The 144,179-nt window shown below is 38.7% G+C and overlaps 10 protein-coding genes across 10 annotated transcripts; 4 read left to right on the top strand and 6 right to left on the bottom strand.

Annotated features, from left to right (window-relative positions):
- Window positions 1–11,791: 11,791 nt before the first annotated feature.
- On the top strand, window positions 11,792–12,592 carry gsx1 (GS homeobox 1). Its single transcript, XM_020923161.1, has 2 exons — window positions 11,792–12,167; window positions 12,249–12,592. Exons 1-2 carry the CDS (start codon window positions 11,792–11,794, stop codon window positions 12,590–12,592), a joined length of 720 nt encoding a protein of 239 aa, XP_020778820.1.
- A 3,920-nt stretch (window positions 12,593–16,512) lies between these two features.
- On the bottom strand, window positions 16,513–26,778 carry arhgap31 (Rho GTPase activating protein 31). The gene is made up of 12 exons (XM_020922950.2): window positions 26,402–26,778; window positions 23,601–23,703; window positions 22,793–22,937; window positions 22,171–22,253; window positions 21,942–22,049; window positions 21,720–21,862; window positions 21,443–21,641; window positions 21,247–21,368; window positions 20,904–20,960; window positions 20,231–20,830; window positions 20,020–20,147; window positions 16,513–19,551 (listed from the first exon to the last, which is right to left on the bottom strand). Exons 1-12 carry the CDS (start codon window positions 26,499–26,501, stop codon window positions 17,674–17,676), a joined length of 3,666 nt encoding a protein of 1,221 aa, XP_020778609.1. The 5' UTR covers window positions 26,502–26,778; the 3' UTR covers window positions 16,513–17,673.
- Window positions 26,779–30,113: 3,335 nt separating this feature from the next.
- b4galt4 (UDP-Gal:betaGlcNAc beta 1,4- galactosyltransferase, polypeptide 4) lies at window positions 30,114–34,849 on the bottom strand. The gene is given in 8 exon segments (XM_020922992.2): window positions 30,114–31,399; window positions 31,481–31,585; window positions 31,659–31,781; window positions 31,865–32,052; window positions 32,188–32,420; window positions 33,390–33,605; window positions 33,608–33,825; window positions 34,540–34,849. Coding segments are annotated over 7 exon segments (1,041 nt in total). The 5' UTR covers window positions 33,651–33,825; window positions 34,540–34,849; the 3' UTR covers window positions 30,114–31,266.
- Window positions 34,850–36,652: 1,803 nt separating this feature from the next.
- Window positions 36,653–39,935, bottom strand: casr (calcium-sensing receptor). Its single transcript, XM_020923111.2, has 6 exons — window positions 39,751–39,935; window positions 39,379–39,685; window positions 38,345–39,184; window positions 38,044–38,274; window positions 37,851–37,974; window positions 36,653–37,779 (listed from the first exon to the last, which is right to left on the bottom strand). The coding sequence occupies exons 1-6, from the start codon at window positions 39,933–39,935 to the stop codon at window positions 36,653–36,655; spliced, it is 2,814 nt and encodes a 937-aa protein (XP_020778770.2).
- A 2,441-nt stretch (window positions 39,936–42,376) lies between these two features.
- zgc:175280 (cationic amino acid transporter 2 family protein) lies at window positions 42,377–45,265 on the top strand. The gene is made up of 11 exons (XM_020923094.2): window positions 42,377–42,746; window positions 42,833–42,988; window positions 43,061–43,214; window positions 43,292–43,425; window positions 43,491–43,713; window positions 44,036–44,172; window positions 44,247–44,349; window positions 44,439–44,572; window positions 44,653–44,819; window positions 44,934–45,042; window positions 45,123–45,265. Exons 1-11 carry the CDS (start codon window positions 42,377–42,379, stop codon window positions 45,263–45,265), a joined length of 1,830 nt encoding a protein of 609 aa, XP_020778753.1.
- A 376-nt stretch (window positions 45,266–45,641) lies between these two features.
- Window positions 45,642–52,901, top strand: kif20a (kinesin family member 20A). The gene is made up of 19 exons (XM_020923006.2): window positions 45,642–45,806; window positions 46,825–46,995; window positions 47,064–47,189; window positions 47,272–47,391; window positions 47,511–47,649; window positions 47,739–47,914; window positions 48,168–48,267; window positions 48,343–48,555; window positions 49,086–49,197; window positions 49,280–49,354; window positions 49,430–49,573; window positions 49,652–49,820; window positions 49,899–50,051; window positions 50,131–50,270; window positions 50,706–50,808; window positions 51,342–51,528; window positions 51,636–51,727; window positions 51,798–51,935; window positions 52,284–52,901. Exons 2-19 carry the CDS (start codon window positions 46,831–46,833, stop codon window positions 52,650–52,652), a joined length of 2,721 nt encoding a protein of 906 aa, XP_020778665.1. The 5' UTR covers window positions 45,642–45,806; window positions 46,825–46,830; the 3' UTR covers window positions 52,653–52,901.
- A 7-nt stretch (window positions 52,902–52,908) lies between these two features.
- cdc23 (CDC23 (cell division cycle 23, yeast, homolog)) lies at window positions 52,909–56,650 on the bottom strand. Its single transcript, XM_020923002.2, has 16 exons — window positions 56,516–56,650; window positions 56,152–56,224; window positions 55,856–55,993; window positions 55,741–55,783; window positions 55,257–55,362; window positions 55,050–55,182; window positions 54,794–54,971; window positions 54,628–54,725; window positions 54,468–54,549; window positions 54,232–54,385; window positions 54,039–54,158; window positions 53,885–53,960; window positions 53,751–53,812; window positions 53,584–53,662; window positions 53,391–53,510; window positions 52,909–53,310 (listed from the first exon to the last, which is right to left on the bottom strand). Exons 1-16 carry the CDS (start codon window positions 56,626–56,628, stop codon window positions 53,158–53,160), a joined length of 1,728 nt encoding a protein of 575 aa, XP_020778661.2. The 5' UTR covers window positions 56,629–56,650; the 3' UTR covers window positions 52,909–53,157.
- A 22,350-nt stretch (window positions 56,651–79,000) lies between these two features.
- LOC110158500 (GDNF family receptor alpha-4-like) lies at window positions 79,001–98,614 on the bottom strand. The gene is made up of 8 exons (XM_020923007.2): window positions 98,284–98,614; window positions 89,027–89,293; window positions 88,857–88,949; window positions 88,420–88,789; window positions 87,753–87,862; window positions 87,217–87,351; window positions 84,992–85,140; window positions 79,001–81,148 (listed from the first exon to the last, which is right to left on the bottom strand). Exons 1-8 carry the CDS (start codon window positions 98,336–98,338, stop codon window positions 80,954–80,956), a joined length of 1,374 nt encoding a protein of 457 aa, XP_020778666.1. The 5' UTR covers window positions 98,339–98,614; the 3' UTR covers window positions 79,001–80,953.
- A 3,499-nt stretch (window positions 98,615–102,113) lies between these two features.
- Window positions 102,114–104,381, top strand: si:dkey-251i10.1 (uncharacterized protein LOC100038774 homolog). Its single transcript, XM_020922861.2, has 4 exons — window positions 102,114–102,324; window positions 103,131–103,617; window positions 103,692–103,832; window positions 103,942–104,381. Exons 1-4 carry the CDS (start codon window positions 102,214–102,216, stop codon window positions 104,097–104,099), a joined length of 897 nt encoding a protein of 298 aa, XP_020778520.2. The 5' UTR covers window positions 102,114–102,213; the 3' UTR covers window positions 104,100–104,381.
- A 1,262-nt stretch (window positions 104,382–105,643) lies between these two features.
- Window positions 105,644–137,120, bottom strand: zbtb20 (zinc finger and BTB domain containing 20). The gene is made up of 4 exons (XM_020922999.2): window positions 136,469–137,120; window positions 119,779–119,930; window positions 117,416–118,894; window positions 105,644–115,550 (listed from the first exon to the last, which is right to left on the bottom strand). Exons 3-4 carry the CDS (start codon window positions 118,872–118,874, stop codon window positions 115,009–115,011), a joined length of 2,001 nt encoding a protein of 666 aa, XP_020778658.1. The 5' UTR covers window positions 118,875–118,894; window positions 119,779–119,930; window positions 136,469–137,120; the 3' UTR covers window positions 105,644–115,008.
- Window positions 137,121–144,179: the final 7,059 nt, after the last annotated feature.

Genomic DNA, 144,179 nt, shown 5'->3' with positions numbered 1-144,179 from the left:
ATTAGTTTACATTTTCTAATACAACAATTTTGAAAACTATTTGTTCTGATTAGAGATGAGAAGAGGCAACAAAGATAAAGATTTGATTCAAATGTTTATACTTTGTTCATATCTCCCTTGTATAGAGAACTGCTGCCCTGCTGAGCTTCTTCTCCAAACCACTAACTTCACCTTGACCCTGACCTTACCTCTGCAGGTGACAGCATGAGAACTCTCCGATATTTATGGTACGTGCTTTGTCCATGATCTGTTAAAATGGAAAACGGCTGTTTGTCGATGTCCCCAATCACATATACACACATCACTGAAAGCATTTCTGTCACTCCCCTGGTAGTGTTGCCTGTAGGCTTCATCTGCGTATTGTGTGTAGTGGCTTCTGTTTGTGTGTAGGTAGTGTGGTGCGCGTGTAGTGCGTGTGTAGTGCATGTGTAGTACATGTCTAGTTGGTATATGTGCGGCAGGTCCTCCTGGTTCTCGGGCTCGTGGCAGTCTCCCTCCACTCTCCAGTGCAGCTAAAAGCCCTGAAACACAACGGTAATTGCCCAATTAGGGCCCTGGCTCCGTGGGCCGCCGAGCACTATGCGCCTCCACATGCTCACAGAGTCAGATAATTGAGCTGAAAGCAAATGAACGGATGGCAGACAAACAAGCTACTAGAAAATAATTACTTGGAGTGTTTCTTTTCAGTACCTGTACAGCGAATTTCATTATTGTCAATAGCCTCTAAAGCTGCTCCAAACGCCGGTATTTGTCATTTTCATAGAGACTTGATAATGACATTAATTTGTCTTAATGGGTCGGCTCTATTGTTAAAAATAGTCAAATGAGCAGAAATTGTCTTTCCTCGGCAGGTAGAGAGGACTTCAGCACACTCCCGGCAGCCATGAGGAGATAATTTGGTGTGCTTGTCAAATTTCCAATAATTTGTTATATGGAACATGAGTAATGCTAATACCATTAATGTCCATTTTCCTCTAAATTCATTACTGCCCTTTTTCCCTTTTATGTTTAATGCCTGGAACATTTTTTGTGAGCGTGAAGAGGTTATCCCGGGACTGACGAGAGAGCCTTGTGCTTCCTCTGTGGACACATAAACAGTGGTAAACACTAAACACGTGCTAAAGAGGAAAGGCAAAATCACGTCTTTGTCCAAAACAGACCTGGTCTTATTATTTCCTGTGGTTTTGTTGCTTAATTGGTCTCTTTCAACCACAAATATCAGCAAACAGATACAAATAAATTACAACAAAGCAAGTAAGCAGGAGCCGAAATGGAATGATTTAAGTTATCTCAAAACAAGAAATTATTTGATTATTACTCCAAAATGGGCTTCTTGCTTACCCTATCTAAATTTAGACACTTGAAGCAATAAATCCATTAATTATCAGTATAGCACAATTCAAACATTTTATCTTTAAATAAATTATTCTGTGTGTTTAAAAACATACACACCTTACTGGCCTGACCCTTAAAAACTGAAGCAAAAGATTTAAAAATGTGAATCACAAAACATACATTTTCCTCTATTTTCCTCTACAGATTAACTTTACACTGCAGAATTATATAAATAGTAGTTTCAAATATACATGGTCACAGTCATAACCATAATAATATAATATAATATAATATTACGTGTGTAATACATTTATATACATGTATACTGGTAATGGTATGATGATTGCATCTTTTGATTCACTGGGGCATATATTTAGTATAAAATCATCTTGAATTTAAATAGACCACGTTTCAAAGCATTGAATGAGTTGTGTGTGCCTTCTGGTGCATTAGTTTAAAAGTATGTCTAACATTTTGTCCCTTTAAGGAAAGGTGGTGGTGCTTATTGCTGTGGATTCAGTTCTCAGATCTGACACATATACATTTGTGGCCTGTCCTCCTGGTGGGTTCTGCCTGACTTTCTCCTGCAGTCTAATTGCATTAAAGTGAATAGTTTAGTTTAGTTATTTAATGAGACAGGGACAGTGCACAATATACATTAAGCTTACCCGGTACCCGGTACCTGTACCCGGTTGTAGCACCGGTGCTAATTTCCACCTGTAGTCCCTGGGCAGGTTAATTGATTGATTGTATTTAACTGACCTTAGTTTGCAGGTATCAGCAATTGTTCTTGGAGCACATTTTGGGTTGATGGGGGAAACCAGAGCACCCGAAGGAAACCCATTCAGACACAGGGAGAAACATGCAAACTCCACACAGAAAGGCCCAGGCGACCCGGGCAACCAGACTTGACTCTAAAATGGCCCTTTGCCTTCCCTGTTAGTGTGCTCAGTGCAACTTCTTACTCCACTCATGTTACAGTATTATTCTGTACATTTCAAAACTGCAAAAATAGAATATGGGGATCTGATTAAAATTAATTGCAAGGCTACACATATATTGACTTGAAATTGAAATTTGAATTTGCATAATCAGCAAAGGTTACAGCGATTTGCAAAGAACAAAATTCTTTGTCTGTTTAGAATTTTTTTCTACCTTTTTATACAAACATGTCCTAAAGTTCATGGTATTATCTTATCAGCTCACATTTCAGTCTTCTCCCAAATGTGATTCTTCTATAATGGAGTTTACAATGTGCACTCTGAATCCTACTTTTTAAACATATATCTCAAATATAATTATTACAATTTGCTATTTCTTTTTCCAAAATTGTGTGATCCTAACTGATTGTACTATATTTTATGTATTAGTTCTCCTTTGACATAGATACGGCTTCTATTTATCTGAATGTAAATATGAAAGTAAAATGAGCTACTTCTAGCCCTGTAAGTGATGCTTTTAGCTTGTACATGGTGCTGATATCGTCGAGTGCTGGACCACAGAGGATACTTGTTTGACAGAGTCTATGAGTCATGTGTATAGGGTTTAGAGCTTCTTACACAACCCTCTGTTGAGTAATACTTTTTAAATAGAGATGTATTTGCTTTCCACAAGGCCCATGAGAGGAAATTAACTTATAAGTATGCATTATCTGTGGATGATGCGCGGCAAATAAGTGGAGGAGAGGTAGAGTACAATGAATATGGAGGAAATAGATGCATATCAGCTGTATATAAAAGTTCTGTTGGATGCTATTAAAATGATAATAACAAACCATTTCTCTGATGCATATGTGATTAAAAAAAAAATACAAAAAGTGTTCAATCAAATTTTTTTGGTTTTGTTTCATAGCTGAGGAGAACGAGCATTTATGCTTGATCTTGAAACTCTTGAAAATCATATTGTCTTGCAAAAGGACAAAAGTCAACCTGTTAAGTGATTCTAATTTGGATCGTTTTCCTTTTTTGAAACATTATATTATAATATTAGTTTACCTGTAGTGACTTGTGCTTGTATCCTATTAAAATAATTTAGAATAATAAAGGAAGTTGTAATGTGTATAATAAAATACTGAGAAAAGAACAATGTGTGCGTGCAGCTGTATTTTCCTATTGCGGCTAAATAGCCGTAGAAAAGCACTAAACGCCCAAAAGCAAGCCTTTAATTAAATTTAAGGGACATGCTTGATGCTTGATTTCCATAATTCATTGATGGTGTATCTCCACCTGCTTGGCCTGTGTGCCTGCTCTGGGAGTGGGTGAATGGTGATGTGTGACACGCTCCTGATGAAAAATAACATAGGCCTCAGATCTGCACAAGGCCCGATGAAGAATCACTGACTTTTATTGGTGCAGAAGAAAAGGATGTGATGAAAGCGTCAAAGGCCCAGGCAGAGAAAGAGGGATTCAGAGGGAGGGGCGGAGGAGTGCAAAACAAGGGGCCATCCATCACACCAGAGCCCAAAAGACACATTCCACTGGCCTTCAACGGGAGGATACATTCACTCAACAGGCACAATAGAACTGAGAGAGACTCTGGGAGAGGCTGGGAGGAGCACCTATCAACACAGCCTCATCCATACACTCCCAATATACTCCACTCAGCTGATTGACTTCCATATCACTGCAAGAGAAACAAACAGTCCAGAGGCATACACTATCATTACTTATATAAGGCTGGAAATTGTGATGATATGCAAATGTGCACTGACAGGGTAGATTTTTATTTTTTTTATATCAAATATCATAAACCAGGAAACACAAAACATGTACTGATTTAAATGGTAAAATAAAAAGTCAAACCTGATATGATATATAGTTGTTATAATAGTATTTGGAATGTATTGTAATATTTGGTTGAAAACAACAGACAGCACTGGTCATTAAATCAAGGCATATTCTAAAAGCAATGTTGGAAATTACTCTTTGTTAATTTCAATGCCTGTAACCTTAATAAACCAAAAACAAACAAACTAGTTTATGAATTTGTATATATAATATGACATTACTTTTTTGATACATAAAATAATCAAAACATTTTCATTAAATTTCATTAAAGTTGTTGTCTGTTGCTGTGTGTCTCAATAGGTTTCAGGGCCGTGTTGTTGGACACCTCTGTCTGTCTGCGTTAGAGGCCGGTCGGTTGGGTGCAGGAGGAGGGAGCAGGTGATGGCTTTGGAGAGCACTCATTTACACTCGTCTTTCTGTGGCTGAGCAGCGTGAAGAGGTGGGAGAGTCGAGGGGCCTGGCGTGAGCTGCACCTGCCACACGATCAATGCTGAACTCTGACCCCGCTGCCTATACCTTCCACAAAGCACTGCTAGCACCATGTAATAGATACGTCATACATGAAGCCGTTAAGCATGAGCCAAAGTGCAGGCATTTACATACATCTGCTGTTTATGGTTTTTACACGAGGTACTTGAAAAAATCTGTGAGAGGGGGGGCTGCCAGTCAAACCCAGGTATTTCACTTTATCCAAAGGAGGAGTGAGACCTCGCAATTGCTAATATAATACAAGATGCAACACACAGACACTCAGATTAAAGCATCAAAAATCAATGACGATTTGTAAAATATTTTCTAATCTAGTTTTTGACATGCTCCTAAAACACATTCGTCTTGAAGAGGCAGATGTAACAGTGGATTTATATTGGGTAAGATGATTAACTTCCAATTTAAAAAAAAAATAATAATAATAACTTAACAAATCAGTTTTTGCTCAGACTGCTTTCCCACTTTTTGAAAGCCCTAAAGCAGCTATTTTCCCATCATTTGTGCATTATGTATGGCACAAAAGAGGCCTCTTTATTTTTCTGAGTCAATATGTAGATGCAGACGGCTTGTCATAGCATTATGCTGCTGCTCACTTTATTCATCAACTGCCCACAAATGGGCATTCTTTGAAACACAGAGGGCCATTTGGAGTTTTTGGGGTCCAAAAGTGTGAACGTTGGTGTCGGAGGACCCCTGGTCAGGCCCTGCTCAAAGCCACTGTGTCAGTTTCTATGGTAATGGGGAAATAGTAACTGGGTCTAGCAGCGTCCTGCCGCGTGTCGCCTCTTCAATAGACTGCATCTGCAGAAAGTGAAGGGCCTGTGTGATGGGCAGTGACCCGGCAGCTCCCGGAGCACATATATACTCATATAGACTTTGTATGAACTGTTCATGAGAAAAAATTAATGAAACATTAAGATATTTGCCCATTCTGCCAATGGCACTTTGGGAGTGCCACAGATGTCAGTATTGCACTGGGAAGCCATTTAATGGCAAATATGTATCTTGGATCCACAGTACTGCAGGTGTTTTCCTCTCCCAGGAAACTGTCTGAAGCCTGGGAAAGCTTTCATTGCGCTGAAAAGAGAAGAGAGTCAGCTCCATCAGTTTCTCTAAACACTGTGTTTGTATTATCATTGAAACTTTTCACTTTCACTCAATGAAATCAAAACAATTTGAAAACAATAGTGACTCCTGAAAGGAAGCTAATGTGAGCTGAAAGGGGAGGAAATGGGTGAAGCGGCAGGAGGCCATTAATGAGAAAACCATAAAGTTTAAGGAACTCCACTTTTAGTCCAAGCTTCCTTTAAACCATCAGACTGCTGTCAACAGGCTCATACATATCCTGCTGTTGAGAGAGCACTGACAGTGCCCTGATCATGCACCACTGAGCTGAAAATGAGTTAGTAATGGTTACATGAGTTTCTTGTGGGGCACTACCCCCCGTCCCAGCTTCTCTAACTCTCTGACCTCTCCTCTCTCTAACCCTTACCCCCCTCTGTGGTTTCCCATGGGCTGCCAATTGATTCAATTAACTCAATACACAAATACCATATGCTTAAAGATGTTTTTTCTCAACCATGCATGAACACTTGGCAGCTGCATGGAATCGGAATTTTCTCTGAAGTTATTTCAACAGTGAAATAAAAGGTGTTCTCAATCCTGAAATGTAACAAACTTGGTTTACTCCTGAGCAGTTAATGAAAAGCATCAGATGCACAACTCCAGGAGAAAATGAGGCTAAAATGTGAATGAGTAAGGATCACAAAAGTGCATGTGTGAAAAGCAGGGAGGAGCAGTGCGATGCATCAGAAGTTGTTCTCGGTGTAATTGCGCTTTGTTTTCCCACAATAAAGTCTCCCTCACGTCGGCCGCAGCATCAGACTCGGTCCAGAGAAATGAGCCAAGGAGTGGGCTGAAAAAGGCGCTTTGCATTCTGGCTTTTGTATTTTCGACAGTGTCCATGAAAGAGCAACAGACACAAAATGGAGAACAAAGAGGGCTGTGTGGATGAAGGCACTATCTCTGACATCCCCGGCACTTTGAACAACTTGTCAGTTTGGACACTAAGCAACTGCATTCTGTCACAGTTGTGTACAAACCCCTTGAAAGGGCTGGCTGACCTGCCCATATCCCTTTATTGGAGTTCAAATGGCAAGAGGCATCCTTTGTGTCTGGGAGAGTTCATTAAATTCATTGGTTTGACCTGTTATTTCTAGGCCAAAAGTCTGCTGATTTGGAAAAATGTGAGTCAGCCATACGTAATAGCCTACTGACCTCAGAAGGGTAACAAACCCTTTTGAAGAGCATTTCAAGGCCTTTGCATGAATAGGGTCAAAGGGGAAGTTTGAGACATATCTATGGCAGAACCAATGGATTCACATCAAAAGAGAATTTGAAATCATCCAAAGATATTTAGAGCACTAATGGCTCTGTGAAGTTTTTATAACTATACTCTCACTAACAGACACTCAAATTATTTTCCTCCATGAGAAATCTGTGAAGATTTATGAAACTTTTGATGTCAACAGACGCTCGGATAGTTCAGAAGTTCTCACTCAAGTTCATGGAATGGTCAGTCTAAAATGGATCACCACATAGATCAGGCATTTTTATCCCCTTTGGGCTTCAGTTCTGTTAAACCTGCCACTGTGACTTTTGAACATACAACATAAGGGTGGACATGATATGATATGATCCTGTGACAATCTGCGAAATTGGAAAATAGTATTACAATGTCATTTAGTGGTTTTCTGTTCTGATCTATAGGCTCTTAGACAAATGGGATATTATTTTTTGCCATATATTTTTGCCTAAAACAATATTATTTCGTTTACCTACATAATTTCCTTCTTACAATTTTGGAAATCTATATTAAGAGAGGTGAGAAAAATATTTAGGGCCAGTCTTGGCACAAAGGTGGATTTTGTGCTTGATTAACACTTAATGCCATTGTTGTCTTTTATTTTCTACAGAGAGACAGCTGAAGAATGCACTACGGAGCTTTTCACTTGACCCCTGGAATGACTCTAGGAAAGATGCATACAACATTAAAGAGTGTAAGTACCTACACAATGACAAACAAAAACACAATTTAACACATCTTTATACTTATCATTGATGATTATTGTTTGAATATTCATTCCTTTTTTAAGACAAAGAGGAACATTTTGTGTATTATTTATGTTTTTTTATTTTTTATTTCATAAATATTGAATATGTAATATTTGTGGTATTTCACAATAGTAGCTCATAAGGTTGATTTGGTCAGTACTTGGAGGATGGTGGTTGTAATCTAATCAAGAATTCATCCTTTTTGACGTATAGTTATCTCTTGTGTGACTGTGTGCTTTATGCTGTTTAGAATGGTTAAATGGAGAATATGAGCAATCTATTACTATTGTCTTAATATTATTCCTGTTACTTTGTTGCTACCAGCATCCTATCATGGCACACATGGAAACTCATAATTGTATAATGGCACTCAAATTGAGTATTGTGAGACTTTCTTGTTGCTGATGACCCTGTGGTTACTAGGAGACAATAGTAAATAGAGTGAGTCAAACTGGGCCAGTGTCAGCATGACTTATGACTGCCACCTTCAGTGCACACATAGGCCACTGTGGTTTGTTGTTATTTATCAAGTATTAAATAACATTTACCTCAACAAGTGCTCACAACTATTCCCTTTAAATACATTGTGACTTGTAACTGTTGTACAAAAAAATAAGTCAAATTATGTCCATAATTAGGGGAGACCAATTTTCCATTTAGTCACCTCTTTGCATTTGCAATAATCAGGACTAACTGGCAAGTATGCGTTCAAGAAGAACCTGCAGATGACTTTGCATTGCTTTTATTGAAGGTGAGTTTTTTTTAAATGGAAAACATTACATTTTAATCTGTATTTAGTACTACTAATTTAAGCACACATGTGATCCTTAAAAATTTCAAAGCCAAGGACATCAGATAAAACCCTGTCTTAACTGTACAGTTAACTGTCAAAAAGGCTTAAGCGTGTAATTGTTAAGCAAATTGTCTGGCTGTTATCTCATTGTCTTGTATGCAGTGAAATTACTAACCTACCATAAATAATAGTGTTAAGAGCTGGCTTTGTGTTTTCAAATAATGCATAGATTGTCTAACTTAAGGATTGGACCATATGTCTCTTAAAACACCATAACAAAGCCATTCAGATCTTTCTTGGGTGTATAAAATTACCCCTGAGTTCATTAAAACAATGTAGAACGTTGTTTATTTCTACTTTGTTTATTTGTTGGCATATCTTTGACCATGTTTCGCTAAAGTGAAATATAATTGATCTAATTTGTGGCCCTCTGTGAGTTAAACAGTACTTGTATATAATTATCTCCCTAAAAGAGCTCCTCATCCTCAAATAATCACTCTTCAGATGTTATCAGTGCAGACAAAGCCCACTGTTGGGTTCAGTGTTCCCAGCTGGCAGAGCACTGGTCATGCTTGTGGCTCTAGTCCGGTTCACCTGTGGATTTGTGCTGGTCCCGGCAGTAGCTCTCTTTTAAGGATTCATTAGTCCCTATAGACTGTGAGTCTAACCATATTGGCCCATTGAGCTGGTACTTGTGTGTCATCTGTTTGTCTATTGGACTGGTGTTTGTGGCGAGCATATGAATGATAATCAGCCTTTGTGTGCACAGAGGTGCAGCCGGAGCTGAGGGTGTGATGTTGCCTCAGGGGCAGATTAGGAGGGGCAGTCACAGCGCTCATACACGCAGTGGCCAAACCCCAGAGGGACCTCAAATCCTGTTACACTGTCAGCTAAAACCATCATTTGTATTAGACATGTGGGTGTTTAAGTGTGTACATATTAAGTGGAATGGTGTCTTAAACTATGAATTATTCATTCTAAAAGAAAAGGAGATATTGACTACATCTCCATAAACAGACTGCTCTCTTTTTGTCATCAGGCACGAGATCTTTGGAAATAATTGTGTAAAAGCCCCTGAAAATGTGCTTGGGCAGAGGCACAGCGGGTCCTGGTCCATGTTATCATCGGATAAATCTGAGTGATGGCAATTGTTCAACTTAATATCTTATAAATAATTTACTATTTGAGGGGAGTGCCTCCCAAAGCTGGAGCTTTATGAAAACACAGCTGTATGCAGCATTTATTTGGTGTGAAAAGGAGCTTAACCTATTTATGGGCTACAGCACATTCGATTTTTGAGATTTTATATTGCACTTGCTTCACATTGCATAATGTTTTAGGTTAAAAAATAAATCTTAATACATTATAAATAATCATGCAAACCCTGTGTGTTGTGCCTCAAGCCAATCTACACAGTCAGGATGCTCCCTCTCATAAAATATTGTACATTTGAGATAAAACATGTCATTACTGAATAAAAACTAAAAGGCACACAAGTGACTTTTACTCACAGCTTATATTTTATGTAAAACTCCAGTTCACCATAATTGTGTGGTTATGGTGAGTGGGCTATTTGCTCCCATTATTTATCGGTAACAAGTGATTGTGGAGAGCGAGATTCTTTGCACTTCTGATCCGCGCCTCCAGAGGGAGGTCAAAACTATTTGTCGGTCTCCAGTTGGGATTGCAAATTAGGACAGGCTCCCTGCGCGACGACCCATGAGACCTGCTGCTACTATCCGCGGGACTACTGCTGTACACTATTACATACACTGTCATAGGCAACGGTTTAATCCAAAATGACACGATGAATGTGAGCACCAAACCACCTTAATTGACCACGCGGTGACATAACTTAGCCTTATATGCCTAACGTATAAACACACGAGCCCAAAACATTCAAGGAAAAAAGCTCCTTTAAAAAAAAGTAAAACTGTAGCCTATCAAATCAGAGGCCGAACAACATTCGCGGGAGGGTAGCTCACGGAGTTGGCTATTTAAAACTTGTTCAAACACATTTTGAATATGCAGCAAGTTGGGAGAACGCAGGCCTTTTCCACTGTTTACTAGATGTTACGGTTACTCCACTTTGAAGGTGTTGTTGGCAGTGTTAAAGTGAAAGAAAATGTTTTCCTATTACTTAATTGAATGAGTGTGAGGTGGGGGCTTGACGCGCCGCGCACTGAGCTCCTCTATGACAGAGTCGCCTTTGTTGCGTCTATCCGCCGCTGTCACACACTTTAATTCGACTCTCTTTTTCTCTCATTGAAACCGCACCACAATGACATTCAATAAGGGCCGCAGAGTGAAAACCTGGTTATTTTTACATATTCTTTGGGCCAACTCGGCAGGGGCCCGGCCAAAGGAATGAATCAGAGCTCTTTAACAGCGCAGCCTTCGGGCGATCGCTTGTCCTTTTTTGTGGCCAAAAATGACACATTAACCTTCAGGTGGATATGCGACAGCTTTACATTCAGCTGTGGCGTTTATGTTTGCGCTAAACTGTCAGTAAAGCCCCACAAGCCACACACGGGCCTCAATAAAGAGCTTTAGGGTGAAGTGAATACGGGGAGCCTCTTTAAACAAAACTAATGAAAAGAGAATGACAGCAAATGAAACTCCATCATATAGGCTAATGAAAATGTGTGTTGTTTAACCCGCGTAAAAGTTAAGCTATTGGCCTACAGGCCTAGGCCTTTGTTTTAATTCACGTCATTCTTTAAATGGGACGTTTAGACTATAGTTTCTGTGTTGTGGATGACTATAAATAGGCTATGAAAATGTATTCTCATAGTCCAACTTAAACCAAGTTTGTGCAGGTTTTCCCTAAACTGGGATTTTCAAGGAGTGCATAGAACTTTAATAATATGAACTTGCCAGACTTATATTGTATTTGTGTATTTAACAGTGCATCAGTTCAGTATGCTTCATGAGAGTTTGTGCAGCTCATGATGAAATAAGAGATGATAAAAGGGAGAATGGGCAGTGCCGCCTCTCGCGGCGTGGGTGGGGCTGACAAGAATAGACTACATTATGCAGTTCATTTAGTTAACAAGTGAAATAATGGGGAAGCGTGCAGTGGGAATGCCGAGAGAAAGGCACAAAACCCTATTGAGCGTAACCGTCACATGGCCGAACCGAGTCCACGCAGCTATTTAAACCCCGCGCTGAGCGTTCAGCACCACTTCGCTGTCCACGCCTCGAGGGCAACACTTCTCTGACGCACGACAGCATCTTTCCACGCGCTTACCTGCAAAACTACAAGTCTGTAACAATGCCTCGCTCTTTCCTCGTGGACTCTTTGATTCTAAGAGAAACTAATGACAAGGGGAGCGAGAACAACCCTCCGCTCTTTCCTTATGCTGTGCATTCTCCGCACCACCCACACGCACTGCCAGGAGCGTGCCACTCGCGGAAAGCCGGGCTGTTGTGCTTCTGTCCGCTGTGCGTCACCGCCACACAGCTGCACCCGTCACCGCCGGCACTGCCGCTGCTGAAAGCGTCCTTCTCTCCGTTTGGCTCCCAGTATTGCCCCTCTGCACTGTCCCGCCACTCCACGAGTAACAGCGTCAATCTGAGCCACGCGCCCGGCCTCTACCAGGCGACCTACTCGGTACCAGACCCTCGCCAGTTCCACTGCATCTCCATCGGTAAGTAAAACCTCAACACTGTTCCTTTTTCAGTGTTGTTAGTTTTGTCAGTATGGCTCTAAGTAAGTGTTTTTGTCACAGAAAGCAGTAACGGAAAACTTCAGAGCAGCAAGCGCATGCGCACAGCCTTCACCAGTACACAACTTCTGGAGCTGGAGCGCGAGTTCACTTCCAACATGTACCTATCCAGACTGAGACGCATCGAGATCGCCACGTACCTGAACCTGTCTGAAAAACAGGTGAAGATTTGGTTCCAGAACCGTAGAGTTAAGCACAAAAAAGAGGGCAAGAGCAGTGGCCCACGGACTGGTTCTCATAACTGCAAGTGCTCCGCGGCGAGATGCTCAGAGGAGGAAGAGGACGACATGCCCGTCTCTCCATCCTCATCAGAAAAAGACGACGTGGACTTGTCTGTGTCCCCTTGAGCGTCTCTTACAACTCCAGCACTTGTTTTTAAAGTACCAAAAAAGACTGCTCATCTGTGGTCAGTCGCTTGTATATAAACAGAGATTTTTCTAATCAGGGTTTGTCCTGAATATTGTATAGATGTATACACGTTGTACGCTTTGTATGTAGTTTTTTCTGAAAACTGTCAAATTGTTGTTGCCAATCCAAGGCACATTTGTAAAAAAACAAAACAAACAAACCCAAATTATAGAGACAACAGTGTTGTGAATATTATGGGCTACACATGTATTTTGTAAAACGGAGTTTTGCGTTAAAAGGCTCCGACAAAAAATTGAGAGTACGCCCATGCTGTCAACGAGACAAATCTCAAATTATATCTTCAATGTGATGGAATAATATTTATTTATTTAAAATGTTGATGAATAAAATATTTCTGAGTTGTAAACAATCTGGTCTCAGTCTTTACGCACTATTGTGGTACACTCTTGAGCGCGTAAAACTATGCGTATTTAATGACGCTGCAAAATAAATAGCCCCTAAGACAAAAATGTTATATACAGTATTAATAGTACCAATATAGTTATTATTGATAAATGTCAATATTAAGTGCCTAAGTACTTATTGGATTTATGTGCATATGTATCACTTAACTCAAGTTCAGTAAAAATCCACGGGGATCAAGTTAACAGGATAATGATGATGATAATGATATTTATGTTCTTTAAAGCTTAGAAGTAGGTTTAACCACTGGATCAAGACGCAGCTGGATTTTAAAACATTCACTGCGTAAAAGTCAGGGCACATAAAGGCTGCGGGGTCGTTACGCGCGTTTCTCACCGGGACACCAATTCTGTCTTATACAGAGGGACCACTCTGTTTAAGTGATCCGTCTCGTGTGACTGGCCTCATAATGACTATAAGCTTGTATAATGTTGAGTGCATCTCTAGATATTGATCTTACATGAAAATAAATGAGGGACAGAAACGGCTTGGTGTCAGTGACCTGCATTGTTCCGCTGTCAGCTCTACTCTCAACTCGATGCACTACTTTATTGACACCTAAGTGAACTCTGCCGAGAAGACATTTTCACAAATACGATCACATCTTTAAAGATACAAAAGACAAAACAAGATTAATAATCTCGTCACTGATCCCAACGCCATTCAAATCCAGGGGCAAAAATGCTTGCTCCATATCACTTTTACTCATTTTCAGAAAATATTATTATATGTGTGAAAAATGTGTTCACATGTTTGCAGTTTTCTCACAGCACTTAAAATGAAGTCTACACTTGTGTTCATGTCGACTGCAGTGTTGTTTAGAATGTTACAGAACTTTATTGCAGAAGCGCATTGTTCATTTCTACATGTATTTTACGCACTGCCCTTGCTGCACCCCGAGTAATACTTTTTACTCAGAATAGTATTTATTTGAATTAGAATGTTGTAAACAATGTTTATATCACCAAAGTTTATGGCTGAATTATACTGAAGGATGGAATAAGACCGTTATATGTTGTACATATTGGTGGCATTAGCGTGCCTTTTCCGGACGCTCGATTCCATTTGCAAGTTTTCAGTTAATGTCAACTAAACGATTTTTACAAACCTCTAATATTTGCATCTGATTAGATATATGGGATTAGACCATTTTGTTAATTGCACCATAAAGCTCCATTTTGCTCACAACGCACTGTGCAAAGCGCCCTTTATCCGCTCAATAGCCTGGGGGTATGCGCCCTGGGGGAGCTTATACGCTCCTGCTCCAAATGCTCAAATTATTTATTCTTAATTTTGTGACGATCAATTCATTGAAGCAAAAAGGACTACGGTGTCTTTTAGAAAAGAAGAAAAGGGGATTGTGGACGTAACCTTGACGGAGCAGAGAAGGGCTCCCCTGACGCTGGAGAGCCGCTTGAGTCAACAGGCGCCCATCTAGCAGACTCGCCCTTGTCTTTATTCGCCCTAATTTTTTATTTACGGCTTTTCTTTGACATGTCTCTTATCTATCAGATTAAAAGAACAGCTTGTAACAAATCAGTCTGCACGATTTACAACAGCATTAAAAGGGGACAAAGGGAGCAGGCAGTCAGTACCTGAGAGTCTGGTAGACGGCGCGGCGCTGCAGCTGATTCGATGGTTTGAAAATACGCACGAAACAAAATACTTGAATCCTGAAAAAGAGCCTTTGTACGTTTCTTTAGAAATCAAGCAATTCTGCATGACAAAGGACAATTAATAAGCCGTCTTTTCACGACCAGCAGCTGGTTTCCCCGTCAAGGAAAGTTGGAAAAAATTCAGACTGAATGCGCGCAAAAGCCCTTTGCGCGCAGACAGCAACCCAAGGTGACCCATTTGGCACAGTTAAAATAACCAAGCCGGAGTAAAAGCGAGGGAACTGTCAAAAACATTTAAGCTGAAATATCTTGAAATTGCAAATCCCTTTATGTGGAGGGACGCTGCCGATGTGGGTTAGTGGTACAAAGGAGGTGGTTAAGTTGGAGAGGCTTTGGAAACGGACACGTGGCTTCTCAATGAGAGCTCTTTTGGATCCGCGTGGCTTTCTGTGGCACTGCACACTCACTCAGTTTAAACTTGTCCTGCTCAGTAAAGACTCCTTGCTTTGTTAACCATTTACGTGATCAAAATGTATCTATATTTTAACCACTTTTGAATTATTTTTATTTTGACAATTCTAATCCACATAAGATATTTGCTTCAACTTTCCATTCATGGCAGGACATATTGTGGGGTTACTCAAACTTTTTGGCCAACAATTAGCATTTTTTTTTTTGTTAAACATTTTACTTAATTTTCTTTTGCGCATCTTTTAAAAGGAATTTATTACAAATGCTGTTGTTTCATGTCTGTATTCTTCAGCTGCAAATATACAGTAAACTCGGCAAATAGACACAATCCTTTACTCATCCAACTTTAACTGTGGCATGTTGACCACTTCCCATTATAAATCCGTTAGTGTCTTAGTTCTTTAACACAAGAACTTTAAGCTGTATGATGTGTTAAACAAGTCATGAGTGATGGGAGATGGAGTGGCACGCAGCTTTCCCCCTCTTCGTCTTCTAATTGAATATTCAACGCGCGCACCGTGCCTCGCCTCGCCTCTGCGTGCCTTTTTCAGTGTGTGCACAGAATACGCCTTTTAATTCTCGGCCCATACACTGCCGTGTCAGAGGTCGAAAAATAATGAACTGCGCGCACATGGAAGTCACCCCACCCGTCACCAAATCTAAATGGAACTGTTTGCGCATACTGTTCTAAAACGGTATCATATCACATGTTGGCATGTGATGTTGGCATTGACGTCTACATTGCACAAAGTTTAATTTTCGCTCGCGGTTGTTAAATATAGAGAATAGACTGTGCGCGTTAATGAGTTTTGGATGCGTCTTGTGATCATTTGGTAGGCCTATTTTAAATTGGTAATTTTAATAAAGACAATATAATATAGCCCAATAAATGGCAGTGTATATATGGGTTTTTGAAGTGCAACGTCACACAAATAGCATACAGTTGTGGGTGATGAGCTCACAAACGTGCCACTGCCATGGTCTACAGATTAAAAGACCATCGAAATACCAACATTTCTTCACGGAAAGGCGCGAATCTCACGCAGAATGTTACACAAATAATATTCTAAGGGTTTTACTGTTGTGCATTGTTCTCGTTAGATACTGAATATGTCATTAGTGGAGTTTCTGGACTCTCCAAGTTCGACTCTGTCTTTTCATGAGCTACAGTCTCAAGCAGTGTGGAACAGGAGCACCATCTGCTGGTAGCAATCGATAACAAAATTTTGCAGGGGCGTAGTAGCTTCACCCAAAGGGTTCTACTGTTCAGGGCATTTTAAGAATTAATGGGAAAGGATGGGGCCTTTTAAATAAATATGTTGAAAATACATTTTAATGTTCAAGTTTTTACAAATTTATTATAATCTTTCCAACAATACTTTTTTAACAATATGTATCAATTTGCAAATCATACAGAGTTGGCCTACAACATAATTTACAGTATGAACACGAAGCTTTAAAACGTGGAATAAACACTGGTAACACAGTCATTCGTAACACATTTGATCCTTTAACCCTTTGATACATCTTTTAAAAAGCACACACTTACCCCTGTCACTGAGCACCATAAATACTCGTGTTCTGCCACACCACACGCATTCACAAATACTGCGTTGAATGAAAAATATAATCAAAACATATGTTAAAAACCTTCAGTAAACTCTCTGTAAACCACTCTCCATAAGACAATTTATCGTTTATATTGAAATTATTTTAGGAATAAATACTACATTTATGGTCAACACAATATCTTAAAACCTTAGCAGTTATTGGGCTTGTTTTCAGTTTATGTGAATGATAAATGACAATTATGGAATTACATTAAATACAGTGGACTCCTATAAACAAGAAACATTTTCCCAGTGTTGAAAGATAACTATTTTGTTGCTTTAGATAGATGATTTAACAAATCCTTAGTATTAGCATTACTAATACTTTTAAGTAACTCACTGACCAACATACAACTTAAGATTCATGTAGTTAAGTATAAATAATGAATACAATGGACATGTTTGTATAGCTTCATCTGGATAATAATATAGCAATGGATGATCTCAGTACTTTTGCTTTGAAGTATTACTAGGATCATTATAATAATTCAATACAATCAATATTCCTCTGCAATTGAGAACCTAGTCCCTTTAGAGGGGATATCAAAGTCTAAGGAAATGTTTTGTTACTAAATACTGGATTTAACATTTAACATGTACAGGTGTAGGAGGAGGGGGCATATAAAATAAAACTGCAGCTAAAACTAAATGATCATTTTCAAAATGTCCACTGTAGATCATTCACTTTTTCAAATAGTATAGCATACATAGTAAACCATTGTTGTTTTTGATTATTTCAAGTTCATACATTGTTGGAAACCATGTTGCAACCTTGATATGTTTTCTCTACACTACTCAAATCAACAAACTAAATAAATTGTGCAGATCCATTGACATATATAGTTCTGCAGCTCCTCCCAGTATTTCCTGATACAAATTGTATACAATGTAGTTGTGCAGTCACTCAATCTGCCTATGGCTCCTGTTGTCAAAGATCATGGACCTCCTTTGTGGTTGATAGAAGCAGCTGGTTGAGGTCTCTAGTCTCTGTCCACTTTTTGGAATAGTCATTTTGTTTTGTACTTGTTCGGTCGTCTTGTAGTTCTCGGCTGATGTGTCATTGAGACTTTTGATGGAGGAGAGTTTCCCGTCATCGCCAGAGGAGGGGTAGTCCATGATGGGAAATGGTGGGCTCAGCAGGATCAGACTTTGAGGTCTCTGTCTGTTCCTAAACGAGGATCTCTGTAGAAGGTTGGACTTGTTTGGACGAGGAGTGTCCACAAACACCTCCAGACTGGGTGTGTGTCGCCGTGTTATGTCCGGTAACTCTGCTGCGGGCTCCATTGTCTTCTCCACGTGAGCAGCTTTGACAGGCTTAGGCGCTGGCTCTTTGTTTTCCAGTTCCTCTTTCAGTTCAGACATGACAGGTGGAAGCAGTGCATTGGTTTTCTCTTTCACACATTCCTTTTCTTCTTCATTCACTTTTTCTTTCTCAAGTCTAGAGTGAGGTATCTGGCTGTACTGCACTTTTGGAGGGACCACGGGCACAGCTTTGGCCTGGCAGGTTTTTATCATGAAGGCTGTGCGCACTGAGGACACACTGACAGGAGCTGAGTTTCTGCGCAGTGGTGCCTGATTATCATTCAGAAATAAATCCAGCTCAGATAAGCAGTTATTTACAATCCCTGGCTGTATCCCCTTTGAGCAAAACTCTGATGAACTAAGGTTTTGCTGGTTTGAAATGTCCCTAATGCAACGATATCCCAAATCAAGATTAAGTGAGTAGGGTCTGTGTCGTGAAGTTGTGTTTTCCTCTTTTTTGTCCAAAGCAGCCGCCTCATGAGACAGTTGCCTGTGAAACCTTTGACATGATGCTGTATTCTTGTGTTTACTTGAGATGTGAGACTTGTGAGCTTGTGTTGTGCTGCCTATCCTTGTTGGCACATACATCCATTTAGGATCTGGTTTAGTGGCTGGAGGAAAATTCCCAGAGAAGCTCTTTGTCAGAATGGTTTTAGTGGACGATTTGTTGATGTCTGGTAGTGCTGATGAACTATTGCTTTCCTCTGGGACTGTAGCACCCCTCTCTGACCAGGGCTTTGTTGACAATTGCTTGATAAGCTCCTCCACATCTGGGGAGTGCAATGGACTGGTCACCCATTGTTTGGCTGAGTTCAGATCATCCCAAGGCTCCACCAGGTCTAGCTCTTCTGCATGTCCGTCTTCATCCTCCAACTCCAAAATACTCCTCCTCTCTTCCACACATACTGAAAGCCTCGGTGTGCTATCAAGTTCAAGAACAAGGTTTTTCCTGAGTGACTCTTGTGATAGACTGCTGTTTTTGTGAGGAGGCACTGTAGGAATTTCCAATAATTTGTGAGTTGAAATATCATCTTGACGTAAAGGAGGTGAGTTTTCTGTCACACTATTGTTTACAGCTATTATTTTTGGAGGTGGTTGATTGGGTTTCTCTGTTTCATTAGTGATTTTAGATGGCTGTATATTTTCTATACTACCACCTACAACTACATCAATGTCTTTACGCAGAGAAAACAATAGGTCCGATTCTGAGGGCTGTTTCTTGGCCGATTCTGACCCAGCCTTCTGATGGTTCAGTGATGACAGTGAGGACATTTCTTTACATAAGAGTGTCAGAGATGGAGAGCTTTGGCTGCGTTTGGACTTGACATCAGGATTCAGTTTCAAACCATCGAAGGATTTCTGTGTCCCAAAAACAGGTTTAAAAGTTTCATCCAGTAGCTTGATTTCTGGTTCACTTATCTTTAGCTCTGGACGGAGGTCAGACAGATGTCCTTTCTCAATGGAAGATACAAGTTCCTGTAAAAAGAATAAGTTTAGATCAGAGCTTATGTGTGCTTTTATTTGTGAGACCAACTATGACCGTTTTGAAACACACTGTAATACAAAGGTGTCACTGGGTACATTTACATGGCCTGTAAAATCTGATAATTTGAATAGTAAATTAAGCCAATAATTAGATAAAATGTTCTTGCATGTTCAAAAATACCTGGTGACATGTGTCAGTTAACTGTTGTATTTGGAAGACAAAGTCAAATTCATTTGAAAATAACTCTTTCAGTCTTAAACATTTTCTATTTCTTTTTGTCTGTAGCTCATTAGTCTGACCTTTTTTGAATAATTTTCTTTGTCAAAACCTGCACAGATGTAAACAGTCATACACCTGATCCAACACTCACATTTCCATAATCGGAACCCTCTGGGAAATCAGGCAATGATCAGATTTTTTTGGTGTGCATGTAATCAGAAAACAAAAGCAGTTTTTACCAGTTTCTTAGGAGTAGATTGAATGTGCAGATCGTCTCCACAAGAGGGCACCCTCTGCCCTGCACTCCCACTGAAGGAGTCTTCAGATTCACTTCTTTGACTCCGAAGTGATCCATCATTTCTTGAATCTGAATTAAAAAAAAAAAGTTCTTATTAGTTTTTTCCTGAAAAGAATTGAAGGCTTTTAGTTAAACAGTATAAGATAGCTCACCCTCTGACTGGATGGAGCTGCCCTCTTCTCTGTTGACCATCTCTGTCTCTTCCTGCCTCTTGGATTCCTGTTGTGTGACAGAGCTGCTCTTTCCGCTGATGCCCGGCTCAGGGATCTTTTTGGCCAGAGTCCTGCAGGGGGTACTGTTGGAGCTGATGACGGCAGACACGCGCAGAGGCACAGACACAGCGAAAGGTTCAGAGATGTTGAGAGCCCTCCGCTGGTGTCGTGGAGAGGACTCCAGTGGGAAGAAGCTCCCGGGGAACGAGGGGCGCGAGGAGGAGCTGTGGGATGAGTACAGCGTCCTCCTGCTTTTAGGAGAAGTGGGCTGGAACCCTCTCATGTCCTCTCCTTTGAACACCTTCAGCTGCTCTGGCAGTGTCTTTTGTGTGGGCAGTGAGGTCCCCAGTGGACTGTCTTGGTCCATGTGAGCAGTCCATCCTGCTGTAGCTCCGCTGGCTCTGATCCCTTTAATCTCCCAGGTGGGTTCATCCTCACTCAGGTCAAACAGACAGTCTGAGCCCAGAGTCCGAGACTTAACATCTGGAGCAAAAATGCTGCCCGGTCCAACAGGAACACGGCCTCCAGTTCTGTCATCATCTGGTTATAAAACAGCAGATGTGAATCATATGTTTGAGAGACTTTATACAAATGTATCATGATTTAGTTTTACCCGTCGGTAAAGAGCACAGTGACTCCATGCTTCTGGATTTTCTGCCTTTAGCCTTTTCTGTTATGAAAATAATGGGTACTTTAATCATATTGTATTTAGATTATTCATAATGGCATTTTCACTTGTTTCAAAACATTTTAATTTATTTATTAACTAATATAATTCAAATAATATGCCTCCTCTTCTTTTTGATAAACTATGCAAATACTGTATATGTATATTTTATATATATTGTATTGTAGGATAAAATACTCAGAAAACCTTTGCTCAACTTTATAGGCTTGATAATTATATAGTATACAGAGGTATAGGAGAGTAGTAACATCATTATGTTCTTCTATACCTGTGATCCCTTGTCCTCTGATGAACACACTGCCATTGCGGCTCAGTTTTCCCTTCGAATCCACAGATCTTCCCAAATTAAAAATTGATTTCCACTTTTTTGATTTTCCAGAGAATTTCCTCCTGAAGAGAGATGGCACATGTTAAACATCTAATCTGGAAAACTAAACAAACAACAAAATGGATTGTTTCCGTACTTGCTGTCTATGTCGATGACAGTGTGGTAGAGCTGGGCAATGCTGGGGTCAGGCAGGCTGTTCTCTCTCTGACGTTCTTTATGCACAGGATGGTTTGGACTTAAGGACCGTGCCTGAGCCTCCTCCAAACTCATAAGTTTCATAGGTCCAGAAGGTCCACTGATGGGCAGAGTGGCGTACTTTTCCCCACACATTAAACCTAGAGCATATTCATTTATAGTGATGATCTTTTCCATAACTGTATGTATAGATTACAATATAATGTTCTGAACCTTACCTTCTTTGGGTTTCATTTGGAGGGAAACACCATTGAAGATCTGCTCTGTATGGTTGAGGATAAACTCAATGACTGACTGCTGAACTCTGACTTCTTGGAACGCCATGTCCCCATTACCAGAAGAAACCTCAATATCTTTTGACCTAAATTACCACAGTTATGAGAGGTTTGGTCAATCAGTCTTTATGCTTCTACAGAGACTAGTGATGTATCAGTTTTTACCTGAGCAGGTTGGGAGCCCACACCAAAGCCAAGTTTCTTGTGTGCATGTTTGTCTTTGAGCTTAAGGTGGCGAGGCGGGCCAGGTGCTTAGTCAGGTACTCCAGGGTCCTGTGGATCAATCACAGTTCCTCTCTAACATAGTCTTCACAGAGTCTTTACAAAGGCACTCTATGTTAATAGTGAGATGTGTAAACTGAAGTAGTGTGAATTGAAATAGTGTGAACTGTACCTGAAATGAGCATTTGGCAGTTCTTTGATGACCTTCTGGATGCGGGCAAGTTTCTCATGATCCCCCTGGACTGAAACTGCTTCCTGTAACAAATACGCACAGATACATTCATTTTAATTATGTAAACAATAAACATTTGAGACCAATAACTTATATAAAGTTAGCATATAAGAACCTAAGTCGCATGACAAAATAAAGACTTTTCATTGACATCAGAATATACCACACTTGACCTTTAGTCACAGGAGGTATGAGTTTTATCAGCTTTCCCCTCTCTTTGGTCCACATTGCCTGACATTTCCTCCAACACTGCAGTTCTGTTCTCAGGCAGGAGGCAGGCACGAGTAGCATGAGAAATACTGTATAAATGCCCAGATATGCAAATGACCCGGGTAAGTAAACAGAGAGCTCCACAGTGCAGCATTCCTGTTGCTCTCCCTCTGTGGACCCTTTCACATCTGCAGGTAGACTATGAAACGAGGCCAATGTATTAAGTCTACATTTATTGACGCTCAGAACAAGTTACAGAGGAAATATTTTCCTTTGCTCTGCGTCCGCAGATCTCATATTGCTACAGTACATGCATGTCATAAATTCACTATAGATTGATTTGGATACTCACTGTGAATTTAGTGTAGAGCTCATACGTGAGCAGAGGATTGGGAAGCTCCCTGAAGTACAGCTTACATAAGGAACCCACACAGTGGATGTCCTGGAGGTACACTTCCTTAGTAAGGTCAGGGCAAGCGTCAGAGCAGAATTCTTGCCTATATCCACACAAAAACACACAGAAGCGTGAATGATTTGCCCATTAAACACATTAAACCATAAACACTGGCTTAGAAGGAAAAAAAAGTGGAAAATAACTGTTCAAGCTGTCATTAACTGTACAGAATCCAGACTGAATCAGTAAATAGAAGCTTTACTCATTTACATAATAATTTATTTTAAAATTGAACATTTCAGTTAATACGCACAAATTTTCAGATATTGTGTTAATTTATCCAAAATAAGAGGTTTTTGAATTTGATGGTATTATCATCAAATTGTTCTTTTCTGTTATATTTTTCCTCAAATAACCTCTTGAATGTTGTTACTTACAGTAGTTGCTTTTGTTTAAGTGCAATATTACAAATTAATTTTGTGATTATAGAATGAGATACATATTCAGCGCAAACTACTGCCATAGGAAAGGTTCCTGTCTAGTTCTTTGGTTCATTCTTTACATTATTAGAGATGTAGGAGACACCATCCAATTAAGCCTTTACTAAGCTTGAAAAATATAATTGAAAAAGTCAGCCCATTTTAATGACATCCACACCCATGTAATGTGTAGTGCATAACTTAATTTAGACCAAAAATAACTCAGAAGTTTCAGTCATTTCTCTTATTTGTAGCGGTGCACTAAGTGACTTGTTCTTTGATTTTACCTGAGACGCTGAATGTTTGATGTGACACCTGACAGTCTGTAGATCCCATCCACAACGCCATGTTTCTCTATGAACTCTGCACACTTCTTCAGGACCTGAGGAACTTAAGACAAATATATACAGTACATTAATACTATTGAAATGTATAAGTAGTCAACAGCTGACTTTTTAATTTGCAGCGTATTTAGCCAGTCTTCAATTCTCTGTTGTACAGTTGGGGAAACTATTGCATATGTAATTGTACTCTATGTGTACAGGACTGTCTTGCTCTCTACTCCTGAGGCCCGTGATTGTAGGTGGACATTGGCAGGAAGTTAAAAATGGTTTGTTTGTTTCAGAGGAAGGCTGACACACCCAGCCCTTGTAGCCGGTATTACTTACGACATTTCCTCTAATAGAAAAGTGCTTTTGAAATCTTAACCACTGACCCACACAACAGCCCCTCGGTATATCAGATTTAGCGCTCAAGTTTGTTTAGATTCAGCCAGTGATTTACGCACTGATTCTGGTCTGGCCACAACTTCCTCTTTCTAGCACCCAAAATAATGATCATGTATTACTAAATATGGGAAGGCAGGAGGATGTTGAAAGTGTGAATCATTGACAGTGAAACAATGCTGATATAGACAGTGGTTGTCATGGTGACGTCATAAAGATGTTGAAACCTGAATGCATGCGGATTGTCAGTTTAATGTCACTATGTTCCTCTCCAAGGGGAAATAGATAGCTCTGTAACAAGGCAATGCATTTAGTTAAGCATTTCTTGGAACTACTATTGCTGTTATACTGGCCTTTACTTCAATATACTCTGTGACCAAATAGGTATGATCATTTTGGTGTAGAAAGGAGGAAGAAAGGAAATATTTGTGTATTTGTAGCTCAGTAGAACCACTAAGATAAGCTCTCTCTGAACTGACAGTACTTACTTTTACTAAATGAATGAATGCTGTTCTGTCTGGACTGTATATCTTTTCCTCAAAGAACACAATGATAGTTTACTCTTTCTCTTAAAATATTCCCAATTATAGCTGACAAACACAGAGGACGGATCGCTCTAACACATAGAAAATAGCTGTCAAATCCTTTTTAAGTAAGCTCTGCGTGTAGTTGGAGACTAATTCACTTACAGACAGTAAATACACATACAACAGTAAAAGGGATAATTTTCTTAACCTAAGCAAGTCATTTAAAACCCAGTGTAATTTCTCCATAATAACTGCAGGGAATCTACAGCACTTACATTCTCGTGAATTAGGTTTAATTAACAGTTTCGGTGACGTGCCTGTGGTCTAACCCCGATGAGCAGTCCCAAACATAACTTTTACTGCCTCTGTTTGTTGTTTAAGCTGAGATGGACTGCTGCTCTGTACAAAGTGAACAATGTGGGACAGATAGGAGCTGTTTGTGAGTTCATGATGGTGAATGGGGAGGTTGCAGCTACTTCTCAGTGGCTGACTTTACAAGAACTCTTCTCTTGTCTGGCTTTATTTACATTCCTATAAACTAGAGAATAGAGCTGTTTGTTTTAACATTGTTGTATGTGCTGAAGCATTAGGAGTCTGGGTTCAATCTAAGGCCATATTTATCATAAAACTGCTTAGATCAGATAATGTCAGGCCAAGTTAAGCGTTATTATCTGAAAGAACACAATACTTTGAGCATCAGTTTTACGCAAATGATATGTAGTACTTTTTAAATGGGCAAACCAGTACATTACAACAATTTAACTGTAGTATTTAATTAGTATGATTGATATATTTGGGAAATGGTCTAATAGCAATGGCTTTATTATTAACGGTTGTAATGTACATTAATGGAGGATTTCATTGGCTGTTGAAGGCAAGAGTGTCAGAAATAGTACACATTTTTGGCATTATATGTCATACTCTGCTTAAATGTGTTTTCTCAGATTAAACAGAAATAAAAGGAGGAAAGTTTTCCTGTGTTGAGATGTACAGGAGATGCTCTAAACATATATAAAAACATATATGAAAACATACCTACACATATATTGTTTTATACAGTTCATACAATTTTATGCTAAATAACTGCAAAATAGATAAAAAATAAAATAAAATATTGTAAACTAAGACATAGCTTTCAGTTTTGTCCCAAATAATGAAGGTTCTATTGTCTGATCTTTATGCATTATATAAACTGATATATCAGTATCAGTGGTGAAGGGACTACATGTCTGCTGGACATCCACCAAACTGGAGCACAATGGGACACCTCCTCCCTCACTTCCTGTCCCGCTCGCCCTGCCTCTTTCTCTCTGCTCATGTCCACCAGGTCCAGCGGCCTCTTCCTTAAGTTATTTTCAACCCTATTCATTCAGCCTGTCACTGCACATTGTCATTTTATCGTTTTCAGGAAATGCTGTCAATGTTAAAAAGGTAACAGCCATTGTATGCTTTGGAGGATCTAATTTGAAATAACTTTTTTGCTCTTCTCATCCATAGTCACCGCCCAGTCTTTTCTCACTAACACATAATAGTCAATATAATGATTTAAAATGTGAGAGAGCCCCACCCAGTCATATATGAACTTTTAATCCTGCCGCTGGGAGAATGAATGAGCGTGCATAAACTAAAACACATGTATTTCAATGCAGTGTAAGCATTTCCACTGGACTAACCTATACTGACTACTTAACATTTCTTCCAGTATTTTGAAGCAAAGTACAATTACATAATGATCAATGTTGTATGTTCTTCTAAACTGGTCTACACAGCTTTTCAGGGTCTAACTAATATTAGATATATATTATATAATATAACTAAGTCTATTAAATTCTTTACCATCTTGTCCTGTGCTTTGTAGATGCTCGATCAAGTCACAGCCGAATGCATTGTCAATAGCCTTCTTTTTAGACTTCTGCTTGGATGCCTTATTCCTCATGTGTCTTCTCTTAGCTCTCCCAATGACAAAAAACTGTATATCCTTTCCACAGATCCATATGTTAAAATGAATTGATCAAAAGTATTGAAAATCCCAGCTTTAGACTCCTGAAAAGCTTTCATCCACTCCCAGTTTGTCTTCAAAGTGACGTCATGGTCCCAGCTTTACTTGGAGATAGTTGTGATCATGATCTTTTGATGGTAGTTTGTCAGTATAGGACGTGGCAGTGCTGTGCTGTTCCTCCGAAGGCTTCAACAGAAACAACATTGGACTGGCTCGGAGTTTCCTGTTGTTTTTTTAGCCCCAGTTCAGTCGCCCTGCTCAGTTTTATCTCCTCCTCTTTCCCTTCTCTCTCCCAGACACACAAGCGCCTTTCACAGCTGCACAGAACCACCACACACACTGCAGCAGCTCCATAGCTCCACTCAGGGCCAACAGTTTTATTAGTGTAATATAGGCAGCATGAAATTAAATGTGTATAAATTTATGTTCATATATTATTTTTTCTGAATGCTATAGTTTTCTCTATAACAATATGAATGTTGAAAATTTCCAGTGCAGACTATTTACTTAGTACTTACAGAGCATTACTTACACTTACACTTACAAGCGTGTATTTTGATCATACCATTTGTATCAAATGAAAATAGTCTTTTGCATAATTAAAAACATATACAATTTCAAACAATATCACATACATTTCCAATGAATAGCAAGAAGTAAATGATGTAACTTCCAACCCTATGGACTTTCAATGTTATTGTAATAGTGAATGATCCTACCCAAACAGCCACCCTTGTACATCATCTGCTGAATCTATGGTGGCAAAACTTTTGATGGGAAAGTCAAAATCCTAAGGTGCCTTTCCTGAATGCTCCCTATGTGTATGGTTTCCTGTTGGGACCCAAAAACAAAAACACACAGAGGTTCGGAGGGAAGTGGGAGGTGACTGGAGCAGCGGGCTGAAGGGCACAGAGGGGAAATATGGGGGAGGGCAGGGGGAGAGGGGGGCGAGGGTGAGGAGACCCGCGCCACATGGTTCTTGTTAGGAAGAGCTATGCATTTGTACATTTTTGAAAGCATGACGTCATTAGCCAGACTATTTCAGGGTGCGAGTGAGGGTAATGAATCAGTGTTGCAGGTTTGAGACTCATTTTGGGCGTAACTGGCTCTTTAATAGACTGGACCATTCTCAAAGGAACCACCAGCCGAAATGATTAATCAGATTATTTCATGCAAAGTTATCTGGAAGGCCACGAAGTTGAATCAACATCATGAAAAACAACTTGGCCCAACTAAAAAGCACTATGAAATAATATCCTAACAGCCATTTAAACTAAACCAAAATAGTTATTAGTGAGATTAATTGTAAACAGCTTTTGTTACACCCATTTAAGTGGTACAGAACTATAGTGTTATTATGTTAGTGTATCACTGGTGTGCTAGAGATGCATGCATATGTAATAGGGATACACTGATCCAGCTTTTTCAGTTCCAAATATCAAATTCCAGTACTATAGATTTAAATATCTATTGATACCTGATATCAGCTGATACCAGTGCAAAGACTGACTTGACAGCATTTATTTCTTTAAAAAAAAAAAAAAAAAAACTGAAACAAATGTAGCTGGAATGTAGCTGTTATTTAACCCACAAATAGTGACAGTACAGCTGTATATAAATAAAAGCTCAAACATTAGTCTTTCAAGGCCACCTACGATCAGTAAATAGTCTTATTGGGAGCCGATAGCCAATCCCGTAACATAGGTGCATCACTCATATTACTAGGGTTGCACAGTATTGCACTCAAATCAATTATCAAATAAAAAAATCTTCATTATTTGGCAATAGAATATTCCCAGTAAACAACTAAAGCCTGTCTAACTATTTTTAGACCATGTTCTAAAATGCGTGGAATACGTATGAAATGAGGACCCTCAACAGAATCCTACTTTTACATAAATCACAAATCTAATCACAACTGCAATACTTTTTTTTATTTATCATATCTCACAGCTTTAACTATAACATCATCATAGATCAGCGGTGGTCTGGATCAGTTAAGAAACAACTGTGAAACTGTTGGTCATATCACTTTAACATCACACCATCTACAGTTTTATCACATAAATGCTGGGGACAGATTATGCCCATTGCATTAAAGTTGAAATAAAATCATCTGAATGGGGAGATTTGGTAATATGATCTAGTAATAAATAGTAGTAAATGAAATGGTCTGTTTTTACATGCCATTTCTCTTCTTAAGATTTAGACCCAAAAGTCATTAAAAATTATCATGGGACACACCGATACACAACTTTTTGGGCCTTCAGATACAGACAGACTACGTAGAGCAAGTGTGCTTAATGCATTAATAAAACACAATGGCATATGACCACAGGGTACAAAACTGTTAACACTATTTTATCACGTCTAAGTGTACAATATACAGTGGATTAGTTCTATGGATTTGTACACAGGAATTACTACCATTGTATCTCTTTATCATATTCAGTATAGTATAATATAGTATTTATATAGTGATATAATAAGACTCTCAAGGCAAAAATTATAAATATACTATGGCTGTATAAAGATGATATACATATATAAAGAATTATATATACAGTCTGTACTATGGCTATGAACAAAGCTAACTGCAAGATTCCTTACTCCTTGTCCACTACTCTAATGAAGCATTACACATCCCTCTGTGACTTACTATATCGAGCAGTGCCCCAATGGCATTTGTCATATCTGAATGGGTGAGATTGTGGAGTAGAGACTGTTCTGTTTTGTGCAGATTTGTAGATATTTGAGTGCTCCGAGTGTTTTGTGAATGTCACATGTGAACACGATGACCGGGCCTAGGCCTTGGTGGGACAAAGGGCTGTATTCTGCTCCATAGGAAGAGGAGGTGACATCATTCTGTCCATACAAACACTCAGACACCCTGCTCTTTCTCTGCACTGGTTAAAGAAATGCCTGAGCTCAGAACAAGTTTCATTGTATCTGGATAACTGGAGTTTTTATGCTACCATATGAATACATGTTCTGCATGTCTTCAACCTTATGTAATGTTTAAGTCTTGTTGTGACTAAATGTGGAAACTGATGCTAGAAAATTCATATAATGAAGATTCTGAAGAACATAGAGTGTTAATAATTAAAAATGTGCCCAACTGTAAAAACAGAAATGCATCTCTAATTCAAATTTTTCACCTTGAAAAAAGCTCATTAGCTCCCCTTAGTGGCTTTAAATATTCATACAGTCAAATTTCATGACATCTAACAAGCAGGTTATTTTACTGTTTTGTTCTGATATTCATTGGTGCAAGGCTGTCTGAGCCACTTTTGTGCAGTATATGGTTAAGTTTCGATGTCCTACAGGCCACTGATCCAGCTAAGAGCAAACTATGCATTAGAGCACCTTTAAATTCTCAGCAAAGGTCAGTGTTAGTAATTGGTTTTAAATGTTTACTGTGTACATATAGATCAGCGCTGTACAGACTAACTCCAACCACAACAAAACAGTAAAGGTTCATTAGCACAGTTAAATGAGTTTGAGGCCTAGATGTATTCATCCATAGTGTATAATGGAAGCAGACATGTCTCAGGAAAATACAATTTATTCACATTTTGTGAAAAGAGTTCTTATTAGTGAAATGTTTTAGTGAAATTTCCTTTGATCATTTTATTATCAAAGAAAATAAAAAAGAACAAACCTAAAACCCAACACCCAAACTTGCATACCAACATCCACTCTCACAAAGCTACAGGCATAATGTTAAAATCACATTCTGGAACAGAAAGTAAACTAAACTAAACAATACCACATTTGATCACCTTTTCTGATTAAAAGTATTCAGTCAGGGGTAAATATAAAATGCATATATAAATGGCATAAATCCACTATAATTTTATAGTGGATTTATGCTATTAAGATTCAAGTAGTTTTTTGAATAACTTTGTTTTTTTTTAACAAAATATAAATAATACATTCAACAGCTACAAAATTTCATATATTTAGGCGTTTCTTTCTAAGCAGCATGCAAGGATCAAAGGAATGATCATGTAAATTGTACACATTGTTTTGTGTAAAAGTAACAAAAATTTGTCCTAGATCATATCATTATATTATATATTATATATCATCATTATATCAGTTTAGTATTAAATACACTTATTCCCATCACCCGAGGTACATAAGGCTCTTTTAACATACAAATAACATATGGAGTTCAGCAGAGTTACATAACATTCCAGATGATCACAACCAGATGCTGCTTGATTCTGGCTCTACATGTCCCTCTTCAGTCAGACATCAAAAGGTGCATTTCAAATCAATGGGATATGTAAAAGTAAGAACAAAAAGAGCCATGAAGGCAGAATGTTAATAGGAATCTCATTTAGCATTTGTAAGTTAGTATAATAAAACATAAAAACAAAAAAAAAAAAAAAATAAAACAATGTAAACTCAAGTGTGACATAAATCAAAGTGACTATAAGGCATAGATTTTAAATCTATATTGAACTGCTTCTCATATATATATTTTTTCATTGGTATGTGATGGATGCAGTTTTGTAGTGACAAGAAAAAACATGTGTCAGTGTATGTGTTAAATTGTTCTGTTACCCTCTACAATAAAACAATAAAAGTTTGAGTGTTTAGGTATAAAATGTGGCATCTGAGTTCACTTGCACACTCTGTTTAAAACAAAGTAAGAAAGGTTTGGTCACAGCAGCCATCCCAGGCTAAATAAACGTCAGCTTGGCTTCCCGATGTCCACAGTTACATTCACATAAAGAGGCATCCTCTCAACAGACAGCATCTTATATGAGCAGCTATTCAGTCCGTCCTTTTTCCATACCCGAGGGGTTCGGCCCAGCAACCTCATCCTAAAAATAAAGAGAACCAGTCACGTTAACCCAATGTTTCCAAAACTTCTTTTATCAGTTCAGAGTCCTAGTTTGGCACACCTGTCTTTATTTATTTCATTTCCACTGTCCCTCTTATGGAAAACCATTGTGTAGCGAGCAATGTCAGCAGGAGGCCGCACAATTTTCATTTTCTGTAATTCCACCCTGAATACAGAATACTTTAATTACCAACAGTCACAACTGTTACCAATGTTGAAGAATATGAAGAATGTTTTACCTAATGCGAAGATCATCATCCTCTCCACCCCAGCCCCAGTAAGTGTTTGAGAACCCATTCACTTGAATAAACTGGTCTTTAGTCAGGGCTGTGACACCGCCAAAATATCCTTTATAACGCAATCTGAAAACAATGAAGAAAATTAACTTAGTTACAAATTGCTCTGTCCAGTATCATTTATAAGGTTCTAGTTGTGTATGACTTACTTGTATCCCGTTGCATTACGGCCGACCACCAAGTGTTTGGGCTGCTTGTCACACAAATATAAATTATGATCGTTTTCAGGCACCAGGTCCACGTCATGAAAAATGAAGCAGTCCCAGCTATGGTCCTTCAGAGCCTCCAAATAGCCAACATTTAGCAACTTAGCTCGGTTAAAAGTTGCATCTCCAGCCTGTAGAAAACACACAGTGCAAGAATGACCCACTGAAGACTTCAAGGTAAAAACATAAAATAATGGTGGATAGGAGGGTCAGAAATCTGGTGTTTCATGAGCCTAAAAACATGCAGTGTATTGTGCTAGCCATACCTGCTGGATGACATAGATAGCGTAGTGAAGTTGCTGGCGTTGTAGAAAGGGGTGGAGGTGGTGCAGGAGGTAGAGCAGATGTCTCTCTCTGTTTCTGTGAGGAATGAGGATGGCCACGCTCTGTCTTGCATTACACTCTTTGGGCTCAAACTCGCCCTGTGCCACTGCTTTGTTCTCACTTTCTACTTCCTTTAGCGTCAGAGAGGACTCAAATGTCAACTTCATGGCTCCCTCTATATCACGTGAAAACAGTGAAACATACACTTAAGTACAACTGTGTTTACTTGTAGCATTGCACACTGTCTTAATAACATTATTTGACTTTAAATGTTTTTATTCCACCTATTATAGTACAGTAGTAAATACTATTAAAACATTTGACAGGATGAATAGATGGCCTTGTTAGACATAAATAGATATCCCATACTTCTATCAGGACCTGTGTAAGACAAGCTGACTTATCTCAAGTTTAATTGTCTTGTTACCAAAGACAGGGAATATTACATAAATTGCTGAATAACACAATATATCACATTTTCTATGTTAGAGTTTTTTTTATGTTTTTCCATCCAACTTAGGAAAAAGACATTGTGTTCTGTTCAGAGTTCAAAACATTAGCAGACGAGGCAACAAATAACTACCAGGTGAGCTGAGCTACTCTGCAGCAGCCCTGTGGGCATGTGTTACATAAGTGGGCTTGTGTTTGGATTTTATATCACATTTCTCTAAGTTGTCTTGAAAATTTGAAAGGGCAATATTTTTAAGTTCTGTTGATTGAGGAACTTAAAAAAGCTCCAAAGTGACCACAAGATGTCACCAAATGCCTGCCATTTCACATCGCTACTGCTTCCTTGACAGCTTGTGATTGCACATCAAACCATTTTCTATGACTGAACAATAGAGTTCAGGTCTTCACACATCATATAATTTTCAGTTCTAATGTTAAACCACTAAACAATTGGTATTCATTCAAAAGTATATTGACAATTGTCTACAGAAGTAACCTAGCAGCTAACGTTTGTTCCGCGGCTCCTTTTGTTTAGTTTTTAACATTATATCATAAATTTGTTTGCTGATCTAATGGATATTGGATATTTTGTTTTTTCACCCAGTAATGTAAAGTTTTCAATTGATCTCAAGCTCTATTGCTTTAAATATTGGCAGAAATACAAAGTAAAGTAAGGGGGTGTAGGTGAACTTACTTAGAAGTGGAGACTCTTTCGGGCAGTCATGCTTTGGAGGGATTGTTGGCACATTTTTAGCCACCACTGTAGCAACTATTAGTTTCTCCCTCAGAGTGTCTCCTTTTACAATAGTCCGTGGTGTGGTAGAAGAAACCTGGATACTCTTAAAAGTATCCCCTGAAAATGTTGCTATCCAGGCCAGCACTGATAACGTCAGAAATAGCAGCAAAAATATTTCCCACGACGCAATATCTTACAGACTGATGTGCAGAGACCCATGGCAAAGGAAAGTGCTGATAATGGCACTATCACTTATGGTTTATGAAATGTCTTCAGGACAAGACATGTCACCAATTGTCATTCAAACAGTCTTTCCAAATAGGTTACTCCTCTGGAATAAATCATGTTTTAGATTACTGTACGAAAATCATGGAAACTCCAAATTTCAGGATGTCTGTAAAAGAGTTTGAAAAGGAAGTTGTGAAATTGGTGTCAACATTGCTACAGACACATTCCCATCAATATAACGTCGTGCATTTGATACTCAATAGACAATAGCCCATAGTAAAAATGAGATGTTATCTACTCAGCACAGCTAAAATGTAAACCTTTAGCCTTAGTCTCATATGTTTCCTTTCATTTAGGGACACAGACACAATTGAAGAGGCCAGTGGTTCATGGTAATGTTACACCCCTTGTGTTCACTCACATTACAGGAAAATGGCATTGCCCAATGATTTTATGTGATTAATGCTTAGTAATGGAGGTTAAACTAACAAAGTGAAGTTCATTAATTTGAATGTTAACCTTTCTAATTTAAAACGGGTTATTAGCCTATACTACAGAAAGACAAGTGCTCTGTTTAAAACTATTATCAACAGCCAAACAGTGATCACAAATAACTCACTTGATTAAAATAAAGCTAATGCTCTGTGTACACAAAAAATATGTATTACACTGGTTAATGATTAAAATAAAACATTAAACAATATTTGATTAACAATTTTTTTGACTGTCCCCATCTTAAGAATTATGAAATAACAATTAAAATACAGGAATAACGATCAAAATGTAAACACATTTCAGAAACAGTGTTTATGAAACTGAATCAGCATTGTCATTACAAGCTTGACTGTTTTAAAAGAAGGTTGAAGACTACAGATACTACCGTGTCACTGTCGGCTCCAAACGGTGTCATAAATGTTCATCCAGGGAGTGAAACTCAAACGCGTGCAGGCTGCAGCTCTTCTCCCCAGTGTTAGCTTAATGCTAGCGACAACAGATGCAACTTTAATGAAAGTGCTGTTTAAGTTCAATATTAGCCCTGTTAAGTGTCTCGCTGTTGCTTTGGCGAAACACAACAAAGGCTTTTTTTCATGTCAAGGGTCTTGATCCTCTCCGTAACTTCACAAACAGAGCTCATTTTCTTACCTCTAAAAAGGCAGTGGCTGCTGCTCTGGCTCAGCCCCACAACATTACATGCCCACTTCCGGGTTGAGCCTTTCACAATAATAGCATCAGTAGTGCAATAATTGGTGGTTTTCAGATTCTAGATTGTGATGATGTCATACTTCTAGATGGGGGTCAAGAGACAGATTTCCCTATTAATAACATTGTACTTTTCCACTTTTCCATGACATATCCAAAATGTAAATTCACAAATGTTGAATCTGAACATTTCTATTAGTGTCTAGACACAAAAATTCATTGTATGGCAACAAAAATCTGCATTTTAACAATATTAATTTTACTAGCTTCCCATCTGTATGAAATAACATTGGTCAATAGAATGCTGTGATGTCATCTGAAACCCACCAATTTTTTTGTTTTGTTTTGTTTCATTTTGTTTATTTGGCCTTTTTGGTGGCTTTGGCCTTTTTTGTGTGTTGCCATTGCAAATCATCCACATATTTTTACCACGGATGCCCCTCTGTTACAAGACACTTTGCATAGAGTGGGTAATGAGGTGTGGGGTCTGTCTCTGTCTCATGGACACAGTACTGTGGGAAGACCGTCCATTTTCCAGGTTTTCAAACCACCAGGCCTAATTGTTAATACATCAATAAATCATTCAATAAAAAATAGCTGCCTATATGTTCCAAACTGGGGGAAAAACATATTTAGAGTAGCCTAAACTTGGCTTAGGTCCATTTTATTTGGCCAAAGCTCAGTGTTTTGTCTCATGCTGTGCTCAGTGTAGTCTGAGATTGTCCAGCTGCTCCTCGGACCAGTGTGGGACTGAGTTCTAGTAATTTCAGCAGGCGGTCACATTCAGCCTGTGGGAGCCTGTGGGACTGGCTTCTGGCCCCTTTACTTTTGAGATAGAAATTAGTTGGAGGACTTGTTGAGAATATTAATATTTATGAGAGAATATACATTTTCATGTTGAATATTAAATATTTAGTATTCAGTAATTATGAGCAGATATTTTGCTAAATTGTGTGCCTTGTAATTAAATTAAATTAATTATTAATTAATATTTTTTTTATTTATGTATTTATTTATTTAAATAATATTGTGGTAGATGGGATATAGGCCTAATATTTATTTTATATTTATTTTAATTAGGTTTCCAGGTAGTTGCAATCCAATCAGTGTCAATCAATGTTTATTTATATAGCAAATGTTGTACATTTGTACCTTTTGTATGCTGTACATAATAAATGAGTAGTAACACACCACACAAAGTAAAAACAGTAGATCAATAAATATAAAGGAATATCAGTAATAGTGAAGCAAGATACAGAGAAATATACGCTTTATGAAATCTGACATTATGCAGTGCCACATAAATAACAAAACATTTCTGATTCCCTGACAAAAGTCTGAAGGCTGTTTCACAAAGCAGGAGCCTGAAGCTGTCCTCATAAAGATAAAAATTTATATGGAGAGGCTGCACCCTATGTCCATAGGAGAGTTAGAGTTAGCATGTGATACCGGCCCACTGTATTTGCAGTTGTCAGAAACCTGTGATAGGTAAGCACATCACATTCTCAAAGACTTCACATGCAGCTGACACAAATCAGGACGATGTTTTATCTGCAAATGCACAGGAACAAAATGAATTACTTCATTTAAATGTAATTAGATAATACACTGATTTAATGCTGTTTCTTATTCCTCTACGCATCTATATGATTTTTGCAATCATACAAATTGTAAAATATTGTAGCCCCTTTTGATATTGTTTTTTTTTTTTTCTTTCTTTTTTTTTGCCAGGCATGTGCTATTTGTATTGACACTGCTACTCACAGGATTCTAAATGTAAAAGTGTGCCCTGTTTACATGATAGAGCTCCTGCGTGACTCCTCGAAGCTCAGAGACAGAGTGACTGTCCCGCTGCCCAGGCTCACTCTGGGCCTGGAGCTGGGCTCACTGTCGCGCCCATTGGTTTTGAGGCTGATGGAGGAGGAGGGAGACGGCGTGGATGACCCCCCAATGCTGTTGGACTTTTTTTGAGAAACAGCTCCATGTTTTAGGGTAGCTTTTGCTGCCACCTTAAACGCATGGGCTGCGGTCCTGCACCGGACCTCTTCAATGGTGTTTCTGGAGGGTTTGAAAAGGATGATGTAGACTTTAGTGAAGAAAATACAGACCAACAGTCCGAAGCTGGATGCCAGAATAGCAATGACCTCCACAGCCGATACAAACTTGCCGTAAGTGCTGAAGTAGGCAGGAATGAAGGAGATCCAAACTATGAAGAAGATCAGCATGCTAAATGTGATGAACTTGGCCTCTGTGAAGTTTTCAGGAAGTTTGCGTGACTTGAAGGCAAAGAAGAAGCAGATGGCAGCCAAGAAACAGGTATAACCAATGAGAAAGCCCAGAGCCATCATGGAGCCTTCGTTACAAGTGATGAAAATAATCTCATCGATGTCATGGTTTCTGTAGCTGGATGGAGGCGCATTGTACAGCCACACCACACAGATCATCACCTGGACAAAGGTGAAGAGAAACACCAGCAGAAACTGCAGGTTCAGGCCCCACCATTTCCGATGGAGGCTTGTGGGGATCTTAGCTTCAAAAACCAGAAGCACTCTGTTGGTTTTGACCAGAATGCAAGAAATACAAAGGACAAAACTGATGCCAAAGGCAGGCTGGCGTAAGCGACAGGTCCAGTCCTGAGGCTCCCCAATGAAGATGAGACTGCTAGAGAAGCAGCAGATTAGAGAGAAGAGCAGGACATAGGACAGCTCTCGATTTGTAGCCTTCACTATTGGAGTGTTTCTGTATTTGACAAACACTCCCAGGACAAAGGTTGTCAGGACGATGCCTAAAACTGCACATATAGTCAAGGCTATTCCAAAGGGCTCAGTCCAAGACAGGAACTCAATTTCCTTTAAGAAACAGAATGTATGGTTACCGGTGGACCAGGAATTATTGGGACACTTTGTGCAAACACTGGCATCTGTAAAAAGAATGTTAAAAGATAATTTCTTTATGCAACAAAACCCACTGTAAACCTGAATTATTTACTACCTCTCTGATTGCTGTACTCTCCGTCTGAGCATTCAGTGCATTCAAAGCAGCAGGTAGGCATGCTGTCAATAATGCCCTTCCTTGTGCCAGGTTCACAGTCCTCACTGCAGTTTGAAAACGGCACCTGTGACACACACAATACAGATAGATTAATATTCTTTATATTTTAATTGTTGAATTTTATGTGACTTACCTCAGAACTGTGTCCATTCCACAAAATTTTTGCCTTGTTGATGAACAATTTGGCTCCTTTTTTAGCATGCACATTGTAATAGCCCACCTCCTCAAACAGAACTGAGTTATCTTCTGCTGACCGGTGCCAGTTTATAATGGTATAGTTTGCAGCTAAGTCTGTGTTTTCATCAAAGTGCACTTTGTCCCCCACACTGTTGGTGTAATTCAGATGTCTCAGTTGTTTAAGCACCTGGCAACGGGACCCACCCTTTTAGACCATTATTTGATATATGTAAAATTTAAAACATTGGTTAACCTACCTGCCATGCTTCAATTTTCTTAATATCTGCACATGAATTATTGGCAAAAAGCCCCTGTCCAGGTGTGCAGGTGAGGATGTCCTGTAAGGCTTGTGCTATGGAGTAGACTGCCACATACACATTGTAAGAGATGCGGAGGTGAGTGAAGTCCAAGTATGGCGTCTCCACATGTGTGATGTCCTCGTCCCCAGTGCACAGAGGCCTAAAGCTGGTGCTGTCATTGTCACTCTCCTGCAGTCTGGGGCTGTCCTCCAGGTAACAGTTAAACGTCTCCTCCCAGAACTCCCTCACAAACTCATTGTGACTGTCCTTCCTTGGTTGCACATGTTGTAAGAATTCTTTGAATCCTGGAATGGCCCCTGCTTTCAGGACAAATCCAATAGTTCCTGCTACTACATTTAGGTACTCCTGTTTTGCGATGAGAGAGGAGCTCGCCCATGCCTCACTGGCCAACCAAATCCTGTCTGTAATGTTCCTTCTCACCATTTCTTTAATTAAAGGTTCAATGTCTGGCCCACTGGCAAATACAACAATCACTTTAGCTGTGGAGTTCTCTATCCTGTCCGCCAGAGCTTTGATCTCATGTTCCTCAAAATACTGTGATATGAGTTCGTTCAGGTGTATGCAGATGTCCCTCTCCTCCATCTCCTTCTCAAACTTCTCAATGCCCGGGCGTCCATAGTCATCATCTGAGGCCACAGCAATGACCCAGTTCCAGTCAAAATGCTCGATGATGTCAGCCATGGCTGTGGCCTGGTACTCGTCATTGGGAATGGTACGCATGAAAGACTTGTACTGGTTCTTGTTACTCAACAAACGGCTGGAGGAGGCATAACTGATCTGTAATAGAGCATCCAAAATAAGTTATTCTGCTAGATGATTATGAATTTTTAAGTTGATGAAATCTATGTTTCATGTTTGTAAAAGCTGAATAGTAAGAAATGCAATAAGTTATGGTCACTAGAATACTGGAAAATGTTATACTTTAATTATGGTCTATAATATATAGTTTTTCTTTCTAAATAGTGTCTCACCTGGGGAATATAAAACAGGCCTAGAAGGTTGGCAACTGCAGTGGAAACAGCTGACCCTGCCGCTCCCACTACTGCAATGGTCGATGGTATGTGGTCTGTACAGTTACAGAATTCATCTAGATTGAGGGAGTCGATCTTGTTCTGCGCTACAAAGCTTAAAGTTGCCTCCAAAGCTTTAGACACTGTGTTGCAAGTATCAAAGATTCTGTATCCCAGTGTGATGTTGGGCAGTAGGGTGCTACTGTTGTTTATCTCTTCAATCGCAAAAATCATGGCCTGGAGCCAGCGGAAACCCCGGAAATTAAACCTGTGACAACAACCAGTCATGAACCATATTCTGACCTTTTGTTATATAAGAACATTTCATATTACCTGACACATTGTGTAGACTGGGGCCGAGCTGCTAGGTCTTGGTCTTTGGATGTGACCCCAAAATGTATTGGGAATAGTCCACCAAGGAGAATGTCCCCTGTCATCTGAGCTCTTTGATGTGGTCCATATGTTGAAATGACACAAGTGGAACTCAGCAGTGTCAGAAAGTACAGGACCAGTCTCATCTTTGTGCTCTTTCTCCTTTACAACTCAGTATTACTCTTAACAAGCTGCTCCGCCATTAACTTTCCTCCTGTGTCCTGCTGATCATGTTAGCATTATAACCTCAGACACTGCAAAGAAATGAAATAACAATACTATTTTATTATTAGTTTTTCATTTTCTATAAAGTCTCTTAAATCCAAGACCTACTTATATAACTTTCTGGAGGTGACACATTACCAGCATGATGAAATAGAAAGTTAATAGCTTCCATAGAGATAGGTTTTATGCCATACTGTGGAAAATTATAGCCAAAGGAACAACATTTCCATGGAGACAAGCAGGAGGAGGCCCTCCTTCAGGCCAAATAAGAGTCATTCTTTAGATAGAAGCCCACTAACATTATGGACACATGTTGCTGTTTTTCAGTCACATATTTTCAGTGCAATAGGAACAACCAAAGTAAAAACAATTAGACTATAGACTATTTTTTTGGATAAAGTGACACACTATGGCTTTAAAGGTGTGGTACATTTATGTGATATTGTGCTGCCCATGTTCTTGTGAACAGAAATAGTGAAAGGTGAAGTCACAGTCTACTGAGCCTCTTCCTGCTTGGGTCTGGTCCCATGCTGTGGCCAGTCAACCTCGTCTCCATGGTGAAAGCCACTGCAGCCGTGCACTGAATCTGAACAGTGCTAATGATATTAGGCAGTACTATTGTAAAGTATGGGCCACATATAATAGCAATAAAATTGGAATTTTTAAATTAAGTAAAATTATTTACTAGTGTTATAAAGTGTAACAATATTTAACACAGTAAGACCAAATCATGTGTAAATTCACTAGGTAAATTCTTACTGATCCAAGGAAGAATGACAAGTGACTGAAATAAATTAACCCAATTTTAGATCATGCCTATGAAAAACAACAGCAACAAACAAATTATATTCAAGAGAACAAAAACACTTACGTTTTAAAAAAAGTTTGTCACATCCAAGTTTTAGGTTTTTCCCCAAATATCCCCGTGGCTAAATGTACTGGACAAGTGAGTGTGAGTGCCTGAGTTTGTATGTGTGGATCAATTATTAACCGAAAAGGGGAGGGAAATTTACCTCTGCTAATGAAGCAAAGGCCTCAATCACACAATATTTAGAATTGACTAGTTTTATATCTGTGCACGCAATACACATGTTTTGTTGAGTGATGTTGCTCAAATTGTTGCTGATTTCAGATGTTCTCCTGTACCTTTAGTGAGTTTAATGCCGCAAAGTCTTGGAAGCAGTGGATCGCACCTTTATGTTCATCAAATAGAGATGTGTCTTCTTCTGCTCTGTTGAACCATGATTCAGTTGGTTGCTGAGCAGAAGACAGTGGACACAACAATTGCAGTTTACAATATGCTTACCTATGTAGGTCCCGTTTTAAAGTTACAAGTGTAATTTATTTTAATACAGACAGAGCATTTCACCAATTCTCAAGAATATGATGGAAATTACCTTTGAGAGCAAATATGTTTAGAGATGTTTTTAAGGGACAATATGAATTAGATAAAGCCATTTCTATTTCAAACATGAATTACACCTTGACAAAAAATAGTAGGTGTAAAAGTAGAGGTATGCTGTCCAAATTATTATTTTGTAAAGAAAAGTCAATAGGTTATAACCAAAGGCAATTCAAAGAAGCCAGAGCAATGATAAAAATTTAATGCATCCAAAGGTTAGGTCAAATTATCACATATCTTTCTCAAAAACATTTTGAACAAATCACTTAACTGTGTCCTTGCTCACTATACCCAAAATGCCTCTTGCTACAAATCATTCAAATCGTAACCTTTTTCAAGACTAACACACACCTCCAAAATGTAACATAATGTGTAAAAAATGTTGGGCTGAGTCGTCTTCTCAGTGAATGCATGTGTCCTGACAAAGAGCAAGGTTGAGGAAGGATCAAAACGCATTTCTACATTCAAAAGGTAAGGGTTGCTCATCAAGTTAATTTTAATAGTTATGCTTGACTTTGATATAAAATTGTATAGGCCTTGTCATCATGTTTTAGAGTGACAAATATTTTTGGATATCATATCTGAAAATACTGACTATTATATATTCTATATTTTAACTTTATAACATTTGTGTAATATTCATTATGCACATTACGTGTTCTTTTTTATCTTGTTTTTTCAAATGCTCCCACACAAGAACAGCAGTTTGGCACAAAGCATATTTTATATTTAATCAGTGCTCTATACTTGGTCTCAATTCTACCCATGGATTTCAAAATGGAAAAATATGGCCTTTGCCATAGTGATGAACAATTTAAAACAAAATGTTATATCCTTTACCTGGGAGAAAGTCATGAAATCCATGAAATACCATAAATCTGTGAATAAACATATTTGTATGGTCATGATCAGGTTAAACTGGCTAGTTTTATAATCATATCTTCTCTTGCTTTGTACAGGATGTCTGGTGCAAAGCTTTTGTCATTCCTCCAAAGCCTGTCTCGTAGGAAACCTCTGGAGCCCGAAGGAGAAGTGTCCAATTTTAAGCGCTGTTTGACCACTCTGGACCTGGTGGCTCTCGGTGTGGGCAGCACTTTGGGGGCTGGCGTCTACGTCCTGTCTGGAGAAGTGGCTCGTACTGTGGCTGGTCCTAGCATCATCATCTCCTTTCTCATTGCAGCCATAGCATCCGTATTTGCTGGACTTTGCTACGCTGAATTTGGAGCTCGGGTTCCCAAGACCGGCTCCGCTTATCTGTACAGCTACGTGACAGTGGGGGAAATATGGGCCTTTATAACAGGCTGGAATCTACTCTTGTCATATGTTATTGGTAAAGCATATAGAGCATATAATGCATGTTTACATTAAATAATGATACACCTGGGTACATTTATATTGGTATTGTGTCATATTTAGGGACTTCCAGCGTAGCCAGAGCTTGGAGTGGGACCTTTGATGACCTGATTGGAAAAGTTATTGCCAATTCTCTTGGGAAACATGCTGCTATAAATTTACCAGGATTAGCACCCTACCCAGACTTCTTTGCTGCGGCCCTCATTATGCTTCTGGCAGGTAAAATACTACTTCATATTAGACAGAGTTAATTAATGTCTTAAACCATAATGCACCCTGTTTTTTCTATAGGAATCCTTGCCTTTGGTGTCAAGGAGTCGGCCATTGTTAATAAGATTTTTACAGCAGTGAATGTACTGGTGTTGTTGTTTGTGATCCTTTCTGGATTCATTAAAGGAGATATTAACAACTGGTACATTGGGGAAGAGGTGCTGAATGAATACAGGTTTGTGCTCAGATATAACTGAAAAACTCAGTGTTGTTAAACTTGTTTTTCAATTGACAAAAATACTCTTTTTATAGACAAAACATATCTTTCAATGTTACCACAAGCTATGGGTCTGGGGGCTTTTTCCCATTTGGATTAGAAGGGACATTAGCTGGAGCAGCCACTTGTTTCTATGCATTTGTGGGATTTGACTGTATAGCGACGACAGGTAAATTGTCACTGGCTGTGTTATGTCAATATCTTAAAATGTTAATGATTTAATTTTTTTTTAAGGAGAGGAAGTGCAAAACCCTCAGAAGTCCATCCCGTTGGGCATCGTGTCCTCTCTACTTATTTGTTTCTTGGCATATTTTGGCGTGTCTGCTGCCCTTACTCTGATGATGCCATACTTTTTACTCAGTGTTCACAGTCCTTTACCTGTTGCCTTCACGTTCATTGGCTGGGGCCCTGCTAAATATGCTGTGGCAGTGGGATCTCTCTGTGCACTCTCAACAAGGTACACACTCTTTAAACCAGAAAATATTTGAAAAGAGTTCACTCTAACCCTAACCTTTTTTCCTAGTAGCAGCAGTCGGCAGAATAACCAAAAATATCAGGCACCATTATTTCAGGATAAATGTAAAATAGAGGAAAAACAGATATTTTGAACACAAAACTGTGATATGCTGCACAGTTAGATGAGTAGCTAAATATTACTCAAGTAAAAGTATTCATTCTTCAAATGATTTTTGACGAATGGAATGGATTACTATTACTTCTAGAAGTACACAAGATGTAAGTAAGATGTGAGTAACTCTTTACCCACCTCTGCCTAACAGCCTCTTGGGGTCTATGTTCCCCATGCCTCGAGTGCTTTTTGCAATGGCCAGGGATGGACTTCTTTTTAAGCCCCTCAGTAAAATGAGTGACAGACAAAGTCCTGTTATAGCGACATTGGCCTCAGGGATTGTTGCAGGTAATGCAGGTAGTTTCTCTGCCTTTACTTCTTTTGAACATTATTACCAGTATTCTGCTGTTGTGTCTTTGCAGCCATCATGGCATTGTTGTTTGACCTGAAAGCTCTGGTTGACATGATGTCTATCGGGACTCTATTTGCTTACACTCTTGTGGCAATATGTATCCTCAAACTAAGGTACACCATGAGCCTACTGCATTATCCTAAAAGATTCAGGCTGTAGTGAAGATTGTTTGCATATGTAATTTCTACCGCACTCTATTCAGATACCAGCCAGATGAAAGTGATGACTCAACTTCAAACAAACCAGAGCCATTGACAGTACATGGGCTGCTCTGTCCTCCTCTGCAACCCACAGCACGGACATCTAAAAATGTTTCAGTTTCTGCTGTTTTCATCAGTAGGTCTTCAATTATTTTGTTTTGTTCCATGTGCATGAATAGGCTCCTATAATTTTGACTTAAATCCCATGTATCCCAGTCTTTTTAGTAATCAGTCTAAGCCTCTTCATATCTGGTGGTATTGAGGCTCTGCATGCTCACCAGTGGTGGATTCTTCTATGTGTATCTGTGAATGTATTGATGCTTTTTGTTATCATACTCATCATCTGGAGACAGCCTCAGAGCCAGACCAAAGCTGCATTCATGGTATGCTTTGATTCTAACTATAGACCTTATATACGACTGTATTTTTTATAGTCTATGGTTCTAACACACATTGAGTTATGATGTAACATTTATGTATTGTATCTTTATGTGCAGGTTCCATTCGTCCCCTTTCTACCAATACTGAGCACCTTTGTAAATGTCTACCTAATGGTTCAGTTAGGGTCAGACACATGGATCCGATATGCAGTGTGGATGGCCATAGGTCTGTAGTAATACATTTTTAATACATATAACACATAAGTGACTCATTTGGGCATAGCATTGACTCTTATGTTTTAACAGGTCTAATTATCTACTTCTGTTATGGCGTTCAACACAGTGTCCAGAAACAAAGACTTCAAAGATCATGCAATGAAATTACTATTCATAACATTGCTGCAAATAATGAGCCCAGCATGGAGCGTGGATATGTGTTTAAGACATAGGTTTTATTGTCCTCGTTTTGTAGTTTTGTAGGTAGGATATAGGAAAAGGCATGTTTGCTATTTCATATATTATTCATGTATTATTACTGTAGAAATGATGTATTAAAATGTTATGCTTCAGTATTAAATGTTTGGTTAAATGTCTGGTTTTGTCCCCATACACTATGCCCGTACCTGCCGTTATTTTTTTAATAGATCCATGATACTTGCCCATACAAGAGTAAAAGGAACTAATAAAAAGAACGCTTTGTTTGAGGGAACCAGTTTTATGGAGGACTTAGAACAGCCTATCAGAGCACAGTGAGTTAGGTCCGGGAGCCAATCAGCGCCCGACTTTAGCAGGGATCCGCGTTGTTCAAAAAACCAGACGAGAGGTGTGTGAACTGGAAAAACAACTCAGCTGTTTGAGAGACACCGAGCACACCGAGAGAAAAGCGTGTTGTAGATGGGTTCCTAATAGGTTATAAACAGCCTGCAGACTTTTAATCCAACTACCTGCTTAGATTTATTCAACCAGTGCACTAGGACATCGGCGGACTTGGTGAGTGAAATAAACTTGAATCTTCTCAAGCTAACACAGCGGTTAACTCTATAGCTCTAGTCCGGCCGCACAGTTTTGAAGCAAAATGATATGCCAGTAATGGTTACTGACTACATTATTATATTATGTATTATTTTATATTATAGAAAAACCGAACAATCTTGATGTACACTATTATGAACGCCTTTTGCTGGCTATCTGAGGTCCTGCTTGCTGCCGCTTAATGAATGCACTTTGCTAAATAAATTGAGCTACATGGCAGAAACATTGTTAAGATGAACATGATATGCTCTTATATAGAATCCTTCTTGTCAGGAAATATTTTGACTTAAAACGTACATGATTGAGATTCATTCTCTAAAAATCTGTCATTCAAACTTTATTTATAAAGCCCTTTACAACACTTGAGGTGACCCAAGTGCTTCACATTAAAATCAGCACAATATAAATAAAAACACACAAAACATGAAACAATTAAACAAAACAAATTGTCGCTGTATTACTGGGTGTTAAAAGCCAGTCTGAATAGATTGAGGCTGGATTTAAACAGGCTAAAGTCTGTGATGATGCGCAGGAGGGCAATTTGTACCAAGGTGGGGCGAGCAACAGAAAAAGCCCGATCAGTTCAGTGTTTAAGGCTGGCTCTGGGCACATCAGAAGGTGGGTGTTTGACCTTAAGGTTGTTTGAGCTAACGACAGACGAATTCAGTGAAATGGGGAGAAGCAAGGCCATTAAGATCAAAACAAACAAAAAAATAATAACTTTGACAAGTTATTACAATGTAAATACAGTTAATAGGTTTTTGTGTTGACTCCGCTTGTCTTTGACACACCCTTAGGTTTCCTAAGCCTCTCCTCCAACACAATATGTATCTATATATGCATAGTTACACTGTTTGTGATATCATATTTTACATATTAATATGCACACATCTTACAACTGCCGGACTGACTAAATATAAATATGCACTTACATTCAGTGTTTGACTATTTAACATAACCCCCTTTCTTTTGTCAGGTAAAGATGGCGCTGACTCTACTGTCGCCTGGTTTTCGCTCTGATGAAGATGATGAGATGGCTGTTTTTGAGTCCACTGCTGCAGAGCATGGGGGCCTAGGCAGACCTCGACTACCTGAAATCTCTGTGATTTCTCCAGGCCTCGACAGACAGCCATCCACCACTGAGCCTGTTAGTTTTACTCAGTCTTTCAAGAACCTGTATTTGAGTGAGCTACATTAACATTCAAATTCTTACAGTTACTGACAATGAAGCAGTCACTTGGGAGACCAGGCATTCACGACCAAGTAAATCCTGAGAAAGTAAAGGTCTATCTGCGGATCAGACCTTTAACTGAAGTGGAAAAGAACAGAGGGGAAGAACAAGTAAGATTTTTTTGTAAATGTTTTAATTACAGGTTTACAGTGTAGTACTAATACAATCAGCTAATGTGTGTCTTCATTTTAGGGCTGTGTGCTTGTCCAGGATGAAAAATCTCTTCTCTTAAAAGCTCCAAAGGAGTCTCAGAACATGAGAAATGCAGAGCGAGGTATCGCTCAGAGCATGCACAAGTTCAGCTTTTCAAAGGTAATTTGCAATTTGATGCATTGTTGCCTATTTTAATATATTATTTCACAATGTTTAGCCATATTAATATCTCACAGTGTGGTCTTTTAAGACTATGTGTTTCACTCTATTTCTTTAAGATTTTTGGACCAGACACTACTCAGCAGCAGTTTTATGAGCATACAATGAAAACAATGGTGAAGGAAGTGCTTCAAGGAGAGAACAGACTCTTGTACACATATGGGGTCACTAACTCTGGCAAGACCTATACTGTTCAGGGTGTGTATGCGTGAATAATGCTACACATAATGTGTCGTTAATCATGTTAATCAAGTTAACTGATGTTTATGGTGGCTTATGCTCTCCAGGAATTGGTAGAGAAGCAGGCCTTTTGCCTCGAGCTCTGGCCTCCATGTTTATGAAGCTGCAAGGCCGTATGTATGGAGGCATGGACCTGAAACCTGTCATGTACCAGGATATAAAACAATTAGACCCCACTGAGGTTAAAGTGGAGGAAAGTCGCAGAAACTCACTGCTCAAGGAGGTACACCAACAGTCATTATATGGGTGACTCAGTTGTAGAATTAACAACAAATATTTCAAAGTATTATCCATTTACCAACGGTATGCTTTGTATATTATGTAGTTTTATTTTTTCTTTCTTTAATCTAATGTCAAATTTAAATAGAGAAAGAAAGCGGTAAATGTATACTAACAGACTATGTAGCTTTTAAAATAGGTATATTTTCTCTGCATTTTTTTGTCTCCATCATTTATTTATCTGCTGCTTATAATAGGAAGATGGTCAGATGTCTCGTCGCATTGGAACAACCACTGTGTGGGATAGTGGCATTGGAGGACTCTCATCAACAAGTAACTTGGTAACTCAAATCGAAGGTTTGTAGAAAAGCTTTAGCTATGTTACACTAAAAATATTTGTTATTAACTTTTAACAATCCAAATTTTTTTCAGATGTTGACAGTGTGTGTCTGGAGCCTGACAGCCTGTCCAACAGTGGAGGGGATGACCTGGAGGATGGGGTGCAGTTTTCTATCTGGGTGTCATACTATGAGATCTACAATGAGTTCCTGTATGACTTACTGGATGCATCACCCTCATTACAGCCCAGAAAAAGGATTACTCTCAGACTTAGTGATGACAAGCAGGGCAATCCATATGTAAAAGGTAAGATTAAATATACTGCAATAACAACTGGCTCTGTGCCAAACAGCACCCAGCAACCACACTGTTAGCATCACTACTTCCTATCTTCCTGTCCAATTTTATCTCTTTGAGGTTTTTGAAGAGTTGAGTTAAAATGAATAAATAGATAGGCAGTAAACAAGAAGCTGCCGGTGTTAAAAAGTACACAAATAAAATGAATACTGGAGTGGAGAACATTTGTGCTTTTAGAGAGGTTGATGTTTGTGTCTCCATGCTACTGCTAATCCATAATAAACAAAACAACACTACAAACTGAAATAATCTACATATCAAATAACTGGGCATGCTTTACTTTAAATAATTCAAATTTTAATAGGTTATTTATTGTATATTTTATGATTTTTATAAAAGTGACTGTTAACTTTGAGACACAGTGAGCTAGCATATGTACTTCTGTGGACAAAGCCTATTACACATCTTATTTAGATTAACTATTCTAAAACCAGCAGTTTACTATTTGGGTGAAACGTCTTTGTGATTTACTTCTGTAGACTTGACATGGATTCAGGTTCGCAGTGCTGAGGAGGCATGGCGGATTCTCAGAGTTGGTCGTCGTAACCAAAGTTTTGCTAGTACTCATCTTAATCAAAACTCTAGCCGCAGGTATTTGTGGAAATGTATTATACTTTTGTTGAAGTTTTTAGCTTGTGTGACACAGCTGATATTAACTATTTGTCCACTCTAGTCACAGCATCTTTTCCATCCGCGTTCTGCATGTTCACCCAGAGTGTGTTCCAGCCCAAACCATGCACATCAGCGAGTACGTGTTCCGTATCTTAAGCTTTCTATTATTTTTTTCTTCACTTTATTAATATCTGTCTGGTTTATGTCCTAGATTAACCATATGTGATTTGGCTGGGTCTGAACGTTGTAAAGAGCAACGCAATGGTGAAAGAATGAAGGAGGCCAACAACATCAACACATCACTGCTGACACTGGGACGATGCATTGCTGCATTGCGTCACAACCAGAACAATAGGTGAATTATTTGTAGAAATTTGAGTTGTAATTTTTGTGTCATAAAAATGTTATCTTATCATTTACCGTGTGTTGTCAGGTTCCGTCCTCCGCAGGTTGTGCCTTTTCGTGACAGTAAGCTCACTCGTGTGCTGCAAGGGTTCTTCTGTGGTAAAGGAACCTCCAGCATGGTGGTCAACATCAACCCCTGTGCTTCAGTTTACGATGAGACTCTACAAGCTCTCAAGTTTTCTGCAATTGCTACTCAAGTATTTTTTTCTGTATTTTGGTTGTAATCATTTTTGCTTGTGTCTTGCCTTGTTTAATTCTTTCCGATGTATTTTTAGCTGGTGCATGGCCCATCAACCAAGACCAGAGTGGCTTATATTCTGTCTCTGCTGCGTGACCCTGCAGCTAATAGGAATGACAGTACTGTAATAGAAGAAGAGGAAGAGGACAGTGATGTAGAAGATGGAGATATCACTATGTTAAATACTGAGGTAACATTTAACCTTTTAATAGACCTTTTGTCTGTTATGATAAGGCCTGTTGAAATCATGCTGGTTTCTCTTGATTTAGGCCCTGCTGCAGGCCATTGATGTCCTGAAAAAAGAGGTGCAGCGTCAGTGGGAGGAAAAGGAAGTGCTGGAGGCAAATGTGCGAGAGCAAGTGGTCTCTGAAATGATGGAGGTTATCACTGGGATGCAGAACGGTTTCAGGTGAGGGCCAAAATTCTTTTAAAATCATATTAAATACAGCAAGGCAAGTCAAATTTGTAGGGCATCATTCACACAATATTACAATAAAACAATTCAAAGTGTTTTACCAAAAAAGACAGGCTTTAAAATCACAATACAAACAAATAAAACATTAAAAATCATAATATAATCAGCTTTAAAATAGAGAAGAGTGCAAATTTAAAAAAAGGTTTTATATGTGCATATTACTTAAAACTTTTGCAATTAAACAAAACTGTTTTGAGCAAGGGTTTGAGTATTGTCAGAGTAGAGGCCTGTCTCACATCTTCAGGAAGAATGTTCCAGATAATAGCCGCATAAAAGTGAAATGCTGATTCTTCATGTTTAGTTCTGTTTACAGTACTATAAATAAGACATTTAATCTATGAACTATAAATGTAATTTCTGCCTTTCTAGTGAAAGTCTGGAGACTGAGAGGGCTCTGCTTGAAGAGAGATATGAGGACAAAATTAACAATCTACAGAAACATTTGAAACGGTTCTACAGCCAGGAGCTCAAGGTACTGCCCAACACATGAAATATAAATGCATTTATTAGGGCTGGGTATCAAGACGTTGCCATTACAATATCTTGATACATAGGCCATGTTACATATCTCAGTACAGTGCGATATATTTCAAATCGATTCAGTATAATTCAGTAAAAATAATGGCTAAATCATGGCTGTTATACTAAAAGTCTTTGTTAAACAACTTTTTGTGCCAAGTTCATAAGAAACACCCATTTTACTCATCGAAACAGTGACTATATTAAATGTGTTGCATAAACGAGTTTCCTTCCTTTAAACAAGCAACTAAACTAAACTGTAACAAAATAATTGAGTAAAATATGCCAAAAAATACTCTTGACAGTATATTGATACAGCAGCCCGTGATATCGATACTGCATCATCACTTTAGGCAATACGATATATCGATATTTTTGCACACCCCTAGTACTTATACTTATGGATATGCTTTGGTGTTTGGTGTTTTTATCTCAACTGTACTTTGGTGTAACATTGAACGCAAAAGTTTGTGTTCATTTTGTCAGGAGCGAGACCAAGAGATCGAAGCTTTATCTGCTGCTTTGGAAAAACAAAAACATCAATCATCAGCTGTGTCAGACTCATTTACTGAGGCACCACGGCGTTCTCAGAGACTCACTGTTAACTCAGAAATGAGTAGACTGCGTTGTGAGCTGGACCAGTGCCGGGCTGAGCTGCTCACCAAAACAGAAGGTATAAAGATTAATGACTTATGGGTTGACACATCAGTTGGTTTAGTTCCATTATATAAAGATGCTGATGCAGTTGTTTTTATCATGTGTCTAATAATGTTTGTGCAGAGTTGGCCAAACTGAAGACACAGCTGGAAGTTGCTGGATCAGCAGGTGCACTGACTAATGCTGCTGATCGTAAACTGGAGGAGGGTCAACGAGTAAGTAAGCCACTTCTGTGTTGAAATTATTTATGAATTGGTATAATGTTTGCTATACATTTATTTTTAGAACCTCCGGCAGTTGCGGCAGGACTTACATAGACTAGGGATGGACCTCCAGTCTGGGGAAAGGGCATGCTGTCGTAACACAGGAGGAGAGCGTCTGCGGCAGGCTTTAACCACCGCTGATGAGACATTGGCCAAACAGGTACAACTACTTCAGAAAAAGGACATTTTAATTAGGGTATTACTGTAACCTTGATACTGATTGATTATAAAATTACCATAAAACTGCAGAAAATGCCAAAAATGCACACTCATCAAAGCAGGATGTAACTGGAAAAATGCCTATAAGGTGTAAATTTTTTACAGAATATTTTTCCCCTCTTTCCTCTCATACTAATACTATTAATGCACAGCATGTCTTTAACTCCAGATAGATGCTTAATATCTGCGCACTGATTTCTGTGAGGGCATGTTTCAGTTTGACATTACTGTTTGACTTTTACACATTCACGGCTGTGGCTTGACTAACCCTCTTCACTGACTTTCTTAGGACCAGATTCTGGTGGAGCTGCAGAACAACCTACTGTTGGTCAAAGCAGACCTGAGACGTAAAGCCGAGACTCTGATCCAGACACAGTCCACCGGACCTCTACTGCCCCCTCCTGGATACGCCTCTGCCACTCCAGGCTCCTGTAAGAAACGAGGCTGTGGAGCAGCAGGTGACACTGAAAATAGACCTCCAGAGAAGCGACAGTTTTTTCATAATTTGTTCCCAACACGTACCCCAAATCGGAAATACAACACACGCACAGCTGAAGAAGCCACTGCCACTCCATACTCCCGTATCCTGCGTTCTCGGCAGCAGTCTCCACCCCCTAGTCCTGTCCCAACACCACGCTACATCAGAGGCAAATACTGAGCGGTTAAGCTTTGACACTGTATCTAGTTTGCTTCAAATTTATGGCATTGAGTATATCATATGTGTATACATTGTGTATAACTATTTGCTTGACGCACATTCCTATACCAAAAGAAAAACATGGGCTTTTACTGATTTATAATGGCATTGGATACATTCTTATATGTATGTTTTTATATGTATGTCTGATTACACTTGTACATTTTATACACATTAAAATTGTGTACCCATGTGTTGTGAATAATGAACAAAATCATTTTATTTGACAAAAATATTTTTTACTTTACTAACAAGCATGTGTATATACTTTATGTACAAATAAACAGCACAGATGGGATTAAAGAGTAAATTTACATAATAGAAGTTACAACCTGACAACTTGTTAAACCAGAGCTACTGCACTTCTCTAGTAAAATGAAAATTTCTCATGCAAGTAGAAATTTGTACTGTGTGAGCAGTTTAAAATCTTAAAAACAATGTCTTTCAGCATGGTGCCATGCTAATGTCAGGGAGTGAAGGAGATGAGGTTCAAAGGGGATAGCCTCCTCACAGGTGTGTTGTTGTTTGACAGAGGAGCAAATAGATCTGCAGACGGCGTTTCAATCTGATCTCTGACCTGTGAAATCTGTCTCAGCAAAGCCTTTCCTTCTTCTCTGGCCTAAAAAAAAAGTAATGAGAACAGCCATGCCACAGCAGTATGAACAGATACAAATAGTGGAATATTATATGTACGCTCACATCATTGTAGTCGCAGCAGCGCTGAGCACACAGAGATGCTTCATCATAAAGTTTATTCTTAAAATAATACTGGCCCAGGTAACGCAGGGCTGTGCTAACCTCTGCGTGCTCCAGTTGTTCCTGTCAAACAATTGGAGTTGGAATTGAAGACAAGTATTTCAAACTGAAAAACTAAAGTATTTAAAATGCTTACGCCACAAGAGAAAATGTCCTGGATGTAAAGCATGTAACACTGAGCAGCATCATCGGACTCATTCAGCTGTTCATGAAGCCTGCAGTGAGTAGAGTGAGTAGATTAGCAGAAAATCATCATTTCAGATTTACCTCTGCAAATGACCATAACTACTGAAGTTGACTTACTTGGCTAATTTGAGTAAAGCCATTTTCTCAACATCTCCCACAGAGTATGCCCTCCAGTAACACTGCAAAAATTACATTGAAAACATATGGAAACACAGCAAACAGGAAAAACATCTGACTTTTAATGTGTGTACCTTTTTGGCTTCTACTTGTTGCGATAGTCTTTCATAACTTTCGCCAAGAGCAACTAACATGCGTGAATCATTTGGTCTGAAAAATATGTTATATTATTGTAATGCAGAAATACATTATAAACAAATCAGATAAAAATATTTTTCTCCTTCGTACCTGAGTTGATGAGCTTTTCGATAATAGTACAAACAGTAAAAGGGCATCTTCAGGATTTCATATGTCTGGCCTAATCCATACCAAGCTCGGTAGTCTCTTTTGTTAACTTCAATAGCGTGCCTATTGTGAACAAGATTACATTTATAACAGCTTATATCTTTCATTTGTATAATATTTGTATGTCTTATCTGACCTGTAGGCCTGGATAGCTGCAGATGTATTCTTCATTTCCATATACTCATGTCCCATCAGAGTCCAGGCACCAAGGCACCGAGGGTTGAGCTTCAAAGCTCGTTGGAAATACAAGGCTGCCTTCTCATGCTGAGAGCGCAAACTGTAATAATTACCTGTAAATAAATCACAATATTAGACTATAAATCCTGAACATAGAAAGCAAAGGTTTAATTTGGGACTACAGCTCAATCTTACCAATTACACAACATGTCTCTACTCTGTACTTGTCAATCTCCACTAAATTGTGGGCCAGGAAGCTCAACTCTGGCTTCATTCCCTACAAAGAAGCACCAGATTAATAGTACGTAGTGACAGTATTAAATGAAATAGCATGGATTTGTTTATATTAACTGACTTTAACATATAGCAGATTAGAAAATGTGTCCATGTTGTCAATACGAAAGGGATCCTGAGCTCTTAACTCATAAAACAAGGCTAAGGCCTGGTCAATATCTGAAATAGAAATACTGAAGTCAACAGATTGTTATAATATAAAACAATTATGAAAGTCAAATGGACACCTCTAATGTTGTGATAGGCGACAGCAATCTGTGAGATGATGTATGTGCTTTTAGAGAAACCGGCCTCAATCAGACTCTGATACTTCTGCAGCGCCTCTTTGATCATCTGCAGCTCTGTGTACATGTGTGCCATGAAGAACTCTCGGATCCAGCAGTCAGGCAGAGACAGTGACTTTAACTGAGGATAAAGAGAAATTTAAGTATCATTGCAATTAATTTAAATCCAGTCAATCCAATTTAAATTAAATCCATCTACCATTTCTGTACTGGTGACCAAGTTACTGAGCTCAAGCCATGCTCCCCAGTGAAGAGGAAGGGCATGAATGGCCTCTACGAATACATCTACAGCTTCTTTCAGTAGATCCAGTTTCCTCAGCACCACTCCATACCTGTTATGTTGCACAGATTAAATATAAACTCCATAATCCAAGTTCAACTATAGAGAGCATTTTGTGAAACTTACAAATACAGTGTAAAGCCATCAAGTTCAGATGCCGTGTGCTTCTTGCTAAGTTCAACCCGAAGCTCACGCAGGGCTTCATTGCGCACCTGACCTTTTTCCAAAGGACCTGCCAACCCATAGTAGAAAATACTTATACAGTAGGTCCTATACAAAATTTACTCTTATGAACTTTAAGCCATGTTATAATGTGGTTACCTCCTCAAGAACATACCCGGAGTACGGTTTTGTTGCATTCACACATGTTTGAGTAACTCTTTATTAGTCTGTCTACATGTCATGTAATAGTTAACAGTTGACATCAAGACGTTCAGTGTTTTCCATTTTAGAAAAGAACACAGGATAAATATGTAGGACTTGAATGTTAAACATGCGTGAATGAAACAAAACCCAACTCCTGGTATGTTTTTAATGACACAGGACCTATAATGCTGATGATGGTTAACATTTGGTAGTATTTGTTTGTACTTATATATTACGTTCTCACCTAGGCTGTCAACTGTCTCATCATCCTTCTTCTTTTCACCAGACTTGAAACGAATCACAAAAAGTGTTCATATCATGCCATTATTAAATCATACCAAAAGTAATTAAGATCCTACCAGGTAGCGAGAATACATATAGAGGAAATAGGCCTTCTTGCTGCAGCAGTCTTTCAGAAAATAAGCTGCACGATCATACTCTTTCAGGTCAAAGTAGGATTTGGCCAGGGTCAGCGCATCTAGGTCCTTAGCATCTTCCTGTAAATATACACAAAAAAGGTACAATCATGTATAAAAACTGTCGTTTCAATCTCCAGCGTTTTCCCCAGCAGAGGTCAGTAAAGCCTAACTCATGTTGAAGGCATGTTTGGAAAGACGAATACAACAGTAAAATAAGCCAAGAAAGCAGCACGAACCTCAGTAAATTCAGGGGCAGGTGGCACTTTATCTTTGGGAAGTGGCTCCAACGCAAATGCGAGCTCCGAAGCCCTGGAACAAAACACAACTTTATGAAAATGCTGCTAGCTCATTTGCTTTATTGATTACTCCAGTTTGTTACTGAAGGCGAGCCACTACTGATATTTAACAAAGACAAAAGGTAATGCTAACAACTAATAACTACTGTCGCTCAAAAATAATCATGTTTACTGAATGACACACGTCTCTTATTGATACAAGAGGGCACATCTCGCTAATGCTAACAGATAAATCGCCATGTAAAGTACAAAACAAAGACGACAGCCAGACGGTAAATGATACAGTAGTCATCGCAAATCGTACCACTTCGCGCTGTGTAGAAGTCCCCTCTCTTTGCATAATAAAATCACAGATATGAGCTGTTTTTTTATTTCTGCCAGGTCCCCAAACTCACTACACAAAGCCGCCATTTTCATATTTCTCCGTAAGCGAACGCGATTGGTGAATTTTCACGGAGACACAGGAAGACCCGCCTCTGGAAAACAGAACATTCACTTGTACTTTAAAAGTGCACAATATAACTTTTCTGGTGGAGGGTTCGTCAACTTGTTGCAAATCTTGTTGTTTTCTGGAATGTTATGTATGGCCTTGTTTTCTTCCTATTATTCAATTGAAATAATAGGAACCTTTATCAAAAAAATAAATAAATCTTGTCAAGGACATAAATGGATTACACAGTGCACCATCAATGATGTGCTATATGTAACTTTTCTGTGGCATGTGCCACCTTCATATCATTATAAAGATGGCATTGTTTTACTTAGAAAGTTCCACAGTACTACATTAAGTAATTTACTGCTATGGAGATAAGCAGTTGATGGTGCCATGCCAAGTTGCAGGTAGATCTGTGGAAAGATCACACAGCTCACAGTAATAATGCATATTTTGAAGGGATTATTGAGCAATTCAATTTTTTTTTTATTGAATAAATGCAAAATAGATGCATTTAATGCCATATCTAGAATATCCATGCAAAGCAATGTCATCTTAATGGAAACAAGCAAGTGGTGAACCCTCCATCAAGAAAGTTACATAGTGCGCCTTTAAAAAACAGCAATAAGCCCATGCTAATAGACTTAGTTTTTTTGTTTTGTTTTTTTCCCCATATGTTTCATTATTTCTTATACTCATATATTTAATTTATCATAAACAGCTTTAAGACTTGGCAGTAGCACAGGCAGGTTATAGCTTGTGTATTTTTCTGAATAATCGTATTTCTTGTCACCATCCTCAGTGCTTCCCCTTGCTTCAGTGGAGCAGAGATGATACGGCTCATCATGTAGCTGTCTGTCAACATCAGCATCATCTCTGCTTCAGCACCTCACTGCATGAAACAAGGATTTGTTCTCCACACTGTAGAGAACAGCCATAGTGCCAAACAACCCTTTCATTCCATCCGGTGTATTATATTGTAGTGGTAGCCAACTGACAGTTTTGTGAAAGTTATTTAGGTGAACTATTTATTTATTTTATAGTCATATCAAGGTGTTTTGCAGCTTTTTTGAATTTCTTCTGCAACATTGACAATGTAATTGCTAATTCAATATTATTGCCAAGCTCTAGTTCAAATCATGTAATAATGTCAACATAAAGTGTTTGCCCCAAAATTTTTACCTGAATAAGAGTAATGTAAAAAAGAAATACTCAAGCAGGAGTAAAGTGTCTAAAAACTAATCCAAGAAGGAAGTTACTCAACTAAATAGGCTGCTTTAGTTTGATCATCACAAATGAGCCTTGATTTAAACTTGTCTTGTCTGGAACCTTTTCGAACTTAAGGAAAACCAGAAACAGTTATAGTATTTGTTACTATGAAAAAATGTTTATCGCTCATGTTCAGCATTTTTGGAGAGACAAATGGTCTATTTTGTGCCAACAGGAGGCAGTGTTGAACCATATTTCTCTGAGGTCCTTTGACAATGGAGCATTTTGGCTTTAGAGCATTTCTTCTGCAAACTTTTGAACAATGACCATTCATGGAAATCTCTTATTTTTTCTTTTAATATAACCATGTTATAATGTAACATTAGTAAAGTAGCTTTAGGTTTCCCTATAAACTCATCAAAGTAACAAACGACAAGACCTACATGATACTTAATTAAACATTGTCAGTCTTTTACTATGACAGACTATAATTTCTTGTCCTTACCCTCTGTTGGGCACAGTATCTTAGACACGTCTGACTTTTTCCTACACAGACAGGGAAAAAATCCACTTAAGAAGACTGACAAAGTAATCAAGTTCAGTATAGTTTACAAGGCCTGGCTCAATGGCTGAGTGAGCAGGTTGAAATGACAGGCCACACTGCATCCCTATCACCTATGCTCATCTATATAGTGTTTTCCATTTGTACAAGTCTAACTCCCTAAAAGCATTTTGTACAAGGGCTCTACAAATGCACAAATATGTTTAATTGCACTTTTTCTAACAAGCATTGTTATTGAGGTTTGATTTACTTAAAAAATGAAGGAGAGAAAGTACCACGTTTTCATAATTCAGAATAGTTTGGTGGTTTGTAGAGGAAATGGTGCTGCAGTCTTTTCTATTTGTTAATAGTGAAACTGTAGTTTTGGTTCAATTGTGATTCACACGTTCTGCAGGTACGGAGCAGTGGGGTGGAGCATGAGAAGCAGAGACAAGCAGCTGTGCAATTGAAAGATACATTTTTCTATTATCGGATAATTTATTATGAAAGGTGTGTGGAAAATGTACTCTGAGTCTGGACCTAGGCCTACACTGTACTTTCCTCAGCCAAAGAGGTTGTGCTTTGTTAACATGCCTATTTGTGCTTAGTGTGTGCTGCAGATAAAAGTTAAAAGTAATGGTTGATTTTTAATAATTTTCAAAAGCAAAGGTCAGTAATCACCCAAAGAAAGAAAGGTTTTATCATGTTTTGGTTGGGATCAAACCAATGAAAAAGGATTCAAAACAAGACAGTGTTAAATGCAATAACTATTTAAAGCCATATTATTACTAGTAAGTGAATTATAATCTCTTTCTTTGTTGCCTTATTTACAGAGCTTGCCCACTGACAAGAAAACCTGGAATTTGAATCTACGGAACCATATCTCTGGTGGAGGTAAGCTTGTCTCAGTACTGTTTACATGGAGATTAAGGTTTTCCATCTTATCTATAAAAGATTTAATTACTAAGTATTACCCATATATTGGCAAGTCTTTATGGCCGTCAAAAGGAATATATATATCAGCTCACTGTTTGATACTTACCCAGTAACATTTTTTGTAGTATTTTAAAAGACTACAAGGATGAATTATTAATCTCATTAACCCATAATTGTCAAATGTCTTCTGTAAAGCTGTAAAATATTATGGTTTCTTGATCCTCATATCAAAGGCTAAGTGTTTGTACTTGAGCTCACATGTAATATTTGGCCAAAATGATGAGTACATTATGTATCAATGCTGTTTATTTGTGTTTATTTACTGCTGTCTGCCAGGGAATTGCCTCTACCAGTACAGCAGTAGGAAATAGAACAAAGTTTGCTAGTAATATAGAGCAAAAATGTCTGAGGGCTAAGCAATATATAACCAACAAGAGGCACAGCATTGGTGCGTCTGCCACGTTGGTGTAAGTAAGCGTGAAAAAGCTGCTTTGGCCTGGTCCCTCTGGTGTGGGTCTTGGGGGCCTGGCCGAGGACGCTGTGATTGGTCGATGTTGTTGTTGACCAAAAAAAAGTCCAGAGGACAACCACCACCTGAGCACCCGGCATTGCTGACTGGCATGAACTGGACTGCATAGAAGTATATACCACTTTGTCTCCATATTATAGGCAAAGCAATAACATCTCCATGAAGACAAGCAGGTGGAAGACCCTCCACTAGAAAAGATACAGAGCGCATCTAACATTACAGGGGAGTAAACATTGATGCACATTTAAACTAACCACATTGTTTATCTAAAGCCTTTTTCTGGTGTTCTTATGCTCTGACATCTCCCATTTGTTGACTCCGACTTACTTTAAAGGGACTTTATGATTGATGTTACGCAAGGAGAGAAGTTGGAGAAAACAAAATATATAAAAAATCTTATTTATAAACTTGTGTGTGTCGAGGTGTCATGATGTGTCCCAAGCATGTGGTCCGTGAGTGTACAAAGGCACAGACAGATGTGGCATGTCTGTAAGCACCAGGAGGGCTCTCTCAGGATTAATTTGCCTTTCGGGACAGGTGCTGAGGGATACCAGAGCAGACACAATAAATCTTATGTTACAGCCCATGTTCCAACTCAACAGGATACTGGGAACATGTAACGCACTAATTCAGATGGAAAGTGTCTGTCAGCATAAAGCTCATGCACTGCTATCATATCCTGCAATGTAGTGTAATGTAAAAAGGGCTTTAGTGCAGCGGGCTTTGAAGGATGTCAAATTTTGGGGATTGAAACTCTTATGGAGCTGGTGCTAGGACTCATGTGACTCGTGCAGCTGGGGACAAATTAAGGAGGTGGAGGTGCCAATTCAAGCCAGATGTTGCGTCATAATCAGATGCAAGTCACACAACTCAGAAGAAGAAGATGTTTGTGAGACATTTGTTAAAGTTAAAAATGTTTACTTTTATTACAAACTAATTTAGCTGGAAAATTTTATACCTTGGCCTTATGAAGCGCAAGTGACCTTTAGTATTAGATTGTTGTTTGTTTGCCTATCGAATGGGTTACAAAATGTCTCATCATTTAAAGGTGCAATATGGAACTTTTCTTGAATCTGGGGTTTATTGCAGCAATAGCAATTTTATCCTGTTTGCTTCCACCTGCATGTTATTATTTCACTTGAAAAACATGCTATTCTATTGTAAGCAGGGTCACCTTACCACAGATCTGACCTGTAACTTGGCCTCGTTGCTTGTCTCCATGGAGCTTGTTTACATTGCCATACAGTGGAACATTTCCATTTTCAAGTAATACCATCTCTGTGCAGACTAGCAGAGTTAGATAGTGCAACTCTACAACTACAACTACTTCTTTACAAAAAGAAGAATAAACTTTTGCATTTGCTTGTTGAAGCACTATACTGCTGTGCTGCAATAGTAATGATTTGTGGACAGTAATGAGTTTGCAGTAATACTTGCAGTAGTTATATGTCATTAAGCAGGTAAACTTTACATCTGATAATTACTGTATTCATGGTGTACTTACAAATACAATTTGAAGTAACACTGCTTGAGCAACAGATAACCTCAAGGCATTGGAATAAGTACATTAGTGAAAAAAAAATAAATAAATCAATTTTACTGTGGTACATTATCTTTTCTGTCTCAAGTTTAAGAAAAAAAAGTATCTCACCTTAATAATTTTTGCGTGAACTGTTCAGCTGCAGAACTTGAAGTAAAATTAATGAACTCAGGTCACTAGTTAATTATCAACAGTTGTGGTTGGAGTGTGAAGGTCAGGAGTAGCAGCAGAGTGAGATGATTGGGCAGCTGCACCCGCGGCTATGTAAATACATGTTAAATATTTCATCATTCATGACTTTATACATGACTTGTGATGATCATTTTCCTCCTTGGTGAAGCCCAGTGCATGTATGATTTATTCATGACGATGAAGTCTACATATACGGCACACCCCATGATGCAATGCTCTTAGGTAATTAATAAAATACATCAACACGTTGTTGCTTTGTTACAACTCTATCACAGCTCCTGCGTGATGGGAATGGAAAACTAACCTCTGATATGTAACAAGATGGAATCAAAACACATCTCGGAGGGAGAACATAAATATGTAGTTTTTGCACTGTCTTTCTCAAAATACATACAACTCTGATGTTGAATCTTACATTGTTATGAACCTCAATATGACAGAAGTGCAGGAGAACCAGCCAGCTAACCAAAAGATGGCAGTTTAATTTGTTTTCTGATCAGTGCTTTCTGCTGTGGCACTCTGACAAGAACCACTAAAGCGTGTGCCTTCGCTGTTTTAGCAAAGACATTTAAAAATACATTTGAGGATTACAAGAAGACATTTGATGAGACTCAGAGGTTGAGAACTGAAATACATTTGGTGTGATGTCAGGTCCGAGAACACCACCATATCGTTACCATTAGGGTCAAGATTTTGCCAGTTGATCTCATTTGTGATTTAACTGTTAATATTTATGTAACTTATAAAACTCTTTCTATGCAGAAGCTCTGTGACTCAAATTAGTCTTTAATCTGAGCTTTGTATTAATACAATTGGACCATAAAGAACTGGCTTGGCTGTAACTACAACAGGTTAGAGTTGTGCTGTTAGTCCCTCTCAAATAATATACAGTCACAACACACAGTTAGTCACTCTCACCATTTTGTTGAAAATCAAACACCTAAATAGGACCACTGATGCTTATATTGATGGCAAGCTCTTGAAAATGTGTAGTTTAAATCTATTTTGTTTGTTTTTTTCTTCAGCTTTCATATGATCTTAAAACCTTTTTGACTATGTGCATTGTGTCACCATGGTAACTGATGAACATTTCACAGAGATACATGTAGTACACCCCCAGTGCGATGTCACTGCAAAGTATCAATAGGGCTGGGCGGTAAGAAAATGCTGGTGATATATCAATGGAATAATATGAAATTTGGAATATTGTGATATTGTTAAGCCCGCACGGGGACAGCAATTGTGGCAAATCATTTTGCTAAACAAATCCATGACTTAAACACTGACTGTGGAAGCGCTCTGCAGTGGCTTAAAACTGTAATAATGAATAAATGTGTGGAGTCAAACAGAACTTGTATAGATTGCCCTAAAAAGTGCAAATATTATAAACGCCATCATTATCAGTCTTACACCAGTTATAGGTGTTGCAAATTTTCTCTTGCCTAATTCTATCCGTATAAATAGCAGAATGAGTGGGTAAATCGCAGTATTGAATATTGTCTCTCTTTGAAACACACATCCGTCAACAGTGAGGTTAAGCGTTTGACCTCTGGAGCCTCACAGCTGACTCTGTTACTCTAACCTTCGACCTTTCACTCATGGCCCTGCAGTGCAACTCATTACACCAACCTACACCACACTGTTCAGCCCAACTCCACACCACTTTTTATCACAGATTACAAAACTATATATTCCCATTTGAATGCCCTTTTAAATAACAATTGTTAAGTGATAATATAATTGAAGATTTCACTTATGCAAATGCAATGTAAATCTCCAAAGCCAGTTCTAAATATCATTTGTGAGCAGTGGGATTTGAAAAAACTCTTATGAAGAAAAAAAAAAAAAAGTGTACTTCAAATGTCTACCTGCTGAGGTAGAAAATGAGCTCTTGCAAACGGCATGGACCAAAGGCAGTAATCTTGAGACAGAGCCAACGACCCCTCACGGACCACCCCATTCCTCATAGTGACAGCTTTGAACTCAAATAGCCTTTACATTGAAACGTGAGCGTATCGGCGATCATTTTATGCATCACCATATTCAAACACTTTCTCTTTTAAGCTGTTTGAATCCACTGAGTCCATTCTTGCTCCATTGTTACGATACTGTTTACCTCTGACGGGGAACCTCTGCCTTCTTTTGAGCATGTCATCAAAGCCAGTTTCCCACGCTGAGCTTTGGTACTTCTAACCACACAGTAAACTCGCGCCAGAGCATCAGATAACTTCTCCTCCCTGTGGTGAAAATACAAGTCTCAGAGCGATTTTTGTGTCAAATGTTGATGTGTGTCACCTGCTGCTGCTGGGACTGACACATAAGGCTGCCCCTCTCAGGGATAAACGCAAGCAGTTTAGGGGAGTTTTAAGTGGACCTATGCCACAAGAGCAACAAGGAAGCTGTGGTTTAATAGAGCAATGTATATCTCCATATAACCAGGGAGATTAGCTTTAGCGCTGCTTTGTGGTTGCAAATGATAATACTGAAACCACTTTATTACACAATAACCCTAAAGTAGGATTATCCCAGTAAACCTTCAGCTGTGATAGCAAACTTAACACTATTTTTGTATCAGATACCTTTTGATTCTCTACAGCTCAAATCCTATCATAAATAATAAGAAAAACTTATTATTAAAACGATAAATACTGAAGTTCCTAGGATATTGCTACATATTGAGCAATTGGTCAATATAGTAATTATTGTGACAGGCCTCTTAAATGCCAGCCCGAACAAGCATTGTGGAAGGGTGTTTGGTAAAAATAAAACAAAATGTGTGAAGAGCAAAGTTGAAAGAGTATAATGTTGAATTTCAATTAGTTTATGATTACACACGTTTGCATAAAACTCTACGGCTTTTTAGAAGAGCATTTACCCCTCCACTACAAAATCTAAACATCTTAAATCAACAGGAAATTGATATTATAATGATACTTTATAATTATTGACTTTCCAATTTAGTGCCTTAGCAAATTACTGCAACTCAAAATAGAAATCTCACATTTGTCTGGTTTTATTATTGTAGACCAGCATGAGTTCAGTATTGGCTGTAATGTTTCCACAATGTTTACTTCTATCTTGTTGATACATTCCTCAATAATAACTTTGTCTCCAGGTAGTTTTCTGGAAATGTCAGGGAGATTGCTAAAGGCTAACCGCTAATCCCAGATGCCCACATGAGTGTAGGTTTGGATGGGTGTGGAAATTGTGCCTCTTAAGTCTATGTTTTCAATCTTGCAAAGTTGTAAACAGTGCTCTATTATGTAGATCAGATAAAGCAGTGTGCTGAAGATGCCCTCTGCAGAACATTATGAACCTCTATTCTGGTTGGTTTCTTTTCTTCATGGCTCCTCTTTTGGCATCCAGAGAGCTACTGGTGCTAAAACTTGTGTCATTCAATCTATTCTACCAATTCACGCTATCCTTTCTATTGACCTTAAATTGCACAAGCTTTGAAAGAAAATGAATTAAAGCAGAATAAGTGAACTAGAAAATTTTAATTAAAAGCGTTGTTTTGAGACTCATTGTTTCTATATTTTAAAAATCCTCGGCCATATTAAAGTGGATGGCATTGGATATACATAGTCATTATCGTTAATACATTGTTCTGTGATGTTTTAAAGTTAATGAAGCGGGGCTGAGAGCGTCGTCACCAGCTTTTGTTTCTGATTCACTTTTAATTATTTCTTATTAATGACTGCAGACTCAGTGGACCACACACGCCGTCATGATGAATCTATTGAAGTGCTACCTGTCATTCAAAAACATGAACCAGTGTCTCATTAATAAAATTGAACAAGAGTTCTGTAATAATGTGCTTTTACACAGTGTGGCTATAGAGCTAATGATTCTGCAGTGTTCAAAGGTGCAAGCAACACTTTTCTTTGCTGGAATAACTGTGAAGTTGGGTTCATAAAAGGACTTATTTTTCATGTTTCTTTTTGGAAAATTATCAAAAATAATGATGTCAAAATAATAAAAGTTGTAGATGTAGCTTGTATTTAACAAAGTCAAAAACACAAGATAGTTCTTTTACTTTCTTTATTTTTACTGTTTGTATGCAAGTCAATTTATAAAAAAACAATTTGACTGAAGCACACACCTAAAAGAACTGTATTGATCCAAGGTATAATTCCTTGTTTTTTTGTTGTTAAGTATTTAATGGTTATAAGAAAGCGTTGTATTTTGAATAGATTTATCTCATTTATACCAAGAGGTGATATAAATAAAATTACAAGTAAACCAGGGGGAAAGGTGAGCTGTCAATTGCCATGAAATGTCAGCTGCAATGATGATTTCTCTCTCCAGCTCCTCAGTGTTGTAGGGGCAGATTCTGACATGATGGCAGTGTGAGGGAGTAGAAATGCATTTTTCAACATGAGTTAGAGTCTGTATTTTTAATTCAAATGAAATTTACATTTTCATGAAAAATAAACTGTGACTGATGTAAGCATACCCATACAGGGACTAATTATAATGTACTATCCTGTTATTATTCAGTTTTAGCAAGCAAAGAAATGCACTTCAAGTGTGATATTGCTGCAGAAGGGTGCACTAACAAGGTGGACTAGTCACTTTTCTGTAGATGTTATTGTATAGCGTGGAAGATTCCACAGTATGGCATTAAATGTCACCTCATCTCCAAGATAAGTTTAATGCCATACTGTAGAGCTTCTCAGGCATGAACTTCATGGAGACATGTGTCTTTAAGTAAATCCATTATTTTTCTTAAGTAAAGGTCAATAGAAAACTGCCACCATTGCTCAGATCATGACAGTGAGTTTGATGATGAGAAAGCTGCTCAGTTTGACCCTGTTTCTGATGTCCAATGCATTTTATATTACAGCCTTGTCCACAGCCCAAATAATTTCAGAGGACAGTGCTTGATTAAACAGACCCGGGATCAATGTGTCTTCTTAAATGGCTCATTGCAATTACCGAGGAGCTTCCAAAGTCTGTCATGAATTCCTTTTGCTAGATTTACTCATATGGATTTTGAGTACTAAAGATTAGTCTAATGAAAAAGCAGCCATCCATAGCAGCCTGTTTGAATTAATAAGCAACATAACCATAGCTGATCTGGTCTAAGTTATAGTTGAGTTAACTTAGCACTGGTGTAGCTCGTTGGAGAGAGGGGGTTTTCCTTTCTCATTACTACAACCTGCAGCACTGACTCTGCCCTGTACAGAATTACAACCACAAGCCCAGTGCATTCACAAATGTCAGTGATGTGAAAGTATAAGAATTGTTGTAGGAACCCATCGAGCACCTGGATGCTAAGGTAAAGAGATATTAGGCCTATATAACATGTTCTGACATGATGAATAGATCAAATAAGCACCCCCTTTCAGACTCAAATAGAGCTATAAGAGTATCTTTATCATGTAATTATCCCACGGTCCACTTCCCATGTCCCCATTTTTCCTCATTCAGATGCATTATATTTTATAGGTCACATCAATAGCGATTGATAAAAAGCCGTCAGAAGTCTCTTCATCAACCAACAAACTCTATCATTGTTCATGACCAAAGCCACACCAAATGAATGCTATATTTCATTGGCCCTTTGAATTAAAATTCATGGCTTCAAGGCTTGAGGTTAAAAGGGCCTAGAAGAGCTACGGATCAACTTGTCCTTATCGTAATGTCTATGGAATGCATCCTGCTAAATTGCTTTCATTGTGCATGGAGTCTTTTAGGAATTATGGGAAATGATTGTTCACTCTGATGCTGACAAAAAATCTTTTCTGTCCAATAACTTCATCGGCATCTGAAACACTCCATAAAATGTTTTGATTTGAGAATATTTGTTGACTATTTAGTTTATCAATTACACAAAATGTTACACTCGCTATTACATCAAAGCACACATACCAAGAACTGGTAGAAATATGAATTGAGTTTGTGTTGCAGTTTTGAGAAAGTAAAAAAATAAAAAGCAGTCCCCTTTGGAGCAGCTATGGGCATAAAGCGAGTCAAATCATGAGAAGTGGCCAGATGCTGCAGAACTGACACACACTGGCATCCAATTCTGCCATATTTCTTAGCTCTGAAAAATGTCAGCGTACCATTTCAACTAAGACATGAATGTCTGTGGACGTGGAAGAAGCCTGAGTACACAAATAGAATGCACTGAATACTCATTCATACAAGTTTCTTCTTTTTAGGCCTTCTCAGTATGAGGTGAGAGAGCATCGCAAAATAAATATTTGGAAACATTCAGACCTGTTTCAAAGAGGATGTGGTATAAATGGACATATTTTCAGGATTTACACAAATAGAGAATATCACATAATAATTGCCAGTAACAACATAGTGTTCTTCATATTGAATTGACATGTACCATATGACACATACCTCAACAAGGACTTGTGACCGTTGTGATCATGAATGGACACAATATTGTATGAGTTCCTTTCAAAATAAATGTACATAATAAGAAGAACTATTGATGCTTTACTTCACTGAGAAGGACAGAAACACAAGTACGTCCTGAAATCATTGTTTGAAAATTGCTCCTGCACCTTTCGCAATTTCAAAAACACCTTCAGTGTAATGTTCACACACTGGGGGGCACAATCAACAATCTACATTTACACTATTGACTCATTCTTCTTCTATTAATTTTGTTGCATGTTTTATTTATGCACCTAATTCGGGTAAATCATTTAGCGTTCATGGCAGTGATAACAGGTCTATTAACTTGTTGCCTCTGCGGGGTCGCCATGACTCTGGGCTAATGCACAGTGTGACCGAGCAGAACCATCTTCATTTTCCCGCCATAATGTTTCCTCGCTCGGGGCCAGATTGCTTGGGCCCACTTATGTCTTCTGGTGTTGTGTATCATTTCATGTCTCCTCTATCTTGAAAAAGTACTCCATCCAAAAACATTTCCTCTGATTTCTAGTTTTGCTCACATCGATCTTGCCTTCATGGTCGTGCCTCTTTCTCTTCAGTGTCAGCATTGCGTCATGTAGCTGAGGTCTCATCTTATTTTCCATTTGTGTTTGGAGATGTTGTTATCTTTCTGCACTTACTGGTCCAGTCTGCACTTGTGTTATTTGTACATCTCCAACATTTCACTGAAGCAATTCGCAGATGCTCACTGACATTTACTTACTTTTTTTTGTATCCGTATATAAATGTAACCCTGAAAACCTTAAGGGGAGCTGCTGAGAATGCTGCAGTACATGCATGCTATCTGAAGAATTATAATGATTTTTTTATTATTATTATTTTTATAGCAGCACTGACTGACAAATAACCATTTTGGCATTACATGTTGTTATTTTGTTGTGAAATGTACACATCAGTCCCACAACATGCACTTTAAATCTGGGGAATAATAGTAATAATATAACTCCCAATATAATCCTTGACTATGAATAGAGATCAGTGTTGGGAAGTTACTGAATGCATTTATTGAAAATACGTATTCTGAAGACTAAATTTGAGTACCTGTATTTACTTTTTCTTTTGGTGGTATTCAGAATAAAGTTACTTTTCTAATCCATGGTGGAAAAAATATAAAAAACACAGTTCTTGTGATGAATGCAGGTGAAATGTCTACTTCTCTAATCAGTAATATATAAGTACATTACAAATAGTGAAACAAACATAAAACAGTTTTAAACTTCTATAGCGTTCTACACTATAATGGAACTCAAATGTGAAAGTATTCAGAATGTAGTGATTGGACCATGTATCAGAATATATTACCAAACACATTTTAATGCAGATTGAGTATTCTACTAACTAAATACATTTTCAAAGCATTTTTCACATCATTGACAGAGGTAAAATGACAGACAAGTAATCCAAATGTAACAATTTAAAGTTTTCATGGTCTATACGAGGGGCTGCCATGTTGTTCTGTATGACTGTTGTTGTTAATCTGAGTCATTTTCTCCATTTATTTCCTCAAATCGTTTCATCCTCACGCTCCAATCAGATCACATATAATCCATCTAATGAGCTCCTCTTGGTGTGAAATAGACCATCACTGCTGCTGCTGCTGCTGCTGCTCTATAGATCATTTTGTGTCACGTCCCACTTATTATAGCAACAAATCAAGACTTTATACAGCACTTTACTCCAACGATCCTCTGTTGATAATAATAATCGTGGTATTGTTCCATCATTTTGAAGCCTTATAATCACATTCATACCACTGGATGGGCCCCCGAGCTCTCAATTTGTTCTTTTTGTTTCATCTAATGTGACTAGCTTTCACATTCCTGGCTTCTGTGTCCTCTGAATGACTTTCCAATGACTTATTTTATTTAAAGCACCTCTTGCTTTTTCCTTTCTCTTCAGGTTTGAGGCGCTTGCTGTGAATCCCTTTACCATAGGCCCCGAGCTAATCAAAGTCCTCTTCCTTTTTGCTTTAGCTGTCATGAACACAAATTCCCAACAGCACATCCTTATTAGCCCTGAGTTTAAAGTGGCATCAAGTCAACAGACTGAGAGACTGTTCATTCAGTCTGCAGAAGCAAGTGCATGAGAGACTTCTCCTACTTCTACTGTGTCTACAGCAGATAGTGGTCAGTGTAAGACTGCTGTAACAATCCAGAACATATTCAACATAGCATAGACAGTACAACAGTGTTTCTCAAACTGTGGTGTGTGTACCAATGTAATGCAGCTAGTTTATTTATTTAATGAGACAGGGACAGTGCACAATATACATTAACCTTAACAGGAGAGATGCATTGTAACATGTTGTAACACCAGTGCTAATTTCCACCTGTAGTTCGTGGGCAAGTTAATTGTTTAATTGAATTTAATTGACCTTAGCTCTCAGGTATCAGCTGTTCTTCCTGGAGACCTATGTAGCATATTTTGGGTATGCATGATCCTCTACAGTTCTAATACTTCACTTCTAGTTTAATTAAAATATATATATAAAATAGAATTTTGCTGTAATCTTCAAAATTTCAAGGTCCGTATTGGAACTACTGTTTGTAAAATCCCCGTCATCCAGGTAAGATCCATAGCAAAGAAAAATTAAATTCTGCCAACTGAACAAAAGTTTTTTTTATCGAATATGTTTCACAGCTCATCCAAGCTGCTTCTCCAATTCTGGAACTACTATAGTAATACTTCAGTAATACTTCGAAAGCCAAATCTTTTCTTAGTACTTGGCATAAGAACCACTGCAGTACAGTATATCCAAATTGTTATTTTGACATGAATTGTAGGATCCTGCCCTATTTGACCTCTTTTGTTAATGTAAATATGACTCCATTAATTTTTCAACCTTTGTTATTGTATTGTAATGTGTATGCTATTGTGTCCAAATAATTTCGCTTGTGGATATATAAAGTAAGGCTGGGTATCATTAAGAAGTTGCTGATACGATACATATCTCGATACAGTGAGCTTTCGGTTCGATACGATATATTTCAAATTGATTCGATACAGTTCAACAAAAAATAAAGGTTAAATCATGTCTGTGATACTAAAAGTCTTTGTTAAACCACTTCTTGTGCAAAGTTCACTTGAAACACAAACATTTTAATCCTCAAAACAGTGAAAATGTCAAATGTGTTGCATAAATGAGCTTCCTTCCTCTAAACAAACAACAAAACTGTAGTGTTGTAACAAAATAATGCAGTAAAATATACCCAAAAATACTCTTGGCGATATATTGATACAGCAGTCCCGGATATTGATACTGTATCATCATATTAAACAATATGATATATCGATATTTCGATATTTTTGCACACCCCTAATATAAAGTTTTCTTATAATTGCCACATTGGTACAGTCCCTCAAGGTCTGTACATTTTAAGACCTGTTGCTTTACAATATAACTTTGATTAAAGATTGACCGTTGGACAGACAGCTCAATATTTGTGGCTTTTCCGATTTATAGCCAAAATCCATAGGTCAAACTCAGCATTAATAACCTTTCAAGTTCATATGTACGTTTTTGTGCAGCTGACATGACTCACCAGACCCTGACTCTGCTCTGGGATGTGGCTGGGCTTAGGGGTTATTCAATAGTTAAATGAATGAGGTGTCAGGAGTGTTCAGTTGGGCCGCTGGGCAAAATGATTTCTTTGTGTACTTCAACCCTGCTTTATGCTGCGATTATCGATTATGATGAGCGCACTCCTCTCTGGGTATTACAATATCGATCCTGGACAGATGTAGGAGAATGCTGAATAGAGGGCTGAACTTTTTCGGTGAAGAAATGTGTCCAAAACAAACCAAAATATAAGAACTGAGCAAGAGGTTTAACAGTGTGTAAAAATATGAAGGGAAAGGATATCATTTTGAGAGTTTGTGTTTATAAAAGGTATAGCATGTAACTTTTCTGGGGTGGGGTACAAAACCTGTTTGATCCACATATGCATGGCGATAAACTTATCATGTGTTGATTCCATTACAGGTGCTCAGAAATGCACACATTCTGATTGTGGACTGAGGCTCTTCCCCACAGACCTTGTGACTTGTAACTTTTATCTTGGCCTGGTGGTTTGTCTACCACTGAGTTGCTGACCAATCTGATTGATGTAACATTTGGCTCCGCAAATTGCACCCCCTAAAGAGACTCAAATAGAGAATGTAAATGTAAAAATTGTCAATGTAAAATAATTGTATGAAAGATTGAATATAAACATATTAGTAAGTCTTAACTTTATATAGAGCACAAACAGCACCACGAAGAAACATGTTCTATCTTCAGTAATTAGCTTTAATTAAGACTCATTTTGTGTTATTACTTTGATTGAATCTCTCTGGTCTCCCAGGCTCTGAGCAGAGCTGCTTCTCTCACTTCATTTCCGTGGGTGTTTTGTTCATCCTCAGGTTGAAGGATTTAAATGGCAGCAGTCCCTTCATAAACTCAGTGGTCCCTCTGTGTGTAACCTCAATTACACTGTCACAGATTACAGCTCACAATTAGTACAGCTTTTAATCTGAACTCTCTCCCATCACGGCCGCCCACTGTTTCCTCTGTGTTACCTTCAGGATTCAGTGGAGGCTTGAGCACTCTATCCAAGAACTAGACCTCAAGAGCTTTGCTTCTTTAAAAGATTTGCACAGTTCAACAGAGGTCCATAACAATTCCCATTATTCGTAATATTAACATCCTGTCTCCCCACTGAACAGCTGTGAACACATGCCTCATCTTATGTTACTAATACCCCCATAAATAAAGACATACCTAGAACTTTTTTTAAATCATAGTTTTGATTACTTTAGTTAATAACCACAAAGAAACTGTGGCCAGAAATTGATTTGAGTGGCCAGTGCTCTCTAATGGCTCACCTTTTCTCTGCGTGTCATAATCGGAATGATTTTATTACATAAGAATGAATGCTTAATATGATATATTTTAAAACATGTGTCTTGCATTTTAATGCTCAATCAGCACCAAGTAGCATCCTTAGTGGTACAGGGCACATTCTGTTACTGAGAAGCATATTGCATATATTACTTTACATTAGTGAATTAGGGACATTTAATGGCTGAAGCTGCCAGTGTTTTTGAATTATTCAAAATGTTGTAAGGAATATAACTCATCACATTCAAAAAAGTCTTATACCAATACTGTGTGAATGGGCAGATTTTATGAAGTATCTCTCTGTATGTGAGAGATCAAAAATGAAAGGAAGAAGAAGTCAGAAAACCTGCATCTCCACCAGAAGAAAGAGGATTTGGAGCTCTAAAGCTTGCGGCTGTATCCTCACCTCGGAGAGATATCCCATCGCCTCCTTTCTTACAGCTTTTATCCTCCGTAATTCTCCACATTCCCAGACATTTCAGTGCTTTCCGGGCTCACTATCCGCCCCACTGGAGAGACGCACAGATGAATCCATTAGGTTACATAATGCAGATCTCAAAACGAGCCTTTGCTGTAGTACAAGTGTTATTGTTCCAACCAGAAGGAAAAACTCTTGTGGTGCGTCTGTCCTCCAGCTAACGTCATGTCCTCTGTCACTTCAACCACCAATCTACTCTTTAGTTGTTCTGCTCGGCCTTCTAGTTAATATGACTACATCATTTTAATCACAGTTCTTGCTCTGGTCACATCAATACACCTTTTCATTTATCTTGCTGATACTTTGTGTTCTGAAATATATTGTTTTGTTTGTTTTGAATAAGCTAAAGTTCAGTGGACCTAACTCTGACATTTTCTCAATAAAAGCTCTGAGAGTGCATGAAATTGTCAGTATTACATGTGTTGCATCATGTTCTTGCATGGGCTCTAGGGACAAATACTATAGGAAAAATGATGGGTTAAATGAAGTTCAAACGTACTAGCAGAAAGGCGACTTGGGTGACAGTACAAATAGAGCTATATCACATTTTTCACAAAGTTCAATTCCTCTATAGTTCTGGTTTTTCATCTGAATGTAAAGTTGAAAGTGCTGAAATGCTCATAACCAGTCTATAGTGAAGGGGCACAGACTGTAAAAACACAAAAGAGCACATCACAGGAGAAAGAAGGCACTAAAGCTCTCAACAGTGCAGCTAACTGTTCTTAGCTGTCAAGAAGCACATGGTTTAAATATGTAATAGGGATGCACCAGTACAATACTTGTGTTGGTTATCTGCACCGATACTGAAAAATTAGCTAGATTGGATATTGGCTTCCAAATATATCTGGATTGAACACATGTTTGTAATAAGACTATTTCCTAGTTGTAGTTGGCCCAGAAAAATGATAGAATTTTCTAAAGTTATTATGTAGTTACTTGAAAAATAAATAACAGCTACATAACACATTTGGGTTGGTTTTGGCTTATTTTATTTTTGTTTTAAGCAAATAATTGTTGTTTTCAGTCTCTGCACTGGTATCTGCTCATATCAGGTATCAGCAGATATTTAAATCGGAAACAGTATCAGAACTGAAAAAGCTGGATCAGTGCATTCCTAAAATACGTTAATATAACAGTGGCTAATAGTGTTAATAAGGTGAGATGCTCCCATTTCAACTATGTAGGCTTGTTGGGTGAGAACCAGTTGGAAGTACCTGCTTTAGTTGAGACTATAACAGACAGATGTTTCTCTATCATGGTGCAACATTAAAGAGCACCATGATAGAGGGACTACCAGGACAGACATCACTCATGGTTTGGGGTCTTTTATATACAGGAGTCTTTAGTTATGGCATACAAACAGTATAATTCAGACTTTCTCCTGTATGAAGAATTATCATGTGTTTTTTTTTTTTTTTGACTCCCTCTGAGTTAAGTATCAGCCCACTGGGTTTAACAGGGCAAACATCTCACTCATCACCTTTTGTGCTTACGTTGACAGCTCTGCCCAGTCCACTGGCAGCATTGCGAATGTTTTTTCATTGAGACTTCTCTGCTTCTTAAAAACAAACAAGCATCCATGTACACTGATTTATTTAGGAAAGTTACATTTCCATTTAACAATTCTAATTCTTTGCTACTTGCTTATACTATATACTTTACAAATTATTGACCTATTTTTTTAACACAGTGATATTTTGCTGGAAAAACTGTCTGCTCACTCTGGAGACACTGACTCAGGCTGAAGGGTCTCCTACATCTGTTGCTGCATGTCTCTCAGCACTTTGGCAAAAACATGGAGCTGGCTTTAGCAGTAACCTAAGCAAGGTCCTCCAGGTCTCCAATACAACAAGGCCTTCCACATTATTACAAAAACATTGTATTTTGCTTGGTCAAAATCAATGTTAGTATTAAAGTAAATCGAATACTATGGTGTTATAAATGTTCAGCTTTGCAGTGTTTTCACGATTAAATGATTAAGTTGGGTTTTTTCCCCTTTAAAGCTACCATCTGTTAGTTTCTTCATTTTTTTTTTTTTACCAGTATATGGCAGAAATGTGAAACCTGTTCCCTCCTAACACTTCCCCTCACCTGGCCTTTGTTCAGACTCAACTGTGTTCTCTGGTCTTCTTCTGTCAGGCCAGAGCTGGCACACCATCAGAGAAGTAATGCAGATAGCATGTAGTGGTGTTATGTAAGAAATAATAGGGCTGGGTCTTCCAGGCTAATTACAAATGGTAGCTTTAGTGTTTTCCCTTAGTTCACACTGAAACAAATCTGCTGTCTAATGTGGACACGAACACACAGTTGGTAGCATGAGTCTGTCCTGTCTTATAGCTGTTACTGTCCTGGCTCTGCATGGTCTACACTGAAACAGGGATGTCTTTATTAAACCCTATGGTTGGTATTATACTACTCTAAAAGAAGAGATATTATCTCCAATGTTTTTAATAACGTTTGGGAGGCACATTATATCAGATTATACTGTTTAATTTAAAGGAAGAATATTGTGAGTGAGAGGTCTGACGTATTAAGATTATAAAAGCAAGCCACCACACCACTGTGCTTGGAGAAAGTGGTGGGATATAAAAGTGTAACATAGGCCACAGGGAAGAGGAGTGGACCCTCTGCTATCTGCTCTCTGTCTCTATCAGTTATATGAGTTTTTCGCATCAGTATCTTCATAGCTGAATGGACAAAAAGTGCCAAAAAAAAAGATTAAATACAAAATAATATGGCCTAAACCAGGTCTGAAGAAAACCATCAAGTGAAACAAAATCACAGTTTAAGAGAACTACCATTAGGCAGGTAAAGCCTTTGAGACCTCGGCTTCACAACCACAGGGACACATTATAGTGGATACAATCATTTTAAGGCGTATGCCTGCAAGGCTGTATAAAATGTACATTATATTACCTTGTATAGCTGCTTTTATTAACATTAACATAGCATCATCACACAACACGGCTCAGTGATCTGTGCAGCAGCATCAGGTCAATACCAGACTATGACTGTGCCTCTGAGTTTGATTATGATGAGACATGCCACTGACAATCCTATAACAATACTTTTATAGCTTTGGCCCTGACAGTCTGGAGCATGCTGGTCCTAAGTCTGGATAAATTTAAGATCACCTACAACATGCACTTAAATTACCCATATTACACTGTTTCCTGAGCTATGTAATAATGTTGTTTCCTCATCACAAACAGACCTGGAGTTGTGTTTTATTTCACACATGTTTAACACCTGCATATTTACACCAAGTTCTTCTCTCAAATGTAAAACTCTGTTCCACCTTGTGATGTTATGTGGTAGTACAGGAAATGCTCCACTGTGTTTTTAAGCTTTGTACACCTTCACTAGAATCATTTGGATGATTTCGGCCTTGACCATCTCTAGTGAACAAAAGGTAAAACTGTTTCCTGACATCACAATAAGGAAAACAGAGCATTTTGAGCTTTGGAGATGTAGACAGAGTAGAAAATACAGGATTACTCAAACATGCGTGAATGAAACAAAACACAATTCCAGGATGAGGTAACAATGTCCTAAAACAGCTTCAAGCTACAGGAGTACATTTTGTGTAATATAGTACCTTTAAATATATCAGTATCCAAATCACAACATTTTGAATTTTTTATTTGACTTCTTGTAGCAAAAAATAATGAAAGCATTATCATCAAGAGGTGACATAGCTTTTGTCCAAAATCTGTAAAAACGGCAAAGCTCAACCTTTGGTGCAAGATTTTTTTTGTAAAGGACAAACCAGTCGACACGAAGCAAAATACAAAAATGAGACACCTGCACCGATTTTGCCTGATTGGTTTAGCCTTTCTATGTGCTAATGTGCTGCTAATTGAGGGAATCATCCAGAGGGTTTTTAGATGCACTGAACTGTCAACAAGCTTATTCACATGTTAATCTTTTATATTTAGGCCTTGCCAACTAGTTTTGTCAAATGTCAGTGTCAGCTGTCCTGTCATTTTAGATTATGACCAAATATGGTTCCTCAAGGTGGAGTTTGGAATTTTTGATAGATTTTAGTTTATGTATGCTTTGTTAAGACAATCAAATATTTGAACAAAGTAATAACGTTCTGGTTAGATTAAGGATTCCAAATGCATGATAACTCTTTAATAATGAATCCATCAAGAGTGGATTTGACTGTTTAATGGATTTACCCTTAAACTGTGCATATTCAATCCATATGTTTTAGTTTTAGAATTGTTAACAGCACTATAATTATTATTATTATTATTATTATTATTATTTTTAAGACAAAAATAAGTCTAGCTGGTATGATCACAGACTTTTTGTGTTATATTTTAAAATTTTCAAAGTTTCAGTTCACACAAGAGTCAGCAAGGCTGCTCACATATGATTATCTGCAAAGAAATACTCAGAGTTTCTTAATTAATAATCATGTGATGGACTGTGCTTATCTCTGTGCTTTACAGGGACGAACAGAGGAGCAAGGCAGCTCCTCCTGAGGCAGCACTGGCTTAGGCCTGATTACTGTCACTGTGCAAAGAGGTACAGTGTAAACCTGATCATGCTCTGCTCTCACTCTCTGCTCTCAAGGGACTAAAGCTGCTGTACATGTGCCATGTACCATGTAACCACTGCAGACTTTTACAACAAGTCACCTAGTTTATGAAATGCTAAATTAAATAACATTAAATTAACACAACTATATAGATTAGATCTAAATTATTTGTTTTGGATAAACATAAAAAAGAAAATGTTGTGCGAATGGTTGTGTGTTAACTAGAAAGTTGGTGGCGGTGATAAATGGCTGCTTCTTCACAGGATATACAACTGTGGCTACGGTACTTATGCAGAGTAGATTTGGAGAATGAGTAGTTACTCTATGATTTCTCCTCTGCATAATCAAAGGTGCACTAACTGTTTTCTGTGTTTCCTGGAGGAATATTCCATCTGCTTGTCTCTTTAGAGATGTTATTTCTTTGTCTGGAATGTTTTGTATGGCAAGGCTTTTATTGCAAAAAAATAGAGAATTTATCCTGTGAGTGGACTTGGCTCTTAGCAGATTTGACCTTTAACTGGACTTGGGGGCACTAAATGTTTGCGTAAAGCATTAACATCTCTGTGGAGACAAGTAAGTGAATCCTCCACCAGAAAAGTTACATAATGCACCTTTAATGGGAGAGTATCTGCTAATCACAGTATAGTACAAACTCTTAGGCTTGGCTCAGCAGAGTGGCAACCTGCCACCAAACTCACATTCTTATTTTAGCTTGTGCCAATTTAATTAGAGCCCATTTGTGTTAAACTAAATATATCAAAGCTGTCCACTTGAGCCTGAAACTAAAAGCCAGAAAATTAGATGAGCTCCAGTTTGCACTTAAAATGACATTACAGTTTCCTTCAGCTGAGCCTTTGTCAGTGCATTAAAAGTATTAAGACAAGTCTTTGTCCATGAGGCTTGTTTGAAGCACAATTTGTCTTATTTCAGGATTACTATTCAAAATTATATGAAGCAAAAATTATATACACTTTATCTTATAGTAGATGTGACTTTAGAAGAATTTAGAAAGGTTAAATAAAAAACACAAATTAATAAAATAAATTCAAACAGATAGCTTCTTTTTTTTTTTGGAAGGACGTGGCATTGTGTTTTTTTTATTGTTTCAACAGGTACATAGTTTTATGTCACAGACGTACACCATATTGCCAACTCTTTGCAGTGTGACATGCCATTGGCAGGAAAACCTTTGGTCTCCTTGTCATTCATTTGAATGTAAAATCTATTCACATTTATGAAACACATATTTGGACTGAAGTGCTCATAGACACATATAATGTATTTTACAAAGTGTACATTTATAAACATGTTGATTTCACACACTCTTTAAGGCCAAAACACTAAACACAAAAATGACTCTTGACATAATCAGTGAAAGTCCTCCTTATTGAAGTGCCTTAAGTTCATTTGTCCATGATTGTATTCAACAATGAAGGGGTTCAAAGAGTATTGAACTTTTTAATAGTTTACTTTAAAGCATTACACAACTGATAAACATATATTTATGGCTTATGTTTATTCAAAATCCTTGGTTATACATATTATTTTAGTAATCCTTTATTGTTGTAATATTTTTTACAGTTACTACAGAGTGTTTATAAACAGTACTTCTTCATCATCATATTAGAATGAAAAGATGTCCATAATGTGCAGTTACTGACTAGACTTGTATTTACTATATTTCTATTTGAACTGGAACATTTGGAAAGTCTCCAGTGTTTTAAAATGAGCTCAATTTTTCTCTTTAACAAACTTCTCATGTATTACCAACAGTACTTCCCTGCAGCTGAGCAATTTCACCTGAAAATGAGCCATAAGAGAAAAACTATTAACATCAACAGAAGATATTTGAAGCTAAGAAAGAGAGAGAGAGAGAGAGAGAGAGATAAAGGTAGGGAGAGAGAGAGAAAGAGAGAAAGAGAGAGGTGGTGCCCTGTACCCTGAAGAGCTGCAGACTCTCCTGTCCGGCCTTGTATCTCTGCATCTCTCTCTCTCTGTGATATGGAAGCAGCACTAAAAACACATCTTGTAGCGGATATATCGTGAAAGGGCCTGACAACAGTAAATTGGCTATTTGCTCCCTTGAGCCTCTTCCTAGATTCACAATCGGTACAGTGCAGTAATTGCTTATGTTGCGTTTCTACACATAACTCACACTGAAGAATTTTGTTGTTTGTTGTTACTTTGGCCTATAGTTCACTTGTGGGTTAACAAAATAAGCTACTGTAAACTATGCTAAATCAGAGCAAACAGTTGTTGCTTGTACAGAAACTAATCTTACTTCCTGACTTCTCACTTCTCTACAACAAACTTCTGTAACTGCCCAAAGAAGGTTAAGTGGCGTTCTTCTGAGCATGTTGTAAAGCAGATTATCTTGCTCAGCCAATGAGCTGGAGATGAGAGGAAGAGCCAAAGGGGTGGCCCAAAGGCAGATGGGACATGAGTCATGTAGAAATCAAAAGTGCACACTCATGTACACAGAGTGTGGCTGTAGGCCATGTGCTCTTGTTAAAATGGACAAAGCAGACCAGAGCCTCTACGGTCCTTTCAGCACTTTCACTTCGGATGCTCTCAGCTGTAGCTGCATTTGGCACATCCATGTTTTTGAGACTGCAGTAAATGTCCACATATTGTACAGTTGTTTGTCAAATCCTTTCTCCTTCCATTTCATCCTGCAGCTGTGTCTTTGTTCTTGAGCAGCAGCTCATCCTTTGCGGCTTGTGTGGCACTGACGTTAGAAAGACATATTCACATACTGCCATAGCATTACTCTGTCAATAATAAATGCATATGTACAAATAGACCACATATGATTTTGATAAAAATCCACTCACACTTTGTGCCAGTTCAAGTGTTGACTGTTGGTGAGGGTTGCATTGGAAAGTGCATAACACTCAAACACTATGCAGCCCCACAATGGAAAAGATGATATAATTATAATACAGTGGTATGTGTGACATGACATTGCACAGTTTTACACAACAAAGTTAAATAGGAGTGTGCATTGTTTCCATTAGTGATCAGGCCTCTTCAAACGCATCAGCAGTCCCAGTGCAGCCCACACAGAGGCAGCAACATCAGTAGTAGTACTGGCAGAGGTCGCTCAGCTGCTCCATGCTGACTGCCCTTTGCTCCAGAGTCCATATTGGAGTCCTTCTCTGAATACGGAGGAATCACATTGAAATCTTTACTTCTTTGCTCTTGGTGTGCCTCCTCTTCCTCACTGTCGTCCATCTGAAATAAAAGGAGCACAGTGACTTTTTTTCCAATTAGCCAAAGAAGCGGAGTGTGGAGCGAAGTTGAGAAGGAAAAGTTTAACTACCTTAAAACACCAACTAAAGCTAATTCTTCTGTACAAAGGACATAGTACGTGAATGTGGTCACAAATGAACCCAATACTGGTGGCTTTGGAGAAAAGGACTCTCAGAAAACGCAGGGCAATAACCAACCAGGTCCTAAAAACAGATTTAACTCATGGAAGTCTAATGTGTTATAATGGTAAAGTCAGAAGCCCTGAATCAGCTTCTTTTGATGTCTGCCCATTGTGAATTGCATTAAGGTAAAGCTGCTTTTGTATTCTCTCACTGTGCTTAGTGGCTCAGAGGAGCTGTGGGAGAAGCAGCTCTTTTCCATACATAACAATTCAACAATGACTATATGAATGTTATCAATCAGCAGAAATGAATTAAATAGATGACCTATTCATGATGGCATGCACATATTACTATACTGAACACTGTCAGGATTATTCAGCTAATTGATAAATGTGATTAAGAGCTAAAATAAATGACCATGATCATCTCAAGAAAAAAAATCTAAAAAGTAAAGATAAATGAACAGTGCTTTCTATCTGTTTGTTTGTGTCACATTAACATAATAATTTTATGATTCAAAAAGTTTGACTTTATAAAGCTGGAAGGTTATGTATGTTTAAGATCAGGGACATAATGATATGCAAATCTTATAGTGTCATTTTATCACAGTGTTTATCTGGTATGATATTTACAATATTGTTGTGACTGAAAGTAGATTATACTGGGGCAGCAGTCTAAGCAGGGACTCCCTGGCCTCCCTCACCCCAGACACTTCCTCCACCTCATCCGGTGGGACCCCAAGTTGTTCCCAGACCAGCCGAGAGACATAGTCCCTCCAGCATGTCCTGGGACTTCTCCGGGGCCTTCTCCTGATGTGACGTGACCAGAACACCTGTCCGGGGCAGATGCCCAAGCTCTCTCAGCTGGCTCCTTTTGACGTTAAGGAGTAATGACTCCTGTGTGATTTAGCTCCTCACCCTATCTCTAAGGGAGCACCCAGCCACTCTCGGACAAAACTCATTTCGACCTCTTGTATCCGTGATCTTGTCCTTTCAGTCATTACCCAAAGCTAATGACCATCGATGAGGTTAGAACATAGATTGACTAGTAAATTGAGAGCTTTGCCTTTCCACTCAACTCCTTCTACATCACAACAGTCTGATACAGTGACCACATCACTGCAAACGCTGCACCGTTCCTCCTGTCAATTTCATGCTCCAACCTTCCCTCACTTGTGAACAAGACCCCAAGATACTTGAACTCCTCCACTTCAGTGCATGTTGCAGGTCCTGGTTCGATGAAGCCATCAGAACAACATCATCTGCAAACAAATGAAATCCTGGGGCTTCTGAACCGGACCCCCTCCGGCCCCTGACTGTGCCTAGAAATTCTGTCCATAAAAACAATGAACAGAACCGAAGATAAAGGGCAGCCCTGGCAGAGTCCAACAGGGAACAGGTCTGACTTTATGCTTTATGCTACAATTACTGTCATATTCCAAATGATTGACAAAATGTATATAATTGTATATAATTGTCATTTGTGTGTGTGTGTGTATGTGTATGTGTATATATATATACACATATATATATTCATCTTGGCTTCACTGAAACAGCTGAAAGGACTGTGTCCTATTAAGTTTTGTTCTCATTAGCATACTGCTTCTATGCCACAATGCAAAAAGAGCATTTTGATTAAAACTCTTCATGTTCTTATTTGGGACACTTTTACATTGCAATATGACAATTATTTTTACATCCCTATTTGAAATTTACAGGATAATCCAAAACTGCCTAACCTCTGCATAATGTGTAGACAACCACTGAGCATTACATTTCTAACAGCAAATCAAATCCCTGCTCTTGTCTTGCATTGGTCAGTCATAATTAAATGCTTCAGAGGATTTGAATCAGCAGTTACCCATAATGCAATTCCATAAAATCGGAACAACAGAAATGAAGCTGTCAGCGATGATCTGTCTTTTAATGTGACCCTACTCATCATTTAGGCTTTTAAACTGCTCTAGTTCTTTGACCTGAAAAAAGGCACGCACAACAATAACTAGATATTGGCATCTGCCCCAGAACAATCAAATATATTGGACACTTTCTTGACTTGTAGCCAGTTTCCTTCCCTGGACAGTTTGTGATGTCTGCTGAAAATACAAACAACTTGAATACACAGGCGAGCGTCAATCATGAATGGCCTTTATTATCAGATCATTTCAGTGGACACAGAGGCTGATGTCTAGCGGCTTATGGGGCTGTACTGTGGACGGAGTGAACTGTAGCTTAACAATACTACAGTAGCACAGAGCTTTCAGGAAGCAGCTGTCACCACGTTGCACTGAGGGCCCAGCTGTGGTGTTACAAGACAGGCTGTTTCCTTTGGCCACTAATGACCACCAAACACCCATTGACTAGATTTTATTTTTCTTTCTTTCTTCTTCCCAAATGTAAGGTATTGTCTCAGGTCTCTATGCTACACAGGTGAAACCTGACAAGAAAATTTTGGGACAAAAAAGCATAAAAAGCTGAATATCATACTGGATATTCAACATTTAAAGGTCCCATATTATGCAAAATTGACTCTTGTGAGTGTTGTGTTTTGTTTCATTCATATGTGAGTAACCCTGCATTATTAATCTCTCTTCATCTTCAAAGCTCAAAATGCTCTGTTTCAGCTTGTTTTCAAGTTTTCAAGTTTCAACACCTTTAGGTTGAAACCTTTTACATTTTGATCAGTAAAGATTGGCAACTCCAGGGCTGAAATTAACTAAATGTGGAGCACTTCCTGTATTATCATATGACATCACAAGGTGGATCAGAAGAACTCAGCCTAAATATGCAGGTTTTGTGTGTTTAACATGTGTGAATAAAATAAAACACATCTCCTGGTATGTTTTGATGAGGAAATAACATTATAACATAACTCACAAAATACCGTAATATGGGCCCTTTAAGCCACATTTCAGCAAATTACTGGTGAATTGCCACAATTTATTGTGATTCTCCACAAAAATATTAAGTTATATACACACACGCACACACACGCACACACACACACACGCACACACACACACACACACAAATGTATGTAAAACATCCATTAGTTGGATACTTTCCTGGGGCCACACTTATAAAACTTTACGTGGAATTCTTCCTAAAAGTGTGCACAGAGACAGACAAACCAGCACAAACTTCCTTAAACCTGCTGCTTACTTCTCATCCCCGTAAGCACAGATTGATGCCCGATGATTTGGACCGGGCAACATATTTCCACATCCTTTCCATCCAGGTCTTTTTGTAGCTCAAAATCACAAACTTAATGTGGAAACTCAGTAACAGTTTTGTATGTACACACGGTTTATAAATGAGACCCCGTTCTGGTGGAAATGTGGGAAAAGCTCTTTTTAGTTTAAACCTGTATTTTCAGAGTCACGCACTACAGCCCTTTTATAAACCATTTTTATAGCAGTAAGTTTATATTTGCATTGCTGCTGTTAATACCAGAGCATTGTCTCTTCAAACACTGTCATTTTTAAATAAACAACTGAATATCACATAAAAGCCCTGATACTGCAGAATAACACGCAGGTGAAGGAATAAAGCGGATTTAAGCTATTCTAAACCGCAGGGGGTGCAAACACGAATGCTACTGTAGCGCATTAATCTATAGAAAAAAAAGAAAAAAAAACACCTCCAGCTTATCTTCCAGCACAATGAGAACAGGAGCGGACCTGGGGGTGACAGAGGGCACTTACACTGTTGGATTCTGGGATGGTGTTGTGGCTGATGTGGAGTCTCTCTGGGTGCACGCGTTCAGAGGGGGGAGGGGCAGGTGCTGCAGTGTTCTCCTCAGAGGGAGGAGGAGGGGGGGCAGCTGAGACCCCCATAGAGCTGATCGCACTCCCTGAAACACAAGCAGCAGGGGTCAGGCTCATTAAGTTATTATTTATCCTCACGGCGTCATGGCAAATATCAGCAGTGATGGTTGGCAGATGAATGTCTGAAAACAAGTGATAGTGGGTGGTCAATTGTTGTATAGCGTTGTTTTGCGTAATAAACAGCATGCATTAATTAAATAAGATAAATGTGTAATATATGCAAAGTAGACTTTAAGGTCATTATGCAGAATCGACTTGTGAGCTTTTAGCTGTTGTGTTTTGTTTCATTCACACATGTCTGGGTAATCTGTCTATATCGCCAAAGTTCAAAATTCTCTGTTCCACCTTATGCAGTCAGGTAGTGGTTAACGGCTACCTTATTACCTTTTTCTTTAGCAGAAATTGGCAATTCCAGGCCTGAAATCGTTCAAATGATTCTAGAGAAAGCGTATGGAGTTTAAAAACACAGGAGCAATACCTGTATTACCACATGACATCACAAGGTGGAATAGAGTTTTCTGTTTGAGAGAAGAAGTCAGGTATGTTTAGATGAGCAAACAACATTATAACATAGATAGCATAACATGGGCTCTTTAAGGAGTCAAACATGTAATACAAATCGAAGACATAGATTTGTATATATGTGTTAAGAGTTTTATGAACGAGTATGGGTATTGAAAGCACTTTTTTGGATTGTCTCTTATATTATATTAGATAGATACTTTATTATCCCAAAGGGAATTTGTTAAAATTCTTGGCATTATAAGAAGGAGTGTATAGCTAAAAATAACAGCAAAATGTAGTATACTAAATAGAGAAACTTATTCTGGTATTGGAATATGCTTACATTCAGTTTTATTTGCACATATAAGTAAAAAAAATATATAATGACATTATAAAAGAGATGTTTCATTTACTTGTATTATATTATTATATTTACTTGTATTATATTAAAAATGCTAATATACTAAAACCTTTTCAGATCCAAAAAAACATTTTTGTCTCTTTCATTCAACGTTGCTTTAAAATCCATTACTAAATTGGTTTTCCTGATACATGTTCAGTTGTTTGTATATCTCTAAATGTTGTACTACTTTTTTGGCCATAGCTCAACATGAAGTCATTTTCTGTTTACCAGATACAGATGAAGGATTTATCGACTCTAGAGACTTGGAAAGGCGTAATCACAACTGGCACTGGGCCAAACACAAGATGGAATATCTCTGATTTATTTATTCAGAAAAAAAACCTAAACGGTCCACTGATTTGCACTTTCTATTAATTATAGTCTGCTTCATTTGAATTCTGTATTAATGCATATTATAAAACACTCAGAGCAGATCAGTTTAGTCTCACACTGATGGTATGACAGCAGGAAGGTAGCGCTTCCCTCGTCACTGTCACACAGGGACACTGAGCCTGCCACTCCAATTACTGTGGATGCATGGAAATGATCAGGGCTTTGGCACTGTCTCTGCTGATTCTCATGTCTGGGTGAGCAAAGCCATAAGTTTTAATCACCATGGTTTTCTTAGTCTCATCTTGGATCTTGGAAGGGTTTTGAATCTAAACAAACCAGAGGTATCTTTGTACTTTCATTTGGAATGTATAGATTATATTAGCAAATAAATAATGTGTGGATATTGATTTTAATTAAATAAATGAGTGAGTGACTAAAAAAATAAAAATAAATTATTTAAAGATGTGATTGTAACCTTTGTAGTGGGGGCTCTGCAACCTTTTTGTTTCCAAGCATGTTCCACAGTATGGCATTAGGCTTGTCTATCTTGCATTTACTGAATTATAGGTGGTCTCTCCACAGAACTTACTTGTCACTTGGTCTGGTGGCATTACCTGCTTGTCTCCATGGAGATAGATAGGTTTAATGCCATACTGTGAAACATTTCAGGCAATGCAATGGCATCACCATGGAGACAATCAGGTGTTGACCTTCCTAAAATGAAAGGTGACCTAGTCATTGTAAGTTGCTAGTCATGCCTACAATACGTATGTTTATTATATGTAGCTTTTACCATTCACTCATTTTCATACCTTCAGTCCGGTCAGTCCAATATGTATTTTATGTAACTTTTTGTACTTACGTAGACAGATGTTGGAGGAGAAGAGGGTGAGGATGCGCTGACAGGCCTGCCACTCGTTCCCACTGCCCTCGCATGAGCACCATTGGGACACCTCTGTGCTGCTGTTGCTCACATAGTTTGGAGTCATAATAGTACCTAAGCAAAACCAAAACCACTGGATATTACAAGGGCTGCTATAGGAAAACTTAACGTGATTTTTCCAGTTGCCACAATTTTTTCATTTCCAACAACACCTGTGCAGAGATAAGGTATAACAATATTAGATCCTCGGGGAGGCACTGTGTCCACTCGTCAGGCGCTTGATATTAATAATTACAGTTGCACAATATTACACTTTTCTAAGGAAACAAAAAGAAATCATGACTTCCGGGTCATTTGCTGGAAATAGCAAATCGAGTTTTAAAAGTGGAGGCAACTAAATTTGAGACTTGCCAACTCAGTGTTTATTAAAGTCAACAGAAGTATTGGCGCGATCAAATCCAAGCTGTGAAAAAGTTTCTTCTTTGATTTGTTGTATTTTCTCTTTTGAAACTCACCAATGAGTCCAGCATAGGCCTTGAGGCACATGGCTCTGCTTTCGCGGACACATCCAGAGGGGGACTGGGACGAGGGCTGGCAGTTTTGCTGGAAATCTGCAAAACGTGATCTAAAAAATGCAAAACAAACTACCATGAAAGGCAACGTTTTTAATGTGTGGCAAATGATGGTCTGAGTTTTGAAGTTGCTTTTTCATTGTGGAACAAAAAAACACCCACTAAAGTGCAAAGCAAAACACACATGGAGGCAGCAGCACAAATGACTAACTGTGCTGTATATGCCAGGACAGTACCTGAACAACTAACATGTACGATCTCTGATTTCTCTGACATTGACAGTTACAGGCCTTTAGTTTAGTTTAAAACTGGTACTTTAATAAATTTAACACATTCTGTATGATGTTTGTAAACACATCCTCTTTTATTTATTACATAAAAAAATTGGCTTTCAACAAAGTCTTCAAACCCCTAACAAGCTGAGTACAAATAACATTTAAGATTTGTTTTTGTGGCTGATTTGAATTTACTTTGAAAGTATTATTTACCGAGTGCTAGAGATATTCTTCTTTATTCCTTCTGAAGATTCTGAGAACAAAACTATGTAAGGAGCAGAAGCTCTGCCTAGCTCTTGGGGCTTCATGTGGTGTACAAAGGTCCTGAGTCGTACCTGCACAGCTCGTCTTTGGTGCAGTATGTGTGCAGGCTCAGACAGTTGGGTTTGCCCACTCTCTCTTCTCCCCTAGTGGTCTCCTCATAGGAACATGAGGGGACGATGGTTTTGCGTCTCCTCTCGCCGCACAAAGTGTCTGAGCAGGGGCAGAAGAGCAGAGCGAAGCTGTACTCTTCGGGGACACGCTCCAGGAAGCGGCGCAGGGCTTTGTGGCATTTCTGTCGGTTACAGCTGCTGTCGGACTGGCCTGCTCTCTTTGTGCAGGCCACCACATACTCTGAGCGCAGAGAGCCACACTTCTCATACAGCCCACAGTCCTGCGCTGCCTTCAGACACTGGTTCTGTCCATCCACTGACAGAGACGAGGCTGTGAAGAAGCGCCAGGGTCAGAAATCATTCATGTGGGAGGAGAAACAGTGTGAGAGCAGCTGTACCTGACATTATAGAGGCCATTTGAGACATCTCAATGTTTCTCACCAGGTTGATCTTCAATTCTTCATAAGGGGATATGTCATACTCTTCATATGCTGAAACAAGAAACATTCCACTTTGAAACATATAGCTGAAAATCTCTGTGGCCACAAATACCAGAAACTGTGTGCACCTGCAAACCGGACCATCCAGTAGACCTTCAGACAGTGCTCCTCCCTTCTGGAGCCCCGCTGACACTTGCACACCTGCAGGGGGCGATAATACTGCAGAGCATGCTGGGCCTCCAGGCACTCAAGCCGGGCGTCTGACCCGAGCGGGGACACGGCCTCCTCAGCTGCACAGTACTCCAGCAGCCGGTACTGTCCCATACAGGACGGATCCTGGACACAGCCCTGCTCTGCCAAAACACAGTCCAGAGAGGCAGACACCAGAGCACCACCTACACGAAAGAGGTCACATGATCAGAGGAGGTCACGTGATCAGAGAAGGTCACATGATCAGAGGAGGTCATGTGATCAGAGGAGGTCACATGATCAGAGGAGGTCATGTGGTTAGAGGAAGTCACATGGTCAGAGTAAGGGAACAAGAGCAGCTCCACCATTATAGGTGCAGGGCTGGACCAACAAAAAATGATCAGGTCCGGTTTTCTCTTTGAATGATGTCTCACTTTTCTTTTGTTCTGAATATTTCAGTAGAGGTTCTCAGAGCTCCTGTGTCCTGAGCTCATGCCTGAATAGAAAATGCTCTGGACTCAGGCTCCTGGTCTGGAGGCTCATAAAACTGAATAATCTTGTGCACCAAAATGCACCGTGCCAAATGCTATATCATCAGCAGCAACTGTACTTCACATAAAATACAGTATTTTTCAATCTTCTAGAAACACAGAAGGGTCTATAATATTTTGACATAATCTCCTGTATCCAGCACACATATGTTTACATTCATCTTTATGATTACATGAAATAGTCATTTAGCCCAACTGTGGTTCAGCTTATTCATTCACTAAAATCAATGGCAATAAATTCCAATAAACACCAGATAAAAAAACTGTTCCAATCTAACACCAGGTGCCCTGTTCAGTGAGCAGTTAAAAATACACAGAGAAAGAGAGAGAGCAGTATGATTGGCAGTGTTTTGTGGAGAATAGGAGGAAGCAGGGACCACAACTAATTTTTCATCCTCATGATTACTGTTGAGATGCACAATGCTGGCAGGCCCGAGAGAGAAATGAACGCCTTTTCACAAAAATACATTTTTTATCATCACAAAATTAATTTTCAAATGTGACACAATTGTCCCCACAAGTTACACTTGAGGCAGTGATTTGAGCCTGGCGAGAAAATGCCGGATTTTGTATTTTGTGCGCATATTTCCACAGATATGTCACATAGAGAGCATTATTCATTCATAGTAGTAATAACAGAGTAGAGATTGACTTCATGTACGTCCAGTTAATCTCCCTGTACCTCCTCTAGCCCTTGTCCTGTGGGTGTGTATGCCTGTACTTGATGGTCCACTGTAACAATGCTGATAATCCACATAAAAGAGATTATACTCAAACACACATACTTTTGTGTTTGATTGGCCGCTCTTCGATTAAGCTCCTGCTGACTGGCGTCAAAAGCAAAGCCTAAAATCAAATTCTGCTGCAGCATGTTTCGCAATTTCAGACACCACATGAGGTCCACGTCTGCTCTGGCACGAGCCCACAATGAGCACAGGCTACGCTCCAGCGGCACCACAGGAACAGAGCCAGCTCCGCCTCTGTACGTAGTGTGTATGCCATACACTTACATACTACATGCACTGACCACACTACTATTACCTCTTCATTATGCAGTATTATGTATGGAAGTGACTTTTTTTTTACTAAAAACCAAACAGGACATACATCTATAGCAGATATACATACATACATTTATATATTTTTTCTCCAGTGAGCTACCTTTATGAAACAAAAATACCAGAGAGCTTCCAATTTCAGCAATAAGTAAGTAAGTGAGTAAGTATAAGAGCTACAGCAAGCCTTAGATGAGGAACAGCTCAATGCTTATAAAACATAAACCACTATTCATTTATCGGTGCACCAAGTTGGGCATCAAAATGATTTATTTACAATGATGATTAATCAAATTTTACTTATTATGAACAATACATTGAATTCTGAAACACCTTGGCAAGCTACTTGGAAGGGGATGGAGAGCTACTGGTAGCTCCCGAGCTACAAGTTGGAGACCCCTGATCTATAGGGTCATAAATTTAAGGAACTCATATTAACAGACCCAAGTATAATTTAATATACCAATATTAAAAACCTAATATGAATGCACTCTTTGTCCTTAAAGATACTTTCAAGTTGGAAAAGGTGTTTATTGTTGCATTGGTGAACAGAAAAGATTCAGGTATACCAGTGGGATAATGGGGGATACTTGGATATTAAACAATTGTGTTATTCTTTTTTAGTAATATATAATCACAGAAACATGTGCTTGTTAGTATTTTATTTGGTGCAGTGTTTCAGAAGAAGAGTGAATGTAACAATACAAAGTGTTTGTTTAAGTTAAAGTTAGCAGTAACAGCTCCATCAACAGTAGCAGTGCCATACCTTACGGACTTAACATTAGTCTGACTAATGCTTTAACCAAGTGCAGCAGACTGAGGATGGTGTTCTCTATACGAGAGTGATAATCAGAGTAGTACATTTATATGAAAGGGGGACCCATGTGACGCTTCAGCCCCTGGCCCCCAAATTTCTGTCACTGTCTTGGTGGTAATAGCTCCTACAAGCGCTCAGAGTTGAAGGGTCTGCTGGGTTTTATTTCGGTGCCTGTAACACGGGAGTGGGGCAGCAGAGCATGCAGCCTGTTGGCCAGTCATTTGAGTTGAGAGGACATTTGTGATGGCAGAGTGGTGTAAGCCCGATATGTGAAATGCATTCAGAGGGATGAGCACAGAAGGAGAGGAAGTCACAGACCCCACAAGGAAATGACAGGGAAAGTGAAAGTGCTGAAGCAAATTGTCACGGCCCATCTCTGAACCCATTCTTCTGTTTCAAAATGGCAGCAGGACATAAATCACAATGCCCCATGATGACTTGCGGTTTGTTTGAGTTTCATCTTGTAAATCAGGGCTGCAATGACCCATTAATATTGACCATATAGTGCACCATATATTACAAGATTTCTTTGTATGTACATTAATCAATGTAACATGATGCATATTAGGGTTGAGGAGCCCAACTTACACTGTTTAGATCAAGCCTGCAGTGACCCACAGTTGCAGTTGTAGTAATAGTAATTTTACAGACAGGTTTTTCTTATTTACAAACATGGTCTTTGATGACATAGAAATGATACATAGAACAGGCTAGGGTTGTCACAATAATGAAACTTACACTACAGAAATGCTCAAGGTTAAATACAGATTTAATTAAAACAACAGTAACATTTGTTTCAATTACAAAAATATCTGACTGTTTTAAAGTGTTAAGAAATTTTTGAAATATTCCAGTTTTGTCTTAGATTATTTAGACATTCATAATGGGTATCTAGTTTTAATAATGTCCAGTGCTATCTTTGACCTCATCCTCTCTGCAACTAATGTCCCCATTTGCTCAATAATAATCCTATTCTGCAGTTTTAGCACCACTACAGTCCACAAACTAATAAATCGGTTACATTTTTGGGAATATCAGTCTAACCTAAATATTTTTCCATATGTTTTGCCAACTCAATAAAGTTGTGTTTAGGAGAGAAGTGTTTAAGTAAGCCCAGCACAGGGACTCAAGCTACATTCAAATGTATAAAAAGTCATATGAACGGTCAGCTAACATGATCATTTAAAATCAAGCACAACCACTTACATTTTTTAATTGGGCTGTTATTATTTAAGGTATAAAGGAAAAAGAGAAGTGTCCAAGAATGAGGCAGTAGTTAAATTCACTGTCCTTCTTTCCTTCTTGTATACTCAGCATTTTAACTTTCATCCAATCAGCTGAAAGTCCCACGATCATTAACATTTTACATAAGAAGCACGCTCAATCTGACTGTGAAAATGCAGAGGAAGAATTTTTAGACCCATTCCCCCCAGGCCACATAAGCTCTGATCCTTTACATGTATTTCTTAGGACCTAGTCTAATATAACCATATTTATTTCCACCAACCTATAAAAGATGATTGATGAAAATTTTAATAAATTAATCAAAATAGTCACCAATATGCCTTTATTAAATAATGCAGTGCAGTGTGACTGCTGGGTGCCGTTCATGCCCTGTGGTTGCTGTGTGCTTTTTACCCAGAGTGACAATGACTACAGACATATTTTCAGAAAGGACACAGTTGCTGGATCTGAAAAGGTAACTCCGAACAAACCAAAAAATCTTTTGTCATTCCTGACTTTGCCCTCTCTTTATCATACAATGTTTCAGCCAAACCTGTGATTTTCCTGGAGCCTATAACACAGAATACAATAGGTGCCCTGAGAACTTCTGTTCTGCAGGTGTGGAAAACACGACTGGAGCTCAAAACCATCTCAAATTGCTTTAAAAGCAATTTTGCAAGATAGCCTGACCGAAAATCAGTGTGCTACAAAACTATGAAGCGCTGGCTTAACCCCCTAGCAGTGTCCAGGCATGTGGCTGCCCTCGCATTATTGAGGAGAGAAGCTGCTAGGTGCCACCTCCATAGGCAACAGTTTAAATGCAAATAGAGTGTATGACATACTATATAACACAAAAACAAACTATGCTATCATTAAAAACATAGAAAGTAGAAGTCTGTCATCTCCACTTGCAAAAGACAGGATGCATGAAGTTATAAAACAACACTTTTCATTTACATAACTTTATTCTCTTGTTTTTAGCATTTGTTTGTGACAATATAATTTTCCTCCAATCAGCTTTCAGTGGTCAAACATCTGTGTCCACCTAACCCTGGCTTTTTTTTCACACCAACTAACTTCACTATCTCTATCCACACTTTAGTTCATAGTTGAAAGTTTTAGACTAGTCAATCAATGATCTGAAAGAACTTTGTACATATCCATCTGATACTCAACATGTTCCACCAGGCTTTACTCTCGCTCTCCTGGTAAAACATAGTTACATCAGGTGTCTGCTTCTCACTGCTGCAGTAAATATTTCAGACTTTTGCTTCTCCTCCTCATACTACAATGTCCTGAATAATACTGTTAGCACACATATAAACCCTGGATAAACACTGAAGCCCAAAGCACACGCCAGAACAAAATAAAATAGATTGCTTGAGACAATAGCCAAAAGACTGCTGCATTTGCTAAGGTGTCAATCAGAAAAAACATAATCTTCAATTTTATGGAGGACATTTTAATTAACATCCACGCTTTAAACATCAAATATGTGAAATAATTGCATGTTCAGAAGGCATATTTTACGTCTTCTTTATCGGAGTAATGTCTAATGGGCGGAGTGCCAGTTTAATCTTTGTGGGCTGTCGTCCTAAACGAAACTGAATTAGGAACAGTACATGAAGACAATGGCTCAGCAGAAATGAGAGAGAGGGAGAGAGAGGTCTGGTGGCAAGATAAGGAAGACTAGAGCAACCTGGGATTTTGAGGTTGGAGTGCTCCCGTAATCCTATACACACACAAGATCAGACAATGAAGCCCATATGTAAGATTGTCTTGTGTACTGAAATATTTGTACCAATAAGCATTCACTTCTTCAACATGTGCAGTATATGCAGTAATATTTGGACCTCACAAGTCAGCCTCCACATGTGCATCACCTGTTGCCGATTCACTGCTGTTTCTTCCATGGATCACCTCCAAAAAATAATGACCACTGCAGACCAAGAACGGAATACAAGAGTTATAATGCAGTTTTAGAAATATTATGATTCAATTGTCCTGCTAGCCATCACAAATTGGCTCTTGTTATGCAGTTGTTATTTGTTCAAGTTTCCTCCTCCTATGAAAATGTCCTTTAAAAAGTAAAGTTAACTTGAGGGTAGGGAATCTGCCAAACAAAGGCCAATAACATAGCAATATTTAAGAGCCAAGACCACAGTTTTGATTGTTGGTGTTTAATTTGAGCTTTACGCTGTCTTCAAGAGGTAACTACAACCGTCTGCCTCTTGTAGGAGTTTACACTTCACTGTGATTGGGTCAATCCACCTGACACACACTCAGAGCATGGCAGAGGCTGGTCAATATGAGGAGTGGTTACAACAGAGAAACGCTGACTCACTGTATGACAATGGCTCCAAAATAGCAGGGATCAGATCATATTTATTTTGTATTGATATGATTATTATTATCATTATCATTATCATTATTATTATTATTATTAGTAGTAGTAGTAGTAGTAGTAGTAGTAGTAGTAGTAGTAGTAGTAGTAGTACACCACTTTCTTACTAAGCAATGTGGGCGATGTGTCTTGCCTAAGGACACCACACCGCTGGTCCCCCAAGTGGGCTCCCATCCAGCACTAACCAGGCCCAGCCAGAGGTTTGGTCATATTGTTATTCACTTGCCAGTTGTCATAATGTTTTGTTTTATTAATGGGAAACTTTTTGAAAACTAACAAGGCAGCTACATTATCACAAAACAAAATGACGAAAACATGTTGTATGATTTGGTGATTTGTCCTGTGGCATGTCATTCCAGTTGGAGTGCACTGTTGAACAACACATCAGTATATTTATATGCTTTGATATTCAGTTAAAATTGTCCATCTAAATTTCAATGTATTCTTTCAGTGTTAGATCTGCTCTATTTGCCAAATTAAGACTGGTTCTGGGCGGATGACATCTCAGGAATAATGCATGAGATCTTGAAAGGCACTGCACTATTGCTAAAGCTACATAAATCAATGCAAAGCTGCAATTGTTGGGCTATATTAAACACACCTACGATCTTCTGTTATGGATTATTCATGTAGAAAAGAATAGTGCAATAGTGGTGCTATTATTTCACTTGATCAAGATAATCAACTTATTTTGGGCACATGCTCTACTTAATAACATAACCAGCCATAACCATAACTTTATTACCACTGATATTTGAAGTGAGTACTTGTACTGGTGTCTGTTTGTGGGTGGAGGATAGGGCTGTAAGATTAATCGCAATAGAATTGAAATTGCAATTTGAATGGAGGCAATTAAGAAAGATTGCAAAGTATCATAATTTCTTCCACAAAAAAATAAATATCCCATTTTATTATCCATACAAACTGTTAACACTGTAGTTTAGATCTGTACAATCTTCTGAAATGAGAGACTTGTATTAGTTTGTGAGTTCATATTTGAGTCTATTTGTCTTTTATTCCGGACACATTTAAAATCTGAACTTTAAACAGAATCCTATTATCAAAACATAAATTGCAATGCTTGTCAGAAAAATCGCAATTAGATATTTTCCAAATCGTTAAGCCCTATATTGGAAAACGCAAAATGTAATAATGATGATGATGATGATGCAAGGGTATATTTCAGTGTCTATCAAAAGTTTTCTAAGAAACTTGTCTAATTTTTTTCCTGTAAGATCCAGAAAAGGATTCTATAATATACACATTTTAAAGACAGGGTAACTGAAAAACAAAAAAACATCCATGCTTTGAGTCAGGTGCACTAACCACTATCCCACCAATAAGATGTAAATGAACAATGATATAATCTAGACTAGAGGGAACAAAATCTAGTCATGTTTGAACTGACCTCTTCTCCAGCTATGATATAGTCAAAATATAAGTATGAAAGTGTCACTGAAAAAAACTGCTTGGCTAAAATTTATAGTAAAATGTGAAGAAGAAATAAATAAACCTTCTAAGTGCATCACAGGTTGTTGCATGTAGGTCTGCATATGAGGTGATGTGCTAATGTTATTCCTGCTCTGTGCAATCATTTAATATCAGCAGGTGCAACCTTTATAAGAAAAAGCATTATGTAAACACATAAGTGAACTTTAACCTTTGGGGAATCCCCACTGACAGACTGTGGGCAGGCCCTGTCAGTCACTCTCTCCCACTGTTATTGTTTAAGTCATCATCTCATACAAGGTCAGGCATATTAGATGGTAAAAATAACAGGCTTCAAATAGAACAGTGTCCATGGGCTATTTACACAGGCAGCTATAGGAGAAAATGTATCATCTGTGCATATTACACCTCCAGCTTTTCTTAATGATGATTATAACAGATTAAAACAAGCCATTTTTTTGCAGTTAGGCGTAATGTCAGAGAATCATGACAATCAGCATAATAAGCGCTCCTAATGGTGTGCGATTGGGTGAAATAGAGCTTGAAAACGATTGGCTGTCATGCTGTGCCTCCACCTGTGAGCGTGTCAGCTGTTTGACACAGCATGATGAACTATGGCTGCTTCTGATGCTCACAAGAACGCATTCATCATTTTGGGATACTAATCTGTAACGGACAGGTCTACCTGACTGAGTACACTTAGCTCACCTGAATAAAAACAAGACAGCTCTTTCAGAAATGTTTGAATTAAAGAAACTATTCTGTTTTACGGCTTGTCAATATTCCAAACATAAAAAAAGAGTTCATGCCAAAACATGCCATAAATTCACTTTGTTCTTTTCCTCCGCTTTTTCCTATCAAAGGCCTAGTGTATTTGCATTCCAGATTACAATTTTAACTATAGTGAAGAGAGAGAGAAACAGAACATGCCAATGTGCTGTGGGAAATTACTCCAGTGCTCATTTCATAAAAAGCTGCCTAATGTGATTAGCCACTCTAATCAACATTATAAAATGTACAAGTAGACTACTTTCATAACTAACCAATGATCTCACCACTTGTAGATGATGTAAACTTCGGAGCTGGATAATGTATTTGCATACACTCAAACAAACTTCACTTTCTTTGAAAGAAGTCTGATAATTAAACTATTTATCAGGCCAGACTAATGCTGGCAGGGCTACAGGACAACTTGACTTATAGCCACAAATATGCACATTACTATCATTTTTTGGGTAACTGTACTAATTTGAGTAGATCTTTTAAACCTGTACTAGTTACTGAGTATACAATAAACTATTGTAATTAGTTACATTCAAAATAATACAGCATGTTTTTTTTGCTCCTTTCTATGGCCTACATTAAGAGATAGCAGCACTACATCACCTTTAGATCATTGTGGTTTAAAACAACTCAGCATTAAGCAGTTATTTTTTAAGTTTTGTATATATAATGATGAATAAATGATAAATATTCAAAATATACTAAAATAACATAAAATGTAACTAGTAACTGGTACTTGGAGAGGTATTTTTCTTGAGTACTTTTAACTTTTACTTGATTACGTTTTAATCATGGAACGTTCCTCCACTGCCAGTAATGGAATGGGCACAAACGTAAAATTTCATATTTTTAGTCATAGCAGTAGCCTAAAAGGTGATTTCTTCATTTGGTACTGGGGTACTAGAGATCTTACCCTCACAGAAGATGTAGAGCAGTCCAATGATCATAATGCAATCCTGCGCTGTCATTGGGGAGTTTGAAGAGGTAAAGTCGCGTGCAGCTCACTGACCCGTCCACATCCAGTCCACTGTATTTCGCCTCCTCCGGTAAGGGCACAAAGTTAACCAAACTGAATCCTGCGCATATCTAGGCCCACCACAAATTGTCGCGATTTTTCTCGTCCCATTAATATTCTAATAACGTACATTTAGAAAGACGAGTTTGGCTCCACTCTCGTCGGCCAGTCTGACCGTTGTGAGTATTTGGAGTTGGTGTCACCGCAGCTCCACAGTTGTCCAGTCAGAGCTGAGATCAGAGCGCGCGCACAGTGCGGCGCGTCCTGTTACGCGCGCCACATGATTGGCCAGAGCGCAAAGCTGTGATCGTGACAATCCATTCTTTTCTAAAATAAATGAAGAAATAATTACTTAAAATTTTGTTTTAAGTAATTATACTTAAATACTTAAATTATACCCCCCCCCAGAAAAGCGCTTTTGGTGTTATTTGAAGTGGAGGTTGATGAGAAGATTTGCTAATGAAAACAGCGGCATGTGAAAGTTTTATCTTGTGTATTTTGGAAGACAAGAGCGAGGGCAGTGAACTCATTTACGCTTCAGCGGCTGTTAGAACTAGTTAAATACATTCTCAGGCTATGTTTTGTTTTATCCAATGGAGGGGTATTCTTGGGAAACGCTGCAGCGCCGTCTTGTGGTCAGCACTGAAACGACAACTAGGCCTACTTTTAGTAAACGCAAAGAAACTCAGACAGTTCACCTGCTTTTGATGTACGGTCTATACCTTTTAAATGCTCTTGACCAAAAACAACCGTGGGTGAAACAACAGTGAATACTGCCCTGTAACTGTAGCCTACAACTTAATAACATCTGGTGGACTTCCCCCAAACCTAGTGAAATGATTAAATTTCCCCCTGGTGGTCAGAGTTGAATTAACATTTTGAAAATAGTGCTCCATTCAGATTTATGACAGATACATTTATCTTTACATAATTTATACTGATCGTTTAAATCTGTATAAAATATGGGGATACAATGAACATTTGAGAGTTAATTTTCTTTCCTAATTACTCATGTCATGAGTTAGCAGAGAACCTAGTTTTAATCTGTTGTCCATGTATGATGTACTGAATTGGCACCCTGAAAACTACAATGATATCACTGAGTGGTATGTTGGTAACAAACATGACAATCTGAGATATTGAAATTAGAATACTTGACTTTTTTTTTTAAGTTGTAACAATACATTGGATAAATCAAAGTAATTGTATAACTTTATAGGACATATGTCAGCAGTAGTTTTCTACAGAAAATTTTTATTCTAATGACAAACCAACATGCCTTGTAGCACACACTATACTGTAACCACCCACTGTGGTTTTTATATATAAACTAGAAAAGCACTCAGAGAGCGCAGACCTCCGCCAAGGACTACCCCCCATTTTTTATATAAATTGCGATAAAATCACTCTTCTGGATCAGATCCGGATCAGCCTTTGGAATATGAAAGAGGATCTCATTGTCCATCCCTGAGTCAAATTTCATGGGGTTTGGTCAATAATTAACCGAGATATTGAGAAACAAAATTTTTGGCCCCATTTAACACAATGTTAACTAAAATTTCAAAGTGATCCAGAATCCAGGATTTCTTCCGGATCACCCCCAAAATGAAATCAGTTCTTCCTTTTCACATTTCCAACAAATCCTGAAAATTTCATCAAAATCGGTCCATAACTTTTTGAGTTATGTTGCTAACAGACAAACAAACAAACAGACAAACGCCGGCAAAAACATAACCTATTTGGCGGAGGTAATAATATCAGAGCAGAGTGTTGGAGTGGTGCATGAATACATCAGTGGTGGAAGAAGTACTCAAGTTTGTTACTCAAGTAAAAGTACAAATAAGTAAAAGTATCATGTGAAAAAATCTACCGAAATAAATGTACCTAAAATGTAATGAGTAAAAAGTAAAAGTAGTTTGATTAAGCTTCAAATTTTCTGAGCTATTTTATTTTTATTTATTTATTGTATATTTTTGTTTGCTCAAACTATGAATGTGTTAAATATAAATGCACATTCTCAAAGGTCTCAAATAATAATAAAATAAATATACATTTACTTTTTAGTCCTGTTCAAGAATGTAGTGGAGTAATAAGTAAAGATACCTGCTCTCAAATGTAGTGAAGCAGAAGTAAAACATATCCACTCCAAAAAAAGTAACTTACAAACCCTAAACTTTACTACTTTTACTTTGTTACATTCTACCACTGGAATATATAAATTCATTATGTATTCTTTATATCTTGCATCATAAATATGACACTTGCATTATGAGCACTGACTCTAAAGGCGTAATTTATGTGTTGCACTCTAGGCCCAGGTCTGTGGAGGTGACTCATGTTTACAAATAAATGGTGAAAGCTGGTTGGTTTACAGTCCCTAAGAGAAAATGCAAATATTTCTTTGTTTACACCCGTTTTGTCCTTAACAGCGGGGTTCCAGGAGGTGGTCTACCATGCAAAGTGAGAGCATTGTGTTCCAGTTTCACCAGTCTGTTGTTATGAGAAACACATTAGAGTGAGCTTCTTTAAAAAAAGCACCCTTTTGTTTCCAGTGAATGATAGGATAGGCCTATATGTCAGCAGGAGTCTGAGTGGGTGGGTGTCAACTAATTAAACATATTTCAATCTGTAGATTAGGGAATTTCAGTTGTAATGTTTTATGTTACTGAAATAGACCATGTGTCTTTTTGCCCTTTTTGTAAACATTACTATAAACCAGTGGTTCACAACCTTTTTCTCCCAGCTGGGTACTTTTGTGACCTTAACATCTTCCTCTATGTACTGATACTGTTTTTATGAGAAAAAACAACAACTTTCTAGTTAATAAAACTGTTATTGGACAGTAATACTTATAATATACTTCATAGAACCCATAAAAAAATAACACAATCTAGGACCTATTTTCTAAGAACCCCTAGGGACCCTCTGAGGGTCTATGTGTGGGCAATAAATATGGGTCACTCCAGGTTGATTGACTGCTGTAAACCCACGTATTTAGGGTACTTTTGGCTATAGTAGGTCAGCCCTTGGCATATTATAGGGCTATATTTCATCTTATCAGTTATCAAACTTTATTTGTCACTAGTGGTGCAGTTAGCCTATTTAACCTTTGAACACACAGTTTACAAAGACTGTAACTCTGTAACTACAGCCTCATTGGTTGAGTGCTATCTTACACAATAGTATGGCAAATCCAACAGAATGGTGTTTTCATTCTCATATTTAAACAAATGTACTTAAACCTCTGAAATCTATGGTCACATGTCCTCTATAAAGTCAGAATACTTCAACGTTACCCATTTATTCAGCTTTAACTACATATATGATCCCTGATGATAAGAGCAGGCACCTCTTATTTTCAGTGCAACTTTGAAACTGTTGGGAAAAACATTAACATCATGTATTCCAGTGAAGTGCATGCTACACTACACTACAGCTACACTGTTGTATATCCAGATCATAATTCATCCTTTGAACTAATTTGGGCGTACATCTCACTCCATGTCAAGCACGGGCTGTAATGTCTTCCATCAGCTGAATGAATGAAAAGCGCGTAGTAGCTACACGTGATACTTGTTTCGTAACTTGGTAGAATATTTATGAGCGTGGGGGTAAGTTACGACGAAACTACGATGCGCGTCCTGATTGGTGAAAAAACTGCGACGTCTCATTTCTACTCACGCTTTTTATCGCGAGTCATCGCTTCACTTAAATTCTCGTCGAGACTTTCCATTCGGCCATTTCGTCGGTGCAGGCCATCAGCCGTAAAGGGTAGCGGGATATATCTTGTACTGGTAACCTGAAAGCAACACCAAGAAGAACCGCACAATGAGTGAGACGGCAATCTCTTTCGCCAAAGACTTTTTGGCCGGTGGCATCTCCGCTGCCATCTCCAAGACAGCCGTCGCTCCCATCGAGAGAGTCAAGCTTCTCCTTCAGGTAATTCTGTCTTCCGGTTGTAGCGCAGTGGCTAACCGGCTAGCCGCCTGAATAAGATTATAAGGGCATTGCTTGGTAGGCTAGTCAGGGTGGGTGTGTAACAACTGAAACACAGTGTATAGTCGTGTCGCCAGTCACGGATAGCTTTAAGTTTTGGCAGTCATATAAACGAAACCTTGAGGTCATCATTGAATAGTACATGACCTACAGGAGCTTTGCAGCTAATGTTAGCATCCCACGTTAACCTTACCCGGCCCAGCTAGCTAACAAAGGACAAACCCTGAGCTGACTTAGGAACACCGTGTTCTAATGTTGTGGACCCTTTAAAAGTTTGGTTTGCTGATTTTAATAGTTATATCGTAATAGATGCTATAACAACCACCTTACGCCCCCCGACTAATGGAAAATATTTGAGGACTGTATACATGTTACTGGAGCTAGCTATGAGATTGATTTGCTGAGGCCCGGCACAATTTTTTGGAGCCCAGTGAACTACTTTCGCTTTGTATGATTGTGACTAGCACCATTGCTTTAGAATAGTTTTTGTTGACAAGCTGACGACTTTGATAAATTAGTTTTTTAGTGTTTTTATTTTTATTATTGTTGTTGTAATATTATTATAGGCTTGTATTGTAAATGATTGATCTTCAGCTATTCCGAAATTGATCTTGGTCAACTTTCTTTTTTTAATAAGTTGTGTAAAGCTACAGGTTATAGGTTAGGACCAAGGTCACAACAATGACTGCTTGGCAAATAGTCACCTGTAAAACTGACTGGCATTAACCCTTTGCTAATTGCTCCTTCAGGTCCAGCACGCAAGTAAGCAGATCACCGCCGACAAGCAGTACAAAGGTATCATCGACTGCGTTGTCCGTATCCCTAAGGAGCAGGGAGTCCTATCCTTCTGGAGAGGTAACCTTGCCAATGTCATCAGATATTTCCCCACCCAAGCCCTCAACTTCGCCTTCAAGGACAAGTACAAGAAGATTTTCCTTGATGGTGTTGACAAGCGCACCCAGTTCTGGAGATACTTTGCCGGTAACTTGGCCTCTGGTGGAGCTGCTGGTGCCACCTCTCTGTGCTTCGTGTACCCCCTCGACTTTGCCCGTACCCGTCTGGCAGCTGATGTAGGAAAGGCTGGAGCCGGAAGGGAGTTCAATGGTTTGGGCGACTGTCTGGTGAAGATCTTCAAATCTGATGGTCTGCGGGGACTGTACCAGGGATTCAATGTGTCTGTGCAGGGTATCATCATCTACAGAGCTGCTTATTTCGGCATCTATGACACAGCTAAGGGTGGGTATCCTATTGTTGTATTTTTCTAAATGTCGTCTTCTTGACCTCTAAGCACCTGTGCCTCTCTTCTGCAGGTATGCTCCCAGACCCCAAGAACACCCACATATTGGTGAGCTGGATGATTGCACAGACTGTAACAGCTGTTGCTGGTCTTACTTCATACCCCTTTGACACTGTTCGAAGACGTATGATGATGCAGTCTGGACGTAAAGGAGGTCAGTTGCATATTTAACATGCACAAATATAGATTTGCTTATTGACACTTTTAATGCATTTGTGCATTGTCCTTTGTAACCGACTTATTTGTTTTTTTTATTTTTTCAGCTGACATCATGTACTCCGGCACAATTGACTGCTGGCGTAAGATTGCGCGTGACGAGGGTGGCAAGGCTTTCTTCAAGGGGGCTTGGTCCAACGTCCTCAGAGGCATGGGCGGCGCCTTCGTGCTGGTGTTGTATGATGAGCTGAAGAAGGTCATCTAATTCCTATTGTCACATCACTGTCTAAATTGGCTAAAATGTAATATCTTTCCATTTCTATGGACTCTACATTCTGCCTTATTTATGGGAACAACCTAAAGTATGTCACCACTAGTTGTGGGCAATGGCGGTTCGTTGGCTGTAAGTTGTGAATCTATGATTTTTAAAACGTTCCACACCCTCTGTACCAATGTCATTCCAATTAAAAAAAACTGATACCTCCTGTCATTTATTAGATTTGTATGGTTCCAACTTGAATAAATGTATTCTGGGAACAAAACTTAACTATTGATCTCAAGTCTCCTCTCAATGACACGAGAAGGGCGTTCACTGGCTAATGACATGCTCCAAGTGGATTACAACTCACTGCTAAATTTACCTGTGCTTATCTCCTTTAGTCTTATGTTAGTTTGCCCACGACACCTATCCCTGGTTAGGGCCCTGCCTGCATGGCTTTTGCATCTTGGAGAACCAGAGTGAACATGGGATGAGCAGATATGGCTGCCCCTTGTTCCAACCATTAAACTTAAGGGGCTTTTTACACTAACAATTATCTGCATAGTTGGATGGTCTGGATGTGCATTTTAAATGTGCTTGACTGATTTTTCTTTAGCACTCTGCAGTAGCTGCTATCTTTAACTTGGAACTCGTGTGCTGCCCTGGTTTTGCACCATTCTTGTCATAATTGGAATAAACTGGGAAGGACCCAACTAGTCACTCTTCTGAACCTTTTGTTGTCTAAGTGTATGTGTAAATAACTCTTTGCACAAGGTGTGACTCACTGTCAAATGAGGCTGAATTAAACATGAATTTTGAGATACTAAAGAAATCTGCAGACTTGAAGACCAGGAAGCTAAGCCTCAGTCCTGCAAAAAATAAGTTGTACACTAGAGGGCGCCAGTGTCTTTTCCTTAAATGAAACACGTGCCTGTCAGCAGTGTGAAAGGCACGTGCTAGTAGGTTTAATCATAACTGCGAGTAGCACCCACATCCCTGTGTAGTATCTTGACACAAGTTTACACCCTTCAGTTTATGGGGAAGTGGTTCGAAGAACTGTATATGGTTCAATGTCCAAGGGTTTTTGAATTGTTCAGAGGATAAAGACTCCAGACCAAGGTTATTCTACGTGATAGACACGTGCTGCGCGGACCTGTGAGCAGAATACGCCATAAATATAAAAAGAAAAAACATTAAAAAAAATAAAAATAAACTTGTCTATTCACATTTCTGAAATGCGCCATGTTATGAATTGCTGAAGTCTTTTTTGAATGAAGAAAATTACCTGCCCAAAATAGTTGATATAAAAGCTTTATTTTATCCCAGTGTCCATACATAATTTAACGTTAAACGTAATCTAATCAAAATCGTTTTTAGTGAGTTTTAAAATTTAATGTAGACCTATTTACTATTGTACAATTTATTTAGCGCATTAGTGCCTGTCTTTTTGTGCAGTTGACAAGTATGTTTCATAGCAGTTTGTCTACGCTGCTAAATGCATGCAACATAAAAGACTGTAAAATAAAGGAGACACCAGGCTTTCTGTGAAGTACAGGAAAGTACTAGTTTTATTCCTTCATAATCAAACTTCACAAACAGCTTGAACTTGTACAATACCTCAGAGAGTGAAAATTACAAAAAAAGTGCTGGTAACATTTACAAAAATCATCCTTACTTAGCAACAATCAGTTTATTCTTCCACACTTTTTTTAGTCTTTTGTATTAAGGCTTAATACTTCTGTATAAAGTATATGCAAGATAAGTCTTCACAGTTTTTCGAAAAAAGTCACAATATTATGTAACATAATGAAGCTTTTACGGCTATTTTCTTTATAATAACAAATACACATCACTGGTAAATATATGTGAAATACAGGGCTTATTGTAAAATGGCAAGTAATGATACTGTTTGCTGAGATAAATTGATTCCACACGCATTTATAGGAAAGTGTTGACATACCATTGCTATAATTGAACAAGAAGGAAAGAGAAAATGAAAAGCAGAAACACTCTGGAGATCGCCTCTAAACTTTGGCACATCCCATCAAACAACTTCACAAATATGTGACGCTTTTGGAAATGATCTTGTATGGAAGAAGAGCATCAGTGAAACATGCTGGGTAGTAAGGTGCTAAATCAGATATTATAATGCCAGCCTCTTTGCTCTCATGGCCAGACATGAATAAGGTGCATTTGTAAGACTAAAAGCATGTACTTTTGTTTAGAACAAAATGTGATAAAAACCAGATTTGAAAATTTTTTTTTACCAATAGTCTTGAGGCGACCTCGTATATTCACGCATTTCCATGAAGAGAGTGTCACTCTCCTGTAGGTGTCTTACTTATAACTGTGGTATGTGAAAGTAAAAGCTGTATTGTATGTAATCATGGTATGTGTTTTTTTATTTTTCTAAATCTTTTTAATTTTTTTTTTTATTACTGTTGAAATTGTGACAAACTTGATAAGGAGATGGGATTGAAAACTGAATGCAGAACTAAGCCAAGATATATTCACAAGATCCTCTAAGCTGCACTGGTTTACAGGTCAACAGATGAGAGCTCTAGCCCTAAAACTTACCAATTCACCCTCATGCATACTGTACGGTTAAAGTGACGCAACAAGCTTGCTTAAATAGTCCACATCACGAAAAGCAATTTGGTTTTTAGTGCAAACACAATTGGCTGGCTTCAGCTTCTCAATAATTACAAGCTCACCAAGGAGAGTACAAGAAGGCACATACTTATGCTTCCTCTAACACGCAACATATTTAGACAAACCGCAACATCTTTCAACAACACCACAAAGCTGTGAAAACAGGAAAGCTACTACATCCAGATAATGGTGAAATTTCACTGAATTATTGTCAAAATTTACACCAATGACAGACGGTCAAGAGTGACAGGTGTTACGTGACCTTGTGTGAAAATGGATGGAAACAGGTTTCTCGACCGATGGAGATGAGATAAAGGTGCATTTAGTTTGTTTTTTCCTCCAGATGATGTGTGTTTCATTATTAGACTTTTTAAAGCATCCTGGACAAGATGGAGAGGTGTGCGACAGTGGGCAGCTGGTTTGTATTTTGGTTTTTGGTGGTGTTACGCACAGTACGTGTGTATGTTTGCTGAAAGATGGAATTATGGCGACTATGTAATGAAGACAAAACGACAACGTGACCAATGGGAGTCTTCCCTCATGCATCCCAATGTCTTTCTGGTTTACAAGAGCGGCTTGATTTGTCCAAAACAACCACAAGGAGGAAACAACAGTTTTTTAATGTAATGCCCCTCAATATATTTTTGGACACTATTACTCAAGGGATAAGTGCTGGATAATATCAAAAACTGCTACGTACAATAACACACAAATGTGCATTTCTAAAAACCAATTCTGTACCTTTCAATACAAAATAAAATTAATCACCATTTACTCAGCATTCCCACTGTGGGCAGGCGATGGTCGGATGATATCGGTGAATTATATTGCTTTTTGAAGAACGAAGACCAAAATAAGTCTAGTGCAAATCTCTTTTCTGGTTTGAGAAGTGGCAGTTGATGCAAAAAGATAATTTTTTTTCTATTAGCAACAACCAGATGATTGGGATCAGTGGATTGCTGTCAAGTGGTATCCCTTTGTCAGTACAAAAATGATTAGAATATGCAAGAATTTGGAAGGGAAAATATTCCATTTATGGGTAACCCCTCAACGCAATTAACCAGCACAAAAGGAAAAAAAAAAATCCATTGTCTTCCAACTGCAGACTGGTGTTAGAGCGGCCATGTTTTTTTTTGTGCAGTTCTGTCCATCAAAAACATCTCTCAACTTGGAAAATGTTGTCAAATCTCCCTCCAGTCCAGTGTTTGACAAATTACATTACAAAACGTTCCTTGCACATTTTTCAAAACAGCAGTCAATACATTTCAAACAAGCTTGTCTCATAACAATAATAATATAATAATAATATAATAATAATAATAAAATACAAAGCAACTTGGAGCATAAATTATTCAAAAACAACCGACAACACATACTGCAGCATATATTTCAGGGTCTGCTTAGTTGTGATGTTAAAACTATACCGTTACTACGACAGCTCCACTTCCGCCAAGTTTTGAAAAGGGCAAGTGTTTTGCCAGGGTAATAATAAAAAATAGCAAGCTAACATAAGCAAAAAAATAAAATAAAACTAACAAAATATACACATCTCACAATTCAACTCAAGTGCATTTTACTTTACAAAAGCATCTACATACAAGATATGGCAGCAATAAGCTTGACAACAACCTACCAAAGGGACCAATATTGTCCAATGTGATTTTTATCCTATTTCCGGATACAAATTATACAGCAGATTAATCTACTCAGATCAACCTTAGAAATATTGTCAAATTCTGCCAAACATTTTACATTCACTTTGCAGTACTGTGCTGCTTTTATAAAAATAGATAAATCCATTTGACCATATTTGGACCTCATTGTAGTTTTCGGTTTAGTTTCCATTATTTTGCAAATTCAACTGTAGTGGATGGTAGTGGTGGCTGGCACTGATTAATGCTTTTGATCTGAGTTATTTTTTCCTTTTTCGAGACATGTTGTATATGATTCGTTCTTTTTTGGCTTCAGAAAAAACCTACAAATATGTGCAAACTTAAAATCTTGGTCCATCTCAAGTATATAAATGGCTAAATGCGTTCCAAGTTAAATTATAAATTTAGGGAGTTTAAAACACTAGGATATTTGACAAACTAAAAACACATAGGATAGGCTTACACTAAACATGTGCTAAAAGTGTAGAAAATTCAACTGATGTAACCTCATTTTTCCTGGAGCAATGCAATGTGTTTTTTCTTTATCCGATTAATATTCTATTTTTGCTGCATTTCTTATAAAAAATCTATTTTGGTCTACAACAGGCAAGATATAAAACAACCAATAGTGATCAAGTGACAACACATGGATAGACTTTGACAAGCACCCTGCATGATGAAAAACTCACCGGACTAAAGAGCCTCTAGCCTGATCACAACAAGAGCAAAACTGTCCTCCGGAAAACTGAAAACATCTGCACTTTCTTTGGTTTGGGAGCAAAAACATTGTCTAAAACACTTTTGTCCACTGTCTACACATTACTATGGCCCCATTCACTCCGACTGCTCTGATGTGCCTGCCTAAACAGCACCAAGAATACCAGCCCGCCTAGAGCTCAGCCCCGAGACCCTCTCATGAGAAGAAAATCCATTTCCACTGCATTGTAAACTATGCAATAATAGACAATGCACGCTTTCAAATCCACAAAAGATGTACAATTAAATGCTGGACAATTGTATCTTTTTCTTTTCAAATGTGGAAAAAAGTATATTGCCAGACAAGAAGCTGGAATGTTCTGGGCAGGAATGCATGTGTTTTTACAATACAGGGCGTAGGACTGAGCTGAGAAGACGGTGGCAATAGTAGACTACTGTAGGTGTAAAATCTTGAATGGCAGAAATACACCTCAAAAACATACGAAACAAAAGCCTTCAAATAAAGTAGCAGAGAAAGAAAAGTTGTACAGACATGACTGCAGAGAAGTTACCAGCAAATATAAGAACTGCATGTTTTGAGAAAGCGACGTCACACTATATCATAGACTATGTTATGTTATAGCTTAGATAGCTGCGTAAAGCTCATTGAGAACTACAATCTGGCTGTGTGGAGTGATGTGGAGACTGATGCTGTTGTGTTTTACAGTAGGATGAAAGGGACTCGCTATATCACCTTGCCTATACTTTCAATGTATTCTATTAGGTCTATATGAAACAAAATGGCTGAAGAGTGTGTCTTTGAAAATCATAGCTCTTTTCTCCTATTGGTTGAAAGTATGAAAAGTGTGGAGGATTGGAAAAGTCAAAATTAATAAACAATAAAAGCAAATTCTAGTGTTTATTTTATTTTATTCTTTTTTTTTTTTTTTTTTTTTTTACCCCAGTTTGCGGTTATTTGCTATTGTTTTAATTAAAAATAAATTTGGCAGAAAACAGTGGCTGGAGAAGGTGAAGGCTGCAGCTCTAGTAATTGGTCCGCAGGGGATGTTTTAATAAGCCAATCGCAAAGCCTTTTATCTCAGTCATTTCTGAAACCACCCAAACTGTGTGGCTATTTCTCCACCATATTCTCCAATCTTTTCAAGTCCCAATAAACCAATCACTTAAGTCCCTCTGTGCACAACATTTCTGTGGCATTCATTTATCGCTCGCCAAAATGTCTTCCAAATAATTTTGGGAGAAAAATAATAATGACTTTTTTCTTGCACTAGGCTTGTCTTTTACAAATCCCATAAGGATAAAAATGGAACAGAAATTAAAAAGAAGCTGTCAATCATATGAAAATATATGAATTGTTGGGGGGAGGAGGCCAGTGGCTTGCATGTGGAGAGGTTTACTACAAAGGTCAAGAGGTCATCCAAGGACCAATCAGAACCTGTTACTGCAGCAGAAAAACCTTCCCGTTACAGTAGGAACCAGTGGAGCCGCTGACATCACTTGTTGCCATGCAAACTTGGAAATATTCATTCCCAAAAATATACTGGATTTTTGCCAGGCAGTGTGTGTGTATTACAGGCGATGGATGTGTTTGGCTCCCTCTGGTGGTCAAAAAGCGCCACTGACTCTTCCTCCCCCTCGTAGATACAGTACAGTACAGTATATGGCTTCTTTGCGGATTGAAATAAAATGGAATTTGTAAGAGACCAGCCAACAATGAGACATGACTTTTAAAATCCTCCAGTTTGTATAGTAGACATAAACTTGTATGAATATATCCTCTGAATATTTTAAAGGGTTCTAAGGGGATCGTGACCAGCAGGTTTGTAGTATAGTAGTATAAATATTACCATCTGTATCTGTATAGCTGTGCAATGTAGGAGAGAAAAACTATGACTCCTGTTATAGTTGCTGTAATATGTACTGATAGGCACTTGATAGGCATATTCCCTATATCCCAAAAGGTATTGTATACTCTCAAACTATCTGTAATCTTTCTGTGTGGACACCATGACTTAAATATATATCTGTATTCACTATAATGCGTAGTATTGTAGAAGGACAAAGATGCAGTGAACTGTATTTCAAAGTAAAAGATGTATATGCAGACAGGTATAGAAGGACGTTTCTCTAAATAAAATGTTCCAACATGCCCCTAAACCCTTTTTACTGTTTTTTTTTTTTTCCATTTCCTTGTTTTGTTATGTATATTATGCATATATTATAGTACACTGTGAAAATATTACTATCCAGTTGCGTGAAGCTATGTATAAACAACACCACTATTATCACCAGAAATAAAAAAAGAAGCAGGAAATAAAATATGAATTAAACATACGGCAAGCAGGACAACATTGTATTGTAGACCCTGTGTTTCTACGCTAAGATAAACAGAACAGTAATATATTGGAGACACATTACAAACAGCTGCAGGCTCAAGGCTATTATCTACTCAATATGTATTTTGTTCTGGAAAAATATGGTACAGTTTGCAAACATAAACTATTTTTTCGTCAAACTAACAACTAGAAGAAGCACGATTAAAGAGTATTTTCTGGATTTTTTTTTTTTTTTTTTTTTTTTTTTTTTTTTTTTGCAATATGCAAAAAGATGACCACAACAAATAGCTGAAGCAGAAAGAGATAATATTATATGGAGAGTGTGATGCCAAAAGAAAAGGATTCATGGACAAAGCCTGGGATTTTTTTTTGCTATAGCACAGTTTTGACACTAGACAAGAGTTCCTCCCCTACACTTTCGAAAGCCCGCTCCGCTATCAAAAACATCACTATGATACAACATGACAAGCGGACAACTTATTAACATTCGTCCGGATCAAATTGGCTACTTTTGATAATCTGACACAAAAAAAAACCAAAAAAAACCAAAACATGTGGTACAATTGATAGTAGTGAAAGTTGGAAATTATAAATAACGACACTGAGCTACTTAACGTACTACTGTATTTAGACCAATGATACAACAAAGCTGGTTGAACTATAGCTACAGTCAATAGTGCATTTTGGATATATGTGTTCACACAAAAAAATATGCAAAAAAGTTACGGTGCCATGAAGGAATGCTAAGTAACACACTGAAAAATTCTCTGCCTTTGCAATTTTTTTCCCCGTTTTTTTGATGGTTTTGGCAGTGTTAAACTTGAAACAGACAACTTCAATGAGCTGTGTGCCAGAAAAAACGTGTGGCAATACTGTTGGAAAGAGAGATTTCGGCAGTTGCTTATAGTATAATCTATTTAGTGCATTGTCTGTTAAGGCAAGAGATTCACCCTCCACGTGCTGTGTAGAGACAAATATAGCACTACTACTAGCATGCAGCAATATCACCGTCCTGGCAACAGCTACAACAAGAACCATACACTTTTTTAGGTTTATATGCAGACCAGAGAGGACAGGCCCAATCAAATGTTCAACAATGTGCTACTTTTTATACAGTGGACCACCCCACTGTTCCCTTACACACATACAGTCTATAGTAGCAGTTGGTCGACCTCAGCACAAGTGTCCCAGGCGATTTAGGAGCCCGTGGAAAAGGTTTTGGGGAGCTGCTTCTCATATGAGTACTATGTAGTACCTGTGCTGCATATAGCAACGGAAGCCCTACAGTTGAGATACACCACTTCAACAGTTTGATTAGGCTGACGACACACGGACACTCACACACAAACACTAAGGACTGTGCACAAAGGGACAGATACTGAAGAAGCTGCATTCCTCCAACACTACAGAGGTCTAGACACACAACTGTATGTGACACACATATACTATAAGTATTATTTATATCATTAGGATAAGCTCCTCCCACTGAGCTGACTCACGTAGCATTTGAACTGTTGTTTGGATTGGGTGTTTTCAAAAGAAAATCAGTTTTTTTTTTAAATATAGCAAAAAGTTTATAGGGAAGTGATGCCATAAAAACTAAATCTGCACAATTATGAGCACAAATTAACGGTAAAATCAAATGCTTGCATTATAACAATAAGATATACTGTAGGTAACTGCAAGCCCTAAATAAAGAACTGTCAAGAGTCTTGGAGAAGTCTACAACCAATGTTGAATGAACAAAAGTTGAACAAATATTTTCTAAAACTACATCTTTGTTACAGTAGTGCACTTATTGGTTTAAGCAGTGCAACATATATGCAAGAAAATAATGCAGTCCACTTAAATGTTTTTTTTTCCTTTTGAAATTGAATAATAGAAAATCATATACGCCCATTCAAAGAAAATAATTCAATTTTAAGCACAGGCATTTCAATAAAATGTGCAAAGGAGCACTTTTTTCGGACTGTGCGGCAGTCTTTTCAAGACCACCTTATGCTGATAGTTATTTTTAAACAATACAACTGAGGAAGGGTTCACTCACATAATAGAGCTCCTCCTTTGCAGTTGCATGTGTGTGTTTGTGTGTGTCCTAACTGGAGAAGAGACGATACAAAATGATTATCACAAAAGCTTTAGATGATGTCATGCATGAACACATTTAATGTCCAGTCTACTCTGCACATGCTGTGACTTGGCTGTAGAAAACAGGAATGTATACAACTGTCTAATGTCTACACCGTGTGGTATTTCAGAAACAAAGCTACTTGTTTTCCTTTGCGCCTCTAATTCCTCTCACAACGTCGCAGGCCATTTGAGCCTCAGGGAGAGCCAATCCATCAGGCGCAATTAGCTGCCAGCTGCTAAAATGGCTCTGTGATCGTAATGAACAGGTTATACAGCGACGCCAGGATCACGGTGGCATTTATTTTCAATTCAAATTTGATTCAAATTGAAGTAGTCCCTCTTTAACACCATTTGAATCTACAAGTAGCCTATCCCCCTCCTTTTCTATATCATCAGATTATCAAATCAAAACAATGGAGCTGAGTCCAAAGCAACACTTTTAGAAGAGTTGTTTTTCTCTACATCCTATAACAGTCAGGTGCAAGTGAAGAGCAGCAGTTATGAAGGAGAATCGCATATTTGAGCCTGCCATAACTGTGGATGGAAAAGGCTAACATCAGTAAAACTATTTGTCTTTTTCTCATTCTAAAATGGAAGAGGTCTAGCCTTAACAGTCTTTTAAGATATTAGTGGCAGTGTATGCAATGAGTTCAACTTCAAACCTCAGACAAAAATAATTCTTGCTCAAATATTCATCTTCACACCTCAATTTAGTAAACAAAAGCATCAAATGCATGGAGAACAATTATAAAGAGAAGTGTCGCCTCCCCCTGACACTTCAGTAAGATGACTGTTAGTACTGTTCAAAAGTTGCATTGTAATCCCTTAATAACATGGGAATACATTAAACCAGTGTCAAATTAACTACTCTGATTTTATTTGACAGAAGGCAATCTTGTGACCATCAGTATTTTAAGAGGGAATAATAACTCCACCCACAATTCTGCTTATTGTTGTTGTAAATGGTACCACAGTAAGCTTGGACACTGAGTCTCCAAACTGGTCAGTATGGGGTTTTTCTGCTGCCGTGAGTTTGACTTCAGGCAGCTCTCTCTCTCACACATACACACACACACACACACACACACAGAGGACGCGCACAGCACACCGCACACTCACCCACACTACAGTGTGTCTGTGTGTCTGTGATCACTCTAGGCCTTTCGGTAGTGTTCAACACATAAATCAGGGTTTTAGGAAAGCATACATTTAGAGGCCTGTAGTTAGGATCCATCCAGTAGATCAATATCAAACTACTAAGCCTTAAGGCCACCATCAATTTTTTTCTTTTAGAATAACAGAAAAAAAAATCGGGAAACTTAATGTGCCAGTGTCTATACTCATTATTCTTCATACATCAAAATAAGAAAAGGAAAATCTAGTGCCATTTATTTGTCATTCTTTCTGAAAAAGTTTATCTATTTGTACTTATCCATCAGGGACATGCTTTCGCATGTGGTCATTGAAGTTTTCAATTTGCTCGAACTTGGCAGGGCAGACGGAGCACACATAGGTGGTCCCTTCTTGGCAGCTGGCCTCAGCAGCAACGCCCACGCCCGTCCCCACGCCTGTGCCCACGCCTGCTCCTCCTCCCACGGGCATGGCCAGGGCCACCACGCCCGCCCCAGGCTCGGGAACTGCCATGGGCATGGGAATGGACACGGGCCCTGGCGTCCCGCCCGCCTCCGCCATGCCCATCCCCATCACCGAGCCTCCGGCGCAGTGCAGGGCCATGTGGCGCTCCAGGAGCGTTTTGTGTGAGAATTTCTTCTTACAGATGTAGCACTCGTAGGACTTCTCTCCGCGGTGCAGGCGCATGTGCACGTTGAGTGAGCTCTTCTGGGTGAAGCGCTTGTTGCAGATGCTGCACTGGTAGGCGCGCACCCCTGTGTGTGTCACCATGTGTTTGATTAGGTAATCCTTCAGGGAGAACGAGCGCCAGCAGATGCTGCACTGATGGGGCTTCTCACCTGGAGTAAACAAGGACACAGCGTTAAGGCCGGATAGAGGACACTGCAAAGGGACAATTAGGACCAAAGTGCATTTGTCAAATCTCTGTGTTCATGGTTCTCCTCTCTGAGTTCACTTATAAAATAACCTTGTGCGTTTACCGTAAACGAGACCAGAAACACACACCAATACAAAGTAGATCCCAAATGGATATTGTCTTTGCTTTATTCACGTCCAACTCAACAATGTGAGCTTTTGTTTTAGTGTGTGAGCAGTACATTTGGATACAAAGGTGTGAGTGAGAACACAGGTGTGTTATTCTAATGATCACAGTCAGACATATGTACCATCCAGTAGAGATTTGGTTCAAGGCAAATGGTAAAGCGACTGGAGGCCTGCCAGTGGCGTTGGCGCCACACAAACCATGTAACAGCTTTAACTGTAAACTTTTGCAGTAACACGCAGCCTGCAGCCAAACGTGTTACTTTGCCATCGGAGGCGCTCACCTCGGGCTAGAATTATTTAAACCTGTGTCATCTTGTTACACCAGAAGATCTGTTAAGTCCTGTGCTAAAGAAGTGTTTTTCCTTTCTGTTAAAGCAAGCCACGATTAAATATGAAATATTTATTTTATTAAAACAGAATATCTGAATGCTTTTTACTGTCACCACATGGCAAGTGCTACATCATTAATGTCTCACACAGTGTGTCTGTGCTAATAACTTAATATGTGAAATAACACTCGCATGTGATTCTTGGAGTGAGCTGTGGTCTTCATTATTTAATTTACATTTTTTTGGTGAACAATTTGCTATTTCCCATTGAAATAAAGATATTGATTAATAGTTTGTCAGATTTATATGATACATTATTTATATTATATATTATTTGATTTCGATGTCCTTTCAAACTATTTCCTGGAGTACTCCAGAGAACAAATGTTCACTAACTTCTTACTTCAGATCATGGCTTCTTGTAAAAAGTGTGATGAGATTTCTAATTAAGTGTAGAATAGCTGTAATAATTAAATGTAGTTTTGAAGAGTCAGTGGGTTTTATATGAATAATAATGACTGCTTGAATAGGCACTGATGTGAGTGTGTTGTATCTAATTTATTCTCTCTTAAAATATCTGACACTATGGACTGCTCCAACTCAAGAAATAACAGAAATACTAAAACTAACTAAAACTAAAAATATAAAAACAAAACATTTTCAGTATTTTAGGAATTTATAATATTTTGGTAGATCTGAGCTGTGCATTGCAATATTCCTATGTTCTTCACATTTGCAATTAAAGACAGCATTTTTAAAATTATATTAAAAATGTGAAACACTTATGAATTATGATGTCTGGATGGGACTACACATTTACAGTAACATTTTCAACTTTTTTCACCATGCTCTCACCTTGTAGCGTGAACACAATCATCCAAAATTAACTTTGAAATAATAACTATTACGACTTGTGGCACAGGTCTGAATTTTGATATGCCACCTGAGACATGTTAAAAGGAGTGTTATCACGCCTCACAAAGTTTCACTTTACCGTTTTAATTAATTTGAAATTTTTAATTAACTGTTTCAGAGAAAGTACGAGAAGTTTGACTTTTCCAATATAAAGAATAAAACATACAGGTGATGTAACTAGCAACATCTACAATTTTGTACCCTAGGCAGATGTGCCTAATGTGTGTATCTATTGTTACACACTACCGTAGTGTACCTAATGTTAACTACTACAGTAATGTACCTACTGTTAAATACTACATTAATGTACCTAATGTTAAACACTATAGAAGTGTACCTAATTTTAAACATTACAGTAGTGCTAAAATAAAAAGGAAGCCATTAACACTAAAAGTGAGTAAAAATACTAGACTCACCGGTGTGGACAAACATGTGTTTGACGTAGTTCTGTTTGGCAGTAAAGGTCTTACTGCACAGAGTGCATTCGTAGGGCTTCTTCTCCCCCTGAGTCAGGCCTGCGCCCGTCGGCTGCTGCACAGGTGACTGTGGGACGGGCAGAGGGTTTGAGAATGAAGGCATGGAGGGTGGCTGCACTCCCACAAACGGGGGCTGCTGCTGACTGGACAGGTACAGGAAAGGCTTGCTGTTGCTGGGCGACTGAGTGGGGAAGAGAGTAGGCAGGAAGGTGCTGCCAGCGCCCATGACTTGGGGGTTGCTGGTCACATTTAGCGGCATCCTCAGGTTGCTGGTGTAGTGTGGGGCACTTGGCAGGGGGTGAGACATGACAGAATTTGGCAGGGGTTGCATCATGCTACTGTCAGTAGTGCTGTGGGACGTGTCTATGTCCTCCATGTCCTGGGCCTGTTCTGGGGACGAGTCATTGACCTCTATCTGCACAGAGGGGCCGTCCGAGTGCTGTGACTCTCCTGCCGCCTCTCGGCTATAGCCTGACATGTAGCCCGGCTGCTGCTCCGCCGCCTCCGGCTCATTGCTCAGAGTGGAGCTCACCCCAGAATCGAAGCTTTCTCCTTTGGACTCGTTCTCCGCCGTGTGGTCCCCATCCTCCTGACACACAGACAGGGGCTCATAGCAGCCATACTCATCCACATCCTCCTGCTTAATCTGCACTCGGATAGGTCTGGGCTGTTTGCGACAGTGGGTGGTAGACTCAGGGAAGCGGTCCTGATGTGAACGCTCCTGCAGACGGTTCATCCAGGGGGGGTCCTGGGCATGTTGGTCTTTGTGAGGCCCCACAGTTGGGTCGTAGCTGGACAGAGAGCTGATGTAGTGGGGGCGGTCCTGTTTGCCGTTCAGATGGGGCAGATTGGTGTAGCTGTAAAGCGATGTGATGGTGCGCTCCACATTTTGCTGTGATGATGTTTGCATATAGCTGGATTCAGCATCACTGCTGGGTCCTGAGGTGCCAGACTCAGGGGTCCCTCGGGGGGTGTCCTGTCCCGAGTCTCCGGGAATCACAGGGAAGCCCCCTGGCCCGGCCAGGCCCACGTTCTGGGACACGATGCGCGTGCACTCATCGATGACTGTCTTGATCTGGAGGATGCTGGCGGCGGTGAGGATCTGCAAGGCCTCAGATTGAGAGACACGCAGGATCCCACTGTACATAAAGTCTATGAGCTTCTGGATGGACTGTACGGAGACCACCGACGGAATCTCGATGTCGCTGTAGCCCAACAGCAGTTTGTCTTGAAAGAAGGGGCTCCCAGCAGCCAGCACGCAGCGGTGAGCTCGCAGCATACTTCCATGGATTCGAACTGTCACGTCACAGAAGTGCCCACGATTGCGTTGCTCATTGAGGGTCTCGAGAACAGAGTTACTGAAGTTGTGAAGATTGATGTTATGAATGCGCTCGGTCATCCCCTTGCAACTGAGGTCACCTGCAGCAGTAAAACACACACCTCACTATTAGCAATGGATAAATATTGATATGCTAAGTATTATAAACAAGGTATCAATAATAATCAGTCAGTTTTTCATACATTGAGAACTTTACTCTGTAATCTAATTTTAAAAATATTTCCTTTAGCTGTATATATTTGCATTTTTCACATATGTAACATTGGCTTTCTTTAGGGTTACTGTCTTTCAGTTGTTGACTTGCTGTAAACAGGACAGTGGCAGTGTCCCGGTGCAGTGGGAATGCTGGTTTTGGCGAGATTCCCTACTCCACCATTAGATGGAGCAGTGGGCTCACAGGACATGGGCCTCTTTTGTGTTAGCCATGTGTTCACTCTGATGGCGCTCTGTCTATAAGACTGCACTGTGACCTCGCTATTCCATAAGTTACAACTTATTTATTTTAGGTCTGAAACAAAATGGATCAAAACTGAATTACTTTTACACTTGTTAAGTACATATATATAAAACATATTCTTATTATGACATCTAAAATATGTTGATTTTGCTGTCGAAGTTATGCAACTTTTTTTTATAAATACATTTAAGAATTGAATAATTGTTCTCTTCTTTAAAGAAGGTAAACTGGTGTAAAATATTTTGTAACCATTGCTTTCCTCAGTGACAGTAACATATAAAGTCTATTTTTAAACCCTGTTTATGATGAAATCTCATGCAATCCATTCGAAGTAGTCCAACTTTACATACCATAGGCAATGTAAATTGTATTAGACTGTTTTGCAAATTCGTAATAGTTTAACAAAATGTAGTAACAGAAATATACATGTAAGTGGTAGATTTTTTGGTTTAATTGTATGAATGTGTGGAGTGGTCCAGCGTGGAAGTTGCCCAGGAGCGTACTCACAGTCCGATGCCGTGGTGAGTGCTTGGAGTTGTAGCTGGTGATGGGGGTGCTGCGGGTCAGGCGTCAGGTTTGCTGCTGGTGAGTGAGACGACTTCAGAGGCCGGCGCTGCTCGCTCTACTGTCACTGCACTCGGCCCAAATCATGTGCCACGCTTTTTGGAGGGAAGAGAGAGAGGGAGAAAAAAGACAAAGACAAATCTTAATAGCACACACACACACAGACTCAATGTTATTGCCACTCCCTTAATGAACCCGATCACGGTAGCACCAGATATCTACCCCGCAACACGCTGCAACAGATGCGTGAAGAAGAGGAGTTTTTTACACACAGACCAATGGCGGGCCTGTGCACACATGACCTCCAATTACAAAGCAAGGGTGGAAATAAGATTGTTTTTATGGTTTAGGGTTGTTCATTGGTTATCTCTCTGAACGGGCAGTAAAACCACGCCCGTCTAAATAAATTACTTTTAATTCTAACTTTAAAAAATCACACGATTCCAAATTTTGGCTAAAACAAAATTTTGTGCCAAAGTGCTGCATTCTTCAAATTGCAATTTGCTCGAGAGATAATAGAATTTCTAACACACAAGTCATTCATTAATACACAAGAAAGGCATTGAATAACATCAAGCATGTGACAGGCCGATTTTGGTGAGTTATCTTTTTTATACTATACCCGTCCAAACACTGGGAAAGAAATTGACCTCGCAGCTGGGGACAAAATGATGTAAACCACATTAAAAGTCTCATGGTATCATTTAAGGTCATGCTCCCTGAAGAAGCCATGCAAAACGCCCTTGTGCTATTCAGAAATGATTCCACTCTCATTAGTTGCATGCTCTTGGTAATGCCTCCTTTTGGCATGGTAACTATCAATGTTGGTATAAAAGTATTCTAAGAAAAAAAGTTATATCAGGTTTTAATTTTCGTAATCCTGATGTTATAGAAAAGGCCATCTTGTCACTCTTAACCTGCATTTCCACCTAACTGTTAGAGAAATTCCATTTGTGTGCTATACTAACACTAAATACTAGACTAGACAATCTGCCAAATCAAAACTCAGCCACGTTTAGGGATCTGACCAGACCTGCACCAAATTGTTGGCACATACTACTCTTCTTAGTCAAACAGCATAACTCAAAGGTCACCAAAATACATACTACAGGTCTTTCAGGTGAAGTTTTAAATGGTGCATATGAAAGAATTTAGTGCCACTGCCAAATTGCCAAGAGCTATTTAATTCTATATTTGTCAGTACTTCCTGGAAGGACAAGACAACATTTAATATTCCTGTACATATTACACTTCACGAGTAAATAAATTGTAATACTTGTAAGGTCTTTGGACACTATGGTGAAAAAAATTCAAATGTCCAGTCTGTACTTTTGCATGTTATTAACAATGACAAAGCAAATGAAACTGGCCACTGAGTTACACAATTGTATAGTGAGTGTGTTGACAATAAACGTAATCATACGTACTGTCACCAGACACCTCATTATATAACCAGTGCTTTTATATAAGCTCAAATACTCTGGCCAAGCAGCCACCATTTTGGACTTTCCAAGTTAAAGCAGTAGGCCTATAAGCTGACTAAAAATATTGTGGAAGGCTAAGGCTAAGAGCTTTGACCCTTGATATAACAAAACTATTAGTGCCTATAAAGTACACCTGCAATAAACTTGGATATTTTAGTTGTATTGGTATTTTTGTAATTCCCCAAAACAAGTTTTCATATTTTATAATGTGGCAAAAGTAGTTCTAAGACCGCCAACTATAATTAGACTCTCACACATTTATTTTCAATATTTTTAATTAAACTGTAAATCATTAAATCTTTTAAAATCTTGATTTTTTTTTCATCGGGTGAACAACATTAGCATTGGAACATCCATGAAGGAATAGCAGAAAATTATTTTTTGTAAGGTTACCGGACTTTTCATATTTGATTTGATTCAAATCGAAAAAAAAGATGCACAGCTCTTTTATTTTTTAATGTAGCTACGGAAATGTGGCTGGAGCATTTTAATAACATATATGGAGTTATAGAGATGTAATTTCCAGGTGTCAATCAAAGGCATACAGGATGTTGTAGATCTGAAAGTGGCTACAGTTTTCGTTCTTGCATTTTGTCTACGGACCACGTTTCCTCGTTTATTGCAAAAACTGCTTTTGTTTTCTTGTAGTGTTTATGACAAATGATGATTCAGTTCTGACAAGTGAAAGCGTGCAAAGACAGATCATGCAGCGATGAGACGGGCCGTTCTTTAGAAAAATACTTTTCTATTATTCACATACGATTCAGGACTAAACACATTTGCAACTAGATCACATTTCCTGCTCCAGGTCAAAAGCTAAAATAAGACATTTCTGAACTCTCTCCCAAATTGTATCCAGAGTGTATTTTTTAGACAAACTCTAAAAACTCTTCACAAACCAATACAGCAGAATACATTTAAAACAAACATATTCAGTAGAAGAGAGGTAAAATTCCTGTTGTATTAGGAGAGCACAGACACATTTGCCAAAACGCTTGAATCCACCAGCATGGCAAATATTTGACCTTTTGCTGTTTTCTGTGTGCTGCAGGGATGGCTCGTGATGTAATTGAGGCTGGTGCCTTAGGCCTTACAGCGAGCTGTGTCTGGGACAATGCAGACATATATGCACCTGCCCGAGGGGTAACGTGAGGTGAGCTCTGGCACAAAGGACCAGGCCAAGACAAGCGGGCTCCGGTGGCCCAGACTGCCACTCACCACAGTGATTCCATTTTAGCCGTGACACAGTGGGTGAGCAGCAGCCAGCGCCTACCTGCAGTGAATTCTAATCAGCCCAGGGGTCTGCCTCCCCCTCCCTCTCTCCCTCCTGTACCCTGCCTCGGACTAAAGGGGCTGATGATCCTTCAAAATTAATTAGGTTCTTGTAAGAGGCGGCCATTTTCTTTCACTTATTGCTCCAACTAAAACAAATTTTAAATCAAACTACATTCAGGGTGTGTGTTTTTCCTTGCAGTATTGATCTCCTTGTCCGTGCCTTTCTTTCTACCTGCTTCCTGTTTCATCACCTCTTTCCCCATCTTACCTCCCATCTGTCTGTCTGTCTGTCTGGCCCCCTCCACCCCCCCACCCCTCCACCACCCCTGTCTCCTTGCACCTCCCCTCCTCCCACCTCCTCCCCTCTCCTCCTCCTCCTGCTCCAGCTCTGCGTCTGCCTCTGTGGAGTTCGCTGTCAATAAATCCCCAGAGGTCAGTTTGTCTGCTGGAAATCAGACACAATGCTTCAGACCGCCAGTGCAATGCATGCTCTGCTGCCGCCGCCACAACAAAGACAGTGAGGGAGGGGTCTAAGGAGGAGAGGGAGGGGGAGAGGGGGTGTTGTACCAAAAAAAAAAAAAAAAAAGAGGAGGGGAGAAAAATGAAGACGCTGGGGGAACACAGGCAGAGCAACTTCAGCACGTAGACTCCAGGTTAATCAGACGCATGTATTAGGTGACGAGATGGTGAAATATGCCACATCGAATAGAACATTAGTTAATCAAGTGTGGTATGGGGGTAAGGGGGGGTGTATATATGGGGGCATGGGGGATTGAGACAGCACATAAGAGGCGTGCTTATGAAAGAAACAGCCATGTGAATAATATACATCTTGAATATGCAAATAGTGCTTACAATGCTCAGTGCAAGCATATACCGTAGGCCCGGACTCGATTTGAATGTGAGACAAAAGGGGCCACGGGGCAATGGCATAAGCTCAAGTCCATGCAAGTGCATACAGTATGTTGATGAAGACGCACACTGTTTTGTATAGCACCTAATTCATGGTAATTTATGAGTTTGTTTGAAACCTCTGCCTCTTAACGATCACTGTCCAACGCTGTAATTATTAATTTCAATCATCCATTTAGCGCCAATTGCATTAGCATATAAACTAGCAGAAATGATGCTTTAATGGTATGGTTCAGCTATGAGTACCAATATCATTTATTATGCTTTGGTAATGTATAGCTTTGGAAGATCTGACAAGGTGCTGTGTAACACTTCCAGCTGAATTAACTTAAAAAATAATGTGTTAAGAGTTTGTTTCTCTGTTTTTGTCACAATTAAAAAATTGTGAACAGATCAGTCTTGATGACAATCCGATGATGGAATTCAAAGTTATGTGAAGTGACACATCTCCTGTTGCATATAAGTGTTTGCCTATAATGTTGTGAAGCAATTAACAGGTAATGTAACTAATGCACCTAAATGACACACAGTTAGCAGTTAGCGGCAGAAGACTGCGCTCCTGCTCAGAACGGCAGATTTAATTGATTTGCTTTCATGGCAGTCGCTGAAAATCATCAACAAGCAAACGTAGGCTGTTGACAAGTTGTGCCAAGATTTTCACTTTGCTTGTGATGGATTTTTTTCCCCCTACAAGCCTCCTTCTTCTCCATCGTGGAACAAGGAAGCAAACATTTGTAAAATAGTCTATAAGATGACTTAAGTACGAGGTGTTACTGAACTTTGAACAAGTTTAAAAACTATCTCAAGGATCTTCCACAGGCTCCCTGAAGATACTTGAATTTCAACATTTAGAACATTTACAATAGGATGCTCGAGCGGTTTGCGCGTGAGGTGGAGAGCAACTAGTTACACTGCTTTGAACAAAATGTACTTGTAAGATTTCATGAAACACATTTTTGACTTTGGTGTGTATTTGAATCAAAATGTTACTTTTTCTTGGTTATATTTGACTACATGTGGTACTTTCATCTTTCACCTCCGCTTCCACAGTCAATTCAAACCACTTTTTTTATTTTCTCTGTTTTTTTCCCTTCCTTTTTCTTTCTCATGATTGCCACATATCTCTTGCCTCCCAGTGATTTACTCACTTTAGGTTAGGTGTTGTGCTGTATGCCTTTCTGATGATATATTACACTGTTAAGACAAGGAAATTTCTTTTGAAACATTTGTCTTTTGGTCCAGTATGCATTCATTTTTAGATTTACTTTAACACCACATCACACATAAAACATATCTGACCCAGGTCAGAGCAGTCATAGTGTGTGGTAGCCTTTGTTGTGGGCAATAGTTGTAGTAGTGGCAATCATGGTTGTAGTAATAATATTAGAGTCATTTATAGTGTTGTAGTAGTAGCAGTCATGGGGGTAATAATAATGAACTTGCAGTTTTGAGTTTTGAGTGAGAGAATCTACCTTTACTTCTTAATGAGTATAGTTTGAAGTTACACAGCTCCTATCTATGGAGAGAACTTCTTGCCCTTCAATCTATTGCACTTGTCTGTGCCCTGGTTGGGCCCAAAAAAGGCCCAAGCTACAAATGCATTTGAAACTCCAAGAGCGGCCTCCACTTATTATATTCTAAACTATTTTCTCTGGATGCATTGTCCCTCACAGTAATAATTACACACTACCAGTGTTATCTTATGACCACTGCTTTGGCTCACGCTTGCTAAATAACTGCCCATGCATTTGTGTGCCCCCAAAAGCAACTGCTGCGATTAGTCCCTAAATTTAAACTGCTCACGGCACTTAAAGAAGCGCACTGGTGCCAATTGTCCAAAGAAACTCAAGTCTAACACTGAAGCAGTTGAGACGGCAGGATGCGCAGCGTTCACATAAATTTTTCGAGCAAACAAGTAACAATAAGTGGTACAATGCTATGGCACAAGTACGGGACAAACCAACTATTTTTTTTGACAGGACAGCTTGTTCAACTTCGTCATTAAGTGTCACACAGCCGTTATCCATAGCACCAACTCACTCCAATGTACAGTACTGTAAGCAAAGGGCTGCATCCATGAAAATACACAAAAGTACAACAGAAAATAAGTCAAATCTAAACTAGAACATATTACACCACTGACCACTGCCAAGGCGCTAGTTCTATCTTGCAATGGTAAAAATAAAGTGCCCTGACCTGAGCTGTAACTCAAAGTAGGGGTGGGTGATAATGACAAAAACAAATTTCTATATTTTTTTTTTCCAGTATCCCAGTAATAACAATAAGAAGATATTTTAGTCTGACATCACTATGCTAAAACATACCTTTACGTGCATTTGTTAACGTTTAAAATGGAAGAGCGTAAATTTTTTGTGTAAAATTACCCACAACAGTTTAGAAATATCATTCACCTTAACAACATTACGAATATTCCTTTTTCTTAAGTAATCAGTTCTTTTGCAGCATTTAGATTTCTATTATAAAGGATATTAGCAATATTATTATTGTTCATATCTTCAACATTTGTATTATTGATAATTAAAGTGCCCCATTCTAACTCAAAGGTCATCTAGTTTAGGGGTAAATGCTTTTATTGATCCTGGAGAAAAAGAAAAAAAGAGAGAGAGAGAGAGAATACAGAACAATCTGATATCAGAACTCAGACTAATGTTTTTCCAAATAATTTCTTCTTTTATTCAAGTTAGTAAGTAATCAGACTTTTTTCCACCCCTTTCTAGACTTTATCACAACATCTAAATCAAATCAGACCTAATTTTTCCTTATGTGTTCTGTACTCACTGTAACAGCACCATTGACAGTGTCTTATTCTTCAGCCTTTTTTGGAGGACTCTGTACAATTGGCCCCCTCGCTGTGCTTTTGTTAATGAGCATTTGACCGAATACAAGCATCTGACTACTCATATGATCTCTACACACCTCTAACCCCCGAAGCAGATAAAGCTACATTCAAGAGTTATCATTTAGGCACAAGTGTCCACAGCAACTGCCTCTCAACATTACGCCGCCCCTCTCCACCACGCTGGAGGGCATTTGCCACTCAAAAAAAAAAAAAAAAAAAAAAAGCATTGATGGTCATTTAAACATCTTTTATAAAACTACATAAATTACAGATGATACATTGGAAAAAAGTTTGTATCCTTTATTTTGGCCAGAATATTTTGCCAATGAGTGGCTTTATATCTCCGGAAGAAAAAAGTGTCTCCTGATTTTCTGTCCTTGAGAGATAAACCAGAACAAGGATGCTTTGTGCCGAATTACGAGAGGGCATCGTACTAATGAGTGTGCGCGTATTAGCAGCACATCTGCGCAGTCTTTTGGATACATGTCTCACGTGTATAGAAACCGCTTAGGTCCATTCGGAAATAGCTTTTGTACCCACAATTTATTGATGGAGTGGAGTAAACGTGTAGTTTTTAGAGACTTTGAAAAAGACGTGCAAAGGTCGAGGGAGGAGGTCGATCCAACGAGTCGTGGTTTTGAGCCTTTTAGCTCATGTTGTCGACAAAAACTCCAATTCATATGAAGTTGTCTAAGATGTGTCAGAATGCAAAAATCTGCAAATATAAAACCAAATTTAATTTGCATTAATTCATGGGCAGCATAAAAAGTTACATTATACATTATAACTTTTCTTCTAAAACAATTTCAACGACAACCATACGTCAGAAAAAAAATTGAGAGAAATATGAAAGGTTGAATAAAACAAATATTTGGCAACATTTCATTTACATGTCTGGATCAGAAGAACATTTTAGACATTTATTGTAATAGGGTTGTGTAATTAGCTGAATTTTAATCAAAATTGAGATTCAATAACTTTTAATTGTCAATGATCACCTTAGGAGAGAGTTCAAACTTTGAAGGAATAGGTCAACTATTGTGTGTGTTGATTGGCTTTAATTAAATGTCTGCTAGTTTATGATTAAAATTCAGTTTTTGTCTATTAATATTAATTTCATAAATATAAATAAACTGTAATCAGTATGACAAAAAAAAAAAGAAAAAAAAAAAAAAAGATTTATCCTTTTCTCATATCGCCCAGAACTATCCACCATAAGTATAGGACCCTCAGCTTTAGGGGCCTTGATATTAACAAATACAGAAACAGAAACACCTCCAGTCAAGGAGGTCAAAGTTTTTTTTCTTTTTATTATTTTATTTAAAATGACAAAAAGACTATGGAGTGAACAGAAAAAAAACCAGTTGGCCCCAGCATTTTCCTTTCTGAAGTCTTGCTACTATTGAATTAAAATGTCTTATCCTTTCAGCTACTACAATATTGTAAAATAAATGTTATCTTAAAACCATACGTGTTTTTCTTTATTATTACTGCTTCCCACTTCTACCACTACTGTACACTATTCTATGTTGTCCTAAATGTTTCTGAATTGAAAAAAATTAAAATAAATAAAACCAGAAATAGATAAGGCCCCATGTGAATTCTTCTCTGAGCACGTAGAGGCCTGTAAATCTAAAAGAAGTGCTCAAGCTGCAGTTGTACAAGGGGCACACACTGCACCCAGGTGGTCCCACCCAAAGGTGAACTCTCACTAATGTACACTGTGTACCGGGCATCTTCACCGGCAACACACACGGCAAAGCACAAGGCAACACACACTAGCTCTGTTTTTACTTCGCTCCAAGAGGCACAAGTAGAAGCTCACCCTCCTTGCGCCTGCTGGGTTCTGTATTCACCTTTTTAAATCTGTGAACTTAAAAATTGACCTCGGCTGAATTGGTTAACTTCTCACGTGTTAAAAATTTTGCAGTAACATGAATGAAAGTGGTTTCTTATGATAGGTTTATTGCTCCAGCTTGTATCTATCGCAGCAACAGGGAGGAAACCCAAGTCGTTATCCAGGTAAAATAACTCCAGCAGATTGCGCTCAATGTGTGAAAATGGTATTAAGCCCAAGTGACTAAAATAAATAATGAAAGTTTGATTGTATTAATAGTTCGGCAAGCTGTTGTAAATGAAGACTGTATACATATATAATGGGCTCAGTTCATTTGACACCTTCTAAAAGAGTTCTGCTGACTTGCTGTAACATAAGGGCATATACATTTGCCAACAAGTGCAAACTATGAGGAAGGGTCATCGCTGCTTGGTTTGAAGTTGGCACAAAATAAGGCTTTTTGTCCTAATCCAATTGGGAGCTATTGCCATATGCCCAGATTGGACCCGTTTATCCATATACAGTGTTGCAAGTTGTTAAGTAAATCAGCTATTTCACAAGCCTAGCCAAATATTCAAGATTTCACCCCCTTTATATGACGTGCCAATGTGGTATTACAGCTCCCATTGTCGGAGCTGACAAAACATCCCTCTCCCGGCACTTCCATGGAAAAGAGTATTTTTCCGACATAAAGTTCATAATCTGTTTGGTTTACAGCAAAAGCGGCAGACATCGACAAAATGTGTGTTTATGGCAAAAACAACATTTATTTAGTGAAGCGGCGAACTTAAGAATGCAGTCTGGAAACGTCCCAGGGAAAACACAGTGAAATGATTCAGAAGATAGCGTGTATGACTTATTCAAATATTATAGTTTTAAAGGCACATGTCTTTGCAGCTGGTTGGACATCTTTTGTTAAAGTCGTATGACCTGGGCCTACACTTCCAAATAAACGTGTTATTTAAAGAGTTACGAGAAATGTGCAGCTAAACCAACAACACAGTGTCAACACAAATACTCACCTTAAATGAGATAATTACAGAAATAATTATCTCTTCCTTGAGAAACATCACGTCTGGTCAGTTTACGCATTATTAAAATGCACTGTACAGAAAATTGAGTTACACCTATGTAATAGTGTATTGCAAAGGTAAAAGTCCAACCCACCAATCCTTGATCTAGTACAGGGTAAATTCTTTTTCTGAGCCTCACAATATAAATGCTCTACTGCTAGTACTAATAATAATGTAAAAAAAATTATATAATACCTTTCGGTTGGTCTTAACTGTCGTTATATGGTTTCTACTTGTAAATTCTTGCTTTAACCACATATGATTACAGGCACATATCTCACATAGCTCTTCTTTATGTGTTGGGTTTGGTGAAACTTGTTGTTGTCAGATTTGGCATGTGAAGTGATCTGGCAAAGGCGTGGCACGGACTCTGGCATTTAGTGATTCCCTGACTAATCATGAACCAGCGCCACGGCAACACGAGAGTCATACCGATATGGAAAAGATACAAGAGAGGCGAAAGTCCCGGTTAAAGTGTAACCAAAACCAATGGCTTTATCGCTGTAACACACATAGAAGACATCTTTTATTTTGACCTAACATGTCAAGAAAGAGTGGCCCAGATATTTCCCTTGCCTTGGAAATATGAGCGGGCCTGTGCAGATCTTGATACAATTTAAAACAAATGCTTTAGCAATTTTAGATTTGGTTGTGAAATACACTGCAAGCAATATGAAGATTTTATCTTAAATAAATACATTTGTTTAGATTCGTTTACTTTAGTTAAAAAATATTTTAACGCTATCTTCGTGGTCTGTGCCTGTTGTGTACAGAATGTTGTTACACAGTGAAAATTATTTTTCAGTAATATCATCTTGCATGTTATGGTCAGGTCACGGCAGCATTCACAAATCTGAACATACCAAATGTCATCTGCTGTGAGCCAAGTGCGGGTGTTATTTTAAATACATTTTTAAAAGTTTAATTTCAAGTTTGGTTTGGGTACTAGGTTTCTGGTGAGGCTCTTATTGTCTGATCGGCGTGAGATGAAATTAAATACGAGGAATAAATAAATGAATTAACAGGAGGTGCTCGCTGTGGCAGTGCCACCGCAGCCAAAGGTCGTAAAAGTGTGTTTTCCAAACGCCTGGTGTTACTGTTAGTTAACCTTTTCATGAGATAAATATAAATAAAATCTGTTTTCATAGACACTAGAAGCCTTCGTAAAGTGAATCCTACACAGCACAGAGAGTTCAGCCAGGGAATGTATCAAACATGTAGGGACCATACACTGGTTCAATAGCATAGATATGAATTAATCAGTACAATGTCAAACATTTGATGGAACAAGACAGACGAGTTGGATAAATCTGAATCGTCTCCAACATTTGTTTGTTGATGAACAGGTTACACATGCTTGTGTGTTTTTCACACGTACCAACTGTCATAAAGAAGTGTACCAGCCTGTGGAGATAAAACAACGCTGCCCTACTCCGTGTTGGTCCACAAATTATCCACAAAGTCAAATTAATCCTGATTTCTACCCTTCAGAACGAAGCTATTTTCAAATCGATTTTTAACAAGGTCAATATTGGGCCAATAAACAATGCAGACAGTATCAGAGCACATCTTGCTTTCATTTCTTGATAAAATAAAGAAGAAAGACTTTAAAAACGTAAAAAAAAATATCTGACAATAATTTCTTGCAGCTGTATTTCAAAAGAACTGTTGAACCAAAAAGTGCCATTGTCTGTGTGCAGTTTGAATCCTGTTCATTTGCAGTAAAACACACTACAGGGGTATTGTGCAAATATCTGGCAATAAGTTAGCAGAGCGCCCGCTGCACCTTGAGTGAGACTGTGCACTGGGAGTGTTTTGGCTGCTGTGGCTCTGCTTACTGGCACCGGGCTCAAACCTCCTGCTCCAGCCAGAACGCACAGCTCACATTCACAGAGAAGAGTTCGAAAAGTTCGAAAAGGCCTGTTATTTTTTGATTTTCTTAAAGCCTCTTTAGATTCTTTCCCCCCCTTCAACTCGGCAAGTGAGCTCACCATGACTTGTAGAAAACCATATGGGTAGCAGGGGTGAAGTGAGGACATGCATGCACCTTGGCAAACATACAACTGCGCTATTAGAATCCAGGATACATTTTTCACATCAGTCGAATGCCTGGGCCTGCAATTCTGTGTGTTTGAGAATACATATTATACCATGCTTGTTTCTTTTTAACACAAAAGTTTGATCAGACCACGATTACACTGGAAGGGTGAGTAAGTCTGATGAGCACACTCCAAACTAAACAGAAACCATTTTTTCCCATAAAGCACCAATGACCTGTAATCAAACTGAATTAAACCTAGTCAAGTAATGTGAAGAAATAGTATGGTGTGTTTTGGTTGTCGTTTTGACACAGAGGAAACGCACGGTTGCACCCACAACTGGAATCTGTAGCACATACACACCAGCACAGACACTGGTGACACATGAAAAAATGTGAATCAAAGTTAACCCTTAATCTTCTTAGGAACAACTGTATGCCACACAATTACACACAAAGACTATTTGTGTAATTCAATAAACCAAACAAAAAATCTGAGGTCTTGTTTTGAAACTTGCATTTTATTATTCTGCAAATGGAGGTGTTTTCATCATGATAAAATTTAAAAATGTTGCTTTTTGGTTTTACAATTGAACAAAAGGTCCCTGACAGCAACATGGCGCATAAACAAAAACTAATTCCGCCTCAATGCATTCCTGATCCTCACAGGAGGGAGATTCCAAAAAAACAAAACTCCTTTCACAACTCACAGCTTAACTTTACTTTAAAAAAACACCATAAATGTGTCAAATGAGAAAAAAAGTTGTCAAAATTTCAAGGCAATCAACAACTTTTAAGTGTTTTGCAAACGGACTAAGCGTGTATTATTAAAATCCTTTTTTATTTTTTGAGTGAAGGATATTGAGTGTGGAACTCTAGCTACAAAACATTTCTTTTTTGTAATGTGACCCCCCTCACCTGAATCATGAGTTATTATTTTATTTTTGTGAATTCAAGAAATCACAACACATTACGTTTCATTTACTGCAGCTAAACGGGTAACATGGACACATACCATTTCCAGGAATTAAAATATGATATTGTGCATGTGGAGAAGCGCTATGTGAGAGAGAGGTGCATCGTGGGTAGAGCAATTGGATCCAGTGAGTCGTCAGTTTGCCAGTACTTAGTTGACGAGCTTGTGTGCTAACGAACCAACACTATAAAGCTGCTAATTTAATTCAGATAAAAATACCATACAAGATTGAAGAAATGTATTACGTTTTGTGTAATTAAAGATCATGGTCATAAGAATTACTGTACAGGTCTTGTAAGGCATGTCTGTAGAAACTCACCTAAACTAAACACCCAGTCTAAAATGGCAAAAAGATATTCTGAAGAAATCACTGCTAAAAACATAATTAAAATGTGATATAAAATGTACAAACTGATCAAATAAGGAGGGACAGTTAAAAGCAAGGCTGCTTGAGTATCACGTGGTATTTTTTACAGTTCGCATTGAGGTTTCGAGGTAGCTGAGTTTTTGGGGACGTTGCTATGGAAACGAGGGACTCAGTCTACAACAGCAGTCCCGAGCATCAGGTGAGAAACTTTATGCTCTGCAATAAAAGCTAAAGCTATAACGGGCTTAAAGGGCATTTGGAACTTAATTACACAACTTATCAATGACTTTTAGATGTAGGTCCTCTCTGCTGGCAGCCACATCAAAGATTAGGTTGGTTCCATAGGGGCTGATTCTTTCTAATTACTATTATAGAGCAAAATACCAAAAAAACAAGGGGAGGGGAACTGGGGATAAACAGTGTCTGAGACAAAAAGGCCAAGCAGTTAACAAGCACCGTGACATTCTGGACGCAATCCACAAAGTGCCTCCTCGTTATATCGATGGATTTCTATTGCAATCCCAAAATGGCTGCCAAATATGTTCAACTGGGCTGGGAGGAAGTGCCAGGAAAAGGGCTCAAGTGCGTGTCTTGATTGTGCACCTTGAAAATCGTTGGTCAAGTATTGCTAAGTAGCTTTCTGTTGCATATTTTACGTCCTATTTGCAAAGTGTGGGAAGTTTCACCCGAAAAATTGGATCTCGGAAATAGTACATAAGATTTTACACTAAGATTTGATGCCCAAAATAAATCTAAATGAAATTAGGCTTCTTAATAAGTCTTAAAAAATGTATCTGCTAATGTGTGTGACTAAAATAAAAATCTAACGTAATGCTTGAGTGGATTATGTGAATTCGCTCATGTCCAATATTATATTTCCAGTATTTTTTCCAATTCTTTCCACTACACAGTTTTCAGCACACAAAATATTCCTGGAGCCCGAAACAGAGAAAACAAAATCACATTATTATAATTCAAAATTCAAACAGTGTGCTACCTAGTTAAAATGTGGTTCGGAAAAAAATGACTGTGAATAATAAACTAGTGAAATGTGGCAATGCGGAGGCAACAGAGATGTCCCTTATCATGTCTACTTGGGCAGCTTAAAAAATTATTTGGAAAAGTGACCTACCATCTGTGTGTCGCGCTTACAGTACGAGATGATTGTGTTTTATCTTTTTTTTCTTTCTTTTTTATTTCACTTCCAAATAAATAAATAAATAAATAACCGGAAAGATAACAAGGGGATATTGTATACACGTTGGTCCCGAGAAATCCAAGGTGGGAGAGATGTGTGAATTGGTCATCAAAACATTTGGACACATGTTACACTTTGGAGGAGAATCGTGAATTTTTTAACAAACAACAATAAAAATTTGGAAAGTGAAAGAGGGGAGGACAGGCGGTGGGTGACAAGCACGTCTGATTGCTGGATATGGATTAATTGAACACCTTTCTGTCTAGAGCACCCCCCCCCCCCCACTCCCTACCCCCCACCACACACACCCTCCCTCTCTCTCCTCTACATCCCCCACCCCTCCCCTTTATCTGCTGGCTCTCCTTCATATAATAATGACTTGCCCTATTCCGCAGACAAGCTCTTAAATATTCATTAGTCATGGGTGGGTTTTTAGGCTTGCACAAAAAAAGTGGTCAAATCGAGATTCAATCCGTCTTAATATTCATCTAAATAAAGAATTTAAATTTTGAAAAAAGGACTGTAAATTGTATAGCTTTCAGGGGCATCTTTCGGCTCATCAACAGTGATGTGCCCAAAAATATAGGTGCGAACTTCATGTGTTGCCTTTATAAAATGGGTAGCTTTCCACTTGTGATAATGTGACTTTACTGCCTCGGCCCCACACACAATCAGTCTGTCAATCACTATCCACTCCTGGTTCCCAAAAATCCAAATCAGGTTTCCTTCAACCTGCATGAGGACAATTCACATGTGTAACAACGAAAAGTGAAAACGGCTCCATTCCAACTTAAACCACCTGTCCACTATATCTCCTCTACATATTTGACAGAACTATTTCATGAAAAAAAGACAGGGGACATTAGCAGGAGTGTCGCCACACACAGAGCAGATGAGGGGCCAGCAAAGTAGGGGCCACAGAACAGAGTGTTCTCAAAATGCATATGGACAGTACACCAACAACAGATATTAAAAGGCAGAAATGCTAATATTAAAAGTAACAAAAGCTCACCAAAATAGACACCACAAAGAAAATGAAAACTCAGATAAACTGGAAAAAGTCAGACAAAGTGGTATTTTTTCTATGATCATTTTATACAGAGATTATAGTTTACTTTATATTGAAATGAAAGATGACTTAAACAGACCAAAGGCCTTAACATTACATGCACGGAACATTACGCATGCACCCACTGCACACAGAGATGCACAGAACAAGTCAAACCCAAGTCCACATAGGCTCTGTGACTAACGCAGAGCTGTGCCGTGCGTCCAGAAAGACTAACCTGTTACCAGATCCACGAGGAGAAGATGGTACGTGCAGTGTGTGGTCACCGGACGCACTGTTTACTGTCGCTTTGGGACAACATCTGTTGGCACACACTGTCTCTGTCCCTTCTCAGCCACGCGCACGCACAGATATGGAGAACTAAGGACTGACGCTGCACCGGATGAGCTACCCGTGTACGGGCCCTTTTGCTTCAGCAAATAACTAAGATATTAACTTTATTCAACAAGCTCCGTGAGGCGCGATAAGAAAAGCGCACGAAAATCACGAGATACCCCCTTAATATTTCGCAACGAAAATGTTTGAAAAGCAAAGGGAAAGCGTCTAAAGGAAGTTTACATTCAGCAGTTGCCCAGATGCCACCATTTGCCACTACACCCCCTAAATTTCAGCGAACCGCTGGAGTGCGTGAGGACGACGAAAGTAATCAATCATTTTTAGTAAAAACACGGCACAGAGCGCAGCGAGTCCCGCTGGATGGAGAAGAGATTTATCTCCGTGAAACTAAAGCTGTGGTGTTGTTTTTCAGCAGGACACAATGTGAGACAGGACAGCGACTCGATCCTTGCGTATGGCCACAGCTCATAAATGCCACGCCGTATTGATATTAATTCATAAAAAATGTAGGCTAGACATCTGTCTGCCTGTACGCGCTGAGGATCCTGTGCAGGAGTCGCCTCTTATGCAGACACGTTTAAGCTGTTAAGTTCAACAAACTAAACCCTTTCCACAAAAGCAGTAGTGTAATTTAATTGTGATAAGAGCGCCGCGTTTTCTCGTTATTCACATAACTGACCTAAAAGCCAAATGCGCACGTCGGGCTGCCACAGTTGTTCCGGGGGAACATCGCTCACCACCACAGACACTTTGGCCACATTGTCCTTAAGTGTCCGCCGCAGATCACAAAGTGAAGGGCTAAAGGTAAAAGGGGCACGTTGAGAATAATGACAGATGGGGAAAATTGCGTCATGCCAGGGCCAGCAGCGCATTTTATTCTCGATTATAAAATGGACAACAAAATGCACTGACAACCCCAAATGTGTAGCTTATACTCCGCGACGGGCTGCTGTCGTTACGCACCGGCATCACAATTATTTTAAGCTTCTGTATGGCATGAAGTTTGAGTTTTAGTTCATAATTTGTATTTCGTAAAGGCAACTACAACTACTGTACATGGAAGTCATTTTAGCATTTGACCCTGAAGTCAGCCTACGAGCATGTTTGAGTCCCTGCCCTAGGAAAGCCCCCTTATTAAATATAGTAGCGAAAAATTATTTTTTACACCCATCCTCTTTTCTAGGTACTACTTTTTAATTTTTTCTTACCTGCACTTCTTCGAAGCTTTGAAAAAAGTGGCGACAGCGTTTCCAAGACTCCCTCCTGTGTGTTTTTCCTCCTGGTCAAACTGCGCGTCTAGTTTTTCAATTTCAATACGCTCCTCTTACTTTTGTTTCATTTCCCACTTCCATCTTCTTTTCATCTCATCAATAAACACACGCTGCAGCCTACCTTCATAGAGCAGCTCGGTTTAAGTGTGCCCTCCCATTTTTTAACTATACATCGAGTACTTTGAGGGGTGGAGGGGGGAGGACGAGGGACGGGGGGCAGAGAAGCAGGCAAAAAGGCAGGGAGGACAGGCACGCCTTTTCACTTAAAGCTGCTATTGGAAGGAGCCCGTGCACTGTCTTGGTTTGGATCACCACGCCGCCAAACACTGATTGTGCCTCAATCCTTGTGAGCTCAATGGGATGGTGAAAGCCGTACTCTCCATCATGGCTCTAGTGGGAGTCCTGTGATAGTAGTAGTAGTAATTCTCCTACTCACCTCCCTATGTGAGTAATAACAGGCTCACAAATAAAACTCACTGTGAGAGAAGCAGCAGATTACCACCGTCAGTGAACTCTGAGTGCGAGGTGTTCAACTCTGCTCTGTGAATTTTGTGTATTTAGTTTCAAATACAGCGTCCATAAATGTGAATGAACTCACTGTAAGCACCGTCTGATCAAAGCCACACACTGAATTGTCAGTTATGTGTCAGTCAGCCAACTGAACTTCTGATTGGACGCTCGTGCTGCCACTATTGCACGCGCCCCTCTCCTTGCCTTCCTATTGGCCACAGTCGCCATCACTCAAAGACCGGCAAACAACATGCTAGATTGTCTGCCGTGTCTTCTACTTTCTACGCATTTCTATTTTCTCATTTATTTATTTTTTATCGTCCCGAGCTGACCTCGAGTTAGCGAGCGGGGGAAAGGATTGGTGTCGTTCAAGGCGGCCAATCAGAATGAGTAGAGGGTTTGCCTTTCTCTTGTGTTGTTGTTGATTTTTTGCCATTATTATCCAACGCCTTGAGATATCCTGGCTGGCATAGAATGAAACCTAATGGGTCATGTGGGACCCCCGCACCACCGCCTTAGTGCCCCCTCCCCGTCTAGACAGTGACAGGTGTGTGCTCGTCTGTAGTAGTGAATAATCAAAAAGGACAGTGCTACTGTGTGTAACATGATGTGCCGTACTATGCCAGAGCTTCATACGGGGCTGCTGTCACAAAAATGTATTTTGTAACCCAACAAAGTCATGAGTGAGCGAGTGCGCGCGCTGCTTGGATGGGTCCTTTGGTAACTGCACTCTTGAACTCTGCTTTCATAAGGAGACACGAAACCGCTTCAGACAATAATCGCCATCTCTCTATGTGAGCTTCTCCCTGTGTTGTTTCGGACGGATACGTTAGTGTTTGTGAGAGGGACTGAGCCGAGCGCTTGCCTGTGCGCGCCATCTGCAGGGCTGTGTTGTGGATTAGAGCCGCGGGTTCAACGGAGGACACCCTTCCGTCACTACTCTGACCTACATTAACCAGGAACACCACTGGCGGCCTTAAAGCACCCGGCTAGGCCCGCTGTAAACGCGGCTGTTCGCAGACGGGCTGCGCGGGGTAGAACGCGGCTTTTTAAGGGACATGCTCAGCTCTCGTGCACTGGGGCGGGCTGTATAGAATATCTGAGTTGAACGCATAGCCGATGGCACATGTACGCACGCGGGGCGGGTACAACTAGAGCTTTTTGTTTGAGTTCGGTGGCACGAAGGGCTCTTTATATGTAACAGGAGCTGCACTGAGTCGCGGCCTGCTCATGCTGCCACCACGAATAGAACAAATACATCAAATAGGCCTGATTTATTTATGATTTCTTTAGAACTGTAAGCTTTAATATGTGCCTCCAGCACTATGTCATGTAGCAGTAGTTTTAAACGTGCGTAAAACACATGAAGCACTTTATGTGGAAAACTACTGGCCTACAATATGGTCAAATCTTTTAGTTTCATAATTTTTTAACTTAATTTAAAATTAACTGCATATAATACATTATTCATTAATGTTAGTCAGTGTTAGTGGGCCTAGTGGAGTAGAACTCAAATGATAGTTATACATAAACTTGCACTTGCACTTTTTAAATCTTGGTACAGACTCAGCACAACTCCCATTCTGTCGACTATTAACACTGTTTTTCATTGAATCCTAAAAGTGACTGCTTTGCCAATTGTCTCTTTTTTTTAACAGCCTGTGTTACTCAGGCGCTAAAGGAGGAACAATACGCCACAGAATCAAAAGTGTTCTTCTTCTGTGGCTTTGGGTGAAATTAAATTCCAAATGTTGTCTTTCATCTGTTCCAGTTCTTCACATAATTGTATTTCAATTACATTCAATTTATACATTTTCTGCAGCCTTATTGACACCACATTGCTGTTAAATACTGTGAATTGTCATAACAATCCAGAAGTTGGTCAAATATTTTCATCCAACAGTTTTTTTTATTGACATAGATATTTAAATTAAATTGAATCCCATCTGATTTCTTTTATTTATTTATTTATTTTTTTTGCAAAAATATACTGATTCTATGAGCAAACAAGCAATAGTGTGCTCAGTCAAAGGTCAGCTATGGCCTGCTCCCCCTTCACCTCTTCACCCAAAGCTCTAACCAACAGATGGCAGCATTTTGACTTTTGTAGAAGAGAAATAATTTAAAGTTTTTTTGTTTTTTTTAAATTCATAGATGGGATCAGCTGTCTTCTTATGTGGATCCTCATCTGCTGTATCTATGGGAAAGCTCTACAGTACTGTATACAATGCATTCAGCTAGCTTGGTCAAGCATGTCTTTCAAAATATATGCCACTATGTAAATGGTAAACGCAGGTACATGTTTTAGTTGTACCTGAAAACCTTTAATGATGAAGTTGGTATATAAAATATACTGCTTATTTTTGGGGGGGTTAAACTGAAACTAACGAAAATGAATAAAGGGACAATGTGTTCCTTTAATTTTATGTGAAGAGTATAAAATTTTGAGAATCATAATGAATTCATCAATGATTAATACGTTTGTCCTTGGTCGATCACTGTTTGAAAACTGAAAAATATATTTTTTATTTATTAAAGCACAAGCAAACACCATTTTTACACCTTAGAAAAATGTTTGAATAGTGCTTTATATTTTAAATGATGACCGTCTATTTTAATATTTTACTAAAACTAATTACTACAATCATGAGACTGCCAGGCACACATAACGCCTGACACAGAGCTTTCAATAATGCAGTATTATCCTCCAAACAGATTAAGTTTGTGAATACTTTGTGGCGCACTATACTGTAACACTGCGCACATCCACTTGTGAGTCCTTGTCCTTCTTGGGCTGTTTGATTATTTCGTTCTAATAGTGAATGGCCCACGGCGCTTCATTCATTTTGTCGTCTAGACAACTCATTACAGTCTGGATGACAACTGACAATGCACCAAATGTTGAGGGGCAGCAGAAACGACTTTTTATTCAATTTGCAGCGCAATTAAAAATGTTAGTTGGGCTGTGTTTTAAATGCACCTGCCACAAAGCTGCAGAGAGGGGCATTGCAAAAATGTTTCGTTTTTTTCTGTGAAAATACTTATGCAGATGTGCTGCACTCATTCAGGTTTGGACACTGAAACAAGGACGCAATTGTGGCAGTAATCATCATTTGTGAAGCAGACTCATGTTTGTTTGATTTAAATGTCACTTACGACTTAACATGTTTTATTTTCACTTTTTGGTAAGTGGATATAATATCCCTTTATGAAAGACAAAATAATTCATAATTAGTGGGTATTAGACTTACCTTGCACACTGAAGTCCTTTAGTTCAATGACAGGGTAGGAACAATTGGCAGCTGTGCTTTCCTAAAATCAGGAGAAGAAGAATCTTATATATAATAATATGCATAATACAGTGTGATAGCAAATGTAAAATGTGCCACATGTCATTGGGCCGTTTTCTTAGGGAGTACTTCAAAATAGATAAATACATTCAATTACTTATTATCTTTTGCTGTAATTTGTAGTAATGTTTTTTTTTTAATATTTGTATTTATTTTTCCATTGAGGATACCTGGAACCATGTCTCATGAGTAAAGAAGACATGTCTGTGCAGCAGATTTGACCTGAGCTGGCCCCAGGCTTCTCAGAATGAGGTCACTGAGGTGACTGTCACTTACATAACACCAGCCCATGCCTTCAGCATGTGTAGCCGTGTATACAAAGAGTGTATTTGAGGACACATTCACACAGCAGAGCCACAGCCCATTTCTAGATCTCCTATAGTGTACTGTGCACGCATGAATAAAGCCAGCTCTAACCTGATACTACAGACTAAATTTGGCGCGTCATTACTCTGATTCACAAGTGGATATGATTTCAGTGTACGTGCCGGCAGGTCTAATAGTGACAACGTGGCACACCATAAATAACATATATACATGCACTGTGAATTATTTATGGGGATGATTCCACAAATGCACTGGTGCCTGTGAGTTAGTCTAAATCAAAGTGAAGCACTCTGTCCCAGTTTTGTAGAATATTTTCACATTTTACAATAAAAAGCCTTTGCTTTGTGTTTGATGTTAAAAACAAACCTAAATGCAGCCAATTCAAAAGGTAAAGTGCTAACAGTTAGTAATGCACAGTTTAAGTATGCAGCTCTGACGGCTTCAAAACACACACATGACAAGTACAGACAGCAACATGACTTTAGCACTTGTTTTTTTCTCTTTTGTTTTTTTGTTCCTTGCTCTTAATTTGTCAGTTGTTCATCTTAAAATAACTTTTAGTCCCCTGTATCTGTATGTGAGTGACAACACTAATATTATGTTGTTTTGGAAGTCGCCAAAAGTGATCAGAGCGACACAAGATGTGACAGAAGGCAGCAGCCTTCTCTTTCTGCCACAATTCTCCCTTTTTCTTTTTGGGCATTGACTCCTTTTTGTCTCAGAATCATTTCAGCAAATATCCACAACCTGTAAAAATGAACTTTTTTCTTAATTTTTTTTTTTTTTGAGAGGTTAGACAAAAACTTCAGTTCCTGTTTGCTACAGGGTGTCATCTGTTCACAAATCACACCATGGTGAAGATAAAAAGAATATTTGGGCAAGTTATTTCTAAGGATACACAAACTAGATAGGAGAGTGTGTATCTTTTGATGTCCTGTGTTTTGAAGGCAATTGGGTGAAGTGCTCACAACACCATCTAGTGGAGTAAATTGAACATGCCCCATGTTTCAGTGAATCTGGGATGTCTTACTGTACTTACTGTCTTCACTCACTGTGCGTACTGTATGTCTTTGATGTAGGACTAAGCCTATGCATTATCATAGCAATTTATATGGCAAGTTGAGGCAAGTAGTTCAACACCGTCTACTATCTTAATTTTGGTTTGGACTATAACGCCCTCACACTACACACACAAATGAGATTAAGATAAAATTAAGTAGCAAAGAAATTTATGGAGGCTGGGCTGTAGCAAGTGCCTTTACTATATAACACAGTCACTTCTATTTTAGCTCTTTGTTACAAACGTGTGAGTGCATTACTGGCACCACTATCTAGTGTGCTATCTAGCATTAACTCCACACACCACGTTACCGTATGCTAGCTCAGAGGTTAAGGAGAGAAAGAGGGAGGGAGTGCGGAGGGTGATGTAAACAGAGGGCAGCGAGTTGCCGTTGGCGACACAGAGCTGTTGCTTTCTCAGCTCTCCGGCTCAACGACTGCAACTCCAGCGTTTTCAAACCAGGCACCAGTACAAGTCTCTTTCTACCAGTCAGGGAGTTGGCTCTGCCACACCAGAGCAGATTAGCAGTGACTACTCTAGCAAGCACTCACACAAGGTGCACTGATGAAATAATAATATCAGTCAAAGTTTGGAGTGGTCTATGCCCCAACTTCGGCCCATCAGACCAAGGACCAAAACTAAAGTCCATAAAAACTGCACCAATGACAAAAAGCACTCATTAATTCATCTCCTGCTCATTCTGAATTTTATTTTATTTTTACATCAACTACAAGCCAAATGTGTTCACTGGGATAGTGAGAGGATTGTTATACATGTATATGGTTAACCTCTTGCATTTCACAGGTAATCTGTAAATTAAAGCAGGGCACATGCACGCCATTATTCAGGTTTCTAAACTGCCCTTGATCTTCTTAGACTTGTTTTTTATGTTGTACATCTGTACAGTAATGTCTATAAAGTATTAATGGAAACCAAATAGCAAGCAACATGACCTGGATTTTAAAAGTGCCAAGTAGAGAAGCAGTTTAGTGAAACCAGTGTGAGCTCTGCAATGATCAGAATTAGTCAAGTGAAAGTTCATGGACTTTACATAGGAAGGAGCACTTCCTGGATTAACACTGGATGCTTTGATCTTTGAAGAGATGGCCTGAATTAGTTTTATTACTTAAACATTCACAAATGAAACAAAACATAACTTTTAAAACTCATGACATGAAAAGTTCAAAATGCCATAATGCTTTTTATTTTTATTTTACTAGAGTCAAACCACAATCATAATGACCTCCACTATAATGTTCAAGCTCTGGTTTGGTAGCACGCTATGTGACTCTTTATGGATGAGGCAAGCTAAAATTACACTCCTCCAAAATCATTGATTGGCGAAAACCTGATGCTGGCCAAAAGCTCAATAGTGACATGTATCAGATTGCTGCTGCTCTGATAATGTGTGTAGTCCGTATCCTTCACAGTGCACACATTTTTGCACAGTGACTTTATTTTGATACAGAAGATAAAGTTGTCTCATTAATGCCAGTTTCAAACGGTGTTTCAGATGTGGGGCATTCAAAGTGCTACTTTAAATAATAAATCAAAGCATTTGGAGCCAAACTGGATCCTGTAATAGTGTCTGAGAGTGATGTGAGTTCAGCCCGGTCTCTGCCTTGTACCAGCCCCATGTGAAGCCACTGTAGGTAACATAAATGAGTCATCTCTGCTGTCTTTTTGGGAGCACATTCCAACCCTATGAATGATTAATAAGCCTCTCCACTTGTCTTTCAGCCCCATAAGGACCTGAGCCTATGTTAGCCTCTGGTTCAGATATAACAATAAAATGCTGCCCATTTTGTGTCTCATTCTGGTTCTTGGTAGCTTTTATTTTTAGAGCTACACAATATGACCTTTCATTTTATTTAAAGCATTTTGTAACTTTGTAATGTAAAGCATTTGCATAATTCCTGTGTGTTTGCAAAGGAACTTGCTTTAGAATAAGTTTTCTGTCCTTTGAGCTATTTCCTCCCACAGCAAATAAAAAGAAAAAAAAGAAAAGAAAACTACCTCTTGTTGAATTACATTATTTCAGTATTCATACTCAAAATTAGGTTTCCTTTCCTTTTTCTAAAGGCTTAGGACTGGTAGGTAGTGGTACAGACTCGTGCTTTATGGTTTTATCTCATGGCATATTGGTTTATGACATCAGTATAAGGGCCACTGTATGTTTCTTACCTTCGGTACAGAGGCTGCTGGATTCTTTGCTTGTGTGACATATAATCTGATTGAATGGAGTCTCCATGGCATGATCATTCCCTGTTATGGTGGGCTCTCATCAGGTGCTGCAGGTTTGCTCCCACTGTCCACAGAACTGCCAATATATAATAGGTTGGTAAATGTTCATGAATGGATACTTTTTGTGCATCTGTGTCAGCCCAGTGAAAGTAAATTA

The sequence above is a fragment of the Boleophthalmus pectinirostris genome, unplaced genomic scaffold, assembly GCF_026225935.1.
Source record: "Boleophthalmus pectinirostris isolate CB_2022bp ecotype Guang Dong unplaced genomic scaffold, ASM2622593v1 HiC_scaffold_12, whole genome shotgun sequence".
Classification (NCBI taxonomy): Eukaryota; Metazoa; Chordata; class Actinopteri; order Gobiiformes; family Gobiidae; genus Boleophthalmus; species Boleophthalmus pectinirostris.
This window is presented reverse-complemented; position numbering and strand designations above follow the sequence as displayed.

Coding starts and splice junctions, on each gene's coding strand:
- cdc23 (XM_020923002.2), bottom strand. CDS start 56,628: ATGAAAATGGCGGCTTTGTGTAGTGAGTTTGGGGACCTGGCAGAAATA. Junction 55,994..56,151: donor CTGCCCCTGAATTTACTGAG/GTTCGTGCTGCT, acceptor GTATATTTACAG/GAAGATGCTAAGGACCTAGA. Junction 55,363..55,740: donor TGAGACAGTTGACAGCCTAG/GTGAGAACGTAA, acceptor ATGGGTTGGCAG/GTCCTTTGGAAAAAGGTCAG.
- gsx1 (XM_020923161.1), top strand. CDS start 11,792: ATGCCTCGCTCTTTCCTCGTGGACTCTTTGATTCTAAGAGAAACTAAT. Junction 12,168..12,248: donor GTTCCACTGCATCTCCATCG/GTAAGTAAAACC, acceptor TTTTTGTCACAG/AAAGCAGTAACGGAAAACTT.
- LOC110158500 (XM_020923007.2), bottom strand. CDS start 98,338: ATGACAGCGCAGGATTGCATTATGATCATTGGACTGCTCTACATCTTC. Junction 88,950..89,026: donor CTGGATGGTCCGGTTTGCAG/GTGCACACAGTT, acceptor TTCTTGTTTCAG/CATATGAAGAGTATGACATA. Junction 87,863..88,419: donor ACCAAAGACGAGCTGTGCAG/GTACGACTCAGG, acceptor TGCATTTTTTAG/ATCACGTTTTGCAGATTTCC.
- si:dkey-251i10.1 (XM_020922861.2), top strand. CDS start 102,214: ATGAGTGAGACGGCAATCTCTTTCGCCAAAGACTTTTTGGCCGGTGGC. Junction 103,618..103,691: donor CATCTATGACACAGCTAAGG/GTGGGTATCCTA, acceptor TCTCTTCTGCAG/GTATGCTCCCAGACCCCAAG. Junction 103,833..103,941: donor GCAGTCTGGACGTAAAGGAG/GTCAGTTGCATA, acceptor TTATTTTTTCAG/CTGACATCATGTACTCCGGC.
- zbtb20 (XM_020922999.2), bottom strand. CDS start 118,874: ATGACCGAGCGCATTCATAACATCAATCTTCACAACTTCAGTAACTCT. Junction 115,551..117,415: donor ACACATGTTTGTCCACACCG/GTGAGTCTAGTA, acceptor TGTTTACTCCAG/GTGAGAAGCCCCATCAGTGC.
- arhgap31 (XM_020922950.2), bottom strand. CDS start 26,501: ATGAGGAATAAGGCATCCAAGCAGAAGTCTAAAAAGAAGGCTATTGAC. Junction 21,642..21,719: donor CCAAATGAAACCCAAAGAAG/GTAAGGTTCAGA, acceptor AATATGCTCTAG/GTTTAATGTGTGGGGAAAAG. Junction 19,552..20,019: donor AATCTACTCCTAAGAAACTG/GTAAAAACTGCT, acceptor TTCTTTTTACAG/GAACTTGTATCTTCCATTGA.
- casr (XM_020923111.2), bottom strand. CDS start 39,935: ATGAGACTGGTCCTGTACTTTCTGACACTGCTGAGTTCCACTTGTGTC. Junction 38,275..38,344: donor AGAAAATTGAAGCATGGCAG/GTAGGTTAACCA, acceptor TCCCGTTGCCAG/GTGCTTAAACAACTGAGACA. Junction 37,975..38,043: donor GGAATGGACACAGTTCTGAG/GTAAGTCACATA, acceptor TGTGTGTCACAG/GTGCCGTTTTCAAACTGCAG.
- kif20a (XM_020923006.2), top strand. CDS start 46,831: ATGGCGCTGACTCTACTGTCGCCTGGTTTTCGCTCTGATGAAGATGAT. Junction 47,190..47,271: donor AGAACAGAGGGGAAGAACAA/GTAAGATTTTTT, acceptor TCTTCATTTTAG/GGCTGTGTGCTTGTCCAGGA. Junction 49,355..49,429: donor CAAACCATGCACATCAGCGA/GTACGTGTTCCG, acceptor TTTATGTCCTAG/ATTAACCATATGTGATTTGG.
- zgc:175280 (XM_020923094.2), top strand. CDS start 42,377: ATGTCTGGTGCAAAGCTTTTGTCATTCCTCCAAAGCCTGTCTCGTAGG. Junction 43,426..43,490: donor TGACTGTATAGCGACGACAG/GTAAATTGTCAC, acceptor TTTTTTTTTAAG/GAGAGGAAGTGCAAAACCCT. Junction 44,350..44,438: donor ATATGTATCCTCAAACTAAG/GTACACCATGAG, acceptor CACTCTATTCAG/ATACCAGCCAGATGAAAGTG.